At 41.5% G+C, this 141,830-nt stretch overlaps 11 protein-coding genes across 12 annotated transcripts; 8 read left to right on the forward strand and 3 right to left on the reverse strand.

Moving 5' to 3' along the window:
- Window positions 1-276: 276 nt before the first annotated feature.
- Window positions 277-46,589, reverse strand: LOC306971170 (serine/threonine-protein kinase N2-like). 2 transcript variants are annotated; one of them, XM_079567344.1, is made up of 20 exons: window positions 46,173-46,589; window positions 41,950-42,109; window positions 29,824-29,975; window positions 28,183-28,357; window positions 26,138-26,242; window positions 24,435-24,541; window positions 24,215-24,352; window positions 24,042-24,117; window positions 22,687-22,891; window positions 22,454-22,553; window positions 20,975-21,027; window positions 20,850-20,907; window positions 20,679-20,770; window positions 20,176-20,352; window positions 11,496-11,558; window positions 11,349-11,425; window positions 10,631-10,773; window positions 5,411-5,518; window positions 5,258-5,338; window positions 277-721 (listed from the first exon to the last, which is right to left on the reverse strand). In XM_079567344.1, exons 1-20 carry the CDS (start codon window positions 46,581-46,583, stop codon window positions 518-520), a joined length of 2,685 nt encoding a protein of 894 aa, XP_079423470.1. In that variant the 5' UTR covers window positions 46,584-46,589; the 3' UTR covers window positions 277-517. The 2 variants fall into 2 exon arrangements, with proteins under 2 accessions (XP_079423470.1, XP_079423469.1); XM_079567343.1 differs by having other exon boundaries at window positions 5,258-5,518.
- LOC306974309 (nuclear factor 7, ovary-like) lies at window positions 15,527-17,020 on the forward strand (the record flags this gene model as incomplete). The annotated part of the gene is made up of 2 exons (XM_079571503.1): window positions 15,527-15,940; window positions 16,076-17,020. 2 exons carry the CDS (start codon window positions 15,527-15,529, stop codon window positions 17,018-17,020), a joined length of 1,359 nt encoding a protein of 452 aa, XP_079427629.1.
- Window positions 46,590-54,609: 8,020 nt separating the features above from the next.
- Window positions 54,610-65,878, forward strand: seta (SET nuclear proto-oncogene a). The gene is made up of 8 exons (XM_079568816.1): window positions 54,610-54,864; window positions 58,059-58,116; window positions 58,265-58,407; window positions 58,856-58,959; window positions 59,136-59,249; window positions 61,741-61,911; window positions 63,550-63,681; window positions 64,533-65,878. The coding sequence occupies exons 1-8, from the start codon at window positions 54,792-54,794 to the stop codon at window positions 64,554-64,556; spliced, it is 819 nt and encodes a 272-aa protein (XP_079424942.1). The 5' UTR covers window positions 54,610-54,791; the 3' UTR covers window positions 64,557-65,878.
- A 5,851-nt stretch (window positions 65,879-71,729) lies between these two features.
- Window positions 71,730-74,907, reverse strand: LOC306972406 (uncharacterized protein). The gene is made up of 3 exons (XM_079568995.1): window positions 74,536-74,907; window positions 73,730-73,992; window positions 71,730-72,078 (listed from the first exon to the last, which is right to left on the reverse strand). Exons 1-3 carry the CDS (start codon window positions 74,706-74,708, stop codon window positions 71,924-71,926), a joined length of 591 nt encoding a protein of 196 aa, XP_079425121.1. The 5' UTR covers window positions 74,709-74,907; the 3' UTR covers window positions 71,730-71,923.
- Window positions 74,908-75,188: 281 nt separating this feature from the next.
- On the forward strand, window positions 75,189-89,504 carry LOC306972523 (outer dense fiber protein 2-like). Its single transcript, XM_079569185.1, has 17 exons — window positions 75,189-75,601; window positions 76,084-76,203; window positions 77,025-77,170; window positions 78,427-78,553; window positions 78,692-78,823; window positions 80,004-80,078; window positions 80,180-80,251; window positions 80,318-80,434; window positions 81,220-81,396; window positions 81,469-81,578; window positions 83,267-83,402; window positions 83,490-83,600; window positions 84,883-85,146; window positions 86,532-86,632; window positions 87,698-87,860; window positions 88,903-89,028; window positions 89,256-89,504. The coding sequence occupies exons 1-17, from the start codon at window positions 75,500-75,502 to the stop codon at window positions 89,403-89,405; spliced, it is 2,229 nt and encodes a 742-aa protein (XP_079425311.1). The 5' UTR covers window positions 75,189-75,499; the 3' UTR covers window positions 89,406-89,504.
- Window positions 89,505-89,893: 389 nt separating this feature from the next.
- gle1 (GLE1 RNA export mediator) lies at window positions 89,894-110,547 on the forward strand. The gene is made up of 15 exons (XM_079567669.1): window positions 89,894-90,071; window positions 91,630-91,875; window positions 92,120-92,272; window positions 99,736-99,884; window positions 101,400-101,460; window positions 102,878-103,132; window positions 105,202-105,424; window positions 106,033-106,145; window positions 106,230-106,442; window positions 106,980-107,170; window positions 107,397-107,526; window positions 107,608-107,712; window positions 108,622-108,704; window positions 109,338-109,401; window positions 110,300-110,547. Exons 1-15 carry the CDS (start codon window positions 89,973-89,975, stop codon window positions 110,366-110,368), a joined length of 2,154 nt encoding a protein of 717 aa, XP_079423795.1. The 5' UTR covers window positions 89,894-89,972; the 3' UTR covers window positions 110,369-110,547.
- Window positions 95,848-97,625, forward strand: LOC306974320 (tripartite motif-containing protein 16-like; the record flags this gene model as incomplete). The annotated part of the gene is made up of 1 exon (XM_079571513.1): window positions 95,848-97,625. The coding sequence occupies exon 1, from the start codon at window positions 95,994-95,996 to the stop codon at window positions 97,623-97,625; it is 1,632 nt and encodes a 543-aa protein (XP_079427639.1). The 5' UTR covers window positions 95,848-95,993.
- Window positions 110,548-113,528: 2,981 nt separating the features above from the next.
- On the forward strand, window positions 113,529-115,157 carry LOC306971663 (E3 ubiquitin/ISG15 ligase TRIM25-like; the record flags this gene model as incomplete). Its single annotated transcript, XM_079568008.1, has 1 exon — window positions 113,529-115,157. One exon carries the CDS (start codon window positions 113,529-113,531, stop codon window positions 115,155-115,157), a length of 1,629 nt encoding a protein of 542 aa, XP_079424134.1.
- A 2,494-nt stretch (window positions 115,158-117,651) lies between these two features.
- zdhhc12a (zDHHC palmitoyltransferase 12a) lies at window positions 117,652-122,443 on the reverse strand. The gene is made up of 5 exons (XM_079568806.1): window positions 122,159-122,443; window positions 121,267-121,406; window positions 121,039-121,119; window positions 120,752-120,918; window positions 117,652-118,109 (listed from the first exon to the last, which is right to left on the reverse strand). Exons 1-5 carry the CDS (start codon window positions 122,274-122,276, stop codon window positions 117,791-117,793), a joined length of 825 nt encoding a protein of 274 aa, XP_079424932.1. The 5' UTR covers window positions 122,277-122,443; the 3' UTR covers window positions 117,652-117,790.
- A 115-nt stretch (window positions 122,444-122,558) lies between these two features.
- LOC306971936 (SWI/SNF-related matrix-associated actin-dependent regulator of chromatin subfamily B member 1) lies at window positions 122,559-129,223 on the forward strand. Its single transcript, XM_079568375.1, has 9 exons — window positions 122,559-122,703; window positions 124,410-124,521; window positions 124,662-124,788; window positions 124,866-125,003; window positions 125,163-125,290; window positions 125,930-126,096; window positions 127,715-127,905; window positions 128,773-128,904; window positions 129,020-129,223. The coding sequence occupies exons 1-9, from the start codon at window positions 122,566-122,568 to the stop codon at window positions 129,057-129,059; spliced, it is 1,173 nt and encodes a 390-aa protein (XP_079424501.1). The 5' UTR covers window positions 122,559-122,565; the 3' UTR covers window positions 129,060-129,223.
- Window positions 129,224-135,888: 6,665 nt separating this feature from the next.
- On the forward strand, window positions 135,889-138,449 carry LOC306972312 (microfibril-associated glycoprotein 4-like). The gene is made up of 6 exons (XM_079568892.1): window positions 135,889-135,951; window positions 136,018-136,179; window positions 136,243-136,281; window positions 136,348-136,444; window positions 137,947-138,114; window positions 138,180-138,449. Exons 1-6 carry the CDS (start codon window positions 135,946-135,948, stop codon window positions 138,434-138,436), a joined length of 729 nt encoding a protein of 242 aa, XP_079425018.1. The 5' UTR covers window positions 135,889-135,945; the 3' UTR covers window positions 138,437-138,449.
- The last annotated feature ends 3,381 nt before the right edge of the window (window positions 138,450-141,830 follow it).

The following is a 141,830-nucleotide window of genomic DNA, read 5'->3' on the forward strand; positions in this document are numbered from 1 at the left end:
TCACTTTCGGTCCCAGAGATATCGGCTTTTTCCGGTGCTAGATCGGCTGACATTGTAAAATCTCCAAATATCGGGCCGATTTGTCGGTCGATCTCTCGTTTCCCGTGTCATCCCTCTTCCACGTTGTTCTCTCAATGGAGTGCTATCGACTTTACGGTTTCTGTGAATCAAGCTAGTTTCATTGGAGGACATTCAAAGCTGTCTGTCGGACATGTCTGTATTTAAGAGTACGTTTTTAGGCAGCTACTTGTGGGAAAACTATAGGTTTACTGACCACCGCTGCGTGAGTGTGAAGAAGCCCAGAGGCGAAACGTTCTCAACTCAATCGACCCAGCCCAGTCGAACAGCTCTACTACGACGGAAAGATTCCTGGATGACATGAAAGGAATCCCGCGCGGTACTGATTTCGGAAACGCAGCACTCTCTCGTCACAGAATACATTTAGAAACTCGTGGACTGGCCAGGCTTTTGTAACCCCCATCTCCCCCCCTGTATCTCCCCCTGGTCCATGCGTGTCTTATCCGTGGACCGCGCAGAAGTCGAAGTCCTTGAAGGCGTCTTGCTGCTGCGGCGTGAGGGCGGAGGGAGAGGAGGGCGGCGAGAGCTCGGGCCGCAGAGCCGTGAAGTCGCTGTCGAAGTTGCTCACGTCCAGAGACGCCTTGATCACCGGGAGGAACGGGGGCGGCAGCTTCTTCAGCAGGAGCGCGTCCCAGTCCAGAGTCTGGGGGCCCGAGGAAAGAGCGTCACATGTGAACAGAGTTGGAGACAAGCACAACCATTAGACTAGGGATCACAGATTCAACACTGGTGTCAGCTTTCGGAGCCGATGCTGAATAAAATATAATATCGGATATCAAATATTCAATGCTGAACCGATACAAAGTCTAACTAATGATTTTGAACCTGGAGAATTTGTGCGTTTGAACCTTCACGAATGTATCTTTAATCGTCGCGCAAAAGGCCGTGGCTAGCAACAGCGAGCTAATGCTAACGGCAACTAATCAAAGCTGGGACAGAAACTAAAAGTGGCTCATCTAAAGTAATAAAATAAAATCGGTGGCTGCAGGTGTGGTCAAGTGTTTGTGTTTTAGTCTTCGAAATGCTGCGAAAGAATACAAAATGCAACAAAATGTGACAAAAAAGAGACAAAAAACAACAACAAAGCGTGCCCAAAAAAGCCAAAATGTGCCAGAAAAGCAAAATAACAACAAAAAGATTATGAAAGGTCGACGAAAAAGTGACCAAAAAACCTACGAAAACACAACAAAAAACCTACAAAAGAGTGGAAAAAAAAACATGACAAAAAACAAGCCGCTAAAGAGCGACAAAAACGTGCCGGAAAAGTAAAAATGACAAAATAAAAAGTGACAAAACTGTGGCAACAAAAAAACAAAACAAAAAAAAAGTTGCAGTTTCCTTTCAAATGAGGCATTACACTATTGCTCTCCAGTCAAGAAGTTTGTAGATTTGGGTAAAGCTGAACTGGAGACAATGCCCTCGGTTAAGGGCGACGGTAAGAGGTTAATGTAACTTAAAGCCTGTTCTATACCCAAGAATATTTAGTGCAGAAAAGTCCAGTGATCCTTGTTTAATGTTTTTCCATTAGGCCTAGTTTATTATTTACAAAATAGATACAATTGAATTGTAAGAGAAAATAAGACTTAATCAATCTCACAATGGAGAAAAGGAACATTCCCTTTTTCACTCACAGCAGCCACTTTTAACCTCTTGACTCCCACCTGAACATGTTTTCTCCAAATTCTCCAAATCTAAAAGCTTCTTCAAAACAGCGATAAAAAAACGAAAAGAAAATGAGGATGAAAAAGCAACAAAAAAGCGCTAAAAAGTGACCAAAACAGCGACAAAAATGACAAAAACTAAAAAAAAAAGTGACAAAAGAGCAACAAAAAACTGACAAAATCCAGCAAAAAAAGACAAAAATCCAGCAAAAAAAAAGACAAAATTACAGCAAAAAAAGACAAAAATCCAGCAAAAAAAAAGAGCCAAAAATCCAGCAAAAAACTGACAAAATCCAGCAAAAAAAGACAAAAATCCAGCAAAAAAATGACAAAAATCCAGCAAAAAAATGACAAAAATCCAGCAAAAAAATGACAAAATTACAGCAAAAAAGTGACAAAAATCCAGCAAAAAAAAGATAAAAATCCAGCAAAAAAAAGACTAAATTACAGCAAAAAAGTGACAAAAATCCAGCAAAAAAAAAAAACAGCAACAAAAAAGTGACAAAAATGAATCAAAAAAATAACTAGAAATGCGCCATTGCGATTGACTGCGGAAATGCGGGAAGCAAATGCAGAAATTGCATAAACTCTTCAAATTGCATAATCAAATTTGCATAAACTGTATAAACTGCATAAAATGGTAAAATGCATGAATGGGTTAGTTTGCATAAATTATGTAAATTGCATAAACTCTTTAAAATTCATAAATCCTAAATGGCATAAACTCTTAAGTTGCATAAACGCTTAAAAATGCATTAACTGGTTAAATCCCATAAAGTGGTTACTTTGTATAAATTGTTAATATTGCATAAACTTTTTAAATTCCATAAACTGGTCAAACTGTTGAAAGTGCTTGATTGGCAGAAGCTGCACAAATATATGAAAGTCCTGGAGTCTCCCCATTGGCTGGATTTGCACATACACACCAATGCAAAAATTTCAAACTCTCGTATAAAAAAACTGGAAATCTGCAGAAGGCCCATTTTTTCTCAAAACCCACAAGTTGCAGAAGCTGAACATGCACAAAGTGCAGAAATTGCAGAAAATGCAGAAAAAAGTGCAGAAAAGCATGGATTTGCGGCAGCCCCATTATAAGTCAATGGGAAAAATCTCCGACATTTTGGCCGATTGCGGAAAAACCGTAAGTTGCAGAAGTCCCAAAAGTAATAGCACCCTTCTCCTCAACATGCGGAACATTTTGATGCATAACTTGCATAAATTGCACAAAGCATGAAGGTGCTGAAAGCTGGAGAAAATCGGGAAAAAGATGGAAGAGGAATAACTAGAAATGCAATGGCTGCGCCATTGCGATTGACTGCGGAATTGCGGGAAGCGAATGCAGAAATTGCATAAACTGTTCAAATTGCATAAATTGCTTAATTTGTATAATCTAATTAGCATAAACTGGTAAAATGCATAAAATGTCATGTTGCATAAACTGCATAAAGTGGTAAAATGCATGAATGGATTAATTTGCATAAATTATGTAAATTGCATAAACGCTTTAAAATTCATGAATCCTAAATGGCATAAACTCTTCAGCTGCATAAACGGTTTAAAATGCATTAACTGGTTAAATCCCATAAAGTGGTTAATTTGCATAAATTGTTAATGTTGCATAAACTTTTTAAATTCCATAAACTGGTCAAACTGTTGAAATGGCCTCAGTGCTTGATTGGCAGAAGCTGCACAAACGGCTGAAAGTCCTGGAGTCTCCCCATTGGCTGGATTCCCCCCATACACACCAATGCAAAAATTTCAAACTCTCGTATAAAACAACTGGAAAACTGCAGAAGGACAATTTTTTATCAAAACCCACAAGTTGCAGAAGCTGAACATGCACAAAGTGCAGAAATTGCATAAAATGCAGAAAAAAGTGCAGAAAAGCATGGATTTGCGGCAGCCCCATTATAAGTCAATGGGAAAAATCTCCGACATTTTGGCCGATTGCGGAAAAACCGTAAGTTGCAGAAGTCCCAAAAGTAATAGCACCCTTCTCCTCAACATGCGGAACGTTTTGATGCATAACTTGCATAAATTGCACAAAGCATGAAGGTGCTGAAAGCTCTAGAAAATCGGGAAAAAGATGGAAGAGGAATAATAACTAGAAATGCAATGGCTGCGCCATTGCGATTGACTGCGGAATTGCGGGAAGCGAATGCAGAAATTGCATAAACTCTTCAAATTGCATAAATTGCTTAATTTGCATAATCTAATTTGCATAAACTGGTAAAATGCATAAAATGTCATGTTGCATAAACTGTATAAACTGCATAAAGTGGTAAAATGCATGAATGGGTTAATGTGCATAATGGGTTTATCTTATCTTATCTTATAAATTATGTAAATTGCATAAACTCTTTAAAATTCATAAATCCTAAATGGCATAAACTCTTAAGTTGCATAAACGCTTTAAAATGCATTAACTGGTTAAATCCCATAAAGTGGTTACTATTATTAATATTGCATAAACTTTTATATTCCATAAACTGGTCAAACTGTTGAAAGTGCTTGATTGGCAGAAGCTGCACAAATATATGAAAGGCCTGGAGTCTCCCCATTGGCTGGATTCCCCCATACACACCAATGCAAAAATTTCAAACTCCTGTATAAAAAAACTGGAAAACTGCAGAAGGACAATTTTTTCTCAAAACCCACAAGTTGCAGAAGCTGAACATGCACAAAGTGCAGAAATTGCATAAAATGCAGAAAAAAGTGCAGAAAAGCATGGATTTGCGGCAGCCCCATTATAAGTCAATGGGAAAAATCTCCGACATTTTGGCCGATTGCGGAAAAAACGTAAGTTGCAGAAGTCCCAAAAGTAATAGCACCCTTCTCCTCAACATGCGGAACGTTTTGATGCATAACTTGCATAAATTGCACAAAGCATGAAGGTGCTGAAAGCTCTAGAAAATCAGGAAAAAGATGGAAGAGGAATAATAATAAAGAACATGAAAACCAATAATTGACTGCGGAAGAATTCCGCAGTCAATCAATAAAAAGGTGACAAAAACACATAAGGGAAATAAAAAGTGACGACAATGGCAAAGAGGAGAGAATGCATTTGGTTTTGGCGGGCGGTAAGAGGTTAAGAAAGTCTCTTAGTATCGATTAATATCGGATATCGGCAGACGCTCAAACCCCCTGTATCGGAATCGGAAGTGAGAAAAGTTGGATCGGTGCATCCCTACATTAGACTGCTTCATAGCATAGATTGGAGCAACATCTGCGCACACTTTACCGAGTCCCCGCCCCCTTTTGGATGAAAGAAACAGATCTTATTCTACAGCAGTTACACAAGCTGATGTTACTGATGTAATTATCACACTGGGATTAAGCTCTTCGGTAAAAGAGAGAGTGCTGTGTGAGTAAAACATGCGGGAATGACTCTCCTGCTGGTCCTTTTGGTAAGTGACCCCAAAAGTGGACATGCTTCGTACCCTGCTTTCAAACCTGTTTCTTATGGCGTTTGGTGTAAAAAGTTTAAGAACCACTCGCAGTCGACGTCCAGCACTCACCTCATAGAACTTCTCTCCTTTGATCTCGTTGGCGTCTCTTTCTCCGGAGCCGAGGCGTTTTAAAGGGTTTCTCTTCAGCAGCTGCAAAACAAGACGAGACATTTCTAATTCCCCTTCGTCCGACAGTCCGTCCCGCTGAGGAGGCCGGCCTACCTTCTGCAGAGTGACCACGGCGTTCGGGGGGATCAAGGCCGGGTACTGGATGTCGTCGTTTACAATACTGTCGAACACCTCCTCCTCGTCTTCACCGGGGAACGGAGACTGAAACACACACGTGAATACGCCGTTTGTACAGCATTTAACCCCCACCTGAACCGACCACCTGGGCTAGAGTAATGCCTAATTTGAAAGCTTAGGCCGACAAAACTGATCTAAGCTCTTTCCTCGTTTTTGTTGGCACGTTTTCACCACACTTTTATTTCGTATTCGTCACGTTTTTTTTTTTTTTGTGCTGTTAATGGATACAGAACAGATTAATCACACTTGTGAAATTCGATTAATGCCGATTCATTTTTCTCTAATAACTATATTCATTATTAATACTTGGCCGACACAAACCTTAAAGCATTTGCTTAGATTTCATTAACCAAATATTCACAGTTTCATATTTCTATTGGTGCTGAACATTTTGAACAGAATCTGCAAACTTTTCGGAACAGAAAGTTTAAGGACAAAATTAAAGTCATTTTAGCACAATTAGATAGGCCTCTTTGATGCATAAGTAGCTCTCTGTCCTCTTGTAAAAAGGTTGGAGGCCCCTGGTTAGGGCTGTGCAATTAATCGAAATGCGATTACAATTTCGATTATTACACTAAACGATTACAAAATTAGCATAATCGAAACGATACAAAAAAAACATTTTCTTTTTTTTTTTGCAAAGCAGACTTGCAGTATTTCATGACGCTGGGATTATTTTCCCTTCGCATTTTTGTTCAAACTGTTGCGCTGTGTGATGATGTCATCAGGCCGCGCTGCTCAGTTTGCTTGCGCAGGTGTGAGGGCTGGCCAGCAGGGGGCAGGTGTGAAACAGAGACCTCTCCTTAATCGAGGCAAACTTGAAATCATTTGTACTTTAATGACTGTTCAGAAAACAGAAAATATTCAGCATAGTTTTTTTTTATCAATAAATATATAAATAAAATAAGGACTTTTTTGTGTGTGCGTTTGGTCAAAACAAATGATGCGATTAAACGCGATTAATCATTTTGTCGATTAATCGTGAGTTAAAGCTTAAACTTTGACAGCCGTCCTTTTTTTTGACATGTTTTGTTTGATCGCTGTTACATTACACTAAAACATAAAATGCTGCTCCCCACTCTGGAACTACATAAACCTTCACCGGTGAGGGATCTCCGCACCAGAGGAGACGTGGAGATCCCACACAGAAGAACATTTGGACAAACTGTGACGTCCATCAGGGGAGGTCAGTTTTGGAACAGCGCCGACAGATCTAAGAAAATACCCGACTTACACCTCTTTTAAAAAACAACTTAACCATCACTTTAAGGTAAATCAGTCCTGCATTCATTTTAGCTGAAATTTAAAATGGATTGTATATTTGTTTTCCTTCAATTTCAAAATTGTTCCTATGGTAGATTCTCACCGAAGCCGCTCATTTATGAGTGAACACATACGGAATTGTGTTTTAAACAAAACATTTTTTTGACATAAATTCTTCCATATTTATGTCAACATAAACACAGAACCAGCACAGAACCTCTGGCCCTCAAGGTGATTTTGAGAAACATAATTCAGAAAGTACTTTCACATTTTTAAGGTTAAATGGGAGAAATACTGTCAATACACCCAATTAGGTCATATCATGTACAACTCTGGCATTTGTAGAAAGTGCACTGGAAAAAAATAAATAAAAAATTATTGAAGAAATGGCAGAAACCTACTAGAGATTCAATCTAAAGTTTGAGTAGTTTTTGTCTGGTCTTAGATCAGATAAAACATTTTATCGCCAATGCCAACAAGTCATTATTCTCTTAAAGGGATATTTCAGGATTTTTGACATAGGGCCTCATTTCCTAGTTATCCTGAGTGTTGCTGGTTTCTGGGGATATTTTTTTTGTAATTCATGCAGTTCTTATGTTTGAAGAGTTACGTGGAGCTAGGCTAGTGCAAGGCTAACATATTTCTACGATATCAGCCTGCATTAAACTGACCCGCTCCACAGTGCACCTGAGGCAAATCACTTATAACACCAGACTAACCATATAAATGTCTGTGTCGATAGAATAATTTTAACCATTTTGCATTTAAAATACGCTATATTTGAACAACATCAGCTTTGTGTTTGTATAAGCTACGCAGCGGCGCAGTGATCTGCTAGAAAATAGTCCCTCAAAATGCGTCAGTTTTATTCAAAAAATTATTCTATGGACACAGACATTTATATGGTTAGTCTGGTGTTATAAGTGATTTGCCTCAGGTGCACTGTGGAGCGGGTCAGGCCTTGCATTAGCCTAGCGCCACTAAGCTCTTCAAACATAAGAACTGTATGAATTACAAAAAAAATATCTCCAGAAATCAGCAACACCCTGGATAACTAGGAAATGAGGCCCTGTGTCAAAAATCCTGAAATATCCCTTTAGGTCAGATTATATTGTATAATTGATGTGAAAAATGTAAAACAAATCTTTTTAAAAGTAGAAGTTCATTTGTCTGATTTCAAAGTGGGTTTAATGCTTGTTCCATTGGCATTAGCATTTGTATCTTAGATTAGTCCAAAAAGACTCAAATTCAACATAAAGAACCTTTATTCAAGCAATTTTAAGTCATTTAAGATGGTAATTCTTCCAGTGTAGTGTTTTACTCTGACCTAAAACTGGCGGCTTCGGCCCTTGGTCTTTATTACAATGAAAAAAATTGGCCCTCGGTTAAGAAAACTTGCCCACCCCTGGTTGAATGCCTTCAATGAGAATTGTAGTGTGTTAATAATGTTAAAAATAAAGAAAAGCCAAGACATAAAAAGTGTTTTTTCGGCCTGTACTGTACATTGTATCTCGTGTTTGACCTGCCTCGGGACTGCAGACGTAAACCAACAGTTTTGCTATAATCTGGCACATTTACAATTTGTGAACAACTTGTATGATTGTTCATTCATGTGTGTTTTCCCAATCAATTAAAAAATAAATAAATATATAAAATAACCAAATCTTGACAATAAAAACTAGGAACCTTAGATGAGTTTTGTAGGTCTTAGCTTTCAAATGAGGTCTATTGTCTGTAAGCTCAAGTCAAGAAGCTTTTAGATTTGGGTAAAGCTGAACTGGATATGGTTAAAGCTAGGCCTGTCACGACAACAAATTTGAAGTTTGATATATTGAGGCCGGAAAGTATTGTGATAAACGATATTATTGACTCTAAAGATACTGGAAACTGTCAACTCTCAGGCATAAAAATGACATCATCATATCCTAAAATACCGCAGAAGCTGCAACAACCGTGAAATATATTGAAACTGAATTTCCTTCAGTGAAAAATCAAAGTTTTACAAAGAAAGAATGGGGAGAAATGCTAATAAATGTAGACGATAAATATCAAACCCAAAAAGGTATAATTTATCTTTATTGAACGATAAGTCGATATAGTATATATTGTGACTGCCCTAGTTAAAGCCACACCCTGTAACATTTCACCCGATAAATAGACTCAAATTTTGTTTTATAATATATATTTTTATTGTTTTATTGAAGAAAAAAAAAAGAACAAACAAATGTGTGTTTGTTGTGAGCGTTTCACCTCTCCTCAGACCTGACTGTAACTTTATACATAAAGACGGCATCTCTGGAATCGCCCATATATGGTCATGTTTGAAAACAGTTAAGGGGAAAACAATTTTGAAAAAATCAAAACTTTCTTTAATTATTCAAAAACTACTGTAACAAATGCAGAATTATGAATATAGTTTTCTACTACATAAAGATACAAAGACATGGAGAGGAGCAAAGTGGTTCAACAGCCCATAAATACATAAAAAAACGGAGAATGCTAACATGATGCTACATGTTAGCATCGGGCTAATGCTAACAGTTAGCTAGCACTAGCTACAACTGCCGTTTTTTAACTTCTACTGAACAATCTGCTGTGAGAAAATATCCATATGGGCCCGATTTACACCTGATTTTATTTATGTGTGGTAAATAAGTTCATATTTCACCAGAAAATGGTTAAAAAGAGTGAAAAATTGTGTTTCTCTAAAGATTCTATTTTCCCCCTCGGTGAAGCCACGCCCCCTTCTATGACGAGATGCCGTCTGTATCTATAGTGGGAGGGGAGGGGACGTCTCCAACTCGTCTCCATGGAGATGTTGACTAAAGGCAGCCAATTATGAGAATTAAATACGCTAGGTTCCAAATCTGTTCTTTGATTAACCACTGCAAAACAGCATTTTCTGTGTCGAGCTGGTCATTAGGAGCCTACTTTGCACTGATGGAAACGGCATGTTACAAAATGTTACACAGTGAGCCTTTAAAATGGGGGTCAAAGGGTTCACGTAACAACTACACTGCAAAAAGTATTTAACTAGATCAGTATAAACATCTCAATTTGAGCATAATAATCCAAATTTTAGTTGTTTTGACTAGGTGAGTTGTTCTTGGGCATTTTTCCTAGATTATTTCACTTGTTCTGAGATGTTTCTGACTCGTTTCGATACATTTCGTCCTTATTTCAGGTAATTTTCTTTGCCAATGGGGTAAGAAAAACGGTCTTATCTCATTGGCAATTTTACTTTCTTATTTCAAGCGAGATTTACCTTAGAACTGGTCTGAAATGTCCTCAAACAAGCAAAGTAAACTTGGTCCGATCAGGAAAAATGTCAAAATTAGCGAAAAACGAAAGATATATTTCCTCAATTCAAGTCATTTAAAGCAGTACTAAGTAACTCTTCCCCCTAGAGGCCATAAGCGCAACTGCAGGTGTAGTAGCAAGTTACGATTTTTTCACTTTTTAATTGTCTTGGAGAGTAAATACTACGCTGACAGGAAAGGCGAAGGGAGAGAGGGTTACTGTGCATCCAATTATACAATGGAAATATTTTTTTTCACTCAAACTTGGCTGTAAATACTGTTTAAAGTGACGTTAGCCCGCAGTTAGCTTTACCCGTTAGCATGTTAGCCTCTAATTCGTGATTACATTAGTGTGTATTGCTTTCTCCGGACCGGTGGCAGTCAAGTTGCAAACATGGTTTTCTGGCCAGAGACACCAGGGGGAGATGAAAGACCCTCCAATCATCCCATAAACACTTGTATTTCCCCCACAGGGACTACGGAAAGGATTTATTAAGGTAAACACGTTACTTAGTACTGCTTTAAGACAATGCTTGATATTTACTTTTTGTAGTGTACTGTCCGTGTTTCTCACCTCCCCCACCAGCATCTCGTAGATGAGCACCCCCAGCCCCCACCAGTCCACGGCCCTGGTGTAGTTATCGTCCGTCAGAACCTCCGGAGCCAAAAACTCAGGCGTCCCACAGAACGTCGAGGTGCGGTCCCCGTGGCCCATCCCTGGAACAAGGAGACAATGACAGATTACACTTGTACTCAGTGTGGCACATTCATAACAAGAACACACTTTAGTTCTTATTTAAGTGTTATGACTGATAACTTTGCAGCTTCAAAATGATGAAGATTGTGCCCGCGCTGTATCTGAACGACAGCAGGGCCGTGATCTGTGGTTTTTCATCACTGCTTCCCGAGCAGGAAAAGCAGGAAAAAAAGATCAAACTGAATTCTATATTTGAACATTAAGGTCGAACTCAAGGCGGTTTCATTGTTTTGAAGGATGCTACATGTGGACTGTCGCTGTGGTTTGTTGGTATAAATACACAAATAAAGCTCATATGGATTCATCACATTATTATTCATGCATTTACTGATATCAAGCTGCTGTTTGCGAGGCTTAGCTTCCATGGTGCGTCAGTTTGTGGATGGATATTTATTATTATTTTGAAGAGTAACGTGACCTAACACTGCTTGTAACATGTAACATCTCCCTCATCATTAAACTAAGCGCCTCCAGGGGTCCGTTATCCAGCCTCCACTTGGACTCTGCTGTAGTAGACATGTAACCGATGTCTCACCTTCTTTGCAGAGGCCGAAGTCTGTCATTTTGACGTATCCATCTCTGTCCAGCAGGATGTTGTCCAGCTTCAGGTCTCTGCAGGTGAAACACAGGTGACGTTTGACCTCAGTGACTCGGCCTGAGCGTGGGCTCTGTATACACTCACCTGTAGATGATTTTGTTCTGATGGAGGAACTCTAACGCCAGCACCACACAGGCCGAGTAAAACCTGTGGAATACACATTAAGACACAGCTGGGGTGAGTAGGGGAAAAACAGAGATATGAGTGTGAAACTTAAGCTGTAGATCACTGACATGAATATGAGGGAAAAGGGTTTTCTCTCCTTTATGTTTTCATATAAAAATAAGTTATTTTATGTGTTAAAAGGATCAAAATTGCCTATATTTTTGGCAACTAGTGCCAGGTTTACATTCATGGTTTTGTTGATATATTAGTTCCCCTCCTGGAACCGCCACCTTAACGTGGTGGAGGGGTTTGAGCACCCGAATGATTCTAGGAGCTCAGCGCAGACGGCTGCTTCCACGACCTGGCAACGGAAGAAGATGGATGGATATATTAGTTAAAACATTTTTTTTGCAGACGGGATTTTGGATCTTGTTTAGTTTTAAGCCAGTGAAGCAGTGTTAATTTCGTCGACTAAAATATTTAGTCTTAATTTTAGTCAGTGATCATTTTGACGACTAAAATTGAACTAAAACTAAATTAAAAGTTTTTCATGAGACTAAAACTATGACTAAAATGTCCAGATATTTTAGTCGACTAAAATAAGACTAAATAAAAATGAAAGGGAGCGACTAAAATCATCCAAACTTCTATTGAGCGTCTGAAAAAGCCTCATATCATTTAAATTCTCTGCCAAAGGATCAGCTCTGAGCTTTGTTCATGTGGAGCAGCTCCATGAAGCAGAAGAGCTTTATTAAATATGATTATAATACATATTATAAAAGCAAAGCCGACTAAATTAGTCTTAAATTTAGTCGACTAAATTGACTTGCAATTTTAGTCGACTAAAACTAGACTAAAATTGAAAAGATTTTTTTGACTAAATCTCAACTAAAATTAAATGACATTTTAGTCAAAAGACTAAGACTGAAACTAAAATAAAATATGTTGTCAAAATTAACACTGCAGTGAAATAATAATTATGTTAGTGAAATAATCAAAATTTGCATTGTTTTGCGCAGGGAGTCCTGTATCTTTCTACCATTTCGACCAAATGTCTGTATCCAACGGCGACGCTCTTTATCGCTCTTCATCGCTCTATTTTGTTCATGAGACTGATGGTGGAGGGGGCGGGGTAATGAGCAGAGACTGAAACTCCGGTGAGGATAGGGTCGCTATGACTTGGAACTACAAAGGTGTTTACCACAGGTGAGAGTAGCCGTTAATAGAGGGGAGGGACTCAGCCAAACTAAACCTCCCAATGGTCTTTAATTAGTCTGCGATCTGAGCTGGAAACTTTAGTGTCGCTGACAAAGCCTTTTGGATGAAGAGGAGAAACCTTCTGTTACACTTCAACTACAGAGTACAGACAATGACTCGAGAGCCAGACAATGACTCGAGAGCCTTCATCGAAGATACACAACTCCTGTACGACTGAGAGCCTACACAGACATAAAATAATAATAATGTACATATTTTTTCCACCAAATTTTTCTCACGACCCCCAGGTTGAGAACCACTGCACCATTTATAGTGTATTGTGTGTTTGAGTTCACGTTTCACTTTACTACAACAGTGCACTCGGAATTTCCACTTCACAACTGGAAAAGATCCTCTTTATCAGAGCACGTGAAGCCGGCGTTACAACATCAGACAGCAGCAGGACGGAGAAGAAGACACACCCGTCAGCAACATTTGGCCCAGGGTAAAGAACGGACCTTACTGAGCAAAACCAATGTAATGTTTGGATTCAGCGCTTCAGAACTTTCCTAGACCTGCTCACCAAACGTAGGCACCACATGTGTTGTAAACCAGGGCAGTCAGGATCTGTGTCTTTAAAAAGCACAGCTGTGTCACTGGACACGCCTCATCCCAGACCAGGACACAGAGAGAGAGACAGACATTTGTGTGAAGACTCTGTTGCTCTCCCTGAAGACTCTGAGGACTGAAGAGTGCAGCGCCTGGACTGAGGTGAGTCTTGAGTCAGAGAAAAGCTCTGTTTGAATCAAGCTGGGAGTTTCAGAGCCGCACAGTCACAACAGGAAGTGTGATTGTGTTGGGGAGAGGCTCCGCCTGTTCCTCTGGACTATGGAGCCTTTATAGAAATGTAGCGGAGCAGAAAGTGTTGCATTTATCTTTTCAAATGGAGCGCAGTAAAAGTAACAAGTTCTCAACACAAATAGTCCTCAAGTAAAGCACAGAACCTCGGTAACTAAAGTACAGCACTGGAGTAGATTGACTCCGTTACTGAAACATTTCACCCTTGGCAGAAAAAACTCTTCGTACAGAGGTGAAAACTGTGGCCTGTAGCTGCTTATACATTTTGGAAAACTTAATGAAATAAGCAATCAGTAAAAGGTGCAACAATAGCGTTGATAACATTTATATGGGGAGTAAAAAACTTTCCAAAGAAAATTCCATTTGGTCGTTCCAATAAAAAAAAATTAAAAATCAATGGAACCCTTGTCCTATTTTTCATGGTATAATTGCACAATTTTACAAAATGTCAAAGGCAAATGGAAACGTTGTTTTTCTCATTGCTTATACCATAAGGTTTTCTTGTTCTCGAGGAAAATCCCAGAACAGTGGAAATCTAAACATAGTGAACCGGACTATGCTGTTATTCTGCTCTTGTGTCGTTTTGTTGATTACCGTCTATTTCCTGTTTGTTGGACTTTCCACAAATGCAACAGGCCCCGCCCCCTTACCCAACCTTCGGATCTAAACGTCAGGGACACTGGGATACATCCTGGATACTTTGCATTTGCCTGAACTTTACATTGTCTTGTTTATTGTTTTGTTTCATTGCTTTAATGTTTGTGCAGTCCCATTGTGATATTGGGCAATACAAAACAATTGATTGATTGATTGACGTCTGCCCAAAGCTGCTGCAGAACCAACAGGAGCCGAGAGAAGAGCCATCTCTGTTTAGATCAGTTTAGTATTTAGCCTTATTTAACCTCTTAACTCCCGCCTGGACCGAGAGGATCTTTTTCCTCACGTCATCAGATTTTTTTTTCCATCATTTTTTTGTTGGGTATTCAACTCATTTTTGTAACTTTTTTGTCATTTTTTGTCAAATTTTGTCACTTTCTTTGTCTTTTTTTTTTTTCATTTTTTCGTCAATTTTTTTTAATCAATTTTTTGTCTTTTTTTTTTATTTTAATTTTTGTCATTTTTTTGTGACATTTTTGCCACTTTTTCATCAATTTTTCGTCATTTTTTTGTCAACTTTTTCTCACTTTTTTGTCACATTTCCATCATTGTTTTCGTCTCAGTTTTGTTGCTTTTTCACAGCTTTTTTCCAGAAGCTTTTGGACTGGGGTGAAGCCAAACTGGAGAAAACATGCTCGGTTCAGGTGGGAGTTAAGGGGTTAAAGATTTACAAACACCGTCTACTTTGTTCTAGATATTATTCACGTCCAACTCTTCCAATCTTTACAACCTTATAGATATTTATTTAATTATTTATTTACAGATTTAAGAATATTAAATACAATACCATCAGATTTAAAGTCCTTACTTGTTTACATGCCGACAAAACGTTGGTACGTTGGATTCGGACACATGTTTCTTTGACACAACAACGCACATCGTACTGTCTGACACCCAGCCTCACTGAAAACTTTGGAGGAGGTAGCTTCGTGTCTCAGCGAGAGGCCGTTCTCAGACGCTCTGCCTCATGAGAACAAGATAAAACCAGGTTGAACTCAGAACGGTCACATCTCAGCCTGATCTGACACTGATTGGCTAAACTCCTCATCTCATTATGTCGTGTAGTGAAGCTTTTCACATTTATATTTAGTCAAATAACGGCCTGAAAATAATTAGCAATGACTTGTTTTACTTTAGAAAGCTCCAGAAATGCCATAAAAAGCCATATTCATAGCCATATTCCAGGACTGCTGCACATTCCTTGACACTGCATGGATACTGCCATGTAAAGAGCGCCTGAGATTCTCTGTTCCATAAATGTGTTCCCTTCTGTCTGTGGTTTTCAGAGCGACTCCAACATGGCGTCAGTGTCCAGACTGCAGCAGGACCTGAGCTGTCCCATCTGCTGTGAGCTCTTCAGAGATCCTGTGGTTCTGAGCTGCAGCCACAGCTTCTGTAAGGTCTGTTTGGAAACCTGGTGGCAGGACAAACCCCTGAAGACTTGTCCGGTCTGTAAGAGTAATATCTCCATGACTCCTCCACTGAACCTGGCCCTGAGGAACCTGGTGGAGACGTTCTCAGCACAGCCTGAATGCAGTCTTCACTCTGAGAAGCTGCGGCTCTTCTGTGAGGACCATCAGGACCTGGTCTGCCTGGTCTGTAGAGACTCCAGGACTCACAAAGACCACAGCTTCAGACCCATTGAGGAGGCAGCTCAGGAGCTGAGAGAGCAGCTGAGGAGAGACCTCACACCTCTGCAGGACAAACTGAAGGTAAGAGACCTCCTCCTCCTGTCGTCAGTTGAACGTGTCCACGGAGCTGTGTCTCCTGCAGAAGAAGAACATCAGCCTCACCTGCTCCAGACGGAGGAGCGGCTCTTTCTAACTCTGCGTGATGTTTCTCCTCAGGTCCTGGCTCAGAGCAGAGCGCAGTTGGAGTCTTCAGCGGCTCATATCACGGCCCAGGCCCGAGACGCTCAGACACAGATCAGCGCTCAGTTTGAGAAGCTCCACCAGTTCCTGCGGGAGGAGGAAGAGTCCAGGATGAAGTCTCTGAGGGAGGAAGAGGAGCAGAAGACTAAGACGATGAAGGACATGATGGCGGCCGTGAGCAGAGACATGGAGGCCGTGTCTCTGACCATCTCAGAGACAGAGGAGCAGCTGGGAGCAGCAGACACCTCCTTCCTGCTCCAGTACAAGACTGCAGCAATGCAGAGGGTGCAGTGCCGCCCCCTGGTGGACGAGTCCCAGATGGGACCAGGAGCTCTGATAGACCAGGTCAAACATCTGGGCAACCTGGGCTTCAACATCTGGAAGAACATGAAGAGCCTGGTGCATTTCTACCCTGTGCTTCTGGATCCAAACACTGCACGCTCTGGACTTGTCCTGTCTGAAGATCTGAGCTCAGTGAGACGTGGAGAGGAACAGGAGGTCCCAGAGAATCCAGAGAGATATCATTGTGGTGTACTTGGATCTGAGAGGTTTGTCTCAGGGACTCACAGCTGGGACGTGGAGGTCGGAGAGAATAAGCACTGGTTTGTGGGTGTGAGAGGGTTTGTTCAGAGAAGAGAGCGCACTGAGGGGAGAGTTTGGATCATACGTTTCTTCAATGATAAATACTCAGTCTTTTCTCCCTCAGACCCGGGGAAACGTCTCTCAGTGACGAAGCAGCTGCAGAGAGTCCGAGTGAGGCTGGACTTTGACACAAAAACGCTGACCTTCACTGACCCCGACACAAACACAGACCATCACACATTCACAGAGTCTTTCACTGAGGAACTTGCTCCATATTTATCCACATTTAAGGACGTTCCTCTGAAGATTTTACCGAAGAACATCACTGTGACAGAGTAGAACCTACAGCTCGTGTTCATCCTGGCCTACTGTTCTTGTTTTAGTGGCAGAGGATATTGTTTGTATTTACCTATTCTCTTGTACAGAACTTTGTGATTTTATCTGTGAAAAGCGTTTTAGTCACTGGTCACTGCCGAGTACATTGTGCATCCGACTCGCTGCGATATCAATTGGCGCTCGGGCCTAGTGAACTTGCTTGGCTGACTGTACTGACTGAATGTGGCCTGTCACTTACTGGGGAGAGGTTGGTGCTTTACTGGATCGATGGCTCTGGCTCTCATTGCTGATGTGTCGTTGCTGCATCTGGGATTGGCCGGGATCATTGTGCTGTTTGTTGCTTCCATGTTGTTTTACAGTGTCCCGCTATTGGCTCCTCACATTAATAAAATGTACACTTCCTCCCATTCCTTTTTGAGTTTAATTATGTACGGTATTATTAGAAGTACATGTATATTTGAATGCATCTTAAAATGTTGTAAAAGCTGAACATAATAATGCGAAAAAAGTCACGTGTGTTGATGTAATGTGCAGTGAACACGGAATAAACAATCAATCAGTGTTAATTTTGACAACATATTTTAATTTAGTTTTAGTCTTAGTCTTTTGACGAAAATGTAATTCGATTTTAGTCTAGTTTTAGTCGACTAAAATTGCAAGTAATTTTACCCGACTAAAATTAAGACTAATTTAGTCGACTTTGCATTGATAATATTAATTATAATCATATTTAATCTTGTTCCTCTGCTTCATGGAGCTGCTCCACATGAACAAAGCTCAGAGCTGATCCTTTAAAGGGGCTGGAAGCAAGTTCGCCATTTTATACTCACTACTCCCACCTCAGGCCATATGTGTAACTGCACCTTCTATATTAAGCTCGTGCATGACGGCAATTCGGGCCGAAGTGACACATTTTTGAGTGACCGTACAGGATTTTAGAGGCAGTTGTGGTGAACAGGTCTGAGCTCATTCTACACATTAGGACATGGCTGGAACATGTAGGGGGAGGAAAATACTTAATTTTAACATTTTTAAACTCCTTATAGTCCCTTTAACAGAGAATTTACATGATATGAGGTTCTTTCAGACGGTCAATAGAAGTTTGGATGATTTTAGTCTCTCCCTTTCATTTTATTTTAGTCTTACTTTAGTTGGCTAAAATATCTGGACATTTTAGTCATAGTTTTAGTCTCATGAAAAACTTTTAATTTAGTTTTAGTTCAATTTTAGCCGTCACGACTGGACACAAGTGCAGCCTTTTACTCTTCACCACCAGTGGACGCCGGATGATGCAGACTCGATCCCCGCGCTGTGTGCACCTTCACTGGCTGCTCTTGCTCCGCGCTGACCAACCGGAATTACAGCTGAATAACACTCAAACCCGCTGTTTTCTCCTGGCGCAGGTGAATGCAATACTTGCCAAAACCTCCCTTAGTCCATGTGCTGCACTTTGGATAAACCATTGAAGCCAACACACACCGAGACGCATAGAAATACAGATTCATCATATTTCTATAGAGAGGTGATGCGCGCCACAGAGGAAAACACTTCTGCAGACGATTCTATGGCCTGTGACAGACAGACTGCTGCAAACTTGGTTGGGAGTTACGAGAGGAGCAGCGGAAAAAGCGCATGGTCAGAAATCCACTCTGTGTGTCCGTCGCCAACTCACTATTAACGAGCACAAAAGAACCACGTTTGCTCTCTCTTACAACAGTAACCTACGTATTTTATTTTATTTTTGATAAATCATGTGTTTAAAGCTCTGCATGGTTTGAGAAAAGTCCTTTGAAGTGCCGTTATGCATGGCACGCTGTGTTGTGCATTCAGCGGTGGCCTTTACAAAACTCTTGGGACCCTTGGGACTCCCACGAGAGGCCAGGGGAGAGGACACGAGAGGACAGTCTCACGGGAGACTCGGGAGCGGGCAGGAACAGGATTAAAAATCCATTCTAGGATCCATTCCATCTGTCTAGCAACTGTACAATTCCTCACCACAAGACTTAATTTGCAAGTGGAAAGGTTAGGTTAGATTAGGTTAATTTATTTGTACCCGTGGGTAAATTCGTCTTGCAATTCTGAGAACTAGTCGACACATTAAAGCACATTATACAAAGATAAAACATCACACATATTTAAATATAAAGCTTGTAAGTGCTCCAGATACTAACAGGATGTGCCTTTGGTACAGAAACAACTGAAGTTTAAGCCACTTGACAGTAACGAAAGATAAAAAAGCCGTGTCGGGGGCAATTTGATCCCGACTTGTTCATAAAGGAAAGGGCTGCGGGAACAAAGCTTTTCTTAAAACGGTTTGTGTGGCTCATTGGCATCAAAAACCGACGCCCAGACGGAGGCATCGAAACTCTGAGTGCAAAGGATGCTCAGTGTCTGTTATGACGCTTCGTGCCGTCCTCTCTAACTGTCTATCATGCAGAAAGTCCAAACTGGTCTGAGGCCGAGGACTTTACTTGACCACTTGACCAGCTGATTCAAGGCGTTTTTGTTTCTAACGGAAGAGCCCCCGTACCAGGCGACCAGGCAGAAAGCTCGGGTCGCTTCAATGAACGCCCGATAGAAAAGTGACATCACAGTTTTATCTACATGAAAGGACAGTTTCTGAAGACAATACAGTCTTTGGAAACTGAAGACTGTATTGAGCATTTAGCCTCTCCCCCTATAGCTCCATAGCTCCATAGCTCTTCCACGTTTTCCCTATTTAAATATGGTTACGTGAAGTGTTCCACTACAAAGTATAATTACACAAAATTAAACAATGTGGATTTTCTAAGCGGATAAAAGGGGGAACTATATTGTAAGGGGTAATAATACCAGGAGAAGTTCGAAATCCGCGCAGTAATCTTCACTTTACTGCGCAGTAATCTTCACTTTACTGTGCGGATGCCAAATTACTCCTATTACTAACCATATTCAAATAGGGAAAACGTGGAAGAGCTTGGTAGCTTCTATCTTGACCAGTTTTGGAGCTATAGTGGAGAGAGGGAGAGGCTAAATGCTAACGCCGTCTGCGCAGTGTTTACGTGACTGAAGGCACGGGTGAAGATCAGACAGGTCCTAAAGAACTCATCAAAGCTAAGGTAAGAACATATCTCAGTATGTATAAACGGTAGCCTATTCCTTTAACCCGCTCTTCGTACCTGGTCTGCTCCTCCGTGAAGGGGTCGCTGTGGATGTGGATCATCAGGTCTCCTCCGGGCAGATACTCCATCACGAAGCAGACGTGCTCCTCCGTTTGGAAACATCCGAAGAGATTCACCAGGAACGGGTGACGAGACGCGTTGATCATCTCGAAGATCCGCTTCTCGCTCATCAGACTGGAGCAAAAACGGAAAAAAACATGGAATAAACGTCCTATAAGTACTAGAAATGTGCACTTAACAAGAAGGCTAATAATGTAGTAATGCTTGAACCCTGAATCATATGGAGACAGGTTTGTTCTTTTCAGAGCATGTGATCGTCTAAATAACTGCAGTGGCGTCTTTCAAGTCTTTCATATCATGAGCACGCTCTCTACCCTCCATTCTCAGGCCCCGTCAGCTAAAACCCTCGTCATCGCCACCACAGCAGCAGCAGCACCGTCAGCCTCCTCAGCGGCTCCATTATCCCGAACAAAGCCATCACTGACGTCTCTCCCACTGACCTGTCGACTTCATCCCGCGTCACGATCTCTTTCTTCTTCAAGGCTTTGATGGCGTAAAGCTTCCCCTTTTTCTTTAACTCGGCCAACAAAACCTACAATGTTCACACAAAATGACATCGCACACTTTGACCAAGAAGGCGAGAATTAAGAAGCGAAGCAAAAGCTACGTGCCTTTCCGAAGTGTCCCCTGCCCAACACGGAGACGTATCTGAAATCTTCCCTCTGCATCCTACAAACAACAGGGATTTGTGAAGCAAGTGACCGTTGTTTAAATGTGTTTATAATGATGAGATTACTTTAAAGGGGTGATTGGCTGGTCCTCGTTCGCCTCTGAATCGCTCAAAGACACCTGCAAAAAGAAATTAAAAATCCCATTTCAAAAGAGCAGCTTTCAGCATCACGCATAGAGGTTACACTTTAAAGGGATATTTCAGGATTTATGACATAGGGCCTACCAGAGTGTTGTCGATTTATGGAGATTTGTATATTTTTTTCTTCATACAGTCCTTATATTTGAAGAGTTCAGTGGTGCTAGGCTAGTGCTAGGCCAGCGCATGTCTATGGTAACTCGTAGCCTGCATTAAAAACCTTTTCAAAATCATGGGGTCGTCCTCCAAGGGTTGCCATATCTGATTTGTAGAAAGCTCCTTTGTGAATTCCACGTGTAGTAATGCCGGCCGCAGGTGAACAAACTAGCAGATCACTCCGCCGCTGCGTAGCTTCAAACCAGGAAGCTGATGCTGCTCAAATATAAGTTCTTTTATTTGCAAAATGGTTATATTTCAAAAATTATTCAGTCAACAGACATTTATATGGGTTTTGTGGTGTTATAAGTGATTTGCCTCAGGTGCACTGTGGGTCAGACTGTTTTTAATGCAGGCTACTAGTTACCATAGACATGCACTAGCCTAGCACTAGCCTAGCACCACTAAACTCTTGAAATATAACGACTGAATGAATAAAATAAAAAAAAATCTCCAGAAATCAGCAACACTCTGGATAACTAGGAAATGCGGCCTTATGTCAAAAATCCTGAAATATCCCTTTAAATCACTTTCAGTCAAAACTTCGGTTGCGATAAACTTTGCAGCCCGAGTAAACAAAGCTATTAACCTTATGTAATCTGCATGTAATCTGTAGTTCACATCAGTGTTTCCCAACCAGGAAAAAATGTAGAGGTACAGCAGTGTTAATTTCGTCAACTAAAATATTTAGTCTTAATTTTAGTCAAAGTGATTTTTTTTCAGACTAAAATTGGACTAAAACTAAATTAAAAGTTTTTCATGAGACTAAAACTGTGACTAAAATGTGCAGATATTTTAGTCGACTAAAATAAGACTAAATAAAAATGAAAGGGAGAGACTAAAATCATCCAAACTTCTATTGAGCGTCTGAAAGAGCCTCAGATCATGTAAATTCTCTGCCAAAGGATCAGCTCTGAGCTTTGTTCATGTGGAGCAGCTCCATGAAGCAGAGGAACAACATTAAATATGATTATAATTAATATTATCAATGCAAAGTCGACTAAATTAGTCTTAAATTTAGTCGACTAAATTGACATGCAATTTTAGTCGACGAAAACTAAAATTGAAAAGATTTTTTCAACTAAATCTCGACTAAAATTAAATTACACTTTAGTCAAAAGACTAAGACTAAAACTAAACTAAAATATGTTGTCAAAATTAACACTGGAGGTAAGAGAGATTTTTGAAATGGTTGCGCCCCAGCCTGCCATTAAACCAGTCCAAATGATGCATTACAAATAAGATAATAACCATGTTTTCCTGCAGCTCGGAGCCGGAGGAGGACTCTCGGTCGATGCCGTTGGAAAGAGCGGGATTGTCCGAGATGCTCAGGTTAATGATCGGGGGTTCGCTGTCGACAAAGCAAAACGCTTTTACACAAACTGATATTTGTCCGGCGAACAAACGTTGATCCAATTATCCACAAATTAAGTTCTCCTCTTTGTCAGATTTCCCCTCTGGACTGCAACATCTGCGTCACTCACTTTGGCAGTGCGTTGTGGTTCTCGGGAGGTTCCTCGGATTTCAGGTGGTTCGCCGTCGTCGGGTTGTTGGTGAAAAAGTCCGGCGTCGTGTTGAAAGACGAGCTGAACGTGGTGAAGGAGCTGTACCGTGGCAGGATGCTCATCATGAGGTGGCCCCACGTGGCGAAGTTCATGTTCATCTGGGCCGCGCGGAGGAAGTTTTTACCTGGCATTTGAGACAAGTGTGTTGAAATGGCTGGGACTGGGAATAAGCACAGACCCATGGCATATACATCATACACATTTATCAGAATGTTTCAATTGAAGCGCCATTAAGGACCACTCCAGGGAAAATATCTGGACCTGCCCCTGCACTAAAAACCAGAACAAGATGTAATGAAGGAGAACTAGGACAGGAAAACTAGACTACAACAAGGAAACAGGACCATAATAGTCCAGTGCTCAGGTCTCTCTGGCTTCTCTCACTCACAAAATAGACTTCTGAACAGCTCTGCTTGTGCACAAGTCTCTTCATGATCTATGTGAGGATTTACATGGATTGATTTGATTTGCTTTTTTGTACTTTTATACAACTGTAAACTCTGAATTCCCTTGTGTGCAGCCTGTGCTCTATAAATAAGTAAGGATTAAACAACTCAGAGCCGTGCATTAGACGGTTATGATGCACGACTCGGAGTCAAGAACACCAAGACGCGCAGCGGAGTGGTGTTACTCCTGAAGTGCATTATAACCGTCTAATGCGGCTCTTCGTTGTTTAATCCGCTTTTCCGTGGAAGTAAACACCGATGTGCGGCACTCGTGGGCAGGAGTTATTTCACTTTTACGCTGTTTAACCTGAAGCTAGCTAGCTAGCTCAACCAGCTCAACGAGCTCAACTGTTTATGGAAACAGCTGCGGTGGAGTCGCTCACACCTGGGCCCCCCCAACTGAAACTTTTATGTTTAACTTTACTAATCCAGACAAATATGCTTAAATGCAGGATCATTTTATGTACGCCTGAAAATGATGAATAGCCTAAACCGTTTTCAATAGAAATGTAAAGCTCGTATGTTATTAACAGTAGCTAACCTAGCTGCTCACTCTCCTCTACTTCACATTTATCAAACCTTTTTTTTTTGACGTTGAAATTAACACAAAATCCATCTCATACGTTCCTGTCAGTCACTAATTACGTGTTTATCTGATTCAGCTGTGTCATGCGTTGCTATGGCGATGCCACAGCGGAGTGATATCCCAGTGATTTAACTACCGGACTACGTGTGCGGTTATACCAAAATAATGCACCAGCCAATCAGAATCCAGTATTCACCCAGACTATGGTATAAACTCGCCAAATTGCCTAAATCTGTTCGTACCTCGTTCTTTAGTGAAGATGCAGCGCTGTCTCCTCAGTTTCGGCTGCCGCTCAACGATTGTGTCGACAAAATGAAGCTGAAAAATGAAAGAAAAAAAAAAAAAAGGATTGTGCAGTACACTGGCTTCAGTCTAGACCAGGGAGTAACACCGCTGCCATGCCCCGCCTACTCACCTGGATGTGCAGTCGTCCCTGCGGCTCCAGAGCTAAAGTCTGCGGTTGTTTCTCCATCATTTCCTCCAAACGAACGAACTTCACGGCGCACATCGACTGCGCGTCCCGACAGAACAGCGCCACCTCCAGCTCCCGCGACTAAAGCGTTCACGGAGCAGAGGGAAACTTTAGGAAATGATGGTGGCGCTGTTTCTTAGAGGTCGTTTTAGATCTTTCTTACCCGCTGCAGCTGGAGACAGAAGCTCTGGTCCCAGGTCAGTTTCCCGACTGTGGCCCACGGCGTCCGGCCCACTGCTCTGCCGTCGAGCCGCAGCACCGCACTCACCTCTGGGACAGCATCAATCAGGAAAAGAAGGACAAGAGTAAGAATATCAGTGAATCCTGCTGATAGAGATGTGAGCGCTCCTAAACACAAGCAGTAGAAGGAACTGTATGTTTTGGCTTGCATGTCAGCATGACGCACAACAGATGTTATTCATCCTTACACATGTTGAAACAGAGCCAGACTCGAATGGTCCGACTAGCAATGTCTTGAGTTTTTCCCATGCGCTGTTCCAGAGCACAAAGCTGAATGAAAAATGTTTCCCGATTGTGCCTCCATCGTGAGAGCAGTGGAGAAGATCCCGTCTCACCCGCAAAAGCCGTCAAAATCACCAGAGACCCTACGCACCCATCACACATTCAGGGAGGAGACTGCGGAAGTCTACGGGTCAGTTCCAGTCGACTGAAGAACAGTTTCATACACAAGACCATCGGTAAACTGAACTCCCTGCTCTCCCTCCCACCCCTCTTTCCCCACCGGCCGCTCCACAATCAAGGATGAGAGAAATATAATTTCAAATCATTCACATGGTCATTCACAAATTTGAATTTGAATATGAATTCATATGCCTATAGTGTATTGTTGTTTGTTGTATTTAAGATTTCGCTTTGCTACAACGCAAAAGCACAATGCAAAGTCGTAATTTTGACTTTGCACCTGGAAAGGCAAGGAGAGCACATGAAGGCAGCACCACGAGAGCAGTCTGTGTGATTTGCTCATGGAGCTGCAGGAGACACTGACTGCGTCCGAAACGAGCAGATTGGTAAGAGCTCTTACGCCAAACCGGATGTGCGTCAGCGTCCGCCATGACAAGATGCTTCCGAATTGTCCTAATAGTCAGTTAGGAAGTAGTTAGGAAAAGGAGCCTCGATGCTAACTCTAATAGCCACTTTAGCATAGGGACCTCTGGTGCTAACTAACCGGTGATTAGGAGCTATGTGCCATCCCACAAGCCACTGCACCAAACCCCCCACCCCCCTCGCCCCCACCCTCGAGTGATTCATGCGCAACCACTGTTGATTGACAGGTGCACGTTTAATAATAAAAATAATAATAATTAAAAAAAATAAGATTCTGCACAAGCCAAACTTTATAAAAGTCACAAAATCCATGTTGTCGTCCCCACAGCTCAGTCACATGTCAGTGTTAAAGAGGAAACTCAGGAAACGGATTAAATGCTTTTGTTTTCATTTAGTAGAAACTTAAGCCACATGGATCATTTGCATTATGTAGCTTTATGAAACAGCTGTTGAAATAAAATAACACTAAAGGGAAATGTTTGGATCATTTGGATTTATTTCTCTCCTTAAATGTCTTTGTTTGGACACTTTGTTGTTGTCGGACACTGTACACTAGGGGGCGACATGCACTTTTGTTTGGCCTCACTCCACCAATGACTTTAAAGAAGAAGAAAAACAGCTGTTGGTGATGTCACTTCCCTTTCCCTGTTTAAGGACGGACGGATTGTTCAAAATGCTGCTGAAGCTCTCGTTCACTAACTGCACAGATCTAACAGTCGACCCCATGAAAGGTTAAGGAGTTAGTTGCTAGTGTTAGTGCTCAGAGGCTACAATTTGATGGTTTCAGACGCAGCCACTGACCAGACAGAGCTTCCGTTGATCCGCTATTGGGACTTGTTTCTTGATTCGCATTTAAGGCCGATGTCAGTAGATCTTCACATCCAAGCAGCGAGACTTCAAGTTTACCTGGAAACATAATCGACAACAAAGACATAGAGATGTAAGTGTGGCTTCTAAACCTTTCTTGTTTCATGGATTGTGCATTATCCCCATTATTGCCCATGATTCCGTGTTGTTACGTCACGGAGGCTGTTCCTGTCTGATCTGTTTGGGCTGAACTCTCCAAAACCTCAGATTACACCCGGATTATCCGCTGCGTATGCTCCGCTCGTGTCTGGGTTAAAAATATGACTGTAAAATTTAAGATTATCCGACTACAAGGGGGGACACAAGCGAGGTCTATGGTGGGCCAAAGCTGGATACGTGATAGACAAACTCACTAAAAGTGCCCCCAGAGGCCATAAGCGCCACTGCAGGAGTCGTAGCATGTTGCGATTTTTTACTTATTAATTGTCCTTGAGATTAAATATTACGCTGACAGAAAAGATGAAGCAAGAGAGGGAAATCGTACATCCAATTACACAATGGAGATTTTTTTTTTTACTCACACTTGGCTGTAAATACGGTTTAAGTGATGCTAGTCCGCAGTTAGCTTTGCCCGTTAGCCTGTTAGCTTCTTCTTTGTGATTCCATTATTCCTCTGAAAAACCTTTCGAAATGTCATTGAGTCCAAGCCTGTAAAGTTTGGAGTCTGTAGGAGCGGCAAAAGTGAAGATGTTGCTGCAAAAGTGGAACAAAAACCTCTTGCAACAAGAGCAAAACAAGTCCTAAAGTTTAATAACTTTGTCTGCACATGCTCCCTGTGTAAATCTCTCCCGTCTTTAGCGGCTGCAAAGAAAATGACCATATTTGTATTACAGCCTCATCTCCCAGCCTGTCATGCTACACGTGGATACCAAACATGTCAGTATTTGGGAATGAATAAGCGTGCGGAAGACCAGGGGGCGCCACACAGGGCCGACTTACGTAAATTCTCTAATACTGGCCTGTATTCCATTAGCGGCCGGGTCTCTAACAGTGGCCGGGTTCGCGGCTGGCGGAGGCAAATTAAAGCCGGTCTCTAAAACAGGCCGGGGCTTTTATTAGAAACTATAGCGGTAGAAATATTCCCCATGTTAGGAATTTGTCTCATACTCGTGTAAAAGAAAACTCACGTGCAGGAAGTAACAAACGGGAACCCGGGCCGGGGGGGGGGGGGGGGGGCGCTGCTGAGGAGCTGATCCGAGCGTAACTTTGACACAGATTTAGCCACTTTTCAAACCTGTGACTATGTTTGGAAACAGGGCAACAAATGTTGTGTGACCCTCCAGGGTTTTAATAAAGTCACCATCGCGTCTTCAAAGCACGTCCAGCTGCTCCGTGTGCAGGTCAGTCCCACGCCTCAAAATAACTCCTCCGATCAGCGCGAGCGTCTCGTCTTCTCTCGGGTCAGTCTCATGATCGATCACAAACACAAACGCTTCGTCTAAACTCGCCTTTTACGTAAAATAACAACAAATAATCCGGTCCGCGGTAAAAACGAAACAGAAACCTGCAGTGACATTGTTGTCAAAGCTCCGCTAACAGCAACGAAACACTTCCTGTTGTCCCGACAAAATAAAAGGCGTCAATGTTCCAGCCGCTGGGAGAGGGTTTGAAATGTTAATTAATAAATGAACCTAATATTTTAGGTGCAAATGGACACAAATCTCGTTTTTCTTCGTTTTCCTGGTCGTCCGTTTTGCTCAAATAGAAATAAAGGCCTGTCTCTGATTGTGGCCTGGTTCCAATAAAGGCCTGGTCCTAGATGCCCTTGAGTAAATAAAGGCCCGGGCCTATATTAGAGCATTTACGGTAACCTGCCCATAGGCCCATGAAATACAGGCCTGCCGGCTCCAGCCCAGGCAAGCCCAGTGGATAAGGCACCACCAGGTTGGAGTTATTTACTAATAATTGCAAAGTGTGAGATTGTTTTACTCGGATTTTCACCTGCAGCGTCTCGCCTTAAAGCACTTTTTAGGCGTCACCTGTGAGCGAGGCGGGTCTGATGCAGTGGGCGGAGGAGGAGGTGGAGAGCGGAGCTTCAGGCTTGTTCTGGTTTTGACTTTCCTCCGGAGTCTCCTCATTTTCTTTCACATATTTCTCCAAGGATAAACGCAGCAAATCCAGTTTCTGAGACGACTCGTGCAGCCGCGACTCGGCCTGGCGAGAAAATGCAAAACGATGTGTTAGACCAAGGTAACTTTATTTAGAGGTAGAATTGGTTTGCAGTTGAGAGTTGGCTGAGCTCTCCATCGTCTCAACAACTTTATGTTTGGATTTGGGGCTGTTTTTGCGTCTTTCTCATGTTGGAGATCTTTCATTAGAAATAAGTGTTTTTGTTATTAGTTGAGGCAATATTCATGGCTATTACACATAGTAACTTAAAAATGTCCATTTTAGTCTTGTTTTGTACATCATTTAGTATTTCAAGTCTGGTTTTGCCAGATTTTTTTTTAAGGGGAGACACTACAGGCAAAACTAATTTTTTTCAGTTTTCAGGTTTTGGGCCAAATTGGTCTCTGAACATATAAACTTTCACCCGGAAACAGAAAATATGCCTAATCTTCACAATAACATGTTTAAATATTGTGCTGATTCAATGTTCCCCCATAGACTTATATGGGAGAATGCAATTTCAAGGGCCTTTTTCTCAAAACACATTTTTCTGTCATTGTGGCGACACTATGTCCACGTCAGTCGGACCTAAAGACTTCAAATTTTACAAATTAATTACATAACATAACATTATTTGGAAGATTTTTTCAGAGGGATTTTTTATTATCTAATTCCTAGCCCCATTTATTGAGTTTTGAATGTCAAAAAATAAGGTGAAAATTAAATGTTTGCAAATTTTTCCACTAAAAAACAGCTTATTTTAAAACTAAACAAGAAATCCAAAATCCCCTCTGAAAACGTCTTGGCAACTCATTCATCAATAAAATGAAACCATACATTTGAATGTCGCTCTATCCATTATTCAGATTTCGTCGCCAAAAAGATGGGACATTTGGGGCATTTTTAGGCATAAAACACCTTGTTCTTATATGAAAAGATAAAATGACAGAAAACTTGCATTGTATTTTTTTCTCACATTTATGCCAGTGATCGACAGCAAAAGTTTCAAATTGATATCTGTAAATATACATTTTTCCCCTATTCACCTGCAGTGTCTCGCCTTAAAGCTTTGTTAAACTAGTAGCCTTAACACACTGCAAAAAGTATTTAACTAGATCAGTATAAACATCTCAATTTGAGCATAATAATCCAATAGTCCTAGATTATTTCACTTGTTCTGAGATGTTTCTGACTCGTTTCGATACATTTCGTCCTTGTTTCAGGTCATTTTCTTTGCCGATGGGGTAAGAAAATTGGTGTTATCTCATTGGCAATTTTACTTTCTTATTTCAAGCGAGATTTACCTTAGAACTTGTCTGAAATGTCCTCAAACAAGCAAAGCAAACTTGGTCCGATCAGGAAAAGTGTCTAAATGAGTGAAAACCGCTCAAAACAAGATACATTTCCTCAATTCAAGTCATTTAAGCCAATGCTTGATATTTAAAATTGCACATTATACAACAGTTATTGAACATTGCAATGTTTCCTCTGTTTCCTGACGTCTTCCGCACCTCGTCCAGAGCCTTGTGGTCCAGCGCCGCGATGCCTTGCAGCTGTTTGACCACGTCTTTGGCCAGAGCCAGGGCGTCGGTCTCTCTCTGGATGTAGTGACGGAGCTCGGTCAAACGGGCGTCTGCGCTGCCCCCGTCCCGCTCAGAGACGCCTGCCACACAGAGGGGACAACACTGTGGTTTAGACACAGTGAGAAATACAGCAAAGTTTCAGCAAAGTGACCATGGGAGCAGGAAAAAGCCACAAGGAATTTGATGTCGTTCTGAAAGTCAAACATCAGAGTTCTCTGGGCATTTTTGTGAAGTAATTGTTCTGTGGTGAAAGTGTGTTCTTTGTGAATCAAAATTCTCCCATAAAGATAAGATAAGATCAGAAAAGACAGGACTTTATTGGTGTCACAATGGAGAACACACAAACATAGATTGAGAGCAACTACAAAGCCGCCATCTTTGATCCTGTGATTTATATTTTATTAAGCCGTTTACAGAAACAACGTCCAACTCTGTCCATCTGATTGACGCGCTTGTCTCAGATCTCTCCTGTTTAGCACCGGTTTAGTCGCCCACGCTGTACCTTCTGCAAATTGTGCTGCTGACGTGGGTTTCACGTCGAGAGCCGATGTGAGAGTTACCTCTGCCCTCCGTGCACCGTGAAAAAAAAAAACAACAACCTAAAAATAACTCTGTGAATCATCTTTACTCGGCCTTCAGAGGCACTTAAACCATCAGCCCTCGCGACACAGAGACGGCTCCTCACTCAAAGCTCTCCATCAATATTTAAAAACACGCTGAGCCTCAGTCTGCTAAATGTCACGAGCAAAAGGTCTCAGGAGTGTGTTTTTAAAGACGACCGAAAATAGACAAAGAGGAAACGCTGACATCGCCCGTTTGGTTCACAGGAGAAAACACGTACTTCACTGTATCTCCAGAATCAGACCATTTGCTCCATATAAAAGCAAAGGTAAAGCCGATTGTACTCTATAGTCGCAGGAGCAGAAGTAACACGGCGAAGAGTAATCTACCATATTGCCACAAGTATTCAGCATCTTGACTCATGTATAAAGTTTCGTGACATCCCATAGGGTTTAGTATCATGTTGGTTCACCCTTTGCAACGATAACGGCTTCAGCTCTTCTGGGAGGGTGTTTTGGGGGATTTTTTCGGGTTGACGAGAGGATTCTGTTGCGGCATCATGTTCATCCACACCAAACCCTCGTCCATGTCTTTATGGACCGGGCTTGGAGCATTGAAGCGCAGTCATGTTAGAACAAGAAGGCGCCATCCCCGAACTGTTCCCACAAAGCTAGGACCATAGAATCGTCCAAAGTCTTTTATTTCTGGAGCATTCAGAGTTCCTTTACCTGGAACTAAGGGACCAAACCCAACCCCAGAGCCGTTCTCCCGGCAGCCGCCAAACCCAGACTGGTCCGTCAGATCGTCACTTCAGAAAACGCCGCTGTACCGCATCGGACTTGCACTTGGTGATGTTTAGCTGCAGCTGCTCGGCCATGGAAAGCCATCCATGAAGCTCTCCAGGCCATGTTCTTGAGCAAATCTGAAGGCCACATAAACTTTGGCGGTCTGTATTTGACTCTGCAGAGAGTCCCAGGTCTGATCCCCGGCCAGACAGGGCCTTTCTCTGCGGAGTTTGTATGTTCCCCAGATTTCCTTTGGGTATTCCGGTTTTCCTATACCACTAAAAACATGTACTAATGTTTTTAGTGGTAACAGGTTCCCTTCTGGGTTCAGGACTCGCCTGGAAGTGAGATTCTTAACTTTACTATCCTGGTTAAATATAGGTCAAATAATAGTAGTGCAGAAATGCAGAAAACCCATAATCCTAGGGGTCAGTGCAAAGACAAGAATAAAGATGCAAGTTTTTTTTTATTAGAATGGGAAACCAACAGAACGAAACCTGAAGGATGAACGAAGTTGGTCAAGGAAGACGTTTAACCTCTTAACTCCCATCTGAACGGATCCCATTTTCTCCTACCCTAATCAAAAAGCTTTTGGGGAAAAAAGCACCAAAACAGCCACAAAAAATGAGAAGAAAACAAGGATGTAAACGCAACAAAAATGTGACAAAAAGATATGACAAAAATGTGACAAAAACTCAACCAAAAAGTGACAAAAATTCGACCAAAAAGTGACAAAAATTCAACAAAAAAGTGACAAAAATCAACCAAAAAGTGACAAAAACGCAACCAAAAAGTGACAAAAATTCAACAGAAAAGTGACAAAAACGCAACCAAGTGACAAAAACTCAACAAAAATGTGACAAAAATTCAACAAAAAAGTGACAAATATTCAACCAAAAAGTGACAAACATTCTACAAAAATGTGACAAAAATTTAACAAAAAAGTGACAAAAATGTAACCAAAAAGTGACAAAAACTCAACAAAAAAGGTACAAACATTCCACAAAAATTCCACAAAAATTCCACAAAAATTCCACAGAAATGTGACAAAAACTAAACCAAAAAGTGACAAAAATTCTACAAAAAAGTGACAAAAATTTAACAAAAAAGTGACAAAAATGTAACCAAAAAGTGACAAAAACTCAACAAAAAAGTGACAAACATTCCACAAAAATGTGACAAAAATTCCACAAAAATGTGACAAAAACTCAACCAAAAAGTGACAAAAATTCGACAAAAATGTGACAAAAATTCAACAAAAATGTGACAAAAATTCAACAAAAAAGTGACAAAAACTCAACCAAAAAGTGACAAAAATTCTACAAAAAAGTGACAAAAATTTAACAAAAAAGTGACAAAAATGTAACCAAAAAGTGACAAAAACTCAACAAAAAAGTGACAAACATTCCACAAAAATGTGACAAAAATTCCACAAAAATGTGACAAAAACTCAACCAAAAAGTGACAAAAATTCGACAAAAATGTGACAAAAATTCAACAAAAATGTGACAAAAATTCAACAAAAAAGTGACAAAAACTCAACCAAAAAGTGACAAAAATTCAACAAAAATGTGACAAAAATTCAACAGAAAAGTGACAAAAACTCAACAAAAATGTGACAAAAATTCAACAAAAAAGTGACAAATATTCAACCAAAAAGTGACAAACATTCTACAAAAATGTGACAAAAATTTAACAAAAAAGTGACAAAAATGTAACCAAAAAGTGACAAAAACTCAACAAAAAAGGTACAAACATTCCACAAAAATTCCACAAAAATTCCACAAAAATTCCACAGAAATGTGACAAAAATTCAAAAACTAAACCAAAAAGTGACAAAAATTCTACAAAAAAGTGACAAAAATTTAACAAAAAAGTGACAAAAATGTAACCAAAAAGTGACAAAAACTCAACAAAAAAGTGACAAACATTCCACAAAAATGTGACAAAAATTCCACAAAAATGTGACAAAAATTCCACAGAAATGTGACAAAAATTCAACAAAAAAGTGACAAAAACTCAACCAAAAAGTGACAAAAATTCAACAAAAATGTGACAAAAATTCAACAAAAAAGTGACAAAAATTTAACCAAAAAGTGACAAAAACTCAACCAACAAGTGACAAAAATTCCACAGAAATGTGACAAAAATTCAACAAAAAAGTGACAAATATTCAACCAAAAAGTGACAAACATTCTACAAAAATGTGACAAAAATTTAACAAAAAAGTGACAAAAATGTAACCAAAAAGTGACAAAAACTCAACAAAAAAGGTACAAACATTCCACAAAAATTCCACAAAAATTCCACAAAAATTCCACAAAAATTCCACAGAAATGTGACAAAAACTAAACCAAAAAGTGACAAAAATTCTACAAAAAAGTGACAAAAATTTAACAAAAAAGTGACAAAAATGTAACCAAAAAGTGACAAAAACTCAACAAAAAAGTGACAAACATTCCACAAAAATGTGACAAAAATTCCACAAAAATGTGACAAAAACTCAACCAAAAAGTGACAAAAATTCGACAAAAATGTGACAAAAATTCAACAAAAATGTGACAAAAATTCAACAAAAAAGTGACAAAAACTCAACCAAAAAGTGACAAAAATTCAACAAAAATGTGACAAAAATTCAACAGAAAAGTGACAAAAACTCAACAAAAATGTGACAAAAATTCAACAAAAAAGTGACACATTTTCAACCAAAAAGTGACAAACATTCTACAAAAAAGTGACAAAAATGTAACCAAAAAGTGACAAAAACTCAACAAAAAAGGTACAAACATTCCACAAAAATTCCACAAAAATTCCACAAAAATTCCACAGAAATGTGACAAAAATTCAAAAACTAAACCAAAAAGTGACAAAAATTCTACAAAAAAGTGACAAAAATTTAACAAAAAAGTGACAAAAATGTAACCAAAAAGTGACAAAAACTCAACAAAAAAGTGACAAACATTCCACAAAAATGTGACAAAAATTCCACAAAAATGTGACAAAAATTCCACAGAAATGTGACAAAAATTCAACAAAAAAGTGACAAAAACTCAACCAAAAAGTGACAAAAATTCAACAAAAATGTGACAAAAATTCAACAAAAAAGTGACAAAAATTTAACCAAAAAGTGACAAAAACTCAACCAACAAGTGACAAACATTCCACAAAAATGTGACAAAAACTCAACTAAAATGTGAAAAAAAAGAAAAACATAAAAAGGTGACACAACACAGCAACAACGCAAGGAAAAAGATCAGTTTTGTGGGTCTTAGCTTTCAAATGAGGTGTAACACAGGCCTATAGCGAAAGAGGACAGCATGCATTCGGTTTAGGCGGGTGGTAAGAGGTTAAGTTCTTCAGAACCCACTCACTGCCATTCTAAGTGAAGTGGGAACACCATCCTGCTGGGGTGAATGGTGCGCTGTGACAGCAGTTGTAGCCGTAGTGCGTCGGCGGCGTCTGGACCGCGAGGAGCCGCGTTTGATCGCCGAGATGAACGACTTCGCTAATGGCGGAATAAATGTCAACGTGTGATATTTATTTGACGGCGAGACGCTGGAGATGGCTCTGAAAATGAAGAAAGGTTTCCCCAAAGGTTAAGTAACAATTAACATTTGAGCTCGCCCTTAAATCGATTTACGTTTACACAGGCAGTTATCCTTGGGCTCAGGTGAAAGACGTCAGGTTCTTTCATCGCTTCCTAATAGGGCTGGGCGATAATGACACAAATGAGTATCTCAATTTTTGTTGGAACTTTCTCAATAACGATGATGAAGCGATATTTCTGTAAACCATCAGAAATCAAAAAAAGGTGCTGACAAACTGAACAGGCTACAAAAGGGCAGGGGCGGACTGGGACTGAAAAACAGCCCTGGACTCTGAACAATCTGTCCCAAACTAGCGTAGATGTGACACTTCCACAAAGACATATTTTAACCTCTTACCCCCCGCCTGAACCGAGTGCATTAACTTCAGTTCGGCTTTACCCAAATCTAAAAGCTTCTCGACTCGAGGGCAACAGTGTAACGCCTCATTTGAATGCTAAAGCCTACAAAAGTGATTGTAACTTTTTTCTCATGTTGTTGCCGCGTTTTTGTCACATTTTTGTTGCTTTTTCAGTACTTTTTTTGTGGCTTGATGTGTTTTTTTGTCACGTTTTTAAGTCACTTTTCGTGGCTTTTTTCATTGCTTTGTTGTTGTGTGTGACGTGTTTTTTTGGGTCACTTTTTCGTTCTTTTTTGTCACGCTTTTGCCACTTTTTGTTGCTTTTCCAGCACATTTTCGTTCCGTTTGCCTCCACTATTTTCATGCTTTTCATTTAAGCTTTTAGATTTGGGTAAAGCTTGGTTAAGGCGGAGGGTAAGAGGTTAAGGAGACTGGTGTGGCCCTTCTGTGCTCTTCCAGAATGGACATATGGCCAGTCCGCCCCTGCAAAAGGGTAGACGATATATCGCCCAGCTCTATATCGTAACAGTATTTGTGAAATTGTAGAAGTAGCAGTAGTAGTAGTAGTAGTCCGTCAGTACGGCAGTAGGAGTAGTATTTGCTTTGGCCTCTCGTGTCCGTGGTACAAGCTGCAAAATCTGGTTTAAATCCTGGATTACGCCAATAACACGCGCTCTGGCACAAAATGCGGTTTCGCCAAAATGAGGATTGATCCTGCACGGTTTTCGCTTTTGCTTCGGCGGAGAGGTTTCTGAACATGCTTTGTCATTCATTGTACATAAGATACCCCCATTTACTGGTCACGTGTTTGCTCTTTACACTGTTCTTCTTTGATTGCACATTTTCCTGACTTTGTGCTGCCCCTGGGCGTTTCCTGAGAGCCGACGGAACAAGTGAATTTCTCCATTGTGAGATCAATAAAGCTCTATCTGTCTTCTGAGTTAGTCAGAAGTGTTCATTAATGAAGTCAATCTACTTAAAGGCCATATATACCTTTTTCACAACAAACAATAAATGAGAAAGCCACTAAGTTCAATTTTTTTGTTGTGTCTCAATTCCTGTCTTTTCGAACGTATTTGTAGCATCCCAATTCAATTAACCTCTTAACTCCCGCCTGAGCCGAGAGCATTTTCTCCAGTTCAGCTTTACCCAAATCCTGTAGGCCGGTGTAACACCTCATTTGAAAGCTAAGATCTACAAAGCTCATCTAAATGGATCTTTTTCCTCCCGTCATCAGATCTATTTCCATCTTTTTTCCAACTCATTTTGTAACTTTTTGGTCATTTTTTTAAAATCAATTTTTTTTGTCATTTTTTTGTCATTTTTTTTTACACTTTTTGTCACATTTTTGTCAATTTTTTTTGTCATTTTTTGGTCTTTTCTTTGTAAATTTTTTGCAAATTTTTCGTCTTTTTTTTGTCATTTTTTCGTCACTTTTTTGTCAAAGTCTTCTCATTTTTTGTCACATCTTCATCATTGTTTTAATCTCAGTTTTGTTGCTATTTTCCCACCTTTTTTCCAGACGCTTTTGGACTGGGGTAAAGCCAAACTGGAGAAAATGTGCTCGGTTCAGGTGGGAGTTAAGGGGTTAAAGGGACATTTCACAAATTGTAGGGCCTAATTCTCAGGGTCACTTTCACAGAAACCCAAGAAAACTCGCCCGTGAGTTCTTGAAATTGAAACAAATGTTTTAGAACTACAGTAAATGCACAACGTTTTTCCCCACAAATGTCAGAGTTTACGATAAGCTGAAGGAGAACGAAAAACAAACTTTGCTCCACTATTAGAAATCAAATCCGTTATTTTGAGGATCTGTGCTTTACTTGAGCAACTACAGCTTCGATCGGGCCCAAAAGAATCCAGCCCAAACCGACCCAAGCCCGACCAATTAACTTGAATGGTCGGCCCGAGTCTGCAACAAACCCGACATAAATAATTAATTTAAGTGCACACAGCGGTTTACGCACACGGCGCACGAGCAGCAGTATGTTCCTCTTCTTTGCAGTCTCTCTTCTTCTCCTCCTCGTGGCTGATAAACACCGTACTGCTTATTGAGCCACTGTGAGTTACACTGTCCTGAGAGAAAGAGCATTTGGCGATGATCTCGGTGCAGCGCCAACATCAAAGCGCTGGCCTCTCCCTGCTTCAGAAACGTGAATGTTGTTCTGAACTACTGGTATAGCACCTCCCTTCTTGCGCTCCAGGAGAGGGTCTAAACGAAATGACGGCACATTTATTCATATTACAGTAATCTCAATGTAACACCTTTGGTAAGCTCCACAATCCTTAAAGGGGGGGTGTTATGCAAAATCGACTTTTTCAAGCTTTACATCATGTTATTATGTCATTCCCTCATTAAAAACATGCCTGAAGTGTTGCCTTGTCACGTTCACGTATTTTTTCTGTAAAAACTCTGATGGCGGCCATTTTAGGGATAGGTTTGCCTGAGTCCTCCTAGGAACGCCCCCACCTCCTGGACACGCTTTCGACCTTTCGTCACCAGCCGAGTAACCAACCACTGCTCCTCAGCAGAACCCCCTCCCCACTGATGCCACAGACAGCGTGTGGAGGGGGCGTGTCTGAAAGGGTCAGAGGTTCTTAAAGAGACAGAGGCCTATTTCAAGACATTCACCACAGCCATTTTGAGAGAGACATTTTATACAAGGCAGTTATTCTAATTTACTGCATTTACAGACCAACAGAAGGTTTGGTCATCATTGTAGTGTCATATAGACTGGTGCCATGTGATTGAAAAAAAACATAACACCCCCTCTTTAAGGTTAGGATTAGGGTTAGTTTGTATTAGTTTAAACTAGCGTTGTCCTGCAGAGGTGATGTCATTTCCTGTGGAGAACTGGAGCTCCACTGGTCACATGCCCTTCCATCGGTTGCGTTCAGAACCTTCTCCAGGAAAAAGGCTGAATAATGGGACTATTTTATAATAAGTGTAATCGCATTCTGTATCCAATAGACCAATGGGCTATGGTTGAATTTAACCTGGATTTATTCCTGGAACCCAGGTTGACAAACCCAGTCATAGAGCTTTTGGATCAGTGGTACTACGTTGTCAATCGGTTTAGTTAATCCTGATTTCTCTCAGGAACAGCCAATCACGGAGGAGACGCAGTTCATCTGAAGGCGGATGGTCCGGACACTCCATTATCTGCTGTAAAGCCCAGCAGATAATGGAGTGTCCGGACCATCCGCTTTTTAAGGAGTTTAACCTACTCCCCTCCGGACGCAGGCTAAGAATGCCCTGTACTCGAACTCGTCGGGCCAGGGCCTCTTTTATTCCAGAGCCTGTTGCGAAGATAAATGATCATATGTTGCTCAGTGAAGCTGCTGCAAATTAGGCTTTATTTGATCTTCTGCTGATTGTCTCTCAGCTTCAGAGCCGGACTGAGGATGCTGTGACTGTATGATCTTTGTCCCAAACACAATTGTTGTCTCACTGTGTTTTTTTGTTTGTTTTTGCTTTATTATGTGTGGACTCCTGCTGCATAATAATTTCCTTCGGGACATTAAGTTGAACCTTGAACCTCCATCCATCCATCCATCCATCCGTCGCTACTTTATAAAATCCACGCGCGCTCAAATAAAGCACTTCTCTTGATGCTCAAGGTGCTGCCTCCTCCTCACTTCCTCCGTTCACGGCAGAATTTGCGAGAGAGCAAAACGAAGGATTCCCTCCTCTGACTGGTCAAAGAGCCGTCCTCTTATCTAAGATGGAAATAAACCTGGTCCAGAGCAGGCTATGATCTAAGGGCATGTTTCCATGGAGATCTGCCCTGATAGAAAGCTTTGTAGTACGGCAAAACCAGGGTTACCGCTAAATGTTCCCCGCGAGCCCTCTAATCCTGCTTTGTAGTTGACCCCTCGGTGATCTCCAACCAGTAGCTCTCCAGACCATAGTTGTGGACTTGCTGCGCGTGAGTCAAGCTTCACCTGAGGGTAATCCGTCTTCATCAGCCAGAACAATAGTTGGGATAGAAGATTTGTGTGGCCTTAGCTGTGAGTCCTGCCCGAATACCTCCTCGTTTGTCCCATTTTTGTTTCCTGTATTGCCACTCGTGACGCCTCCAATGGGCTCTCGGTGCCTCTTCAGTGTTTCAGAAGAAGACATCTGTGGATTTATTGGTCTTAAATGCCGCTCAGAGACCTTTAGGACATCAGCTAGCGGTTTGCTTTAAAAAGATTTCTAAAAGGTTTCCTCATGGCCAGTAAGCACTCTGCAGCCAAACATGATGTGGAACACGGACACTACAGTTACCAGAAAAAACAGGCCAAAATGCCACTGCGCCAAGGGAGAGCGAAGCTGCTGCTTAAAGATGTTGAGGGAGAAAACTGGCTAAAAATCTCATCATTGACCATTGCCTGAAAAATCAGTGTTTCCACATGTAGGCCTTTCAGTGTATTAATCATGTCTAAAAACCAAAACTAAACCAAACATGAAGGTGCTACAGACTAATGCTGGTCCAGCAGCTTCAAACAACTTTAAGATCCGATTTGTTATCAGAAAAATCCATTATCGTCTTCCATTTCCTTGACATCTCATTTGACGCCGTATCAATATCCTCCCGCTTCAGTAAATCTATTTTAAGCCTGGGTTATTTTTAACAACTGAGCTATTTCGAGTCATCGCAGGCTTTTTTTCCCCTTCAAATTTACACCTTTACCGAGAGATTTCTCCTTAAAGGAGCCATGGATCATACTTTTTATCAGGTGAAAATTATAAACGCTCAGTGCTAACAGTAATAGAGGTATTCACACTTCTGCGAGGGGTAATTAATCTCTATAATAAGCTCTCGGGCGGTGGAGGGCAGTTCTATTCAAGAGAGGAAACGCTAAAGGTGGGCTGAAAGAAAAAAGCTGAGGATTTGCAGGCTAAGCAAGGCCACAATTTACCTTTTGATGGGATTAATGCAGCATCAAATGGCCAAAATGGAAGTGTAGCTTCAGAAATCTGGAGTCCGCATGGAAAAAGTGTAAATTCTCAGTCCTCCAGGTGGTTTGCTTGATCGTTAAAGGTTGGGCTGGCACAAACAGACACATGTCCTTTTGTCCCGATGTCATAATGTTGAGAAGCTTGTAAAATGCCATACAAGCGTAAAGTGTCGTGTGGTAGGAGTAGCCGTAACTTAAGCTGGTTACAAACAGTGCACACAGCTGATGTCTGGCTGCTGTTGTAGACGACTAGCTTCTGCTCAGAGAAGAACACACATGTCAATAGTACTTCGGTATTTTGCATAGGAACAAACGAGGAGTGCATCTGTTTGCTCACAGGGAGAGCCGAGCCGTTCTTTGCATGAGCTGCTCGGGGTTCGTCTGAATACGCATGCTTGTAGAAAGTATTATGCAAAATAAACTTTATGGAGCTTTTTTTATCATGTTACAATGTCGTTCTCTCATCCAAAACAGACCTGGAGCTGTGTTTCGAGCTGCTGGCGCATCTTTAAGTCATCTTTGAATCTTCCCCAGTGGTTGTTCTTAGCAGCGCAGCAGCTCTCAAAAAACTCCTCCTCAAGTGGTTGGTAGAGCGGGTCGTCCCAGCTCCTGAAGGGGTACACTGCCATTGTGTCCTGGGGCAACACACTTCGCCCACCCTGCCTCCGGTGTCTGCGTACACCGGTGTATGAATGTGAGTCAGCGCTTTGGGCCTGATGAAGGTAGAAAAGCCGTATATAAGTCGAGACAATGTTTTCCTCACATCTTGATCTCTCGCTAAGCTGAGGCGCAGTTTACACGGCGACCAAACGGTGTTTTTTTTTGTCGAAGGCACATATATATGTTTAACACTTCAGCTCACGTCGCGTCGCACGATATCGAGAGGCCGTGTTAAGTGTTCACGATATCGAGAGGTCACGTCACGGCCCAATCTGAACACCGACTGGATAAAAACTCACACATTGAGAGAGGACGAGACTTTCTTCAATCCGTTCATCGCAAGGCAAAACACTCGCCATAGCTTCACTACAACCGTTTTTTAAGACAGTGATAAAGATGTGTTTGAGATTATTACCAAATATCTAAAGACGTAATACCCACTTTTTAATATAATATAAACATTTTTACAAACAGGAAAGAGTCAAGTTTGAGCAAAACAAAATCGTGTACAAACTGAAGTTGAATGTTTTTAGACCCTAATTATTGTCAAAGAACTTGGGCAGAAAACAGTCGAGCAACGATGTTATTTATTTTCTCAGAAATGTTACATTTAATGCCAGTTTGAGTCCATGTTTATGTTTTCGGCATAACTGAATTAAAGCAGTACTAAGTAACTTGTTTAGCTTAATAAATAATTTCCGTAGTCCCTGTGGGGGTAATACAAGTGTTTATGGGATGATTGGAGGGTCTTTCATCTCCCCCTGGTGTCTCTGGACAGAAAACCATGTTTGCAACTTGACTGCCACCGGACCGGAGAAAGCAATACACACTAATGGAATCAAGAAGAAGAAGCTAACATGCTAATGGGCAAAGCTAACTGCGGGCTAACGTCACTTTAAACAGTATTTACAGCCAAGTTTGAGTGATTTTTTTTTTTTCCATTGTATAATTGGATGTATAATATCCCTCTCTCCCTTCGCCTTTCCTGTCAGCGTAGTATTCACTCTCCAAGACAATTATTACGTTAAAAAATTGTAACTTGCTACAACACCTGCAGTTGCGCTTATGGCCTCTAGGGGGAAGAGTTACTTAGTACTGCTTTAATGACTTTTCCCGTAATGTGGAAAGTGAACAGTTGCCAAGATTGTTATTTCCTTACCTCCCTTATCGGCGGCGTCTGTCTCCGCCCGGTTCTCGTCATGGCCGCCCTCCTCGCCGGCGCTGGTCACTCCGGACTGTGCCACTTTGATGATCTGGAGCCGGATGAGTTCGATTTTCGAGCGGCTGTCCTGAAGCATCTGCTGAGCCGTGGACAACATCTGATACAGCGATAAGGACAAGCACAAAACGTCGATGAGGCAACACTTTAGGAGCGCTCGCTCGGCAGACAGCGCCGTGTTAACAAGGCGAGCACACGGACGTAAGCATGCTGCATTTATGCAAATATTTAGGCAAGCACTTTGCAGAGAATGGCTCTTTGCGACGGGAAAATGTCGACTTAAACATGTTGCATTGAAGTGACATTTAGGCCTGTCACAAATGCCTCATGGAACAAAGGCACAGGCACTTTGGTTTTTGCTCTCATTTTTCGTGGGGTGAACTCGAAGATCGAGGCTGACCAATAAATCGGGCCGATATTTGGGTATTTTACAATATCGGTCGCTAAAAGGCCGATATCTCCAGAGCAGAAAGTGATAGAGACTTCCTGTCTTTTGCAATAGAAAGAGCTCAGTCACCCACAACTTCCTCGGCAATAAAAATTGGTCACAAATTTGTAGCCCTTGGATCACGGTTTATACATTTTGTATAAACCGAGGAAGAGACTTTTTGTTTCAGAATCTGCTGATTTTATGTTTTTCAAACAAGCTCCTGCTTAAGTATGTGCTAAACATGAATGTCCTGAATAAATCTGAAAAAATAAATAAAAAAAATTGATCAGGCCCCAGTCATAGATATACAACTTTTTCCATAAACATCCCCAAAAGTTGTTCACAAATCTGACCATTTGCCTCATGCAGTGCAGCACATCTGCTTCATAGAGTGGGCCAGGTAGTTGATACGGACATCGAACATTGATGGCATTTTGAATGAATCACCCATTGAGCGTGTTTGGGATGCCCTGGATCGGCGTATACGACAGCGTGTTCCAGTTCGCGCCAACATCCAGCAACTTCGCACAGACGTTGAAGAGGAGTGGAACAACATCCCACAATCAACTAATTTATGGAGATGTGCTGCACTGCGTGAGGCAAAAGGTGTCACTCCAGACACTGACAGGTTTTCTGATAAAACAAACCAAACAGTTCAGAGTGTGCCTTTACTGTTAACAAGCCTACAGCTGCATACAGACCAAACGCTTTTCGGGCATCAAAAATGCCCCTAAAGCCCGTAGTTTGACGCTTGTCCGAGAGCTGCTGTAGCTCCGGTTCACAATGAAGCTAATCCTCCGTGACTTGTTTACATCTGGCCCGGTGGCTCAGCTACACCGTACGTCACTGTTGGAGAAAGCTCCTGATCGGTCGACGCTCACAAATTTCTCCAAAAAGTTCAACATTTCCCAACTCTAGAGGCGCGTCAAAAGCTTACCAATGCGCGAAAAGCTTCAAAACGCGGCGCACAGGAGGCATGTGACGTGGGAGTCTAGTCTTAGAGTGAGCCTCCTCTCGCTGCAGAGAGGATCTCTGTCAAGCATCTTCTCAACACATCACTGCACGCTGCCAGAGTCAAAGCAACAGAGGCATGAGCGGGTCCGACTCCGCATTTTACACTTTCCCTGCACTTTTCCCGCAAAAATAAACCCCGCTAGCATGCGGCACTTGTCTCAGCCAAACACGCACCTTCTGACCGTCGAAACTGCTACAATAACCTTTGGTCGTTGCTACTATTGTCTCTTTGAACCATCCCACAGTGGGGACAAGAGCAACCTCATAATTTTACAATCCCCACGTCATGCAATGTGACATCCAAAAATCTTCTAAGTAAAAAAAAAACTGCACAATGTAAACCAGACATAGCACAAGTTTAGACAGATTTGTGGACAATATTTGGGAGAAAATGGTCTGCTGTGTTTATAGCAACCGTTTTTTGTATGAGGACCAAACCTTTTTAAATTTCATTTTTAGTCGACCTCTCCATGATGCTACAGACTGGTTTTAGGAGAGCTGAGCCGCTCACAGCAAACACACATGTTGGTTTGTTAATTTTTAGGTATTTTTCCGAAAAGAAACAAAGAAAATAATAAAAATACATGCTAGTATTTTATTCTATCCATTATGTGATACGTTATGCGGTGTGGCTTTCAGCACAGTACGTATATTGGCAGAAATAATAACAAATCCAGAATATTGCTCTCCACAGGAAACAGAAACATCACGGCATTGTGAGCTCTCAGTCCGTTCCACAACAGGATAATCATTTACCTCATCTGCTGCCGGTGACAATATTTTTAAGCTACTTTTCCACACACACACGCCCAGAGGTCACAGACGTCCTGACCTCACGACCTCACCATTTTTCCTGATGTGATTACTGTGATTGTAAAGACTAAACCTCTAAACCAGATAAAGCCAAATCAATAAGCCACGTCTACAACAACCAGAAAGGCAACAATCAAGCCAGATACAAAACGCTTGCAGATAACGTGTGTTTCAGCTCAAATGCAGGCATTAATTTAAGATGTAAACCACTCACATAGGTGTAGCAATGGATCACAAACCAAGGAATGTGACTGTGGCTGCTTTGTTATGGAGAGAGTGTCCTCAGTTTATCAAACAACCCTATATTTGATTATAGGTCCTCTGTTTAATGGACTGTCCCTTTTGGATGTCACAGTAAATCATTCTCATTTTGAAAAGCTGTATTTTGGGCAAGTTTTGGACGACCTTGACATAATAATCTCCACATAATCAGGCTATAAATAGAACAATCTTCTGTTTTGTATTGTAAAATTGCCCGTTCTTTATGGTACAGCACAATAATATCATGTTAGTAGGGTGGAACTAGCCGGGTAAGTTACTGTAAACCCCGTTTCCATATTTTTTATCAAGAACATGACTAGAACTGAAACAACTAATCGATTATTGAAATAGTTGACAACTATTTTAGTAATCAGTTAATAATTTCCTGGTTTTACACAGATTCAAAAAGAGCAAAATGACATTCTTGTTTTTAAAGTTTGTATCTGTTGAGTGTTTTATTGTAAATGTCATAAATATGATCTGTGTCTCAATCCCTGATAACGTCCCAGTCAGTGGCAGTCGTTACGGCTCAGTGGCTACACTCCGGAGGTTCTCAGCTTTCAAATGTTCACAGAAGCTTGTGCTTGTGTTGTTCATGCGCAGCTTTGAGCAAACCAAGTTCAGCTGTGGAGACTTTTTTAAAGCACGAAGAGCCTCCTACAAACAGTACTTTGTGCTGCAATACCAAGTATCGATACTTAAAGGAACAGGCCACCGTTTTTCCATACTGAGATATGTTCTTACCTGAGCTTAGACGAGTTGATACGTACCTGTCTGCTCTTTGTGTGTGCGCTCAGTCACGCACAAAGACCAAAGATGCAAGCATGAAGCATTTGGCTTCTCCCAGTATATTCCTATGGCTCCAAATGGGGGTGAAGTTAGAAACGATCAAGCTCTTCCACGGACACAAACACCAGACAGGTACGCATCAACTAGTCCAAGCTCAGGTAAGAACATATCAGTATGGAAAAACGATGGCCTGTTCCCTTAAGTATCGTAATACTTTCAATACTTGTGTTTGGAGGCATCTTTATCATGCTCCATCTTCTTTGTTTCCAGTAACAGTTACACAGCGTTTTGCTACATTGGTGTTCATGCACTTTTCAATCTTAACACGCATCGTGATGAGTCCCTCTGGAAAAAAACGTCAAAATATTGTTCAGTCCCAGACTGGAAAGTTTGAAGTCTGTAGGTTCTCCCTGTGTGTCACACCAATGTGAGGAAAATGCATTTTATCTTTATGGAGGATCATTGAATCGGTGAATAATTCAACTTTTTTTTTTTTTTCAGGTGAAAGTTTAAATGTTAAGAGACCAATTTGGCCCCACCTGAAAATTGCAAAAAAAATCTTTTTGCCTGTAGTGTCTCCCCATAAATCAGATGCCCTTCCTGACACACTCCCCTCTCATCATAACCCACAGATGTCAGACATATTTCAGTGCTACAAACAAGAAGAGAAAGCCCACAGAGGGAAGGACAACTGCATACTGGCAACGCTAGGATTTGGACACGCAGTAACAAGCCTTTGTGATGATGATGATGATGATGGTGATGATGATGGTGATGCCCCCCCGCACGTGCGCAGGAAAACACCCCCGGTCCCCATCACTCCGAGCTCACGTGTATGACTTTGCATTTCACTCACCTCTCCGTCCGTCCGTCCGCTGCTGCAGCTGGAGGAGGACAGGACTGCGGGCTGCTCCTCGGCTACGCTGTCATCATGCCCCGCAGGCGAAGTGAAAACGATCCAGCGTCCGCGTCCTACTCGTGTTGCACTCTCCTCCTCCTCCTCCACAACAACAAGTCCCGTACCTCTTGCGCTATTACAACAAACCGCGCTCAAAGTCAAAGACAGCTCCTTACATCTCCAAAGTCGCCTCCTCCTCTTCTCGAAAGCGCCCCGGCATTGCCCTGTGCTCTCCTTCCTTTCCTCCCTTACTTCCTTCCTTCCTCTCCCTTTCCTGCTCTTCGATCGTTGTCCCGCGTTGACCGTATCGTTTTCTCCTGCAATGTGACTCCTTGCGCCCCGTCCTATACGCACCGTCCCGCCCCGCATCCACCGGCCCCCCTCGTCGGCATTGGACGCTGACTGCACCACATGACGCTGACGAAAGGAAAGGAAGACAAACACAGACGCGTGCACAAGCTCCAGAAAGAAAAGGGGGGGGAAAAAGAGAGGGGAAAATAAGGCGATAACGAGATGCAAATGAGGCCGCGCGCGCCGCTCCTTTGGGGACGATCCGGGCCAGATGCGAGCGTTTGAGGAGGATTTGCTGCACCTGTTTTCGGTGAAAAGTGTCCAATTAGGAGGATGAATAAAATATAGGCTACACAGGTTTAGCGTCGTTTCGATCCACGGTCACCTTGTTGCCTTTGAGCGGCAAATCGACGGGCTGTTTTCGCGCGTAAAAGTAACGTCAACTTCAAAATGCGTTTGACATCAGACAAAATGAACCGACATGTTTGGCATTGCCCAAATCTAAAAGCTTCTCGAAAAAAAAGTGTCGACGTAGCGACGAAAACGAGGATGGAAACACGACAAAGAGCGACCAAAAAAAAAAAAGCAATGAAAACGACGCAAGCAAAATGATCAGTTTGGATGAGTTTTGTGGGTCTTAGCTTTCAAATGAGGCGTAACACTGGCCTGTAGGATGCGAGCTTGTAGATTTGGGTAAAGCTAAACTGGATCAAATGCATTAGGTTAAGATGGGGTTGAATCTCTTATGCCACAAAGTATCCGCTTAAGATATGCCAAACAGCACAGAGACAAGCCTCAACATTTCTGAAACAATGTCATTTGGAATGATGAAACCGAAATGGAACTTTTTGTCCATAAACATTACATTTGGATGAGACAGGCCTGTGATAACGGTGCACCATTCCTACAATGAAACACGGAGGTGGATCAGTGATGTTTTGGGGATGTGTGAGCTTCAGGGAACTTGGTCGAAACTGATTTCAGGATGAATGCAGCATGTTATTAAAGAAAAGTGTCACTCATCAGCCTGGAAGCTGCACATGGGACGGACGCACTTGTCAATGATCCAAAGCACAAGGCCATGTCGACCTCTCATTGGCTCCAGCACAATAAAGTGAAGGTTCTGGAGTGGCCATCTCAGTCTCCTGACCTCAGTATCATTGAGCCACTGTCAGGGGCGGACTGGGCCCAAAAAACAGCCCTGGACTAGCCTGGCCCAAATTAGCGTAATTGTGCATCTTCCACAAATACATATTTTAACCTCTTACCCCCCGCCTAAACCGAGTGCATTTTCCCCAGTTCGGCTTTTTATTATTATGTTTTTGACCATCATCATTAGCAAAAAGAACGGGAAAGGTGGTCGCAGAAACAGAAGCAAAATCATTAATATAAATAATAAATAATATTGGTCCCAAAACTGAACCTTGTGGCGCACCATACTCCACGGAATTCCTTTTAGATTCATGTTTTTTTTATACTGGGCTTTACCCAAATCTAAAAGCTTCTCGACTGGAGATCAACAATGCTAACACCTCATTTGAAAGCTAAGACCTACAAAAGTGATGGAAACTTTTCGTCACGTCGCCCCATTTTTGTCATATTTTTAAGGATTTTTTCTATCAATTTTTGTTGTGTTTTTCTCACGTTTTTGTTGACTTTTCATCCTCTTTTTCTCGCTATTTTGATGCTTTTCTTTTGAGCTTTTAGATTTGGGTAAAGCTCGGTTGAGGCGGGACTGGTGGCCCTAGAGCCAGTGTCCCTTCTGTGCTCTTCCAGAATGGACATGGTCAGTCCGCCCCTGGCCACTGTGGGTCAGTTTAACCATCCAAGGAAATAAAGAGGCCCATCCACAACTACCACCAAAGAATCCAAGCTGTCATTGATGTTAAAGGGTTACGTACTTTTTTGATCAGGGTAATGTTGGCAATTTCAGCTACCATTATGATTTCAAACTCCAATTGTTACAAGCTTTAGGGCCCCCTGTTCCCCGACTGTGCACAAACATAAAAAGATTATTTTTATTTGTCATTCCCCCATAAAATAATCACTTCACTCAAAACATCAAACTAAATCATAACTAGAAAAAGGTAAAAGCCTGACATGCACCTTTTAAAAATGTGAATCCAGCTTGACCTTTGTTGACATTGAGAGCAATCTACAGCCGAAGTGCTTCAGAAATGCGCTCGTCTAACCCAGGAGGCACAAAAGCCGTACGGGTGAGGCGCAAAAGCGACATTTGCGCTCGACTCGACTCCGGGTTTCCCTCTCGGGCAGATGAGGCGGTTATGTAATGCAGACACCGTGAAGGACTCTCTCACGGCACACTCCTCCCTCCTCCCTTTGCTGCCGCTCTCTCCTTTCTCTCCCTCTCTGTCTCCAATTAACACAAAGGCCGCGAGATGGTAGACGGGGTAATTAGCGAGATCGAGATAGCCGCAAGAACAACCACACCGGATTGTGCAAACACGGGCGAGAATGCAAGCTTCAGACCTATAATAAGGAGCCTAAATAAATGACGGAAATACAGCATGACACATTAATGAAACCATAATGATTATAGCTGATCACTAATTAGACACAGCATTAAGGTGACAGAAAAAGGCTCGATGTGGGCCACCATCAAAGTTCAGGGTCTTACAGCAGATTCTATCCCTTCCATTTCTATATAGCTGAACCTATTATGTAACGGAGGGACAGTCCATTACCAAAGAGGCTTTTTCTTTTGAGTCCTATCAAGAAAAGGCTCTATTAAATATTGCAAGCCACATTCAGCGGTTATGGTTTATTCCTTCCCAACATGTCCCTATAGTAGGCTACCCACGGAATTGCTAAGTGTTATTTGATGCAAACAAGTAATAGTGCACAGAGACATCTTGTGTACAATGAATCATGGGGGCAAATAATATAAATAGTGTACAGAATGTAATATAGTAAAAGTGCTGGTAGAGGAAGGAGGTGGAAGAGCTGACCAGTGCAGGACACCACGCTCCGGGTAGCCTGGGGAAAAAAAGAGTCTTGATTTCTAAAGCAGAACATACGCTAGCAAACAGGAAGTGGAGAAAACCAATCAGCGAAGCTCAGTTAGCCGCGTTAGTAGTGGTTTTGCGTTAATATTCAAGGTAATTTGCCGCTGATTAGAAAAAAAACTCTCGGCTCTCCCTTGAGCCGCCCGTAGATTGTTATTGCGGGGAGATCTGCATCCCCAGAGTGCCGCTTCTCGCGAACAAGACATTACCGTAAATAAACAAATCTGATTGCTCATTTGAGTTTCGCAGCGTAAGCGAGCTCCCTACCCAGACTTACAGAGGGGTATCATTCTGGATGCCAGGCTACGTTCCGGGTACTCTGGTTCCCTATGCCTGAAACACGCTGGTGGTCTGGTTGGCCCTCTCAGTCTCTTCTTGTCCCGCTCTGTGCTGCCCGGGGCCCAGCAGATGGCAGCGTAGTGGATAGCAGAGGCTATACCACAGAGTCAGAAAAAAGTCTCAGTCTCCTCATTGGCGTTGTGGGACCAGTCCTGTTTATTGTTAAAGTGAAACTGAATACTTGAAACTGACGTCATGAAAGCATCATGGGATTTGCAGCTGGATTATTCCATAATAGACTAATGGGGATTTTAACCTCTTAACTCCCGCCTGAACCGAGAGGATCTTTTTCCTCACGTCATCAGATTTTTTTTCCAGCATTTTTGTTCAACTCATTTATGTAACTTTTTTGTCATTTTTTTGTCATTTTTTGTCTATTTTTTTGTTTATTTTTTTGTCTATTTTTGTCATTTTTTTGTCATTTTTTGGTCATTTTTTGTCTATTTTTTTGTCTATTTTTTTGTCTATTTTTGTCATATTTTTTGTCATTTTTTTGTCATTTTTTGTCTATTTTTTAGTCTATTTTTTTGTCTATTTTTGTCATTTTTTTGTCACTTTTTTTCATTTTTTGGTAAATTTTTTATCAAATTTTTGTCACTTTTTTGTTACATTTTTGTCATTTTTTTGTCACATTTTGTAACATTTTTTTGTCACATTTTGTAACATTTTTTGGTCACATTTTTGTCATTTTTTTTTTTTCGTCAATTTTTTTATCATATTTTTGTCATTTTTTGTCAAATTTTTATCACATTTTTGTCATATTTTTGTATTATTTTTTTGTCACATTTTGTAACATTTTTGTCATATTTTTGTCACATTTTTGTCATTTTTTAATCATTTTGTCATCACTTTTTTGTCACATTTCCATCATTGTTTTCGTCTCAGTTTTGTTGCTATTTCCCCACCTTTTATCCAGAAGCTTTTGGACTGGGGTGAAGCCAAACTGGAGAAAATGTGCTCGGTTCAGGTGGGAGTTAAGGGGTTAAAAGGTAAAATACGGGAGTTATTGTTTACAGCAATTGGACACTATTGTGTTTACCAGTAGCGACTCAGCAACAGAGTTGTTCCATAGCTTTTTGTCTCCACTTTTTACGCAGTTTTTATCAATGGAAAATGTTTGCTAGTACCCACAACATGGCGGATTTCCATAATAACAGTGAATTTAGAGCATTCCATCCCGAACTAGCTTTCATTTACAAATTAGCACAAATGACAAAACAATAACGTGGCACAAAATCAAGGAAAAAATGCTTGAATGCTAGAATAAATAATGAGCCTGAATAAATAAAGCTAGGCTAATTAAAAATAATAATAATTATAGAAAACAGATAATCCTCACAAAGTATTCCCTACATTAATAGGCTGGAAAATTAATATCAGGGCTAGTTTTAGGTTGTCTAAAAAAATCTCATCATCCTGGCAAAAAGCGCGGTGAAAACAGTCGTGAGGATGCAGCTAATTATTCCTGCTGACCGGGAACAGAACAAGGCTTTCACTTTAGGAGCGACTCAGCATCTTTTTTTTTAATGCGCCAGTGTGAATCGGCCCGGACTCCATCGCGGTTACTTTTACTTTTCCACCGACTTGTAAAATATCTTTATGGGGTCAAAATAATTCTGGTTCAATGATGTGATGGAACTCCACGTGTTTTTCGGAAAAGTTGTCTTTTTAGACGGTGAAGTGTCCCGTAGTAGAGACCTATTTTGAGAGGCGGAGTCTGACCGGGTCTTCCTACAGTTTATGAACCTGCAGCAGGGAGCGGCCGCACCTTCACGACCGCAGATTCAAGACCCCCTTTTTTACGACGCAACGCCTCAAATAAACAATGAGATTAGTGGAAAGAGTCATCCTGTAGTTCTGCAATGATTTTAATTCAGGAGTTCAAAACAATGAGCTGGTCTGTGCATCCCCAACGTCCTGTCGATGAATCCGATTCTTCTGCAGGATATGGTATTTGTATTTGTCTACGTTTTTGTTAAGCGCTTAAGAGGACAGTCTTTGTTTAATGTTTTTCTGATGTCTGCCTACATTTTTGTGTCTCATAAGCCCTTGCGAGCAGGGGACACCAAACAAAACAAAACAAAGTACAAGGACTGGGAAATATGGACCAAAAGTCACATCCCGATACATTTAGGTTGAATATCGATATAAGATATATATCCCAATATTTTTTCCGCAAAGTGAGCTGTGAAATGTTAAGTCAAAGTCAAAGCCAAATAAGAGTAGTTTTATTGAAAACTCAGTATAAAATGTAAACATAAACACTGTATAACAAAACTCACTCACATCTTAAATAAAAATAGCCTATACAATAAAATTGGTCAATCTTTTTCTGAGGGCAGCATTTACATATAAAGAGATGTCAAAATAAAATGCTCAGTTTAAGATGAACTTTTTTAAAACAGATTATTTTTGTTAATAACTTAATAGCTTATCTGAACAGTCTCAACCAGTTGCACAAGAAAAAGATCATCAACTCAATAAACATGTTCTTTTTTTTTACTTCGATAAACAGTAGTGATGTTTTCAGGTAGGCATTAGAAGACAGACAAGCGTGTCCTCCTCCATTTAAAGATTTTGTGCAAGAAACATCAGCCTGTCAACGGCATCCGGCTTCAGAGATGCTCTGTGGGAGGTCATGATATTGTCACTGCCCTGAAGGAAGTATTACAGCGCAAGTTTATATATATATATATATATATATATATATATATATATATATATATATATATATATATATATATATATATCGACATAGCAATACCAAGCGACTTCAACATCAGGAAAAAGGAACACGAAAAACTAGAGAAATACCAGGGGCTCAGAGAAGAGCTGGAGAAAACCTGGAGGGTGAAGGCATCAGTGGTGCCCGTGGTCGTTGGGGCACTCGGGGCAGTGACCCCCAAACTGGAGGAGTGACTACAGCAGATCCCAGGAAATACATCAGACATCTCGGTCCAGAAAAGTGCAGTTCTAGGAACAGCAAAGATACTGCGCAGAACCCTCAAGCTCCCAGGCCTCTGGTAGAGGACCCGAGCAGGAGGAAAAAGAGACCGCCCGCGGAGGGTGAGGAAGAGTTTTTATTTTATTTTTTTTATATTAGTTCAGGGCTTAATTAAAAGTAAGATTTGTCAAGTAAACCCAATGATTTTGGGAGCTCCCTGACATACCTCTGAATTACTAACATACTTGTGTGTGGGTGTGTGGGAGGGAGTCACTTGGTGGGTAGAGTAACTAAAATGTATTTACTCCAAGTAAGAGTAACATTACTCAAAAATATTTTTGCTCAAGTCAAAGGTGATCCAAATTGTTACCTAAACTACTATAAGCACTGATTAACTCTTTCATCGTAAAAGTCTGATTGATCATTTAGTATTGATGTTATACGTAGACAAAACAAATATAGGGTATAGGAATGTACTATTTCCCCATAGAACACATCAAAAACAAGACTAATGGACATATATTTTTTTTAAAGATAATAGACGTATTTCCATCAGCCAGCAAACGTTTGTGATTTATAGAATGGATCGTGGTAAGAGTAAAGAATTATTGAATTATTGTTGTCGATATAAAATCAAATAAAAATAAATATTTTGGGTTCAATATTTATCGTCAGGGCTGTGACAAAATATCGGATCGGATTTGGATCGCAATAGTTTGTTCTGCATTACCAAGTATCGATACTTTTTCATCGAAATACTTTCAATGTTTGTGTTTGGAGGCATTTTTATCCTGCACTCCTTTGTTTTCCAGTAACAGCATGTTTGATGTTAATGCACTTTTCAATCTTAACACTTCAAAAACTTGTCAAACCAATGTCATTGCCAATGACATTGGCTTTATAAACTTTGGACACATGACAAATTTTAAGATAAACATATTACAAATCATAATTACTTTACGTTGTTATTGTATCGCAATATGTATCAGGTCGGACCCTGAATATCCTGATATGTATCGGATCGTGACAAAAGTGGATCGTCCCAGCCCTAATGGTCAGTACAATATTTTATTTTTTGCCAAAGCAAGTTGTCCCATTCTTTTATTACATTCATTATGTCTTCTTGAGTAACACATTTTTAGTTTTTTGGTTTCTTTTTGAAAGACACTAAAAACAAACAAAGCTGTTCAAATACCTTACGCGTTTCAACGGACAAGGAACTACTTCTGTCTTCGTCTGACGGAAGTAGTTCCTTGTCCGTCGAAACGCGTAAGGTATTTGAACAGCTTGGTTTGTTTTTACCTAGTGTCTTTCAAAAAGAAACCAAAAAACTAAAAAGTTGTCTCATTGTATTTCATGTAGGCTATTGTGAGATATTTTAAGATTCGGTACTTTTCAAACAGAGCTTTACTGTCACTTTTAAGCTTTAGATTTAGTTTCTCTGGCATGATAAGGTCTTTGATAATATCGTTTATCGTGATAGTTCAATAGCCTGGTACCAAACTTCAGATACTGTTATCATGACACGGCTATTGTTAACATACTTCAAACTCAAGCTGAAACGAAAGTAACCTAGGAGATACAAGTACTCCCTGAAGCATGGCGATTTCAGAAAGTAACTCAAAATGCATTAAAGCAGGTAAACAGAGATTTACGCACGCTATCGGCCCTTGGCTTCCACTGTTCCACGCTCTTCCAAACAGCAGGCGGCGCTGTCTCTTAACATTAACGCGGGTCGTGAAGCTGCGGCCCTGGATGCGCGGTCGTGAATCTGCAGCGTGCTCTCCTCTCGCTGGGTCTGTGTATATCGTGTATGGACACGGAGCGGTAGCAGCAGCACGTTGTTGTCTGTGCGCGCTCCTTCTTCTCTTGCAACTTTCAACACCGCATTTCCCCTGCTCCAGAAGATCACCCCCGCAAAGGAAAACACCAAGCCGCTTTCCCCCCTCGGAGATAAACCAGCCGGATTGAGAAAAGATGTCGGCCTCGGCGGCAAAAGCGAGTAAAAAGGAGGTAAACTCGAACCACGATGGAGCGGACGAGACCTCGGGTAAGAAGACGCTGGAATGGCGGCCTCCCTTTCGCTCCATTCACCGCCATTTTTGCATATCTTTCTTACATAATTGCGCCGCGAAATCGCACGCAATTTCAGCAACACTGGTCTTGCGCTTTGTTTCGCCCTCGCGCCGTAAACCCCTCATCTTATGCGCACTTTTTCAGTCATTACTCGCACTCACGTTGCGCCGACGGGAAGCTAGCTCTGTTAGCATGTAGCCCCGCTGTTGTTCGCGTCACGTTAGCCGCCGACTTAGCAACACCAGCGTGGCCAGGTGTCTCGATTTCTGCGGGCATTTCCGACAAATTCCTTGCGATGGACACGTTTCAGTATCGCGTACGATGAAATCCCACCCGGCTGCTCGTGCTTTCGCCATCACCCGAGTTTATACGTAGTGGCGAAGTGCGGATTTTGTTAGCGTTAGCATTAGCCGGTTGCTATTGTTGTTGTAACGTTGCCTAATGCTAGCTATGTATTTTACGTGCTAATTCGCGTTTAAATACCCCCCTATACGCGTTTTGCACGGGTTTTATTTAATGTTTGGCCCGGCAAAAGTCGTGATTTGTACGTAACAGAGTAGTTTGGGGACTTTTTCTCTTGGCCCCTCGTTCCCCTCTTTGCAGTGAACACGTTTGTTGCGACTCGCGCTGTGTTGTGTGTCCCACATTCAAACCACGCGGCCTTGTCGAGAGCAGTGGCCGGAAACGGAGCCCGTCTGCGCCGCTAGATCTGCTGCGATTGGCCGCCCGGATCTGCCTCATCTCCGGAGGGGGGAAAAAAGCAGGCATTTATCCGACAGAAAAACGATAGTGATGGAATTGACTTTGCCCGAGCAGTGTCGTAAGGTGTTATGACATGTAAACAAATAACTCCCATGTCGGTGTCTAATGCGTGTTGTTTATTGTTATGCAACGATGCGTAGAGTAGGCACACTTTTACTCTGTTACCATGGAGATCGGCCAAGTTTGTTGCTGTTAGCAAACATTTGCCATAGATTATCATTAGCTAAACCGGTATAAAAAGTGAAGAGAATAAGCCGTGGAACAACTCCTTTAGCTGTTGAGTCACTACTGATAAATGCGTCTAACTCACTGTGTGGTGTCCAAATGTGTTAATGTGAACTAGGGCTGCAACTAACGATTATTTTGTCATCAAATAATCTATCGAATATTTTTACGATTAATCGATGACTCGCTTGGCTGTGAATGGTGTAGGAAAATTGGATTTTTAAATTTAATTTATCACATAAAGCTAAAGTAGCGCCGCTTGAGGACGTGTTTATGGAGGAAACTTAAAGTAAATGTTTGTTGGAGGCTCTTGGTGCTAATTCTGCTTCTGATTGGACGAGACACAGACGGATATTTATGAAATTTACAATGTACAAAACGCTACAGACCCTTACTATGAAAAACAAAGTAGGTTTTCATCAAAAATACTACATTTTCATGTCATTTTTGCTCTATTTGAGTCTGTGTGAACCAGAAACCGATTAATCGATTAATCGACTATTTCAATAATCGATTAGTTGTCGATTAATCGATTAGTCGTTTCAGCCCAATGTGAACAATAACTCCAGTATTTTACCTTTTTAAAATCTCCATTACTTTATTATTGCTGCAGATGCCATGATGCTTAGCGATATGACATCACGGTCCAGAACTCACTTGAGGAAAATGTTACTTGAGTAGTTTCAGTGTTGATGTAAATGAGACAGAATCTAAAGCAACTTAAAAAGTGTTATAATTTTTAAGAATACACAAGAATGACGTGAACGGAGGGGGTGTTCATAAAATGATGTGCATTGATTTATTAAAATTCAAAATAATTAATTTAGTTGCTTTACAGAGTCACTTATAGTGGAAAAGAGTCAACAAATGTGTAACCCTAATGTGCCCTTTCTTATAGTGATACACAAGTAGAAGTCGAAACTTAAAAGTACTGATAAAACAAATTGGGATCAAAGTCCTCAAGTACTTTTTGAAGTATTGACCTACATGTAAATGAAGTGCATGAATAAAAGTAGGCCTGTACTGTACACCCGCCTCCGCTAGTATGTAAAGTTACTGTTTGATTATCTAAAGCAAGTGGGGTCCCCCGGGGCGCCTCAGCTGCACTACAGGGGCCCCCCAAATGTAATTTTAGCTGTAAAATAACAACAAACTCCATGAGCAAAATAATGATTTTCGGATTGATAAGGGGAGCACGATGTCCCGGACTTTGGGAATGGCAGATCTAAAGTAATAAAATTATGAATTATTAGTGAGGTTGTTGTCGACATGTACTTGAAAAATAACTAGGCTTTGTTATATTAACTAAATAGGTAGGTTTTGAATGCTGATTGCTAAAGGGGTCGGCCTACATTAATCTTTGCATGTATGAGTAGTATAGAGCAGTGGTGTCCAAACTACAAACTGCAAAAGATTTTTTTGTTTTGTTTTTGTTAATATAATTGAATATGTCCCACTTATGAAACAAGTGCTTGACTGCATGTAATTCTCAGTCTTAACTCGGAGCCAAATCAGAGCAATCAAAGAAAAAAATGCAAAAGACAAACAAGAGATGGCAGAGAAAAAGAAAGGCAAGATTGAACAAAAATTGTGACAAAAATTTCAGTCACAGCGGGGAAACTATTATTTCTGCACAGAGGTACATGGAAGATGTTTGTTTCATCTGCAACTATACTGTTGTAGTAATGAACACAGTATTCATGTGTTAATCACAATTTCTAATAAATCAAAAACAGTCAGTTAATACTTTTTTCATGTTAAGTTACTCTGAGCTATACATCTCAGTCTGTGCTGGTGAGTAATTGTGTTTTCGCTGTGATTACCTTTTTTCTTTTGTTAAAAATAAATGAAAATCCATTAATAGAAAGTCGTGAAAAAAGTTTGGACACCCCTGGTATACAGGAACGTTTTCCCCTTAATGATCTACAGGGAAATTGCGTTGTCACAGAAGTGCAATAATGGTAGTAATCGTATAAAAATAATTAAAAGCAAACACCACAATAAAAAGGATTTGAAAAATGACAAAAATAATAGAAGAAATGGCAGAATTTGTATATTTGTGACTAACAGATATAACAAAACAGATTGTATAGTTGGCAAAATGGCGTCGATAAAGGGGTCTATGTTTGCATTTTTCACAGACTTTCTTCGACTTGTTTTTAACTGTCTCACTGTTTACAGAGAAAGAGCAGCAGGAGGCGATTGAACACATCGATGAAGTCCAGAATGAAATTGACAGGTAAGAGTCCTTAAGCTTTTAGCATCCGTTTCCATGACTTTCTCCTCCACGTTCAGACAATGAGACTGAATGTTTTGTGATTAAAATGTCACTTCTTTGCAAGATTCTCCAAACACTTCCCTCTAATACCGTTTGTCTTCGTGCACAGGTTGATCGAAAGCGCCAGCGAGGAGATCCTTAAAGTAGAACAGAAATACAACAAACTCCGTCAGCCGTTCTTTCAGAAGAGGTCGGAACTGATCGCCAAAATCCCCAACTTCTGGGTCACTACATTCGTCAACCATCCACAAGGTAACATTGCACGAGAGAGAAGTAGTGTAAAAATAATACTGATGTTTGATATTTCGATATATTCAGGCAGAAAAATATTACATCTCACTGAAATCATAACCCTAAAAATCATGGTAATTGTCATAGATGTGTCTATATTAATGTACATGCAGTATAATGGAAGACAAACTGAAATAAAAAGCTTTAGATGCTGAGAGTTTTTTTTATTTTTATAAATATTGGCACTGAACCACTTTTTTAAAGGCAGAGTGGTGCTCCGAAATGTGACACTTGCATTGAGCAACCAACTCAAAATGTGAGTCTGGAGCCATGTACTTAATAATAACTCTGGGTCACTTCCATATGACCCATGTTTTTGTCTCCTGAAATGACAAACTCCTGATGCAACAACTGCCTGGGTGTGTTATTTAATTTGTGCATGGACTGACTAAATCTGTCCTTGCTCCAGTATCTGCTCTACTCGGGGAGGAGGACGAGGAGGCGCTGCATTACCTGAGCCGGGTCGAGGTGACAGAGTTTGAAGACATCAAGTCAGGATACAGAATAGAATTTGTGAGTTTGGTTTTTACAAAATAAAAAAAATCATCATTTAGTTGGAGATGTCATTCAGTGTCTTGTGTTGTGATTCAATGCTTTAGTAATGCTTTTTTTTCCTTCTTTCTTTAGACTTTGTACTCGGTTTGCACTGTTTTAGTCCCCACTGACTTTTGCCTTTTCATCCGTTGCAGTATTTTGATGAAAATCCGTACTTCGAAAACAAAACGCTCTCCAAAGAGTTCCACCTGAACGAGAGCGGAGACCCCTCTTCAAAATCCACAGAAATCAAATGGAGATCAGGGAAGGTCTGTATGATCTCGGCACCACTTTTCGTAACAGCTGCGTAACGCTTAGTGTCGTACACAAGTGACTGCGGCTGTAAAGGCCGGTGTAAAAGCACACTCTAGGTCAGGGGTCGGCAAGTTTGCTCGGTGGAGGACCGGCTTTCTTCATCGGCAAAAGACCAAGGGCCGGACCCTCCAATTGAAGCATCACTTTCTACATATGCCAGTGTTGTACATCATATACACTGGAAAAATGTCCATCTTAAATTTGTTAAATTACTTAAAATCGAATAGAAATCCCACTGGAAACAGACAAATTAACTTTTACTGTAAAAAAATATTTATTTTATCACTTGAAATTATGCAAAATAATCTGAATTAAGGAAAAACTTGAACAAAACGTGCTTGTTCCATTGGCAAGAATAGGTTTTATTTGCTCTAAGGCCAAACCAAATCTACTCAAACTTTAGATTTAATCTTAATTCAAGTAGATTTAAGTCCTTTCTTCCTTTTTAGATGATTATTCTTTTAGGATTTTTGCCTAAAAGGGTGCTCTGTTAAGACATTTTAAGGAATTGACAGTATTTTTCACATTTCTAGAGTACTTTAACAGGTGTTTGATCTCTGATTTGGGTCATAATATGTCTCAAAATCATCTTGAGGGCCAGAGTTTGATGATGGAGGGCCGGTTTTGGCCCCCGGGCCTGATGTTGCCTACCCCTGCTCTAGGTTGTCTTGACTGTCATAGAAACCATTTTTATCTGTAAGTGTGCGACTAGTGAAAACTATTGGCCAGATACTGATTCAAAGTGGCATATCTAATCATATTTTAAGGAATGTCAAATCCTTCGGAGCCCTCCCTCAATGCCTCTAAAGATCACCAGGGGGCTCCAGACTCCACTTTCGGAATTACATACTCTTAAAACTCAAGTTGAAAATTATACTCTGGGATTAGTGGTGGGCGACATTGGCATAATCTTTTTTGATAACCTTGATCAAATGCAAAACTGTCCCGGCAACTGGTAACAGGTAAGTTTCCCATTTCCTACTTGGAAAAATGCCTGGGAACGCCGCTCAAACTGGTAATTACAACTTGTAAACCTCAAGACTGCTATGAGTTAGTATACAAGATGAAGACAGTAATGGCGGCCCCCAGTGGTGGAGCGCCGCTAATGCTAAAACTGACAAAACCACTGCATCAGTGACGTGAACGTTACTTTTGCTCAACATAACGTTATGTCGCATGTTTTTAATTATATCTGGTTTTGAGGAACTTTCATACAACGTTGGCATCATATGGGCTAACAGTTGTAGCATTAGCAGTTTTGTTTACACACAAGTTTAAGCACCTGGAACGCTCTGAAGTCGTAGGTCGTCATTTTCAAGTGGGAAAAATACCAGTTACCAGTTGCCTCGAAGGCACCATTAAGTTGGATTTCTATGTGGCTTAAAAAAACGGCATTATTTATTTGTATTTTTGGCAGCGGTTTTTGCAGCTGTCTTTTGGTTTCTTTATTTTTGTTTCACTAAAGTGCCTATTGAACATAAATACATCAGCTCTATGCCCCAATTAAGCGCCCCCTGCTGTCACAGTTCAACATCATTTTATAGACGATAGATCTGCCCCCCAAAAAAACGTGCATTTCGGCATCAGCCTTATAAAAACCTATATCGGTCGACCTCTACTTTGCATACGTTGCCCTCCTCTAACTGGAATGTCAATTAAATTGTATTGGTAAAGTGCCTTACAAGAGCGAAGAGGTGCACAATGCGCTTCTCAAAGTAAAACTAGAATCACAAACTCCAATAAAAACAACAATCAAGCAAAAACACAAAAATGTACATAAAAATATATAATAATTATGTACATAAATAAATATTGTCTGTGGCGATAAAAATACTGTATTTTCGCTTTTAAATCGTATTAACCTCTTAACTCCCTGTACGGATCCCATTTTTCCAGTTTGGCTTCACCCTAATCAAAAAAGCTTCTTGGGGAAAAAAGCACCAAAATAGTCACAAAAAATTAGAAGAAAACAAGGATGTAAACGCAACAAAAATGTGACAAAAATTCAACAAAAATGTGACAAAAATTCAACAAAAAATTCAACAAAAATTCAACAAAAATTCAACAAAAATTCAACAAAAAATTCAACAAAAAATGACAAAAATTCAACAAAAAATGACAAAAATTCAACAAAAAATGACAAATTTAACAAAAATGTGACCAAAATGAAAAAAAAACAAACATACAAAACGTGACACAACACAGCAACAACGCGAGGAAAAAGCCCAGTTTCGTGGGTCTTCGCTTACAAATGAGGTGTTACACAGCCAAAAGAGAACAGAATGCATTTGGTTTAGGCGGGTGGTAAGAGGTTAAAAAGTTATATTTGACGTCCTGCTACCAGTATAAATCCTGAAATAGTTTGAAGTTGATCTGGCATCTTAAATGCATTGTTGTTTTTGCAATAGTGGTGGAACTGATCTAACCACTCGTGTGTGTGTTCAGGACTTGACCAAACGCAGCAGTCAGGCACAGAACAAAGGCGCGAGGAAGCGACAGCACGAGGAGCCCGAGAGTTTCTTCACCTGGTTCAGTGACCACGCTGACGCCGGAGCCGACGAGCTCGGCGAGGTCATCAAGGACGACATCTGGCCCAACCCCCTGCAGTACTACCTGGTACGACATGAGAGAAGTCACCTATCGCAAACATAAAACATTATTACACTCTGGAGGGCGGGGATGTTCGACAAACGGACATTTCCTCAGCACAAACACACAAAGGCAGGACAACTCCCTCACTACCCTTACTACACAGGGAAACCACCATAACCAGTTTTAAAGCTCACTAAAGCCCATTTTGCATAATTATGTTCACTTTAAAGGTGCATTATGCAACTTTTTATGGGGAAAAAAAACCATTCAGTGACCCAGCAGCTGTGTGGGTGGTTAGCATGGCGCCTTTAATTTCGATCCCAGTGGCCTCTAGGACACTCCAGGACCAATTTAGCATGGCGCCTTTGCTCGATGGTTCAGGGCCAATTTTATTTCGGGTTTTGGGTTTCTGGTAGGCTTTCATTACTGATGGGATCTTTCTCATAGATGTAAGAAAGAAGAGATAAGCGGTGTTCCATTCTGCCCCATTCATAGTAACGGTGGTGCGGGGCCTTTCTGTGGAGTTTCTTTCTGTGGAATTCTCCTCGTGTCTACGGAGGTTTAGAATGAATGGTGGTGTGGGCACAGATGTGCAGCCGTGCTTCTGTCAGTCTGCCCCAGGGGAAGCTGAAGCTGCACACGTAATGTACCACTACCGTATCTTATATCCCATATTCCCTAAAACTGTCTGAAGCGGTTTGGGTGACTCTTTTTGTTTGAAATGCACTAAGCAAATAAGCTTCCATTTCAACTCTGTTACCCCCAGTGGAATTTAATACGTTGCGTTCAATGCTACGTTCAAGCGTCAGCATCGTGCTCAAAGCCCCTTGTTGGACGCTTGTGCTTATTATTGAAGTTGGACGTTTGTCACCGAGCGTCAAAAGCTCTGGCCGCACATCTGCTCAGAGTGTGTTCTGAAGCGCAGCCGCATCTTGGAAGGGGCTCTTGCCTGGAAAATAAACACTGTTTTGGGTCTAACTAGTCCCTCTTTGCTAACTGACATGTTGTATGGATCTTTGACTATACCCCCATGGTCTGTGCCATGGTCTCCCCAGTATTTTGGCCTATATCCAGCCCAGACGCATGAATAGAGCGCGATTATTTGTGCTGATGGCAAGTGGCTAGGCTAGCCCGGTTAGCTTGTTACAATCGACTACAGCTCATTGTTGATTAAAAGTCTGCAATAAACCACAAACGTGTCAAGTCCGGCTCAGTGTGTGATCATCATAACGGCTGCTTTATGTAGTTACCGGCTTTATTGACGTTAATTAGTGCATATTACGTTTTCACAGGATTTATCCAAGCTAGCAGCTGATTGGCTACGACCAATTGTTGATGAAACGTGTGCAGTAAACTTCAAAATCAACAATCTCAAAACGTGCAGTGTCCAACGCGCGCAAAGCTTCAAAACGGGTGGATTTGACTCATGTGGTGGGAACGTGCCATGAAGCCAGAGCAAATTCCTTTCTTTTGGTTACAACACATGCTGCCTGCTTAAATACTGCAAGCTAACATAACCATCATTCGATCCCTCTTGTCAACCTGTGTGTAAAGAGTTTTAAGACCGATGCCTAAATGAAAATGGACAAATTCACTCCTCCTGTTCCTTGTGTGAAACTATCTTTTTAACTTCAAACATGTTTTATTGTGTGACTCGCGCAGGTCCCCGACATGGACGACGAGGAGGGAGAGGGTGAGGAGGAAGATGAGGACGAGGAGGGTTTGGAGGATATCGACGAAGAGGGAGACGAGGACGGAGAGGAGGATGAGGAAGACGAGGGAGAGGATGGAGAGGTACATGCATCACCGCCACTACTGCAAACAATACTGCAGTGCAATCCTAAAATGATGCGGCGGCACAGTTTCAGCCACACCTGAATCAAAGCTTTTAGTTAATTAAGTTAGTTAATTTTCCCTCGAGATCTCCCTCCATTTCCTTTAGCGACGCTCGGGGCAGGTCCACATATTATGTTTCTAGACCGCACCATCTACATGTTTACAAATACGATAGGTGTGAATGGACCATGGCAATTCTGTCTGAAAAGGTGCTTAAAAGTTACGTATAACTAGCGAGAAGATGCAAAAGGAGCTGTGAGGGAAGTAATTTCATTTGAATGATTCCCAAATAAATGGTCTGGAGTGTCTCGTTCCCTTGTGCTTCGAGCGCAGGTGCAGGCCGACGCACAGAGGGACAGATCATGGACATACGGGATGTTTGTAGCATCCCAGTTCTTCAGAGATGAGTTTAAAGGCACATTTCACAACTTGCAGTCTAGTTTTCATGCATTTCTGTGAAAGCGACTCTGCAAGTTCATAAAATAGTTCCAAATGCTTTATAATTAGATACACACTGTTTTCCCACAAATGTCTTAAGGAGGACAAATATATTTCCATTACTAGGAGTGGGAAAAAAACAGGCATAGTGCTTCTACTGCTGCTCTTCTAATGAGTATTACATACTTCAAAGACTTTTGATGTTGAAAGTTGCAGACCCTTGAACTACAGGGATACGCTGCTCCAAATGCTCAGCTGTAATGGAGTATATAGTGCAATAGTGCCATCTGGTGGCTGCCTGCAGAACATCTGTTTAATACTTTGGTCTGTTTATTTCTCTATAATTAACTCTTCTTTTCTCCCTCCCGCAGGAGGACGAAGGAGACGATGACTAAACCCCGACAGAACCTCAATCCGTTTTTCCTGATTGTTTTCCGCTTATTGTCGAGAGCAAAGGTTTAAGTTTATTTCGTTCCAGCATACTTTTTTTTTCTATATTATTTTATTTTATTTTTTTACCCGTTGTGCGCTTCGTTCACCATTCTGAAGCCGCCTCCGTCACCTTCACCTGTTGTCGGTGCCAAGTTTGTTTTTCATCTTTGTATAAAAAAAAAAAAAGGTCATTGGCACTTTGCCCTGAATCGTGAGTACCATCTACCTAAAATATAAAAACTTAATAAAAAAAATCTATAAAAAATAGCACGACATCTTGGAATAGAGAAAAGACAGAAGCAGGACATTGTTTTTGTCAAAGTAATAGGGATTTTTGCGACCAGGGCCCAGTATTTTGGATCTGCACACACTTCGTAAACGTAAGCATGCTTTTGGAGTGGGAGGCAGGAGCGTCTTCTACAACTTCCAAAACTCCTACCAAGGACTGAGCCAGGTCTAAAAACTTAGGACTAAAACGGGTCAAAACCAAGGTCTTGATGTCATATATTATTTTTTCTCTCCATACAACTCCAAGTTACCTCGTCGCAGTAGTCGCCGTCGTCTTCGTTATAGCAATAGTCGTACAACGCTAGAACTCCTGAGTTTCACGGGCCCATTCGAGAAACGAGGAGGGCTTTTAGACTCCTGACAGCATTCGAGATTTCCGAAAAACCTCAGTGAAACTTCGCTGGTGGCGTGCTACCGCTCCTGCCTGCCTCCCCAACCTCAGTAGTGCGTAAATCAATAGCTAACCAGCGTCTAAATGTGTGCGAAATACTGGGTTGCCCTGTTTTTAAATGGGACTGAATGAAGATTACCCAGCCATGTTTCCATCAAGCGTTTTTCATATCGTTGCACTACTCGGATACCCCTGCGTTTATCCGGCCTTGGACGGGCGCAAAACGGTTGTCTCGGCATGAATTGGTGTGCAAACTTGTATAGCTGTAAGATTTAGGAGGGCTGGAGGTTTCTGGTTTAATTTCCCATAGTTTACTAGGTTAATTCATCTCAAAAAAGTATGCTGAATATCTCATTTTGACAACTCAATAATAGCCACATTTCTACACACTGGAAATCTGGAATACCTTTTTTTCCTGCTATATTCATTCAAAACGGTTCAAAGGAAATGAGAGCTGTGCAAAACATAATCTGTCTTTCAATATTGCGGCCTATTTAACTCTCGGCATTGATTTAATGACAACGGACTAAGAAGCGCTCGTTGGAAACTGCTTGTGTTCACTGTAAATTGTCATCCCATTCGCTCCCATGTTAAAAAAAACAACAACCTTTCCTTAGTTCCTATTACTTGCGTGTCGACTAAAGCCATGGTGTAGTGATCTCTAGCACTAGCAGCAGACCTCAACATCAAGTTCATTACCTTTTTTGTTTTTATTTTATTTTTTTAATTTTGGGGCATTGGTGCCTCGTTTATGAGATACTTTCATCTTTTTTGTGGTCACATTAATTGACAGAAGCTCATTCCTTTATGACTTGTATTGTTCAGGGTCCAGGGCGGGGAGCGGCAGTTTTCGGGCAGGAGGGAGGGAGGGGCTGGTTATTTTGACGTCATTTGATTTGAATGGACATTTTTAATAAACTACAAAACGAGAAAAAAAATGTGTGTTTGATTGCGTTCATGTTCTGGAATTTGATGAGTGCAGATGTGGTAAAAGTACCTGATTTCATTATTACTGATGTAGTCAAAAGTGTATCTTTTTTGGATTCATTTATTAAATGCTTGGCTGTGAAAAGCGCATTAGAAGGTTTTTTAACTTTTTCCCTCATAAAGCTAAAGCGCTGCTGCTTGAGGACGTGTCGATGGAGTAAACTTAAATTGGATGTTTGTAGGAGGCTCTTGGTGTTTCATCAAGGTCTCTACAGCTGAACTCGGTTTGCTCAGAGCGAATGTTCTGTAAATATTCAAAACCTCCAGAGTTCAGCCACTGAGATTTAAAGAATCTGTATCAAGAGAATGGGGGAAAGCGAAGGAAAAGGAAATCTTTGACTGCACTTTTGCTTGGTGGCATTGTTATTTATTATTTTCAGTTTATACTTTGCCAAAAGTAAATCAAAGTAGTGTAACACTGCAACATTTCTGAAACGGGAATATGTAATACAAACATTACACTTTTAGAGCTGTAATCACTAATACACAATATATTAGTGTTTTTAACTTGGCCAACCAACACTGGCAATATTTAGCAGAGAAACAGAGAAAAATCGGTGGAAAGACTGCGATAGAAAAATTCAGGATTCCATTTAGAATGAAAGTCTAGGAGGGTAGGAATGTCTGCCTACAGTCTAGCTCGGTATATACTCAAATGGATATTAGGGTGCTTCCTCGTACTATGTAAAAAAAAGTTTTTTTAAATCTGCTTTCCTCCAACCCTGCATTACATGATGCTTGTTATAGAGAAGCTGTAAAAAAAGTTTTAGCTGAAAATATTGATATTTAGGACTTGCTCAACTCTACTGAAGTTTTTACCTTTTAAGTCACATGGCGCCAATCCAAGATTCAGACATTTTTATTACTTTCAATTAAATCAAAACAAGCTCAACTATATATGGTCTAAAAACACAACAGTTTTGGTGTCAGGTGGTAAAACCAATGTAAATATTGGAAAATATTACTTTAGTTTAAAAGTCTTCAGTTGTTTTAAAAGAAAATGTTTACCCATGCTAACAAATGCTAACGCTAATGCAAGAGTCCGCATAAAAGCCAATTTAATTTGAAATTAGTTGCTAATGTCAGCTGGTGCAACTGCAAAAAACAGCAAATAACCATCTAAAAATTGTAGGGATGCACCGATCCAACAATGGTATAAGTTATCAGAGTCAAAACTAGAAAAAAAAAAATCAGATATTGGTTTAAAACATCCGATACTGAACCGATCACTGTTTTGGGCTGACACTGAGCACTCTGTCCGTGGTCCTCTGGTTTTATTGCTGATTCCAGCATCAGTCAGTTACAAATTACTGATTAAATGTTCAGAGGAGAAAGGCTGTCTAAGATATACTTGGCAAAGATTTGACTTTGTACAATTTTTTTGGAAACTATTTAAATTTTAGAGAAAACTCCACCTGACACTTTTTATACAGAGAAGCTACAAATACATCAAAATACATTTAAATACTTGTTAAATGTTATTTAACAAACATAACTTGTTTAAACACAAAATTATCGACTCAAAAATATGCATGCCATCAGTTTTGAAAAAACTTTTTGAAAATATGCTTTTAGACATACAACATATCCATCCATTTTCTTCCACTTTTCCGTTGCTGGGTTGTGGGGGCAGCTGTTGGAGCTGCACCAGCCCCCTATGGCTCCTCCTGCAGGTGGTGGGTCCACAGAAGGACGGCCTCATGGTTCTGACCGGGCCTGCTGGTCTCTCATAAGGGGCTTCTGACCCGCTCTTTGTCTGACCCGTCACCTAGGACCTGTTTGCCCTGGGAGACCCTACTGGGGCACGAAGCCTGTGACAACAGAGCTCCAGGATCATTCGATTCTATTATTTATATTTTTGATCATTAAATCGCAGCAACTAATTTCAAATTAAATGGGCTTTTATGTGGACTCTTGCATTAGCGTTAGCATTTGTTAGCATGGGTAAACATTTTCTTTTAAAACAACTGAAGACTTTTAAACTAAAGTCATATTTTCCAATATTTACATCGGTTTTACCACCTGACACCAAAACTGTAGTCTTTTTAGACCATATATAGTTGAGCTTGTTTTGATTTAATTGAAAGTAATAAAAATGTCTGAATCTTGGATTGGCGCCATGTGACTTAAAAGGTAAAAACTTCAATAGAGTTGAGCAAGTCCTAAATATTAATATTTTCAGCTAAAACTTTTTCTACAGCTTCTCTATAACAAGCATCATGTAATGCAGGGTTGGAGAACACTGCCCTGAAACTTTCATTTTTTAGAAGCACCCTAATGGATATACATAGGATACTCCGCATACTCGGCTCATAATTATACAATGACATTTATCTTAAAATGATTAAAATGATTTTAAATTCAGTACAGTCAATTACAGCTCTAGTTTGGGGAATGTATTTGCAGAACCCCTTAGGCTATCTGGCTGTAACTTGGGCTTGAGATGGCCAAGTCAGAAGAGCAGGTACCGGAGTTTGATCTAAGTAGCAAATCCATGTTGTGGTGTTTTCTGATACTTTGAAGCACTACATGATTACTAGCATGAAACAAGTCAGGCAGAAACAGAAGAGGTAAGTTCAACCTGAGCCACACAAGAGTCATAATAAACTCAAAGAATGTGGACATCTTCCTTCATCTGCCAGGCCTTGTTGTTCCTTCCCATTTCCTTTCTGCACTACTGCTGGTATTTCTTCAGTACTTCATATTCTTGGCACCTTCACTGAGTTGAAAACCCCTGTTTGGAAAATGTGCACTTTATGAAATTACGTGCTTTGACATATAAGAGACATTCAAGACATTTAAATTGTATTACTCTTTTCCTCGTGGGGGAGGAGGCGGGAACATGATTGAAAGAGAAATTGTTCATTGTAATCAATACTTTCATACATACTTATAAATATTTTACAATATTGACAGATAAATCTTTTTTACTTTCCTCATTATTCTTACCATGCAACAAGTCAGATGATTCATTACCAGTGTAAAAATTAACTCTTTCGTCAGTATCTGTGACCATCTTAACAAAATGTTTTCCAGTTGGTCCTGCCGTCTGACTCGATGCCCTGGCTTTACTCTTCCTCAGCAGGTCTTCTATATCATCTGATGTCAGGCTGGTCTGTGTGGAACTGTCGACTGTTGGAGCAGGCTGACAGATGTCATGGGTTTTCTTGAGCTCATTCAGCTCTGAAATGACATGTTTAAAAAATGAACATTACAATATTTCTCATGATGATCAAATAAATTAACCTGTCCTTAACGTGGTAATGTAAAAACAACAGGGAAATGTTCAAAATGTCAAGTATTAGTACATGCATTTTCTTTATTTCTTTGTGTGTCTGGATGGACAATGTTATGAATTCTACAGTTTGATGTATTGAGCACAAACAAATCTAGAATGGACATCTTGACATAATTACTTCTTAAGTCTATATAGGATAAGTCTGTATAGCATCTGATAACTTAAAAGCATCTCCTACACTATAACAGCATAATATCAGTATCAGATAATGACAGGGGCGGACTGGGACTGAAAAACAGCCCTGGACTCTGACCAGCCTGGCCCAAATTAGCGTAGCGTTTATTATTATGTTTTTGATCGGTATCATCAGCAAAAAGAACGGAAAGGTGGTCGTAGAAACAGAAGCAAAATCATTAATATAAATAATAAATAATAATGGTCCCAAAATTGAACCTTGTGGTACACCATACTCCACGGAATTCCTTTTAGATTCATGTTTTTTGATACTGGGCTTTACCCAAATCTAAAAGCTTCTCGACTGGAGAGCAACAATGAAACGCCTCATTTGAAAGCTAAGACCTACAAAAGTGACGGAAACTTTTCGTCACGTCGCCACATTTTTGTTGTTTTTTTAAAATTATTTTTTCTATCATTTTTTGTTGTGTTTTTCTCACGTTTTTGTAGGGGTTTTTTGTCCAAGTTTTTCTCATGTTTTTCTTGACTTTTCATCCTCTTTTTGTCGCTATTTTGATGCTTTTCTTTTTAGCTTTTAGATTTGGGTAAAGCTCGGTTGGGGCAGGACTGGTGGCCCTTCTGTGCTCTTCCAGAATGGACACATGGCCAGTCCGCCCCTGGATAATGAATATAGTCAGATTTTAGATACTTACGTCCTACATAATCTTCCCTTGGACTTGGTACAGGATTAACAATATCAGCTCCAACTTCAGGAAGGTCATCACTGTTTTCTATCCATGGAAAATAACATTCTAGCCCATCACGGTCATTTCCCCAGTTATTCCAAGCAAAGTATTTTGGATCAGAGGTTGACGTTTTATCAACGCTAATGGACTCCTGATCAAAATGTCTGGAACACAAGCGGGTTCGTTTGTCAACATTAAAAACATCTACAGAGCCAGAGGACTTCCTTCCGCCCCTCCTCACGAGGCGCTTCCACCTGCTGATGTCTGCGGGATCTTTCGGCCACTTGACCCACCGCACGCTGGACATCCACGGATATCGACTCAGTTTTTTATCACTGTCAGATCTACAGTGAGCGGCGGCGCACCGGAAGCCCATGGTAAAAGCCGATTAAACTGAAAATAACAACGAAAACACTCGACAATGTTCGAGAAAACGCTCCGGCAGACAAATCCGGAAGTTGTTATGGCGAAAGCTACCCATAATGCAACGGACAAAAAAAAAAAATCAGTCTTCTTCTTGTTTTACGGTGGTTGGTAACCAGCTTAAAGGAGCATTACCGCCTCCTACTGTTCCGGAGTGTAGGTCAGCCAATGAGCTTACAAACGTTTTTTTTTTTACGTTTTTTTTTTTATTAACTTAAGAATACAAACTCTCGCTGAGACTTGAACAAAGGCTAGAGGTGAGCTTACAACAACTACATCCTTTGTACAAAAAAAACAAAAAACAAAAACAGTCTTCTTCTTCTTTGGCTGCTTAAAAGCGGATGCGGACTAGCTTAGCGCATTACTGCCACCCTCCAGACACATTGTGCATGTACGTCAATATGGTTTACACTTTTAGGAATAACGTAGCTTGCAAGCCTCAGATAAAACATCTTTTAAGATAAGACTTTTCCCACGGTGCTCTATTTTCCTTTTAATTAAAACCGTTTCACTATAGCAAAAATCAGTCGCTCCCCCACCCAGCGGATGAGCAATATTAAAGAGATATTAACCCAAAAAAACAAGGTGATAAATCTTTATTTTGACAATTCTGAACAGCACACCACTTCAATTTCAAACTATAGGCTCTTTACAATGTTGGGAACACAACTCCCTCATTTACATTCAAAGTTCAAAGGACTCAATTAGCAGCAAAGGCACATTGGTACAAATACTTCTTAAAATTCCACTTAAATTAAGATTCATGATAACGATAACTACTTAAAAATATGAAGAGATTGCATTTAAAAATACTCTAAAACCGACAATTGTTATTATGGAGCAGGATTAAATGATGGCAAATGAAGTGGGGCAAATAAGTACCAGTATTTGATCCATCACTAATCTTCTGCAAATCAAAATGTATAGCCTATATGATCTATAATTCATGGTCACGGGTGTTTCTGGTTCTCAATTTCTGATATGTAATTTATCTGACCAAAATAATATCACAGTTAAACTCTAATTAGTACGAATTGTCCAATGGTTGAATTGTCCAAAGTCGTAATCCTGAGAGAAGTCTGATCAGCTCACAAAGGATTTAGGAGTCATTAAAAGACGTGAGGCGAAGTCCTCGGTCAACAGTCCGTGAGCGATTAGACCCAAAAACGTGGAATCAGATTCTTCAAACCGTGAAGCAGTGACCGTGTCGGGCCAGTGGACTGGCTGGAAACCCCAACCTGAAATAAGAAATGAGTTGGATTTAAAACTACTTTATAATGACACTGGACTTTAACACTGTCATTGCCATCTCAGTTTAGTGAGTTGTCAAAAATGAAATCATTAATATTTATTTTAGTGCATTTATTTAACTATATAAAATATAGTTGATAACAGTGATTCTGACACCGGCTCCCATCAGAGATCGGAACTTCATTACAAACTCGGAGAGTGTTCGGCCATCAATTCATTTCATATATATATACTTTCTAAAGGTATATACAGTACTACTGATGTGTCCTTTTTAAGAGACTTTACCCACATTGCCCTTCTATCTGTACCGTGGTGAATGAATGTGACTCTCTCTTTGATGATGAGAACTCCCAGTCAGTGTGGCCAACTTTGTGCCCAAGGCAAGATTGGGCCCTCAAAAAAATAAAACAACTCAATAATTAAAAGTCAATCCATCATAATTGGCCTCCTAATCAATTCATATCTGATTGGTGTTAGTTATCTGTCGCACTGACCACATTTGTTCTCTTTTCTCGAGGACACATGGACAAAGCCTTTTCTGAAAGTTTAGACACAAATGACATTCCATACAGACTTTTTGCTGTTTTTGCTGTTGACTACCGGTGCATTTGGACACACTTTGGACATGGAAAAGTCTGGTTTTATTTTATATATTTCTAAACCAGAACATTCGCACAACAGTTTAATTACAGGGGGTAATTCTGAGGAGACTGAGGTCCTTCGGAGTGAGCAGGCCTCTGCTCAGGACTTTTTATGACTCTGTGGTGGCCTCTGCTCTCCACTACGCTGCCGTGTGCTGGGCCTCGAGCAGCACAGAGCGGGACAAGAACAGACTGAACAAGCTGGTCAGGAGGGCCAGCTCCGTCCTGGGCTGCCCCCTGGACTCTGTGGAGGAGGTGAGGGACAGGAGGGTAAGCTCACCTCCATCATGGACACCCCCAGTCCAAGAAGGAGCAGGACCTTCATCCCCACTGCTGTCAGACTGTACAACAAGACTGTGAAGTAACATGTGCAATAACCCCTTTGTAGAATACATGCAATAATCTCAGTATTTACATCACTTATCTGCGTCACTTTATCAACCACTTGCACTATAATGTAAACCTGCACTTTTTTTTGTTATAGTCTGTTTACTTACTGTTTATATTTTTGTCCCCCCAAAGTCCTTGGTAGTCATTGTATATAAGATACCACTATTTACTATTTGTTTTTTCCTCACATTTCCTGCCTATTTGCACACCCTGAGTGTCTAAGAGCTGAATGTTAAGTAAATTTCTCCATTGTGAGATCAATAAAGGCTATCTTATCTTATATTATCTTAGGTGCAAATGTCGGCATGTTATAGATGACTGAAGGTTAGAAAATTGAGCGCCATTCAGTGGTCGGCCGCCTGCGTCACCTATGCCCTGGGCCCAATAGTGGAGGCCACCCTGTTCCAAGTGAATGAAGAAAACTATGTATGTTCCCTTTTACTTACGAGAATGGAAAACAACCAAGTGCAGTTTGTTATTCAAAAAATACAAAATTATAATCTGTGGAGAGCTGCTGAACAGATTTAGATCTAGGACAAACTATGCATTTGACCATAATCGTCAAGTGTTTCTACACATTTTGTGGCGCACGGTCTCCGATGCCTACCCAGGTGAGCTTTGCAGCGAGGGCAGGTGGCTACCGTCCAGGCGAACCCGGGGAACCAGGAGAAGCGTTTATCAGCGGGCCAGTGCAGAGCCACCGCTGCCCTCCTGAACGTCACCACCTCGAACTGTCTGTCGTGTGGGTTTTCAAAGAGTTGCACGGCGATCCTCCTCCCGCCCAGCAGCGTGTCGTTACGGCTGGACAGAGCGAGACGACTGGGCACGAAGCGGATGTCCGAGCTGTTCGCCACTTCGTGTCCACAAGATCTGCAGTTGGGACAAGAAATATAAGAATTACAAATCTTATACTGTGAAAGTATTTGGTGGAATAATTGTATTTTTTTTTTTTTTTTTACAGAATCTTTCAGTACATTGTAAAAAAAATAAGTAAATAAAAGTATAGAGTAATGGAATAATGAGGCACAGGCCTGGAATCTTTTAGGCCAGTGGTTCTCTATGCCATGGGAGTTGATGACTCACCATCACCATAAAATAACCAGCTATAATTACAAATTCATTACAACCCATTGATTTTTGTGTGTGCAGTTTTAATCTGTTATATGTTGTAACATACTGTATTTCCCAAAAGCATATTAATTAAGCCATAAATGTCTATAAAAGTAAAAAAAAAAGAAAAAAAAAAAACTTTAGACAACTTTAGACAATTTAATGACTGACAAAGTGCTTTCAGACTTTTAATAAGTTAACAATTAACAACCTCGTCCAAACATGGGACGTTAAAAATGAAAAACACCAAGACCCAGCTGTCCCATGACCTGATGCCCTAAAGTGGGAGCTCTACTACTCCACCTGCACAGCATCAGAGCGTCGGTGCTCACGCCCGTGTCCGCTCTGGGACCACATGCCTGACCGAGCTGGAGCCATGGATGAATTATGAGAAGAAATATGAAGTGATGAGCAGCGACACGGGTGAACAACGACACGAAGGCATGTCGCTGCAGGTGATTCAGCGCTGAGCCCATGCTGCTGCAGTACACGGAAGCTAACCAAAACAAATCAACAAAATGAACTTTTGGACAGATTTGGACTCATTTCACAGTGCCGCTGGACATCTTCGCAACAACACTGAGCTTCGGGGCACCGTTAAACGTGAAGCGAATAAATAGAAAAACAAAACTCTCTTAACTTGAGCACAAACTCGAAGTGAGTGCTAATGAAGGTAGGCTAACCGGAAGTTATACACCAAAATACGGGAAGTTTTCTTTTCATTCTTAATTATATTTCTCGTGCCAAATTATATTTCAGCATGTATGTAAAGACGACATGTAAGCTTGAATAAAATAAAATAAAAATATTTGCGATAATTTTAGATTGGTAATGAAAAGCATTCACGTTAGTCTTTCACTGACGTATTCACTGAGTAAAACGCATACTTTTAATAATCATATAGATATTCAGTGTGGTGAATCAATGCTATTTTTGTTTTGTAATTTTATATTTTTATTTTTATTTTCCATGCATAAAACTCGTCTGTTGAACGCTGTTATGGTAACCATTGGCAACGCGAAACAAAAGCTCTCCGCAGCCAATCACCGACCGAATTTCTCCAAATCAACCAATCAACGCTCTGCTCATTCGTTCGTTAATCCCGCCCTTCGTCCGCTCAACACCAGAGAGAGAAGTCGAGATTTGTGGGTGAACATTTTTTAACTTTAGGTTTTAAAAGTGGATGACTAGGAACTGCACTGGGATTGATTGATCCACGATGGTTCCGTAAGACGCGGTGAACGTGTTTGAGGTCCTCGGAGGAGAGATGAACGGTCGGGAAACTCCTCCGCCGCCCGTTCATGTCCATGTTTCTGAAGCCACTCCGATCCACGTCCACATGAAGAGGAGTCCGAGCAGAAAACAACAGGTAAACAAAGCTTATCATTTACTATAATATATTGATCACACCCGCAAAGTCGAAAAATAATGATGCATAACCTAAAGATTTCCATGGCAGTCATCATACTTGCTAAATTTTAAATTGCTGCAAATCAACGCCGATATTACAAAAAATAAATGACACTGTAAAATCAAACTTCCTGACTAATAGTATTACAACCTAGTAGTACATCTTTAACATAAGAAATAGTTATCTCTGTAATTTAACTTTCTTCTTAACTTTCTTAATCCTTTTAATACAATGTTTGTTTTTTAAATATAATATATCTTAACCCACACTTTAACCAAGTACATTTTCTCCAGTTAGGCTTTACCCAAATCTAAAACTTTCTTGAGAAAAAAAAAAGTCAAATGAGGATGAAAATACAAACAAAAACAACAAAAACTCAATAAACAAGGGACAAAAGCAAGATTGTCTCCGATGAATATCAAACCTCTTATATTCTTCAGGGAAAGACCGTTCGCCTCGACGCCCAGAGTGAAGATGGCAGGAGATCCAAAGCTCCTCCGTGGATACCGCCCGGGAAAACCCCAACACGACGGACCGTGGACTCAGCCTACGATAGTCAGGTTAAATAACTGTTATTATGATGACACCAGAGCCGTGGGAAGATATTTTAGTTAGGGGGTGTTGAGGGACAAAATTTACCCCCAAAATACTTTTTCTGTGCATAAATCCTATTTATTAACCTCTTAACTCCCGCCTGAACCGAGAGCATTTTCTCCAGTTCAGCTTTACCCAAATCCTGTAGGCCAGTGTAACGCCTCATTTGAAAGACCTACAAAACTAAATGGATCTTTTTCCTCACATCAGATTTTTTTTTATCACTTTTTTTGTTGGGCAGTCATCTCATTTTTGTCAAATTTTAGTGACTTTTTTGTCACTTTTTCGTCAAATTATTTGCATTTTTTTTGTCAAATTCTTATCACTTTTTCGTCCATGTTTTCTCAATTTTTCGTCAAATTTTTCTCACTTTTTTGTCAAATTTTTGTCCATTTTTGTCATTTTTTTCTAAATTTTTTGTCACTTTTTCGTCAATGTTTTCTCACTTTTTTCACATTTCCATCATTGTTTTCGTCTCAGTTTTGTTGCTATTTTCACACCTTTTTTCCAGAAGCTTTTGGACTGGCGTAAAGCTGGAGAAAATGTGCTCGGTTCAGGTGGGAGTTAAGGGGTTAATATTGCCTGCAGTTCACAAACTATCCACCAGGGGGTGCTGCAGCGCCCTCAGCACCCTGGGTTCCCACGGCCTTGGATGACACTAAACTTACAACAGTTATAAATGGATCAAGATTTGATCAGTTTCCTCTTACCCTGTAAATAAATGCATTCAGTTGTAACTTATCAAAAATGAGTACTTACTGATGGATGATAATGTTGCCTTTTCCAGAGAAGTAGATCCCTGCGCCGCTCTGGCTCCAGTGTCAAAGACAAACCTGAGTGGAAGGAAGAGGATGGAGACGTGGCTCCTGTTTCTAGAAGTTTGGCCGTTTTGCTCAAAGAAGAACAAGAGACAAACCGCCGACGCACAAAGAAGTAAGAGGCAAAAAAAAGCACAAACAAATCACCGTCATGACGCTTCTGCTGCGTGTTTAACTGTTTTCATTTTGTACAATACTGTAGTGTAGCGTAGTTTAGAAACATGGATGTGGTTATGCAGATATCACTTTTCAATTGTGATTATTGCCGCTTTTCCGGCACGTTTTTTTAATGCTTTTTTTGTCTTTTTGTTGTTGTTACATTTTCATCCTCGTTTTCGTCTCTATTTTTGTTGCTTTGTTCAGGAGGCTTTTAGATTTGGGTGAAGCCGAACAGGAGAAAATGTGCTCAGTTCAGGCAGGGGTTAAGAGGTTAAATCTAAATTAAAGTTAAAATAGAGCCTCAAATGAATGGACGAATCAAATAATAACATTGCAGACATGGCCATGGAAATCACAGAAATGCCTTTAGCTTTGAATTGAGCATTCTAATGAATAGGGAAGCCAGGTGCAATACTAACGAAAGGGGAGGTACATTTAGTCCTGTTTCATCGCATGTATTTAATTTCTGTGTTTTTTTTTTACCATTAACATCTTATAAGATGATGTTTAGTGGCCAGTGGGTGTGCATGAGACCCACAAAAAGCCGAAACCTAACTGAATTTGAGTTAGCATTTAGCTCAGAGGGCACTTTTAAGACGCTTTGTATCTAAAGTAAATTCTCAAATGGTCTGTGCATTCAGAAATTATTTTTAACGAGGCTTTGCCCTGAATGTGGTCGACAACTGAAAACATCTGGATCGTCCATAATTTGCGATGTTTTGTGGCTAATGCTGACGCAAAAATACTTTGTGCAGGCTAATGGGTGCAGAAAGATTTCCTGGACTAGCTGACATCACAAAAATATTCAAAAAGTGTTTCAAGACAAGCTCCTCCTGTCTGATTCAGAGACATAAGGATTAACGTTGGGAACGAGGCTTGGGTTTGTTTTATGCTATTCATTCACAGCGAGTGGCAATTTCTATGGGACTATGACAGATCAGTTGGTAGAGCGTTTAAAGCAAAACTAAGCAACTTGTTTACCTCAATAAATCCTTTCCGTAGTCCCTCTGAGGGTAATACAAGTGTTTATGCGATGATTGGGGGGTCTCTGGCCAGAAAACCACAATTGCCCCGACACCTGCAGTGGCGCTTATGGCCTCTAGGGGCAAACGTTACCTAGTTCTGCTTTAAGCTCTCCCAGCTCTGCCAGACACTCATTTTTGTCTTTGGTCAAGGCGCTTTAAAGAGATTCCTGTGTCATCTTGTTTCTAGGTCTGAAGGAGCTCAGTTCAGAGACACAGAGGAGCTGCTCAGAACTTTAGTGGAGGCCGACATCGATGGAGCCGCAGTGACCAATCAGCTCTCAGCCCTGCAGGACACCGTGGGCGCGCTCTCCACGGTAGAAACAATCGCTGTTCCTCCTCTGCACAAGTCCAAAACATTACAATCCTGAAGCTATAACAATCGCACAAAAGAAACGTTTTCGGCTCTGCTCCAGTCATTTAAATGAATATGACTTTTTGTGAGTTTTTTTTAGGTGAAGCGTTTGACCAAAATGCACTCCACATCTCTGGACCGGCAGCGGGATTTACTGCTGGAGAAGATCGATATGTTCGCGAGCACCAGCCACAGCCTCAGAGCGCTGCTGCGGGAGTGGACCGAGGAGGAGGTAACAACACATTGGATTATTTTACTGCGGCTGGATGGAGATCTCGTGTGAATCTCAGATCGTTGTTTAAATCTAGGAGTGTTTTAAAGCTGCCGCACCCAATTTGTCACGTTAACAGCGAGGAATTGAGTTTTCGCGTTTTCTAGCTCTCACAAACCCTTCAGCGCATCCTTATTCTTCATGTACAGGCATTAATGTGAAACATGTTAGTTTTCCTTAATCTTATTATTATTTATCATTATTATTATTTATTCATGACGATAATGTGACAAGCTAAAGATGCCTCTGTGGTGACTAAAACATGACGAGACCTTTACAAGTTTCAAGACGACGTGGGGTGAAAATGTAAGAAAGTATTTCGTCAGACGTTCATAATAAGGCATGAATGCAGAGCCCATCCATGTGATAGAGCCGCCCTCTGAAACTCTCTATTTTTTACTTAGTGCACTATGGGAGGAAATAATATTACTTTAATACAACAAGTAATAAAAAGTTAGTGACTTAAACTTTTAAAGAGGGGGTATTATGCTTTTTTCAATCACATAGCACCAGTCTACAGCACATTGCAATGATGACCAAACCTTCTGTTGGTCTAGATGCAGTAAATTAAAATAACTGCCTTGTATAAAATGTCTCTCTCAAAATGGCTGTAGTGAATGTCTTGAAATAGGCCTCTGTCTCTTTAAGAACCTCTGACCCTTTCCGACACGCCCCCTCCACACGCTGTCTGTGGCATCAGTGGGGAGGGGGTTCTGCTGAGGAGCAGTGGTTGGTTACTCGGCTGGTGACGAAAGCTCGGAGGCGTCTCCAGGAGGTGGGGGCGTTCCTAGGAGGACTCAGGCAAACCTATCCCTAAAATGGCCGCCATCAGAGTTTTTACAGATTACACAAAAATACGTGAATGTGCCAAGGCAACACTTCAGGCATGTTTTTAATGAGGGAATGACATAATAACATGATGTAAAGCTTGAAAAAGTTGATTTTGCGTAATACCGCCCCCCCCCCCCTTTTAAGTAGTGATTCTCATACCACTAGAAATGCCCCAGAGAAATGTGTGACTCGACAATGACCAAACTGGAAATAAAGGTGTACCACAGTCTGAATATTCTGCACCATTTACCCCCGAGATCTTTGGTTTATTTCCTCTATTTACAAGATCCATTTGTACGTTTGTGTTTAGAGGGAGGTGCTGCTGTGGTCAGAGCAGAGAGACGCTGTGAAGAAGAGACTCACCGACTGTGAAACGGAGAACATTGTACGTTATTGCCTCAAATGTTCATCGTCTGGTTGAGGTTTGACCGTCAGAGCCTGCTGTGCTTTGAGCTTGATTTAATGATGTGTTTTCTTTGCTTCCAGAGACTCATGGCCAAACTCTCGAGCAAAGAAAGAGAAGCGTCGAAACTTGCAGAAACTTTGGACTTGGAAAAGGTAAAAAACAAACACTGTAAAGGTCATGTATATGAAGTGTGGGAATGCTTATTTGTGTTGTTGTAGGAAAGTAACCAGACGTCAGAGGAGCTGTCGAAACTCCTGGAGTCGACTCGTTTGCATTTGGAGACTCAGTTGGACCGAGCTCAGACTGAAAACACTCAACTCAATGCACAAATACAGGTATAAGAATAATAATAGATATGCACTATTGTTAAGCTCCCACTGCCCCTCTTATACTTCATTAATTCATAACAAAGTAAGGCAAATGACCGATATCCAAAGATTGTCCTCAATCTTAAACAAAACACCTGGATTTACTTATTATTTTGGTGCTTCAGCATTGATCTTTTACATTTTTCATTTTAAACCCACTTTGAGGGCTCTGAACTGATTAAATGTTGGATTAAAAATGGGGAGGACAGTTTTAACAATGACAGATGTATCAAGGACAGAACGACGCGCTGACACCATAGAAGAAGAAACGGCTTAATAAAGCAAGCTTGTTGACGATTAGAGCTGTCACGATAATAACTATACTCGACTTCTCGTTCAATAAATAACAGATAAACGATACATTTTTGGGCTCGATATTTATCGTCTGTACATTTATAATCATTTCCAAGCCCTTTTTATTCTTTGTAAAACTTTGATTTTTAACTGACGCATATTGAGTTACATTATATTCCATGTTTATTGCAGCTTGTGTGGTATTTTAGCCTATTATGATGTACTTTTAGAACAAAGGTTACTGTCATTTTTATAACTGAGAGTTGACAGTATGTAGTATTGTTAGAGTCGATAATATCGTTTATCGCGATACTTTCCTGCCTCAATATATCGAACTTCAAATTTGTTATCGTGACAGGCCTATTGACGATTACTCAAATCTGCGTGAATGTAGTGAAATGCTATGACATGCTTCGGTTTATTATAAGTCCAAAGTCCCATGTTTGCTTGTGCCTCAGAGGATGCAGCAGAGCCAGGACCAGCTGCAGCTCGAGATGCGTTCACTGACCGACGAGCTGTGGGCCCTGAGGCGTTCGAGGGATGACGAGGAGCGGGAGCGGAGGGATCTGGAGACGGAGCGAGCCGAACGAGCCGAGGAGGAGGCCGGGAGACTGTCAGAGAAGCTGCACGAGAAGGTTTTTAACCGCTGCTTTTGTACTTTTACACTGACTTTGATGGATTATTACTCATTCTTTACTTTATTCCAGGAGATGCAGTTGGCTCAGGCCTTGTCCTCGTCCAGTGAGTGGTGCGTCCGACACAAAAATGAAGTCTCCGCCAAAGAACAGCTGGAACAGGACATATCTGCTCTCAAACTGTGAGTGGACCTTTTTATCTCTTTGCATGTCAATGTAAACCACCCACTCCCCTTCAGCCAGTTGGACGTGGCTTTGATCGAAACTCCGCAATCTTTTCCCTGAGGCAGTTTGAAGGGCTGTGAGAAGAAGAGAGTGGCACAGAGAGATTAAGGAGACGCTGGATGTCGGAAGTTTGTTTACCATCAGTACGTGACATGGAGTCGGAGACATGAACTCTCAGCACTACTACTCTACTGTGGTCATTCAAGTCTTACTATACGTCCACTGAAGAAGGGTTAAGTAGTCCAACAGGCGGCGTCAAAATAGGGTCAAGGGCCAGTAAGGCTTTTAAGAGACAACTTGGTGAAGGTTCATTGAAGAGCGTGTAACAAAAGGCTTCTTATACCACGGAAGACAGATTTGTCGGGGCAAATGATACACAGGCCCAGGCGGTCACCAGTCTGTTAAATTTGTTAGACATTTAATCTTACAATCACTTTAAGAAGGAATGCTGTTTTTTGGTTACCGGTCCAACGTTGTATATGGAAAAGTCTAGTTGTATTTTATTATTTTAAATCAAAACACGATCTTGTGTTTCTAAACGCAGACTATGGCATAACATTTTGCGCTTAGTAGGAGCGCACTTTGAGATCTTGCCACTCCAGACTTAATGCATTTAAAGGGGAAGTACATGGGGTGGAGAAAAACCCATGGCCAATGGCGATGTTCTGTACAACACCCTTTTTCCTCCAACCAGACTCCGTGGCCGGGTAGAGGCGAGGGGGAGGGAGTTGGGGAGTGGAGGTTAACACAATTACAGCCAAGCGAGTGCCGATCCGCGCCACAGTGGGAACAACCGTAGGCTACATCTCTTTCTCTCGAGACACGAACAATGTTTAGCTCACGATGGGATAAATCAAGTTTTTAGTTTGACCTGTGAGAGCCTATAATGCTTAAGAACACAAGGCAGCTCGATATAAACGAGGAAATGAATGTGAGGCTGCCATCAGAGACCGCTCTCAGCACTGCTTGTAATAAATACACCTCAGTCGACCTTCTCTCTTTTTATAACCAAGCCCTCTTGCCAGTGGTGCAGGCACATAGTGCAAGTGCAACAGCTGTTCCTCGTGGACGATAACCAGCATGTTTAAAGATGTCCTTGCAACAGGCACAAGATCTGGTCCATTGTGTTGTGCCTATGCCCAGGTCCTGCTTTGGTAGACTGTGAAGGGGCTAAAAAAATCCCTAACAACGGGTGTGTGGTATGGTGCTCTGCCACAAACAGTCCAAATCATTATTGTTGAGCAAAATATGAATTATTAAAAAAATGAAGCAGTCTTGATCTTTCACCAGTACTTTGAAAGTACTCTCTCTGTTATTCAAATGTGGCTTGTGTATCAAATATCTCCATATCATCCAAAAAACAGAAGAGAGAAGGATTGTTGTTTGTGCTGTGCCTTTCACATGACTTTTCACATGATACAAGTGACTTTAAGGCGCTTCAACAGGGACAATGATGTCATTCACAATGAATGAAAACTTTGTCTTTGGTTAACGGCATTTAGTGATTCATGAATGCTATTCTATTTAGCACTAGCTTTTCCCCTTGGTTACTCTGCCTGTCCACACATTGAAGGGATGAACAAGATTGAAGCAATAATTAAAGTAAATATCAAATGTGTTGTCATGACTGTTGTCCTGCTCGCAGTCGTGTGTCTGAGCTGACGGAGCGGCTGCACTCGTCCGAGGAGCAGGGCCTGAGCGAGAGAGACGAGCTCAAAGCGCAGATCCACCGCGTCAGTGACAACAACTCTGCTTTGAATGCAGAGAACCACAAACTCAAGGTCAGAGCGGAACCATCCACCATGAAACGATCCGGTTTGTGACTTTTATGGTCGTAGTAAATATACTTTTTATGTCCTTTCCTCCAGGTTGACTTGTCTGCATCAGAGGAGAGGCTCCGAGACCTTCAGTCCGAGGCTCGAACACTGAAAACGCTGCTCAGGAGACACGAGAGTCAAATGGAGAAATACAAGAAGAAGGTACAGTCTCAGTTACTCAGGATTCTTTTTCACATTTTTAATTCAAGACACATTGAATGAATTGTGCCAAAATTAAGGCCTTTATGTGAATAGACGTTTTGCGCGTGATGTCATCAACAGCGCAGCAGTAAACTGAGTGGCAAGTCTGCAATATTATTTTTTGAGTTGTCTTTCAATTTACAAGAAAGATCTGAATATGATTTCATCAGGCCTTAAGTTTAGATTATTTCAAATCTATGCTGACATTGCGCTGTTTTTAACACAAAACATTTACTGAAAACATTATGGTCCAAAATCCATTAAAACAATACTAAGTAACTTGCTTACATTAATAAATCCTTTCCGTAGTCCCTCTGGGGGTAATACAAGTGTTAATGGAATGATTGGAGGGTCTTTCACTCCCCCTGGTGTCTCTAGTCAGAAAACCACAATTGCAACTTGACTGCCTAACGAAGAAGAAGCTAACAGGCCAGCGGGCAAAGCTAGCACTTAAACAGTATTTGCTACTTGCTACTACACCTGCAGTTGCGCTGATGGCCTCTAGGGGGACGAGTTACTTAGTACTGCTTTAAGTAAGATTACATGACTGAAACTCTGTATACATTCCCAAAGGGAGTAATGCTTATTACGTAGCCACAAACATAAGACATGATGAACCATAAGAAGCTAACGGGGAAAGCTAACACTTAAACAGTATTTACAGCCAAGTTTGAGTGAAAAAAAAAATCTCCATTGTGTAATGGCGCGTTTGAGCGTTTACCATCGGTGGTCCTCTCACCACCGTTCTTTCTTGAGAGAGCCCGGCACTGCATGGCTTGCCAAAAATATACTTTCTCTAGCAAAAAGTAACTAGTTTATCCATTTTTGTTGTTGTTTTGACTAGTTAAGATGTCGGTGGGCATTTGACCAGATTATTTAACTTATTCTGAGATGTTTCTGACTCAATCTGACTTCAATACATTTCGCCTTAATTTTAAGTCATTTTCTTTGCCAAAGGGGTAAGAAAATTGGTCTTGTACCATTGGCAGTTTTACTTTCGTATTTCAAGCGAGATTTACCTGAGAACCATCCGAAATGTCATCAAACTAGCAAAATAATCTTGGCCCGACCGGAAAAAAGGCCAGTCGAGTGTTTGCCTCTGGAGAAGATCCAAAGATTACTCAAAGTTGCGCGTCGTGGTTTTGATGAGAGAACAACTTTGTAACAAAAAACAAGCTCTATAAAGTCAATTTTCAATCTTCTTGGCTTCAGTCCATCATTTCTCCATCTTTTGCGTGCGCAGCTGCGTGAGAGCCGCCTGGAGTCCGAGCAGTTCGCGCTGAGGCTGGAGGAGGCGGAGTCTCAGAGCCGCGAGCACAGAGCGCGGCTGAGTCTGGAGAGGGACGACCTCAAGTGGCAGCTCCAGGGTCGTCTGCGAGACCTGGAGGCGCTGCCCGAGCGGCTGAGACAAACCGAGCACCGCCTGAAGGAAGCGCAGCTCGGCGCTCAGATTCACGAGCAGAGGAGCAGCGAACACACCGCGACGCTCGCCCAGCTCCGGCTCAAGGCAAGAAACAAACAAGCATTTACCTAAAGGGACTAGACGCAAATTGGTCATTTTATACTCACAACTGCCACCTCAGGTCATACATGTAACTGCACCTTCTATATTAAGCTCCTGTTTATTTCCACTGACATAACACTTAAATTTTCTTTTGCTGTGTTATGACATCACAAAAATATTTATAAACTGTTTCAAGACAAGCTCCTCCTGTCTGATTCAGAGACATAAGGATTAAGATTGGGAACAAGGCTTGGGTTTGTTTTATGCTCTTCATTCAGCCAAGTTTGAGTGAAAAAAAATATTTCCATTGTATATGCAATATCCCTCTCTTCCTTCGCCTTTCCTGTCAGAGTAGTATTTACTCTCCAAGACAATTAATAAGTTAAAACATCGTAACTTGCTACGACACCTGCAGTTGCGCTTATGGCCTCTAGGGGGACGAGTTACTTAGTACTGCTTTAAAGGGGGGGTATTATGCAAAATTGACTTTTTCAAGCTTTACATCATGTTATTATGTCATTCCCTCATTAAAAACATGCCTGAAGTGTTGCCTTGGCACATTCACGTATTTTTGAGTAATCTGTAAAAACTCTGATGGCAGCCATTTTAGGGATAGGTTTGCCTGAGTCCTCCTAGGAACGCCCCCACCTCCTGGAGACGCCTCCGAGCTTTCGTCACCAGCCGAGTAACCAACCACTGCTCCTCAGCAGAACCCCCTCCCCACTGATGCCACAGGCAGCGTGTGGAGGGGGCGTGTCTGAAAAGGTCAGAGGTTCTTAAAGAGACAGAGGCCTATTTCAAGACATTCACTACAGCCATTTTGAGAAAGGGAAATTTTATACACGGCACTTATTCCTGCTGCCCCCGCTCCGGTGGACAGATGTGGAGGAAGACAGCGGCAGGGACACGTGACACAATATTCAGTATGACCATAACAAATCTATTAATTAGCCGCACCGTTATATAAGCCACAAAGTTCAAAGCTTGGGAAAAAAGTAGCGGCTTATTAGTATCAGAAATTACAGTATTTAAATCTCAAATCTGACGAGCTGGAGACAAACTGGAGACATATCCACTCCTGGTAAAGTTACAGGCATGTTTGCTTGCACATTTATGAGGTATTTTTCAATTATGAAAATATCTGTCATAGAATAAATCCTTGTATTTCAATTTTATTTATCGGTTAATATTCTTCACGGTGTGGCTTTAAAGCAGTGATCCTCTGTCTCTCGTTTCCCCTTGACTCTTTAACCACAAGTGGCGCATGAGCCAAATTCTGAAAAGCACTCGGCTACAGTTTACTTTGGACTTCATCAATACTTTCTTTTGTGTTTTGAGGTTTGTTTGGAACATTAAGTTTGATTTCCTGATCAGTGTGTTGGTTTCAGGTTGAACAGCAGGGGGCGCAGTTGGACCTGGTTCAACAGAGAAATAGTTTTCTACAGGACGAGAACAACGGCCTCCACAAGAAAATGCAGAGTTTGGAAAGGTGCATACAGTAACAAAAGCACTAGGGCTGAGACGATGCATACAGGGGGCCCAATGCGATACGTGTCAATGTAATGAACTGCAAAACTTTATCCTGAAAGAATCGAATAAGAAAGCATTTTGAAAGCTGCGTAAAATGTACAAATAATGTATCTGTAATAAAGCAGAGCCCAGTGTAGTATTTTTTACCGTTCATTTTCATGTTCATAATCCAGTGAAATGATGAATGAAAAATTACCACAGCATCTATTTTTATTATTTTGTACATGGAAAATTCTGCCCCTTTTTGGTTTTTACATTACTTCCAACTACAATTTGCCTAAAGTCCAATTTTAGTCCCGTTTAACTCCTTAACCCCTTAACTCCCACCTGAACCAAGCACATTTTCTCCAGTTTGGCTTTACCCCAGTCCAAAAGCTTCTGGGAAAAAGCAATAAAACTGAGACGAAAACAATGATGGAAATGTGACAAAAAAGTGATGAAAAATGGATGAAAAAGTGGCAAAAATGTCACAAGAAATTGACCAAAAAAATGACGAAAAAATGACAAAAATGTGACAAAAAATGACCCAAAAAATGGAAAAAAATATGACAAAGTATTGCAAAAAAAATGACAAAAATGTGAAAAAATATTACAAAAAAATATGACAAAATAACAAAAAATTGATTAAAAAAATTGACCAAAAAATATGACAAAAAATGACAAAAATGTGACAAAAAATGACAAAAAAATGACAAAAAATGTGACAAAATATTACAAATAAATGACAAAAATTTGATTAAAGAAATTGACAAAAAAATGTGACAAAAAATGACAAAAATGTGACTTTTTTATTTTTTTCAAAAATGTGATTAAAATTGTACAAAAATATGATAAAAAAAAATGAAAAAATAAAAAATGACAAAAAAGTGAGAAAAATGACAAAAAAATGACAAAAAAGTTACAAAAATGAGTTGAACACCCAACAAAAAAATGATGGAAATCTGAATCTGATAACGTGTGGAAAAAGATTCTCTCGGTTCAGGCGGGAGTTAAGAGGTTAACCGGCCCTCTCCTCTGTTGTCAGTAAACTGGAGGAGCTGAGGTCCGAGTCCAGGTCTCAGTCCCAGGTCCTGGTGCTGAAGGAGGGTCTGGTGTTGAAGCTGGAGAAGGAGCTGGAGGAGCGGACTCTGGAGGTGACAGCTTTGACCTCCAGACTCCAGCAGAGTTTACAGGACGCCAAGAGACAGGTGAGCGGTGTGCTTTTGCGTTACTTTAATATTTTGTGATTTAGTTATCGTGGTACATGCGGTTGAAAAGGTTTTATATTGAAATCAGGAGAGGGGAAGATTGAGCAGGAGAGATGACTGTTTATGCTTCAGTATATAAAAAGATCTTTGTGGACTGTCCTTCTAATTATAAAGCTTTTTTTAAGCTGGATGGTAAAATTGCTGCTAGTTGTTGTTTACATCACCATGACAGTATTGCCTCCTAAAAGTTGGGAAACATGCTTATAACCTCATCGCTGTGAAGAATTGAGAAATGATTCTGGAGTGGGGTTTTCAGTGGGCATTTATAAAGGAAAAGGTATTGACTTAATTATGCTGGAATTAAGGCCTCATATGTCATTAAAAGCACTAAATTGGATTCTCTTTGGCAGTAAACCTAGATTTTTGGTAGAGCTGGGCGATTTTTTCCTCCTAAAAAACTCTATTTTCGATTCGATTCGATTCAATTAAAGTGCATCAACATAAAGAAAATAGCAAAGGCAAACCCTTTCTCTAACTGAAAAGTCACTGTGCAGTGTGCAACAAACATTGTTTTAACATCCAAATTATTTATACTGAATTGGATTGAGCTAATAAAACAACAAAAAATCCTGATGTGGGCTCTTTTCTTCTTAGCACATTTGTACAGCAGGACCTTCTTCCTCTGAGCAGAGGGCAGAGAGCTAAAAAAAAAAAAAGATTATTTAAAAAACAATATATAAATAGATTTCACTTACCAACTCGATTTTTTAAATCAGATAAAACATTTTCCCTGCCCTAATTTTTGGAAATAAAAGACATTGCTCTACTACTGCATGTCATAAAAAATACACAACTTATAGTTTAAACACATTCACCTGCTTAGAAGTTACTTGTTGTATCTAATTTGCCTTTGAAGAGCAAAACTTCCCCTCTGATAGAATGTTTGCAAATCTGGAGAAATGAATATACAGTATATGAATTGCCCCATGAAGTGCTGCATTTAAGTTCACACATTAACATGAACCCCTCTCTCTCTCTTCAGGCGGACGAGGAGACGCAGAGGCTGCTTTCGAAAGAGCGCGTGTCCCAGACCAAAGCCTTAGATTTACAGAGTGAACTGAGCCGAGCCAAAACAGAGCTCAGTCTGCTGCAGCGGAGCAAACAAGAGGTACACATGCTTTATTCCAACATGGAGTGACTTGGATATGACTGAAGAAGGATATTTTGCCGATAGCCAGGCCCTTTAAAGGCTTTTTTAGAATAATATTGTTTGTTTTTATTGCTAAATCTTTAATAATCCTATTTTAGTCTCCTCTAATAAATATCCATTTCTACAAACTTCAAAGCCAACTGAATTGTAATAAATGTATGGTCATTTCGGTGCATTTTCCACAGATGGAGCGTCGGTTCCAGGGGCAGTTGCTGAACATGAAGGAGAGGCTTGAACAGAGCGACTCGACAAACAGAACGCTCCAAAACTACGTCCATTTCCTCAAAACATCGTACGGAAACGTGTTCGGAGAGTCTTTACTGACCAGTCAATGACACGGAACCACAAAACGGTGCTGCTTTTGAACCAATATGAAGTTTTTATATGGAATTTTGGAGCTTGTTTAAACTTATTTATATAAAGAATAAACTGCTTTGATGACTGTATCTGATTTGATTTGTGCTCATTAAATATTATTATTTTTTACCTCTGTCTCTTTTCCAACAAATCTGAAGTAGAACAGTGTCCGAGCAATAATAGATGGATTAAATATGATTTTTATTTAGTAAACAAAACCTGTAACTTTACTTTACATTATTTACTAAATGTGTTTGCACATGAGGCTATACATCTACAAATAAAACCAAGTCATATGTAAATCAAGACAGGTTTGAAAGATTGCCAAAAAAAAATTATATATTTTTCATATACTTGTATAATGTTATTAAAATAATTCATAATTTGCGACTGGTGATGAAAGAATAAATCCTTTTGGGAGTCAGGGCAGAACCGTTGAGTCCTACTATGTTCCTCGTCGGACCGTCTTTATAACGGACTCATGTGGCGGGTCAGTTTTTGCTGAGCATCCACATTTTTACACTTTTGTTTTTCACTTTGTCAAAATGCAAGCAGACGGTCTCCGATGGGAGACGATAGAAGCCCTGAAGAACTCTCCAAAAGGAAAACTCCACTACGACCCGCACTGGTCTGAACGAGGCGAGGTGAGCGAGGCTAAAGTTAGCCTCTGCTAGCTGTTTGGCTAAGAGCTAACAAGTTTTTTACATTCATATTTACTTTTGCTGTTAATTTGACACAATATGTAAATGAGAGAAATCACCCTATATACTATTCTATTTACTGTTCTATTATTCTATATATTTGTGTAGATGATCACATGTTGACTATATTTAATTGTTAAACTTAGCACAGTGACTCCTTCTGGTTTGTTGATGTTAGTAAAAATTCAATGTGGTTCACTAAAGTTTCTCATCTTTCAAATATGAAGGTCAAGACATGCGGACGTAGGTTGGGAGTGTGCAGTGCGTATGTATAATGTAGCCTTTAGGCGTTTTGGATTTTTAATTTGTTCGTTTTTTTAGTTATTTGTGGATCAGTTTATGTCACTGACTTCATACCCCATTTGTTACCATCACACTATCATAATAGCAATTAAAACATAGTTTTGCACACATTTACACTGCCAATCTAAAATCTACCGATCCATACTGTGTTACACATTAGGAAGGAGATTATCAGTCACAAAACAATTGTAGTCAAAGTTTGATTTTATGAACCACCTGCACTATGCCTGTACACTTTGCACTGCCAATGCTGACATTTTGATTCTACATTTTATACTCTGTTCTAATTTTATTATTTATAACTTTTGCCCCTTAAAAGTTTTTTATTCATTGTATATAAGATACCTCTATCTACTGTTTATTTGTTTGCATAACATCCTGTCTTTGATTGCACATTTTTTGCTTTCTTTTTAAACAAGTGTATTTCTCCATTGTGAGATCAATAAATGTCTTATTTTATCTTATCTTATCTTATTGCACTCAGAGGCAGGAAGTACTCGGTTACATCCACTCAAGTCGTACAAGTAGTACGTGAGTTACCTTTTTAGGAAACTGTACTCATTATGTATATTAGTCAGTACTTTTTACTTCTACTTGAGTCGCAATTTTCAGGACTTGAGACTTTCTTGACCAAAGCTCTATAAAGACTTTACTTTACTTGGGACTTGCTGTCAATAACTTGCTGTGACTTTATAGTTATTATTGATTTGAGTGAACCTGTTGAAAGGACAGCATTAATTGCGTAAAACCAGCGCATCTATATTTACATATGGTAATCAGCCACATGCTTTAGGCTTCCCGACACAGATCGACTAATCAAGCGAGCGCAGAAAGGCAGGAGGAAATGTGTTTTTCTTTGGATGCTCTAAAAGAGGTGAAGATTCACAGACGTTTATTAAGGACAGGCAAACAGGTCCTGTGTTACAGGGAACCACTGTCAGAAACTAACAAAAATATAATTACGCTGGTATACAATCCTCCCCAAAGCTCCTTCCTGACCCTGTTTTACTCTATCATTTGCCTTCTGTTTATTTTAATATAGAGAATTATAATTATCTATTATGATACTTTCTTGCACTACATTACCATGAAATTTGTAAACGCAGTATCGGGGCCAATCCAAGTTAGTAATAGAAAGCTTTATTCTTTTTTTTACTAATGTAGCACTTCCTACGTCGTCTTCTCTGTTCTCCCCCAGGACATTTTGGAGGGCTACCATGAGTCTCCCAGCCTTTCGTCCTACTCTGCTGCTGTGGTGGAGCGGCTCAGTTCTGTCCATTTACAAAAGTCCAGGCTCAGCTCCGGATCCGGTGAATCCAGTCCTGGTTTCTCTGAGGAGGCCCATAACTCCTTCTCCTCCAGCTCCATCCTCAGCCTAAACAACAGAAACAACGGACTTTCCACTGTTTCAACAGAGTCCCCCGTTAAACAAGACTCGGAACAGGTGAATGGATGATGTTTTGTTACTATTCTGAGCTAAAGTATTTTGAATAGCAGTTTTTTCTGGCAAGTATTACATTTGCGATTAGATTTATGCTCGAGTTCACAGTGCACATTTTTAATCCCATTCTATTTCATGTCAAGAGCTTCCATTTACACAGCTGGACCGTCTTTTTGATCTGAATTTTGTTCCTTCCACTTTATATCTGATGTCTACAGTTGTTGTAATGTGTTTGTTATATTTGTAGGTGGGCAGTGAAGCCTCCACAGACACAGAGCCTCCTCTAGACCCAGTGCGCAGTCCTCCTCCGACCACAGGGCTCTTCCTGCTGTCGCCCAAAGCCATGAAAACCGCCGGACGCATCATTCGCTTTGAGGAGGAGACCAAGCACAAGGCCAAGGTCAGGACACAACACAATTTAAACACACAATTTGAAAAGGTAGTGCAACTTTGGTTCATCGAAATATGGCATTTCTAAGTTGTTCTTATAAATAAAGATCTTCTTCTTCTTATCATTAAGCACTCCTCTCTCTCTCTCTCTCTGCTGGTTTATATGAATAACGTGAAACGGCCCAGACTCAGGTCTACATGCAAAAATATTTTATAAAACATGTGTCATCTGAACAAAGTCTGTGGTTTCAGGGTTTGGATACAGATGTTTTTTTTTAAACCAAGTCCCTCTGCGGAAACATCTCATGATGTGTTTAAAGCAGTACTGTGGAACTTTGGCTCATAGCCATCTAGTGGTCGCCAAGTGAACAGCACCTGTTAGTGATCAGCTGTTGCTGTTTGAGGACAATGTGCGTTTATTTTGGTTTGTTGCAAACAAGCATTTTATCTCAGTTAATACCCAAATAAGGAAAAAACAGAGGAACGTTGCAGGATGCGTTGCGAATAGGGCTGGGTACCGTTAAACCGAAAAGCTCCGGTAGGGGGTGGTATCGAAAAACTTTTTTTTTCGGTGCTAATTTTCACTACTTTTTCTCTCCAGACGTCAATAAATGATCCGCAGTGAGTCTAAAAAAAGCCTGAACTCATGAGCAGCTTCAGTTCAAATGCAGATGCTTTGCAAAGCAAAGCTATAACTTCCTAACACTTTAGTCATTATTAGAGATGGCAGAGCCGTGGTCTGAGCCAGGACTAAACCACTAAACTGGTTAAAAACCAGGACTAAACCAGGACTGAATAAAAACTAGAGGTCTTAGACAAAGAAACAAGCAGTGACAACAAGAAACACTGCACCGATGGGACTACGCAGTCGGGCCTTCCTCCTGTCAAAACAGGAAAAGCCCTTTATGAAGAAGCAACTGCAATTAACTTTTCAAATCCAGCCAAGAAACATGACACAAACACCAAATCCCATACAAGACAACCTGAAAAGAGAAGAACGAAAAGAGATGTGTCTACAGCTGCCATAGAGACGTTCTATAAAGATCTGGACAATGCAGCCCCAACAGCATCAGAGAAGAGTGGCCTCCTGAGGGCATTGCCAGAGTACTGTAAACAGTTCGTGCCAAAGGTAATTTCTCTCAAACTACCACAGCCTCTGACAGAGTTATACAAGTCTAGCCGTGGGTTGTCTGCCTCTGACCTCATGATGAAATGTGATGAGGAATTCATGAACATGGAAGTCACACAAGAGCAGGTCACTCATTTTCTTAATCAAAGCTATATACACAGAAATTTTATTTGCGATTGTTGTTTTAATGCTCTTTTGAATGTTGTAGGCAGTAAAAGTAGAGGAAGAGACACGGCAACAGGGACAGTCCAGGCTATGGTTTGACATGAGAGGTGGCAGGGTGACAGCGTCCAGGTTCAAATCAGCAGCAAGAACCGACCCTACAAATCCTTCCAAATCTTTGATTAGGCAGATATGTTATCCCAACCAGGGCCGCTTTTCGACAGTGGCAACAAGGCATGTGTATGATGACACGAACATTCAAGACATGTTTTTATAGTGAGACTATGCTTACATCTTTCAAATCAAATATGAATTATTAATTACATTTATACGTGTTACAATGTTAAGGAAATTTTCAGGGAACGGTCTCAGGAGCTTATAGATAAAAATTGTAGTTAAAGACTGAGAACAGCGATTCTGCGGGTTCAAAAGGGTGAGGGGTCATTCAAAAGCATTTAATTTATTGAAAAATGACGACATTACTCAACATTTTCTACTGTATAAGTTCATTAAAAATACCAAAATGATGGTCTAAAACAGGCTTTTGCTGAAACTTACCTACATGTTGCCATTTTTTTAATACAATTATCTTTCCTCTTTTTAATGAAACATTTGCCAATTCTAAGAAAGGAAAAAGTGACTTTTTTGTTTTTGTTTGTGGCATTAAAATATAGTGTTTTGGCATTAAACTGACATTAAAAAGCATTAAATTGAACTCGCTTCTGCCTGTATAAACCCTTCAGAGTAATGGTTGAAATCATAACAACTCGGTTTTCTTGTTTGTTAGATGGGGATGCGAACATGAAAAAATAGCGAGGCAGACATATGAAGCCATCGCTCGACCACAGCATCAGGACCTGAGAGTTTGTGTTTGTGTTCTCACTGCCACAGACGAGAAGCATTTCTGCCTTGTCAACACAAATGGGTTTTACACACTGGGCAGAGATCGCGTACTTCTACCAGGTGCAAACTCGGTTGTTTGTGACAGAGCGAATGTACTGTGACTTCATGGTGTGGTCTGAATCCAATTGTTTTTTTTGTTGTTGTTTTTTTTTATGCCTGATCGTGTCTTCTTTACAGAAGCATTGCAAAATGTAGAAATGTTCTATATTTTTCAATATTACAATTTTTCCTGAGCTGTTGGCCAAAATACATACATGTCCAGAAATGCTACTATCAGACACCACACAGAGCACAGAGTCAGTGGTGGGAGATAAGGATTTGTAAAGCCAAGTTTATAATAGCTCTCTTTATTCTTGTTTACAGTAGTTTGTGTTAAAGGAATAGGCCACCGTTTTTACATACCAAGATATGTTCTTACCTAACCTTAGACGTGTTAATATATCCCCGTCTGGTCTTTGTCCGTGCGCTCTGCCAGTCAAACGGAGCACATACGCAGCCTTTCCCACATGTCATATAGCTCCAAAAAAGCTCACGATAGAAGCTACCAAGCTCTTCCACGTGTTCCCTATTTAAATAAAGTTACGTGAAGTGTTTTCATGCAAAGTATATTTACACAGAAATGTAGCATGTCGATTTTATAAGCAAATAAAAAGGGGTACTATATTGTGAGGCGTAATGATACGAAGAGCACAACGTCTGCGTAGTAACTCCTAAAGACTTCCCCCGCTCACTTCCGTCAGTAGAAGCTGCGTGACTTGTACAGAGCCTTTTACAACAAGCAGAAAATATATTTTCGGAAAGTGCTGGCGCATTCCTACCTCATGGTCGAGGTCCTGAGTCCTGTGTCGTCGTCCGGGGTGAGTTGGAAATCCGTGAAACATTACTACACTATATACTTTCTGCTTGTTATCACAGCCCGGCACGATGCACGTAAAAGGCATTGTTCACAAGTTATCGACGCTTCTTCAACTGTTCTCTGCGAGCTCTCTACAAGTCACGCAGCTTCTATTGACGGAAGTGAGCGGGGGAAGTCTTTAGGAGTTACTGCGCGGACGTTTTGCTCCTCGTATCATTACGCCTCTTTTTATAGTACCCCTTTTTATCTGCTTATAAAATCGACATGTTACATTTCTGTGTAAATATACTTCGCATGAAAACACTTCACGTAACTTTATTTAAATAGGGAACACGTGGAAGAGCTTGGTAGCTTCTATCGTGAGCTTTTTTGGAGCTATATGACATGTGGGAGAGGCTGCGTATGTGCTCCGTTTGCCTGGCAGAGCGCACGGACAAAGACCAGACGGGGATATATTAACTCGGCTAAGGTTAGGTAAGAACATATCTCAGTATGTAAAAACGGTGGCCTTTTCCTTTAACTGCCCCTCCCGCTCTGTACTTCCTTCTGTTCTGCACTTCCTCATTCATCCTCAGACACACAGAGCAGCGGAGAGAAAGAGCTGTTCCCTTCTCTCACATTCTCCACCCTTAGCTTTCATTTGTTTCAAAGTGAAACTCAGTGGCTGTTACCAAGGCAGACATGGCGGAAAAAGTCCTCGACCAAGACGACTTTAGTTGTTCCATCTGTTTGGATTTACTGAAGGATCCAGTGACTGTTCCCTGTGGTCACAGCTACTGCATGAAGTGTGTGAAAGAACACTGGGACAAAGAGGACGAGAATCAGGTTTACAGCTGTCCTGAATGCAGAACGAGCTTCAGCTCCAGGCCTGTGCTCGGCAAAAACATCATGTTTACAAGTTTATTGGAGCAGCTGAAGAAGACTGGACTCACAGCGCCCCCTGCTGACCGCTGCTATGCTGGACCTCAGGATGTGCCCTGTGACGTATGTACTGGGAGGAAGATGAAAGCTGTCAAGTCATGTCTGCAGTGTGTGGCCTCATACTGTGAAAGCCACCTCCAGCCTCATTATGATGCTGCAGTGTTACAGAAACACCAGCTGGTGGCGCCCTCTAATAAACTGCAGGAAAACATCTGCTCTCAACACGACGAAGTGAAGAAGATGTTTTGCCGCAGCGACCAGCAGATCATCTGCTACCTCTGCTCTGTGGACCAACACAAGGGCCACGACATGGTGTCCTCAGCCGCAGAGAGAGCCCAGAGGCAGAAACAGCTGCCGGCTCGAAGGACCCTGCTGCTCCAGAGCCTCCAGCACAAAGAGACAGACCTGAAGAGCCTCCAACAGGAGGCCCGGGACATCAGCCGCTCTGCCCAGACAGCAATGCTGGGCAGTGAGCACAGCTTTGCAGAGATGGCCCTTCTCCTGAAGAAAAGACACTCTGAAGTGAAGCAGCAGATCCGCTCCGAGGAGCAGAGCCAACTGAAACAAGTCCAAGAGCTACAGGACCAACTGCAGCGGGACGTCACTGAGCTGAAGAGGAACATCTCTGACCTGGACACACTGTCCCTCACACCAGATCACAACCAGTTTCTACAGCTCTATCCTTCACTGTCCACAGACCCACAGAGGACAGAGCCAATCAAGATTCAGAGAGGGCCACGCCGCTACTTCGAGGATGTGACCAGAGGTGTGTCCACACTCTGGGACAAACTAAAGCTCAGTCTGGAGGGTCTGAGTCCAGTCCGTGTTTTGACACGGACCATCAGAGAGGACTTCTTACAATATTCATCAAAGATCACTCTGGACCCAAACACAGCACACTGCAAACTGTCTCTGTCTCATGGGAACAGCAGAGCAACAGCTATGGTTGACCTGCAGTGCTATCCTGATCATCCAGACAGATTCAGCGCGTGGGAGCAGGTCCTGAGCAGAGAGAGTCTGACGGGCCGGTGTTACTGGGAGGTGGAGTGGAGTGGGAAGTGGGTTCGTATAGCAGTTTCATACAGAAATATTCAGAGGAAAGGACGCTCTGATGAAAGTAGATTTGGATTCAACAGTAAATCCTGGGCCTTAGACTCTAATGAAGGCAGTTGGTTATTTCGTTTTAACTCTGTCCTGACCAAGAACTTGGGTCCAGTTTCTTCCAGGATCGGGGTTTATCTGGACCATAGTGCAGGGGTATTGTCATTTTATAATGTCTCTCCAAAACTGACCCTCCTCCACAGCGTAGAGACCACTTTCACTGAGCCTCTCCACGCAGCAGTCGGACTTGGCTGGGATATTGGCAACATGGTACATTTCCCCCTCAAATAGCAGATTTGTTGTTCAGTTTAACTCCTGATGAACAAACGGAGCAACAGCGGCCGCCTCATGCTCGCCCTGGCCGCCTACCGCTCATCTCGGGTCTGACTTTACGCCTCTGCTTCTTCTGCGCTGTGTCCAAGTCTCAGTTCTCTGCTATTGTACCCTGGTTTGTGTTTGTTTTCAGTGCTTTCTTGCAACGTAGATTTTTAGGAGTTACAAGGCTGTTGAACTGGTGGCCAAAGCAGCAATGAATGACACAAACCGGGCGTCATACCTTCTGTTGTCCTAGCCCTTTTTTTCAAGGCTGTATTTTTCCCATGAATCCATGTAGGAAAGGTTCAGAGCGAACTGTGTGGGGGACGGGGGGACGCACACAGCTCCATTTCCATCAGCCTTATTAAAAGTAACTATATTATTAATCATAGCCCCTTTCGCTTAAACTGCAGTAAAATGCAAATAAAAGTGGAGTAAACGGACAACGGGGCTCATAGTAGACATTATTCCGTGCTGCTGGGTTTATTTTTTTCTTCCCTTCTGCATTAAACATATTGCGGCGCTGCTACAGTTCAATGTGCTACACATGTAAACAAACAACTCCTCGTGCTTCTCTAATCGACCGTGGCTCGGTTCATTTATGTAAGTGTGAGCCAGGGCTGTTTGGAGCATCCATACTTTTCCTCAAACGAGCGAGACAATGGCACCTTTCGGATGTCAAGTGTGAGTGCGCCCTTAGGTGAATCATTACAAAAGCAACATAAACCTGTTGAATTGTTTTGGGTGTTTCCATGAGCCTCTTTTCACCAACTGAGGATTTAATGTTGCATGATCAGATGCATGTTGAAACAAATGTAGATTCTGTAGAAAGGTACTAGCGTATATAAAAGGCAAGCTTATGTCCTTATTTTGTTTTACGTGTTTGACTACTTTAAATTAGATTAGTTTCTCCAAAATACGTGGAGCTAAATGTTTAAATTCTAGAGACACTTCTCAAATCTTTCTCACACATGCCGACACGATGTCAGAAATAGACGCAGATTAATGCAGTACAATGACATGCCAGGGCTGGCCAATATATTGATATTTAAGATATTGATATATTTTTAAATGAGATATGAAAATAGACGTTATCGCATATATTGATGCAAAATTAAAATTTGCGCTGTAATATTTGTTTTATAAGCTATTTTTATTTAAGATGTTTTTTTTATTTAAATGTGCACCTTACAGAGCTTTGTAATACAGTGTTATGTTTACATTTTATAGTGAGTTTTCAATAAAACTTTTTGGCTTTGACTTCCATTCCACTTCACATCACTTTGCGGAAAAAATATCAGGATATATATCGCATATAGGTACTCACCTCTACATATTAGACACTTTTAATCAGGCTTAATTTTACACTTTCATTCATTAAATGTTTTTTTTTTTTTTTACAGTTTGCTCCTCATTTTCCAATCATACACTACATTCTCCAGGTTCTGAACTTTACATCCATATTCACCAAGCTTTAGTTGGTGAAAGTTGTGTTTTTAAAACGGTGAGAGCCAAACCGGGTATCGGCCCAGTAGCGGATACTTGGAATTGATCCGCGATATTGTTTTTTTCTGAGTATCGGATCGGTGCATCCTTTTGTTACATGGTTTTGTTAAATGGCACATGCTTTAAGTTGTGCAATAATAATCATATCTGTTTACATTGTAAAAGCTTTAAGTGTTCAATAAATAAATACAAATATATTTTTCTCATGTTGTATTTTCTTTCCTGAAACCTATAATAAATTGTAAACAAGTACTCGCAATCTCGCATAAGTCAGTTTTTTGTCTTGTCAATTGATAACTAACTTTTTCTGCTGGTAATAGGTCATAACACAGACTGAAATATCAATATATTTCTCCCCACTCTCTCCTTCTCCCCTCTCTCTCTCTCTCTCTCTCTTTCTCTCCTTCTCCCCTCTCTCTCTCTCTTTCTCTCCTCCTCCCCACTCTCCCTCTCTCCCCTCTCTCCTTCTCCCCTCTCTCTCTCTCTCTCTCTCCTTCTCCCCACTCTCTCCTTCTCCCCTCTCTCCTTCTCCACTCTCTCCCTCTCTCCCCTCTCTCCTTCCCCCCTCTCTCCCCCACAGCTGGCCGTGCGTTGGCGGCAGGAGGAGCAGGAGAAGCTGGTGGCGGCGGTGGTGAGCTCCGAGTCCGAGCAGCTGAAGCGTTTCGAGGAGCTGATGGAGCTGAAGCAGAGGCAGGACCTGCAGAGCGTCCGGGACATGATGGACCGAGAGTGAGTCCCCAAACCCCCCAACCCCCCAAACATGAGAGGCGCTGACATTTTAAAAAGCACATATTTAATGGTTCAGGGGGGAATGGTCCAAAATACTGTGGTAGAATCTGCCCTTCTTGTGTCTGGTTTATGGTTAAGATCTCTCGGCTGATCTGCATATAAAAATAATAATGATGGTAATAATTTTCTTTGAACACTGTTATTGCGGTCAAACTAATCCTATTCCCTCCCTCGTGGGTCCTCGCGGATACAGAAAAACATAGACCTGCTCCCGGGGCAATGAACCTAATCTATAGAGATGCCTCTGTTTTAAGGCCTGGACTTTAAATTAAAAAATCACCTCCACATTTTGACAGTTTAGTGTTTTAACATCACCTTATGTCCAAAAGCAGCGTCGACTGTTGGCTTTTAGTGATTAAAGTTATAATAAAGGGCCACATGCCTTTTAAAGTCTGAATCTGTGCAAAAATTTGGTTTCAGTGTCATTTTGTGTCAGATATTCAGGTTGCTGAATATCTGACACAAAAGGTGCTGAGGTGGGAGGCAGGAAAACACTCATTTTGAATTCCTGAAAAGATCCTGAGGATTATAGAACAAAAAAGTGAAGTCCCCAGGAACACTGGACGATCCTCGACGCAAATGAAGCTGTTACTGGAGCGACTGTAGCCCGATAACGGTCGGAGGCATCTGCGACTGAAGTCATTCAAAAACAAAGAACGTCGTCACAGGCCTCGTCTGAGCCACAGAACTGTCCTTTTGAACATTCAAAGGTGGAAGATTTTTTTTAATTCTCTGACAAAAAATGTGACCTTGATGGTCCTGATGGTTTCCAACATTACTGACTTCACAAGCAAATCCACCTGAGATGTTATATGGGGCGCCACAGAGTCTGGCGCCCCATAATGCATAATACACACCCATCACACAGTCTCTTCAAGGTAATGCCTTCAGGGAGGAAACTGCGCAATCTACGGGCCAGTTCCAGTCGACTGAAGAACAGTTTAATACACAAGGCCATCGGAAAGCTGAACTCCCTGACCTCCCTCCCTTTTTTTGTTCCACAACCCTCAGGATCTTTAAGATGCCTTTGTCATCTGGACGTCATGACCGTTTGAAAATCTGTGGTCCATGTGGTCCTTTTGATCAGCTACAAAAACAGGCCATTTCAGTTTCCGTCTCACTCCCATTCCTTCTTGTTGAACATTAAAGTTCTGTTTGGAACTTTGTTAAGATCCAACATTGAGAAATGTCGGGACTGTAATTCCAAAAATGGCATTAGAAACATTTGGTAAATATGGAAAGATGGAGTGGGGTCTGGAGTAGATCGCTTTGGGCCAATTTGAGTAGAATCGGCCTGTTTTAGGAAGGAATTAAGAACGAAATAGAAGAACCATATACTGAATATTTCATGTTCAAATGTACTTATGTGTGTTCTACAGCTGTGTTGCAGAATTATCCACTTACTTATCCACAAAATATGACCTGAAATCACAGGGAGGTTTTCATATGTTTCAGGACTAAAGAGAGCATTGGTCGACAAGAGAAACTGAAAGAGGAGCAGCGCCATCGAATGAAGGTACGAGACTAAACTAATGTATTCAGCTTCATTCTGCCAGGGCTTTGCAGATGTTTTTGTGTCGATATATCGGGTTTTAGCGTTAGCAGCTAAAGCAGAGTTTAGCATTATGACAGAAGTTTACCAAAGATCGTGAACTGACAAGCATCTGCTCTAATGCAGCTGAAATCCTCCAGCTGTCATGGCTTTTTTTCTTTCCTTCTTATGATTACAAAGGCTGCAGCGTTCGAGGGTTGCGGAGAAAAAAACTGCACCGTTAGTTCTAAATGGTAGTATTATGTTCGAACGGCAAAAAAGAAAAGAAAAGAGTTACATGAAGGTTGCAGTTTGGTAAATAAATAATTCTCAAAATGCTTCCTTTGCTGCATATCTTATTTATGCTGATAATGTGTGTTGCACACAAGATTAATGAGATGTTTGTATCTCATTTGAATCTGTTGATCTGATCTGTATTGAATCCACCATCAGTGCAGCGTTTGCAGGAGGAGTGGGGAGCGTGGGCGAGGGGGAAAGCCAGGTGAGCGGAGGGAGGGGCAGGACAAGGATTCACTACTCCACTACTGATCCCCCAAAAATCATAAAGACATGGCTTGTGACAATAAGTCGCACTTTTTTGGATCTAAAAGGAAATTTTAGTGATTTAGAAAAAAATATTTGTGTCTGTGTCGCAGTGGGATGAATACTGCTCTCCGTCCTGTGAAAGCATGAAAGGTTGTGACGAAAACCTGTGAGGCTGCAACATGATGAATTTTTGGAAAAATTGGCGGGCGAGCTGAAGGGAAAGGGAGAGAGCAGACAGGAAGACGTTGGAGCTGCGCGTAACACATTCAGCTGCAAGAGGCTGATTCTGTCTAATAAAACCAGATGAACTAGAGACCAAAGGATTTCTAGGGAGACTTTCTATCAGCAGTTTCGTATATACGAGCTAAATGCTTCCTTTTTTTTTTTTTTGTCCCTCTGCGCCCGGTACCAAATACGTCACAGCCCGGTACCAGTCCCCGACCCGGTGGTTGGGGACCACTGCTCTAGAGGCATGAGTTAGTCTAGTTAGTTAGTAGGCATAGTCGAAATAGAAATAATTGATTGACAAAAATAACCTGACCACTGGAGGATAATCCATTGATTTCAGAATATTGTGTAGATAGAATCTTGTTATTGCAACTCGAATTCGTTTTTTATAGAATTGGAAGGTTCTATCTGCAAATGAACACTTCTCAAAACTATAACTTTGATTGAAAATTCAGAAGTGTTTTACGTAGATTCCCTTGCCTTCACTTCCCATGTACTAATGAAAGTTATTACCCATTTTTTATATGAAACTTTAACCCTAAATGTCTTAGAAAGTACTCAGGACGCAGGTAGAACCCTCTGATTCTGAGGTCTCTCAGTCCCTCATGTGAGTGTTATGTTCCGTCAGATCTTGAACCTGCGTCTGCGCGAGGCCGAGCAGCAGCGCTTGAGGGAGGCGGAGCTGGAGAAGCAGCGTCAGGCCGACGGCAGGGAGCGGCTCCGGGGTCTGAACTCCATCCAGGAGGAGGTTCTGCAGCTGAACCAGGTCCTGAACGCACAGCAGGGGCCCAGCGAGGTCCCGGCCCAGAACCTGGCCTCGCTGTGTCAGAGGGGAAACCAGCTCTGCTCACAGGTGTCGGAGGTCGTCAGGAAAACCACAGAGGTACTGCTTTGGTCTGGTGAACTTTGAGGTTTATTTAACACGCACTGAAACAATCATGAGAGAAAAAAGAAAATCAAGGAGACTGGCCTCCGCCATGAGAGGATTCAAGTGATAGTTTGCAAAATGAGGAGAGAAAGTGGAATTTGAAAGTCTCCACCTGATTGGACCTGACAGGCCATCAGTAAAGGGACTTTAGAGAAAAATATTCTTGTTTGATGATTGAGATTACTACAACGTCCTGTCGGTGTAATCTCTGCACCCCTACCTTAGCCGAGCACATTTTCTCCAGCTCAGCTTTACCCAAATCTAAAAGCGAAGGCCTACAAAACTGATCTAAACTTTTTTTGTGGTGTTTCTGCTACGTTTTTATCACTGTTATCACGCTCCATTTTGAGCGTGATAACAGTGATACTTTACTACGAATGCTCTCGCGCGGAATTACAAAACTTAACGAACAGAGGGTGAATTGTGACATTCGTGGAAGATTTTTTGAAAGCCAAAAACTTTCTCCATGATTGTCACGAGCTGATGTGCTCTGTTAAGAATCTCATTAAGAAGTCATGTATGACAGAAAAATGCCATTCGTAGCGCATCGTGCCTGTGTGTAAACATTAGTTTTAGGTCTTTTGTAAATGTTTCACTCAAGATGCATGATGGAACTTTTTATATGAAAAATATCCACTTTCTACGCACTTTCTAGTGCGTCTTTTTATCCCAGCGGCTCCTGGGTCAATTGGTTTTAGAGTTTCCTGCAATAATAGAAAGCTGCAGTGCAGATCCAGATCCACCACAGTATCACTGTGATGCTGCGCCCTCTGCTGGTACAGCGGATCCATGACAGTATTATTTAACATATTTTGTATTTTACAATTAGGGCTGAACGATTTTGCCAAAAATCAACATTGCGATTTTCTTCAATCAATATTGCGATTTCCATTTTATTGCGATTTTCCGCTAATAACTTTTTGTTACAACTGATTTAATAAAGTATTACTCACTCTTAAGTTCTTTATAATCACATGAAGATAATTCCAAATAGTCCACATAGTCATTTAGCCTACATCATTTCCAATAAGCTTATATTGAATTTTTTTTGTTTGTAAATAGCCTAAATAATTTCTTGCTATTTGCTCTTGTGTTTTAGTCAGTGGTTGTGAGATAAGTTCTTTTCTTTATCCAAAACATTCCCAAACATAAGCCTTGAAAAGTGAGCCGCAAAGGACTCAGCTCAGGCTCAGCTTCATCTCTGTGGAGGCAGAGACGTGTAAACCCGGAGGAAAGTTTCTGTGATCAGTGCATGAGACCGTGTAGCTGCAGCTAACGCAATGCTAACAGAGGAAAAAGCAATAGTCCTGAGCGGTGGCTGCTTTATATGCGCTGATATTTTCACAGTACATCCACAATCTACGCGCACCTAAAGTAGACGGAGAAGTAAACAAAAGCACACGGTGGAGCCCGGAGCCGGACGTCTGTGGCGTCTCTCGCCGTTACACTCACTTCTATGGGCATTTCAAAATCGCGTTGTGTAATATCGCGATAAAATCGCAAATGCGATTAATCGTTCAGCCCCATTTACAATTGTATTGTTGGGGTTACAGTCGTTAGAATTTGGGTTAGGGTCATTAGGGAACAAAAATAACAAGCAATTCCTATGCTGCTTGAAGTTATGTTATCTTTATGAATAAACAAATTAATTAATTTTTTCATGAAAACATTGAAATAAGGAGAGCAGAGTGCTCGCTGGATCACCACAGTCGCAGAGAAATGCTACGTACTTACCCTGATGAAGACTCCTCGCGTTGGTGACGCTGTAAATAAAATGAAAATTCTGCTCAGCCTCATCTCATTCGTTTCAATCATAGTTTTAGTGTCATTACCTACTTTGAATTCAGTTTTAGTCAAAATGCTTCTTCAAATTTTGAAAACATTGAAATGTTGCATGTGTGCAGCATTTTGGGCAGCGATGGTTGTTTTAAATGTGCTTTATGCATTTGACCTTGACCTGTAGCTAAAATGAAACTCATCTTCATCCTCAGTCCCCTTGTAAAGCTGTTAAACCCTCTTCTCAGGGCGACTTCCCGAGCGTGGAGGACATGACTGTAGCGGAGCGAGCCCTCCACGACATGAGGGCTCTGATCCGGCTGCAGCAGGAGGAAGTGACCAAAGCTCAGGAGAAGAAGAAGAAGGAGGCGGAGCTGGAGGAGCAGAGGAGGAAAGAAGAGGAGCAAAAGGCCAAACAGGAGGCGGAGAAGAAAGCAGCCGACGCCGCCAAAGAGAAGGCCAAGAAGACAGGTGGGTTTAGTCCTGGGTTAGTCCTGCTGTAGTCCCGGTTTAGTCCCGGTTTAGTCCAGTTGCTTTCAAACAAAAAAATCTATTCTGTTGCTTTTTCTTTCTTTTGTGTTTTCCTCCTCATACATGGTGGCACATCTAGCGGTGGGGTCACTTAGAGTAGCTTTAATTTGATTAAAAAGCATTCGATTGGATGGAATTTTCTTTTTTAATGATTTTGATCGACTATTTCACTGCATAATTTTGTCAAAAATATGAGAAATATGTCCCCTAACACATTAAAGTGCAGTTTTGGCTGAAATTGTGCACAGACTTGCACTAAAGTTGCACGTTGCCTTTGCATGATCGACATTTCCCCTCATTCCTCTGTTTGATGGAAGGTTTTCAAATCTTAAGAAATGAAATATGCTCATACTTGTGTAGTCTTTGGGTTAGAAAGCATTACATTTCACTTGCTGATGCCCGTGTAAACCCTGATATTGTATTAGCTTGTTTAAGGCCTCCTGCTGTCAGCAGAGGGCGCTCCAACCAAAGCGTTGCCGTTGTCCGGGCTGCGGTCAGAGCAGTGTTGGAGCTGAACGTCTTCCCTTCTCTCTCTCTGCTCCTCTCAGGACTGCAGGCTGAACCCGAGGACTCCACTCTGAAATGGTTCAAAGAGCTCCAAGACTCTGCAGCTTCTGTGGCCAAGTCGTTCGAAGACTTCTCCACCACCAAAGACGCCAAGGTTTGGACTTTATCCTTTTCAGAAAATGCTGACTCTCTCTCCGACGTCAACATGAATTCTTGAATCTTGATTTCTCCTGCAAAGACGAAGAAGCTGAAGCTGGAGTTGATGAAGGCGGCCGTGATCCCCGTGAGCCAGATCTCCACGAAGTCCGGCTCCCACCTCCGCGAAAACTTTGAGAAGATCGAGAAACTCCTGAGCGGCAAAACCGTGCAGTCCGGAGGGATGACTGTGTCCGCGACGCATCACCCGCAGGGGCTGCAGTTCGCCAGCTACAAACTCGCCGAGAAGTTTGTGGTCAGTCCATTCAGGCTTGAAAGTCTTTGGTTTAGGCCTGGTTCTCGTTTAGTCCTAGTTAAATTTGAGTTCTGTATCAAGGATTTAGAAATGGCTTGCTTACTCATTTTTCATCCAACAAACTGTTTGAGAGTTTGTGGATGTGTCTATTTTGGTAAATCTTTGAGTTCTTGTTTAGTCCTCCTGGTTTTATTTCTGCTGGTTAAATTCTGTCTGAGTCCTGCTTTAGGTTTCTTTAGACCGGTTGTTGTGTGAATAATACAAAGACTGCCACTATTTTGGCTGTACATTATGCAACAACACAACACCACCCTGTCTCCAAAAAATATGCAATAGGGTTTGAATATTTTAATCAATGAAAATCTTACCGTCATCAGATATGATGTCCCTAAAATTTGGGGAAAGAGATGTTTTTTTTTATTTTTTAGTTCAGCTCCTTGTGTTAGTCCAGCCTTTTTTTTTTGATCAAACACTACTGTATTTTAAACTGATCAATGAATATGTCTAAAAGCAAATTGGATCGTCTTTAATCTCCAGAAACAAGGCGAGGAGGAGGTGGCGTCTCACTTTGAAGCCGCCTTCCCGATCGCGGCTGTGGCCTCGGGCGTCTGGGAGCTGCACCCCGTTGTCGGAGATCTGTTCCTGGCTCATCTCCACAAGAAGTGCCCCTACTCCGTGCCCTACTTCCCCCAGAGGAAGCACAGCGCCACTGCAGAGGAGCACCACAGGTCAGAGCACTACTCTCAGGCCGCCGTAGTTTCACCGTTTTACCCTTTTCATTCTTTAAAATGAGCTCCTAAAGCAGCAGCTCGGGCCTTTTCTAAGTGTCTCCTCATAGGTTTTCTACTGATGCTTTAAAAGTCACCTTTTAGATGTATTTTATTTTTGTTTGAAACATATTTTGCAAACATTTGCGGGCTAAATGACTGTAGACCTTCTCTGCTGCTGATGTAGGAGGCTGGGTTACCGCGTGGACGACTCTGGAGTGGAGGGAGAGGACAGTTTCCTGAAGCGCATGTCGGGGATGATCCGCCTTTACGCCGCTATCATACAGATACGGTGGCCTTACGGGTCCAAACAAGGGGTAAAAACACTCTCCTCCAGCGGATGAAGTTCATTTTTATCCGATTTTCTTCGTCGACTGAACTAACGCGTGTGGTTGCAGCCGGCTCCTCACGGACTGAACCATGGCTGGAGGTGGCTGGCTCAGATGCTGAACATGGAGCCGCTCGCTGACACCACGGCCACGCTGCTCTTCGACTTCCTAGAGGTTTGTTTATTATTTTACTGAATAATCCGCACCAAATTGACAATGTCCTCGTATTGTTGAATCTGACTCACTGTCTGTAAAAGTCTGTTCTGATGATGTTCGGATCTGCTTGGACAAATCTATTGACGCAAAGCCAAACACGCTTAAACACGCACAGCAACAAAATAGCAGAAGTTTTGAATTACCTTTGTTTAGCTCTTGGGGGCTTGGTCGTGTTTGTGGGCCGTGCTGGATTTGGCCTTCAGTCCTTAGTTTGCCCACCTCTGTAAAGTCTTTAGTAAACTTGCACGATCAGACGGCTCCTAGACCAGTGGTTCTCAACCTTTTGGAGCCGCGACACCCATTATAACAGGTGCTATTTTACCAGAGTGCCATTATTTGTTCGTAGTTTGATGAATTTTATTTCAAACACATGCTAAAATACAAAATATGTATATTTTATCTAAATGATCTGGCGAACCCCCAAATTTGTCTCGCGACCCCCACCCCAGGTTGAGAACCATTGTCCTAGACGACTCACTCGAGAAGAGCTGTTTATTTGCATGCATCCCTCTGGCTCATTCCCACCCTGAGGAGATACAACTCCAGCCTTAAGTGCAGTTTGAGGCTGTTTGAGATTATCTGTGGCGCAGCTGGTGACTCTCATTCTAGAAGAATGAGCTCCTCGATTTGTTCATCCTCTGCTTTTCTCTGGTGGTTTTGGTGCACACTAGTTCAGGATATTTGGTGAAATATCCGGAGGATGGGAGGGTGTGCCAGGTGTGTTTTAAATGTTGTAATCTGTAAAGCACTTTGTGATACCTTTCGGTATGAAAAGCGCTTTATAAATAAAGTTTGATTTGAAATGACATGTTAAGAAGCTTAATTCAACTTACATTCAACTTATTTCTGTGATTTTAACCTCGTCAGGTTTGTGGAAACGCTCTGATGAAGCAGTACCAAGGCCAGTTCTGGAAACTCATCCTGCTTTTAAAAGAGGAATACGTGCCCAGGTAAAAACTCTAACTCTAAAGCTGGATCCCTCTGGCGGCGGGTGATTACTTTGTATTGTCAATGTGAAAGGCATACATGTGCGGGTGATGACTGCGCGTGGCGACAGTGCACTGCGCACATCAGCTGTTTACAGCGTGTAACGAGGCGTTAGGATTAAGTGGAGTCCAACACACACACTCAGGAAAAAAGGACACAGATCATCTGTTTGAATTTGGAGCAACATAACCACCTCTACTACATCATAAAGACAAGTGAACAGAAACACCGTCTGAAAAAAGGAGGAAAAGCTTTATGACGCCGCAGCAGCTGTGGTTTGAAATGCCTTTCTTGAGCCAAGGCATTCAGATCAGGATACGACCCAATAAAGAACTGGATTACAAACATGTTATATCATTATCGCGGGACAGACGGATACTGCACACTCCAAACCCACACATACTGAAATAAAACCCGGGAGAGGCAGGAGGGAGGAAAGTGGTGAGGAATTTCCAGCAACCTATTAAGTAGCGGTAACGCGATTCGTCCGGTTAGGTGTGTGCGTATCTTAACTCTGGCCGTCTCTGGAGAAGCTTGAAACCTCTGACTGTTCCTAAGTTTAACCTCCGCTTTGCTCTGCTTGTGTTTTTGAGCAGGATCAAAGCAGTGACGAGCAGCGGACAGATGGGATCGTTCATCAGACTCGAGCAGTTTCTACAGGTCAGAACACAAAAACATAGAGCCACAGACGGCAAACAAAATGGAAAGAACTAGCCGACTCTTTCACCTACAGCTCCACCTAGGGCTGGAACAACTAATCGATTAATCGACAACTAATCGATTACTAAAATAGTTGTCAACTATTTCAGTAATCGATTAATCGTTTTCTGGTAAACACAGACTAAAATAGAGCAAAAAAGACATGAAAATTATGTATTTTGGATGAAAACCTACTTTGTTATTAAAGTTAGGGTCTGCAGTGTTTTGTACATTGTAAATTTCATAAATATCTGTCTTTGTCTCATCCAATCAGAAAGCAGAATTAGCACAAAGAGCCTCCTACAAACGTTTACTTTAAGTTTACTCCATCAACATGTCCTCAAGCGGTGCCACTTTAGCGTTATGTGATAAAAAGAATGAAAAAATACAATTTCCATGCACCTTTCACAGCCAAGCGATTAATCGATTAATCGTGAAAATAATCGGTAGATAAATCGATTATCAAAATAATCGTTAGCTGCAGCCCTAGCTCCACCACTACTTTAACAAATGCTGAATTCCTCATTTCCGAAATGTGTGTTGGGTCACAAGTGTGAACCACTGGTTTGGGACACGTTTGGGACTGGTATAAATGAGCCTGAACTGTAGAAATATTTGTGTGAGGGGAATCACAGTCTACACAGTCTAAAAGCATCATAATTTATCATAGCAAATGTGTTGCAATTAGCCTATTTATTTATTATTTTTCATGACTGTACTACAGAGATGGCATCGCCTCACAGCATGACCCAATATGACATGCGCTAAGTGACCCAACATGCATTTGGGAAATGAGGAATTACTGAGGCCTTTATTTTGGAATAGTTCATTTATGTGTCATGTTTTCTTCTCTTCACAGACGTCCCTTCAGAAGCGACAGATCAGCCCCCCCAAAGGCCAGCTCTCCTCCGTTTTCTGGAGAACGTGATCCAAAACGAGCATCATGAACTTTTAGGACAAAACCGAGCCGTGTACCTCATTGATTTTATTTATTAGACATTACACGCACGGCACATCTAAACGGACATTTGTGAAGAAACATGTGAAAACATCGAGGCAATGCCAATGTTTTTGAGATTGTGTGAATTTTTTTTACTAAATTGTGCCCAGACGTGAGCGCTGTCTGAATAAATAGTTTTCTATACATTTTTATGTAACAACCAGGACGCAAAGATGAAGTGAGGTCTGACTGGACATTATACGCTCTGAGAGAAAAATGATGTCTTTGGATTTGTGTCAAGTCCAAAATAAAAAAGTGAATGAGATTTTTAGTAGAAATGTGTACTGTCTTTGTTGTCGAAAAGGTTTTAATGCCTTAACAGAAGCACAGCGCTCAGCGCTTGTTTTCTCTCCGTGTCTGTTTATGTTTCCTCCGGGTACTCCGGTTTCCCCTACTACTAAAAACGTGTACAATAGGTGAATCCTCCAGCCAGGTGATTCTGACCATCAGCCTGGCTCCACATCTGGAGATGGGTCCCCAGGTGCAGCCCTGTACGGACAAATTTCCCTATGGGGACAATAAAGTATACTTTAACTAAAACCAGTAACTAACCCATTTGTTATTTCAGAAGAATGTAGATATTTCTTTTAGCAAATTGGACGCATCAACTTTTGTCAGTTGAGAGAATTTTTCAGCAAAAACTTGCGAATGAATCTGTTTTGGGCCATATTTTTTATATTTTTGACAAAGTTTTGTGTTGAAAAGTTGTACAGTGTCAACACTCCCAATGAAACTTAAATTGGACGTCTGTTGGAATCTAACTGAATGCTTTTTACTGAAATGTGACTCTATGGCAGAGAGCGTTTTTAGAAGAAATTATTATCATTATTTATTAGGAATTCAGTTCCCAAACCTGCCATTAATCGTTTAGCTGAAAGTCCTTTCAGCTGACCATGTAGCATGTGACTTTGAATGCAAACCCATTGAAAGCGACATGGATTAAGCAAAAACGCCAATAAACAGGAAAAGTGGTAAACAGCGATCATAAATATATCTGCAAGTTTGTATGTGAAACTAATAGACAACTGACAACTGATACAGTAAATAGCGTGTCATCCAGCATATTTGGGAGAGGAGACCGGGCGCATCCCTGCAATAAAAAGTCTCCATTCCTGCTGAATGTGCTCTGCTATCTGAGTTAATCTTTTTTCGAGTTTTTCGTGGTCATGTAGTTTTACCCACATAACCCAGTCCACAGGGTCATTTTAATAAGTATAAATTAGTCTTTGTAAGTAATTGTCCCCTTATTTTTCAACGTCTTCCCTGGGGTGTGCATAAGTGTGTGTGCATAAGTGTGTAATTTATACCACTTACCTGACCACTTGAGGAACATAATGAAGAGTGTTTTTCAAAAGTGCATCTGTTTTGTAAATATGCCAGTAGTGATAAGCAAAATGAAGCAGACTCACCCAATTCACTCAACCCAAATCACCCAATGTGTTTCCTGAACCAGGAGAATTATGAATTAATCGCTTTATGTGAGCCTAACACTTTTAAAGGGTGTTCTCGTCACCTAAAAATGCAAGCACATATTATATTTGAACTTAGGCACAGAAAAAAGGAAAATAAACTTCAAACTTTAAAATCATCCATCCATCCATCCATCCATCTCCATCCTCTTCCGCGAGGCGACATAGTCTCACCAGCGTGTCCTGGGTCTTCCACGAGGCCTCTCAATAGGACATGCCTGGAACACCTCCTGAGGGAGGCGACCAGGAGGCATCCGAAACAGATGCCCGAGCCACCTCAGCTGGCTCCTTTCGACGTGAAGGAGCAGCGACTCGACTCAGCTCCCTCTTCACCACGACAGACCGATACAGCGACCGCATCACTGCTGACGCCGCACCGATCCGTCTGTCGATCTCACGCTCCATCCGTCCCTCACTCGTGAACAAGATCCCGAGATACTTGAACTCCTCCACTTGAGGTAAGGACTCCTCACCGACCTGTAGAGGGGAAACCACCTTTTTCCGGTGGAGAACCATGGCCTCGGATTTGGAGGTGCTGATCCTCATCCCGGCCGCTACACACTCGGCTGCAAACCGCCCCAGAGCAGCTGGAGGTCCTGATTTGTTGAAGCCATCAGAACAACATCATCTGCAAACAGCAGAGACGAGATCCTGAGGCTCCCAAACCGGACACCCTCCGGCCCCTGGCTGCGCCTAGAAAATCTGTCCATAAAAGTAATGAACAGAACCGGTGACAAAGGGCAGCCCTGGCGGAGACCAACACTCACCGGGAACAGGTCTGACTTACTGCCGGCAATGCGAACCAAGCTCCTGCTGCGGTCATACAGGGAACGGACAGCCCTTAGCAGAGGGCCCCGGACCCCATACTCCCGGAGCACCCCCCACAGGGCACCACGAGGGACGCGGTCGAACGCTTTCTCCAGATCCACAAAACACATGTGGACTGGTTGAGCGAACTCCCACGAACCCTCGAGCACCTGATGAAGGGTGTAGAGCTGGTTCTTGTTTACTCATTATAATTATGCTATTTCTTGTTATTCATTGTAGTACATCATCCACTATAAACAAGTGTTCTTCTCTTTGTGCAACTTTCAACCACAAACTATGATCGAGGTTTCCAATTGAATTCCTAGTTGAAGTGTATAATGTATAATCTATTTAAAAAAATGTATAAAGAGGAAACTAAGTTGCTTTTATTTCTTTGTATTGAAGTATTATTGTCTATTTCTCCAGGAGCTTATTCCAAGCCCCATACTTAAGTAAAGTAAGTAGTAAGTAGTAGTTTTTTTTAACTTCTTTTTAATTGAAGGTGTGTTTATGGCACTTGGTTGAATGCAGCTGAATGAACCCGTCAGTCTAGTTTAAACACTTCTCTGACACTAGGCTCTTCTCTCTTTGGAGATTTGTTTCCAGGACAACACCCCACACAAATCACTGTGTGATAATATGAACATGTTTGAGCGGTGACTCAGCAGTTTTCTGTCGCTCCCTCGACATCACTCAGCCTTGCTCTGAGCTTCCTGTTTCCTCCTCAGACATAAAGCTGTGAGCAGCTCCTGCTTCTCTCTAAAGCTGAATTTGTTTCAAAGTTAAACTCAGTGGCTGTTGTTGAGAGAAAAATGGCACAGCAAACCCTTGACCAAGACGACTTTACTTGTTCCATCTGTTTGGATTTACTGAAGGATCCAGTGACTGTTCCCTGTGGTCACAGCTACTGCATGAAGTGTGTGAAAGAACACTGGGACAAAGAGGACGAGAAGCAGGTTTACAGCTGTCCTGAATGCAGAGCGAGCTTCAGCTCCAGGCCTGTGCTCGGCAAAAACATCATGTTTACAAGTTTATTGGAGCAGCTGAAGAAGACTGGACTCACAGCGCCCCCTGCTGACCGCTGCTATGCTGGACCTCAGGATGTGCCCTGTGACGTATGTACTGGGAGGAAGCTGAAAGCTGTCAAGTCATGTCTGCAGTGTGTGGCCTCATACTGTGAAAGCCACCTCCAGCCTCATTATGATGCTGCAGTGTTACAGAAACACCAGCTGGTGGCGCCCTCTAATAAACTGCAGGAAAACATCTGCTCTCAACACGACGAAGTGAAGAAGATGTTTTGCCGCAGCGACCAGCAGATCATCTGCTACCTCTGCTCTGTGGACCAACACAAGGGCCACGACATGGTGTCCTCAGCCGCAAAGAGAGCCCAGAGGCAGAAACAGTTGCCGGCTCAAAGGACCCTGCTGCTCCAGAGCCTCCAGCAGAAAGAGACAGACCTGAAGAGCCTCCAACAGGAGGCCCGGGACATCAGCCGCTCTGCCCAGACAGCAATGCAGCACAGTGGGGACAGCTTCACAAAGATGGCCCTTCTCCTGGAGAAAAGACACTCTGAAGTGGAGCAGCAGATCCGCTCTGAGGAGCAGATCCAACTGAAACAAGTCCAAGAGCTACAGGACCAACTGCAGCGGGACGTCACTGAGCTGAAGAGGAACATCTCTGACCTGGACACACTGTCCCTCACACCAGATCACAACCAGTTTCTACAGCTCTATCCTTCACTGTCCACAGACCCACAGAGGACAGAGCCAATCAAGATTCAGAGAGGGCCACGCCGCTGCTTCGAGGATGTGACCAGAGCTGTGTCCGAGCTCAAAGACAAACTAGAGCTCAGTCTGCAGTCACCAACTGAACCCACCTCCAGAGAGGACTTCTTACAGTATTCAACAAAGATCACTCTGGACCCAAACACAGCATTTGGAAATATAAAACTGACTGATGGAAACAGAAGAGCAATATTTATGAAGGAACCACAGAGTTATCCAGATCATCCGGAAAGATTCAATTCCTGGACTCAGGTCCTGAGCAGAGAGAGTCTGACGGGCCGCTGTTACTGGGAGGTGGAGTGCAGCGGGAGGTGGGTTGGTTTAGCAGTGTCATACAAAGACATTCAGAGGAAAGGAATCTCCAATGAAACTGCATTTGGAAACACTGATAAATCCTGGGCCTTACACTGTAACAAAAGCAATGTCAGTTATTCATTTTGTTTTAACTCAGTCCAGTCTGAGATCTCTGGTCCGTTCTCGTCCAGGATCGGGGTTTACCTGGACCACAGTGCAGGGGCTCTGTCGTTTTACAGCATTCAGGACCGAACCATGACCCTCCTCCACAGAGTCCAGACCACGTTCACTGAGCCGCTCTGCGCTGGAGTCGGACTTAAGTGGTTTCCTGGAGACACAGCTTATTTCCCCAAACTAAAGTAGAGGCTTTGTCCTTGAGATTGTCTTTGTGCCGTATGTTTGACTAATGCTGAAGGTTTTTTGTGTAATAATAATTTGTTATGACAGTGGCACAGATGGTAGAGCGGGTCGTCTCATGATCGGAAGGTCGGGGGTTCGAATCCCACCTCCTGAAAGTGCACATTGTCGTTGTGTCCTTGGGCAAGACACTTCACCCACATTGCTCCCAGTGTCTGCGTACATTGGTGTATGAATGAGTGAGTGGATACTTGCTGTAAAGCGCTTTGAGTGTCTAATGTAGGTGGAAAAGCGCTATGTAAGTTGAGACCAGAATCAAAATAGATTTTTAACATACTGATATATGCTTCAGTTTGCACAAAGACCGATGCAAATTCTTAATTTAAAGAGGGTGCAATAGCGCTCCCTGCTAAAAGAATCACCATATTATAATACTGCATTCCAAAAACGAAAACACCATAATCGAAGACTGGGAGAGAAAAAGGGCACCATCTCGTCCCTTGCTCTGTTCAGGGCGGTCGGTGAGGGCCGATAACTCCCGCTTGCGGCTACATTTACAGTATATTAGCAATGGATACCAATGTTTTTCATTCTCATGACATCACCATTTACTACTCACTGTTTTGTAACAAAAAAAGTAATAATTATAATTGAAACAACCACTGTTTTTGTTGCAGATTGTAAAGTGTCTCAGGGCATGCTTTAAGCTGTGCAAACATAATTATCTTTACATGCTCTTACATTGTAACTGTAACCAAAAAATAAATAAATAAAGTCACAAATCTTTATTTATGTTCAGTCAGTTATGATCGCACGAGAGAAAATAATGTTTTTGACAATTTTATGTTTTTCTTTAATGTCTGATTGTAGTGTGTCGTGCTTTGGTGGTGATTGCTGGAAGTCGTCACACAGACTGGGAAAACTTTAAAGGTTTCTCTTGCTGGTATTTCCGCTTCCAATTTTTGTCTTTACAGTCATTTGGAGATACGACATCCTGCTGAATCTGAGCGTGTGGCCAATAAACTGTAGCTAGAACACTGGCAGCTTTTACAACTGTTGGCTCAATTGTGCTGGATTCCCTAAATTAATATCAATTCATTTGTACATCACTTTTAGGCCTCTATGTCTCATGTCTCCTACATCGCTGTATCTCTATCATCTATTATATTTGAAGACAAAGCCTTAAATACAGTAAAGCAGAGTCTGGTTTCACAAAAAAAGATTGAACCTGGGCAGGCTAGATTATGTCACAAATGTTACAATCATGTCAAACTGTCCACTTGAAGGTTTTGTCACAGTCATGGGTTTTGAACAGTTAACTCAACTCCAAACAATGTGAGCTGGAATCACATTTGTTCATAGCTACACAACTGCTGCAACAGTGACATCTATTGCTTTAGTTAGTCCTTTGCTCTGAGACGAAAATATTAACCAGTGGAAGTGGGTTTATTATGTCCTGGTTGGTGGATCCTCGTATGGACGAACAAATATTCAAGATTCAAGATATTTTATTTGATATTATATTTCTCTCATCCTTGATTGTGGAGCGGGGGGAGGGGTAGGAGGGAGGGCATGGAGTTCAGCTTCCCGATGGCCTTGTTCAGTCGACTGGAACTGGCCCGTAGATTCCGCAGTCACCTCCCTGAAGGCAGTACTTTGAAGAGACTGTGTGATGGGTGCGTAGGCTTTGCGGGTGAGACGTTTTGTCCATTTCTCTTTCCTCTGTTCAATGAAATGAAATGAAGAAATACATTTGGTGCCATTTTTGTCTGCATTTGTGGCATTTAAATGTACTATTTGGGCAATGAAAATAGCATTAAAAAGCCTGTATAAGTCTGCATTAGGTACGGTGTATTTGCACATTAGTTATGCCGTAATTTCCTCCAATTTATGAAACTATATGACGGCCAAAACACCTGCAACTACACGGACAGCTTTGCTCCTTCTTATAAACCTTTATTACACGTATACAGTTGTCAGACTTTGCTCTTTAATGTGTAGTTACCTTTACTTACACGTGTCCCTTCTTTTCCCCTGTATCTACACATGGAACTCACGGGCTGTAATCGTAAGTGTTACCCCACCTTTTTATTAATTAGCAATTTAGATTTAATCAAGGTCCACTGTTTTATGGAGCTTCTCCCACATGAACAAGACAAAAGTGATGATGAATTATTTTAGTCAATGAAATTAGCATTGAAAACAAGAAAGGTATCAAAATGTAATGCACAAAAACTAGAGGTCGACCGAATGGGGGATTTTTATTGGCCGATGCCGATATGCACAGCCGATATTTTCAGCCGATTTTCCAAATGTCTGGTTTATAATCCTGTAAAAACAAATATGTGGCCACTCCAGCAGTGACCGATTTATTTTATTACTTTAGGTGATTCAATCATAGTTTCTGTCCCAGCTTTGATTAGTTGCCCTTAGCATTAGCATACCTTCTTGGGAGATGTTGTTTTGATTTGACGTTATGTTCGAATCATTATGCTCTGTTATTCACAGAGTCAATTATGGAAAGGTAAATACAGTATTATATCCACAATTTTAGAGCTTTTAGAGTTTGATATTTAGTTCGACAACCAGGCAAAGGGAAGTCAGTTCAAACCACACAACAAGTCCACAGTTCTGAGCCTTCAAACCGAGTTGGTGTTTGAGTTTTTGTAATAAACGTGTTCCCAGATTTCGGCGCGGCAGAGGCAGCAGAAGGTCCAGAGGTTACAGAGGACGCCACGATCGAAGGGGTTTTCCTCGTCGGACATGTTTTTCAGATACGAGATGCGGTGACGGGACATGAACTCCCACGTGGTGCTGTTCACGGAGGCGAGGTAAAGGTGGCATCCCAGAAGAATCAGGACGACCAGCGAAAAGACACCGACCACCGACAGCGCCCCCAGCAGGAAGACGTGAAGCCTGAACCAGTGCTCCCACGATGCAGCGGGAGAGAACCCAGACCTAACGAGATGTGGAGAAACGACATTGTGAATATAAACTGCGACTAAATTGGAATTTGTAGGATGCACTTATGGTTTGAAGAAAGACAAAAAGTGAACTTGGGTTGCAGATGAAGACCAAGCTCAAGTTTTAGGATTTGTGAACACATGCTTAAAGAGTTCAGTCACAGAACTAAATAGGGTTGTGTTTATGAAATATTTACAAAATATCTCACCCTATCTGTATAAACTATGCCCTCTACCTTGTTTGGCAATGGAGCAGGGAGCGCCAACATTTGTGGTCCAAACTCATCCCTAAAATCTTGTAAATTCCTCGGCTGTCTGCATGAACACCATACCTACTGTGAAATATGGAGGTTGTTCGCTGATGCCACTGGCTCCAGCAGAATAAAGTGAAGGTCCTGTTAGTGGCCATCTCAGTCTCCTGACCTCAGTATCATTGAACCACTGTGGGGAGAGCTCAAACCTGCAGTTCATGCAAGACGGCCCAGGAATTTACAGGAACTGGAGGCTTTTTGCCGAGAACAATGGGCTGCTTTACCATTAGATTATATACATACTGCACAAATCTGGCCTTTATGAAAGAGTGGCGAGAAGAAGCCATTTAAAAACATAAGAAGTCCCGTTTGCTGTTTGCCAGAAGCCACATGGGGGATACATCAAACATGTGGAAGAAGGTGCTTTGGTCAGATGAGACCAAAATTGAACTTTTTGGCCTAAAGGCAAAATGCGTAAAAGTAACACTGCACATCACACTGAAAACACCATCCCCACTGTCAAACATGGTGGTGGTAGAATCATACTCTGGGGGTGCTTTTGTTCTGCAGGGACAGGGAAGATGGTTCGAGTTGATGGGAAGATGGATGGGGCCAGATACAGGGCAATCTTGGACGAAAACATGTTGGAGTTTGCAAAAGACTTGAAACTGGGGCGGAGGTTCACCTTCCATCAAGTCAACGACCCTAAACACAAAGCCGGGGCATCGATGGAATGGTTCAAAACAAACTGTATCCATGTGATAGAAAGGCCAAGTCAAAGTCCAGACCTAAATCCAATCGAGAATCTGTGGAAAGATCTGAAAATTGAGCTTCACAAGCGCTCTCCATCTAATCTAACTGAGGTAGAGACAAACCCCAACATAGTGGCAGCTGTAATTGCAGCAAAAGGCGGTTCCACAAAGTATTAACTAAGGGGGGTTAGATACTTTTGCACACCCCGCATGTATCACTTAGCGTGTGTCATTTACATAAAACTTCAATTAAATATATTTTAGGGCCGGGAAAATGATCGCGTTAACGAATTGCGTTACAGCGTGCTCCGCCCGCGCAGCTGCCACGCACATGCACGGAGGGAGTAGGGTAGAGACAGGTATCACGCATTCATCGCTCTGTTTGTTTGTATCCTTCACAAAGTACATAGACTAAAAGAGAGAGCGAGTCAGCCCCTCCCCTATAGAGACCTGCTACCACCAAATGCCCCCAATGTGACTACATAATGTTAAAGGAACAGGCCACCGTGTTTACATACTGAGATATGTTCTTACCTTAGCTTTGACGAGTTCTTTAGGACCTGTCTGATCTTCACCCGTGCCTTCAGTCACGTAAACACAGCGCAGACGGCGTTAGCATTTAGCCTCTCCCTCTCTCCTCTTTAAAAAAAAAAGTGGATTTTCTAAGCGGATAAAAGGGGGAACTATATTGTAAGGCGTAATAATACCAGGAGTAATTTGACATCCGCGCAGTAAAGTGAAGATTACTGCGTGGATTTCGAACTACTCCTGGTATTATTACGCCTTACAATATAGTCCCCCCTTTTATCCGCTTAGAAAATCCACATTGTTTAATTTTGTGTAATTATACTTTGTAGTGGAACACTTCACGTAACCATATTTAAATAGGGAAAACGTGGAAGAGCTTGGTAGCTTCTATCTTGACCAGTTTTGGAGCTATAGAGGAGAGAGGGAGAGGCTAAATGCTAACGCCGTCTGTGCTGTGTTTACGTGACTGAAGGCACGCGTGAAGATCAGACAGGTCCTAAAGAACTCGTCAAAGCTAAGGTAAGAACATATCTCAGTATGTAAAAACGGTGGCCTATTCCTTTAAAGCTTAAAATTAGAGTAGCCCTCACAATCATAAGTTGATAAAATGTCAATTCTTTTTATGCTAATAACATTTTCTATTCCTAATGTAACAATATTGATGCTTTGTACATTCTAATTGGATGTAATATTATTGAAAATATATAGCAACTGTAGGTTTCATATGTGTCCTCACGTTTGAGCTCATGTGTCCTGCACTTCAGTGTCATAGAACTGATGACCCTCAGTGAGGACCAGCACAGCAAAGGAAGGCTCATAGACGGGAAGCATTGAGCTTAAGAGAGATATTATTGTCTTTTTTCATTGCCAAAGTCAATTCTGGTCAGGCATTTCATGATGGCAATAATTAATCGCGATTTAATTTTTAATCGGATACTTATAAAACTCACTGTACGTTAAACGCGGATGGGAGGAGTTCACACGAGACCATAAACCAGGCCATATGTGTCTCTGCTCACTTCACTTCGCAAACATACACTCTATCAATACTGTTTCCCACATTATCACAACCATTACTGCTACTATTACGACTTTTGAATACGTACAGAGCGATATGCGTGGCCCAGAGCAGAGTGAACAGCTGAACACCGAGGTACAGCACAAACACACGGTGGTTCCTTTCCCCGACGCAGTTACTGATCCAGGGACAGTGGTGATCGAAGCGACGCACGCAGTGACCGCAGGAGGCACAGTGACGCGCTCTCATCGGCTGCTGCAAAACAAACACGGGAAGACGGCAAGTGCTTGTTTACTTTGCATTTTTGTCAACTCCCTTAAGATTTAGGGAGAAAATAAACATATAAAAGAAAGAGTCTCCAGAGCAGCAATTTACCAGGAGGATACAGTATCCACAGCGGCGGAGACGAGGCATAGACGAATCAGGAATCATCTGCTCAGCTTCTTCAGGAGAGGCCTTAAAAAAAACAGTAGTTTATCTGAATTTCCTATTTCAACATGCCTCTCAGGTCTATTTCCTGAGACTAATGATCCATGAGAATAGAAGGTCGGATTTCAACTTTTTGATTTAGTTTCGTAACGTGAGTTGTAAATAGTTTCTAACCTGACTCTGAGCTGCGTCTTTGAGGACAAACCCAGGGTCCATTAAGGAAACAGCGAAGTACAAAAGCACCGACAGAACGACAAGGAGGAAAAATAAAACGGGAAGCAGCAGCTCTCCTCGCTCCTCACAGCGCCGCAGATCTGGGAAACAAGAGACACACGTCAATCAGGGTGTATACATACAGCCAAGTCAAATTTAATGCTTTTTAATGCCATTTTAAATGCCCAAATACTATATTTTAATGCCACAAGTGCAAAAAAAAGAAAAAAAAAGAACATACATTTCCTTTCTACGGAACAAGGGAAAGATAATTAGACAAAACAGGCAAGTTGTCAGCAAAAAACGGTGGTCTATTTCAGCACAAACAACAGCTGAACATCATTTTGGTATTTTCAATGAACATATACAGTAAAATGTGTTGAGCGATGTCATAATCTGCCAATAAATCTAGATTTAATGCCAGTTTACTTAATGCTTTTCAATGTCATTCAAGGCCTTGATTTTGGCACAATTAACTTAATGATTTTTCTTGAGAAGCATTATATAAGACTTATGTATAACTAAAGCCCAGTGCAAACCCTGTCAATGCAGATTGGTCTATTTAATTGACATTGGACTTTTATAAACGTGAAGTTTGACCATTCAATGAGTCTGAAGAAAGTCTAAATTTGGCCCACTCGCCCCACAAAGTCCCATTGTGTCTCCGTTTTTAAAGTGGTAATTTAATAGGTTCTAAACATATGCATCTTGTTTATCAAAAGTTGTGTAAAGCCTAGAGTGTAAGGAAATACCGGCAGCACTTTGTTTGATATGTAAAGTGTGAAGTGTGAAGCCTGTTAGTGAATGTAGATCACTCTTGAGCCTACCACAGTACTTCATCTCAGAGTCTTACCGGTGTCGTGTAGGAACAGGACCAGTGTGATGGACCAGGTCAGAACTGTGTGTGCGGCCCGAACCCACAGCCCACTCCTGAACACACTCCGAACCATCTCCTCCGACCCTCCGCCCATGAAGAAGGCCAACTGCAAAACCTTTCACTCAACGTGCCATTTTAATCATTTTAAAACTTGAATCATCGCTTCTTCTTTTTTTTTCTTCCTTTTTCTTTTTTTTTTACGTTATCAATAATGAAGACTACGCGCAAATGTTTTAAAATCTTTCAAACTATCTTCATAGAGGTAAATGATACAATTAAATTCCACTAACTGATATTTACTTTACATTACTTTTTCTCGACACTTCCTTGTTTTGATTTCGCTACGGGAACCGGCGAAGGACACGCGAGGTGGCGGTGCACGCATGCGCAGTGGGAGCCGCGGAGCTTTGTTTTCGGTGCTAGCCCATGGTGCTAACATGGCGCTCAGCAAAACGTTTGGGCAAAAGCCGGTGAAATTTCAGCTGGAGGAGGATGGGGATTATTACATGATCGGCTCAGAGGTTTGTTGTTAACGCGTTTATTAAGTCGAAAGTGCGTTATGTTGATTTAAAGGCAGAAATGTGTGGTTTAGTTGTGACCGGTTTGTATGCTAACCGCAGCAGCTAACATGCTAACAGAAAAAGACATGCCCCGAAAGCTGTATTTTGAGGTGATTTTGACAAGCTGTGACTTTTTAAAAATCGGGCTTTGATTGAAAACATATATTCACTGCTACCAATGTAATGGTAACTGTGGTTGAGCTGGGGAACACGGAGTTGACTGATAAATGATGCGGAGTGAACATTTGTTTTGACATTTGCTACGATTCATTAGGAACCCTGTTTCATTGTTTGCAATAATTTGTGTATATCTGGCGAATTTTAACACAAATAAGGAGTCCCATTTACTTTGTTTTCAATTTGAAGGTTTTTTTTAATAAGATTTATTAAATGGTCGTCTTGAGACAAGTATTGATAAAAAAAATAAAAGTACAAAGTTGAAAGCAGTAAATAATTACCAACAAGGCACTTGGAGGCGGGCAGTTAATCATCACAGCAATATATTGTAATGAAATAAGTAAAACATCCGAAATGCATTAACTAGCAGAACCAGTGTTTAATTCGTGTAATAAATAAAGACTGAATAAAAATGAAAAGTGGGGACAAAAAATGATTAAACTTCCAGCCAAAGAGTTTGAAAGAGCTTTGTATCATTTAAATTTGATGCTCAACGAAGAAGTCTCGGCCTAGACAAGCTTCAAGAAGCTGTGCAGCTTGATTAAATATGTTTGAATGAAATAATATGAATATAACATGAAATAAATGAATTGCTATATTTTGTCAGTTAAATGTATATATAATGTTGGACGACTAAATCTTAAAGCTTGAAATATACTGAATAGAACAGTTTTTGTTTATTTTATGGAGAATCCATTCACAATACACACATTCATATGTGTTATTCATATGTTGTTTCAGTTCCGTTCACCGCACTGAAACGGCACTTCTCAAATTTACTACGACTTTCTCATAGCTTCTGACTCCGTTTTACTTTCCATTCTTATTCTCCTCGACCTCACCATAGATTTCGACACGCTTTTTCACTCCACTCGCCTTCACAGAGTGTCTTCTATGACCCACACACCCCTCGCTTGGCTCACTTCCTGTCTTTCTGGTTGCACACAATTCATTCACCTGAAATCCCACAAGTCCCTATCCCTGCTGGTGTGCCCCAGGGCTCTGTCCTCTACATTCATCCACTCTGTCACATCCTTCGTAAACACAATATCCATTTCCAGTGCTACGCGGATGACGCCTTGCTTTACAGTAAGTGACCACCTCCACATCACCACACCTGCTCCTCCTCCACTCTCCAGCTCTCTGTTCCACCGGCCAAACTCGTCACCATGGGGCACAGAGCATTCAGCCGCACTGCTCCCCAACTCTGGAACTTTCTCCCTCTTGATCTCCGTGCCACTCTTTAAATCCAGACTCAAAACTCACCTGTTCAGACAGTCCTACACCACCTAGTCACGCACTCACCATCTCAATGTGGTTCCGTTTTATTCTGTTTATCCTGTTTTATTGTTTTTATGACTCCGGTGTACAGTGTTCTTTCGGCGTTTTGACAGACGCTTTTATATAAAATGTATTATTATATTATTGTTATTGTAACGTTAATAAAACTTGACCTTGAAATGTACTGAGTGAGTATTCTTCGTCCGTAGGTGGGTAACTACATGCGCATGTTCAGAGGCTCCTTGTATAAAAGATATCCATCGTTATGGAGGAAACAAGCTTCAGTTGAAGAGCGAAAGAAGATTGTCGAGTCGTCACACGGTCAGTGCAATGAGTGTACTTTCTGCACCTGTTACACGTTGTCCTATTGTTGTATTTGCACTACCTTGTCATATCCGCTCTCTACTTCTTCTGTTTTTTATCCCCCAACTCTTTATCTCAATACTAATGGTCTGCTTCAGATCACGGATACACGCAGTTGGCCACCAGTGTGACTCTGTTGAAGGCGTCTGAAGTGGAGGAGATTCTTGAAGGAAATGATGAAAAATACAAAGCTGTGTCCATCGCAGAGCCTCCTGCGTACATCAAGTATGACGCGTGTTAAATACTAGAGAGTGATTTGAAAGTTCCTATAAGCTGACATTGGTTGTTATTGTGTGTTATAGGGAACAGAAGGCAAAGAGGAACAGCCAGTGGGTTCCGACTTTACCAAACAGCTCTCACCACCTGGACGCTGTTCCCTGCTCCACAACCATCAACCGCAGCCGACTCGGGCGAGACAAGAAGAGGACGTTCCCACTTTGGTAACTTTGGAATTGAATAAGAAGCATAATTAATAATTTTAAGGCTCTTGAGGGGAACGATTTCTGTCTGTGTTTTCCCCCGTCTTTTGCTATAGTAAAAAAAAAATGCTGTTTATTGCTTTTCTTTTACATTTTTCTCCATGTCTGTCTTTTCCTCAGTTTTGACGACCATGATCCGGCCGTCATTCACGAAAATGCCACTCAGGCTGAAGTGCTGGTTCCCATTCGCCTTGACATGGAAATTGAAGGACAGAAACTCCGAGACGCCTTTACTTGGAACATGAACGGTACCTGCAATATGGCATTTGACTTCACTGACTTCTGTGAGCCTTAAGTATTGAGTAAACGTCATATATAGAGTTTGGAATGAAATGTCATAAATTCACTGTGGCCATGAAAATATACATTGCCATACATTAAAAACAGTACAACTATGCACATTCTCAGTCATCCAGGTAGTTAATTCTATCTAGAAAGAGTTAAAACAAGACAACTTTGGATGGAGAGTGAAACTTTTGCCTCTGTCCAAAAGTTTAGTGGCCCCTTTTTAACCCTTACAATATTGCATTGGCTAAAAACCAAAATAAAAAGTGCAGAAAAGAGCTGTGGAACAAGTTCATGGCTGCTGGGTCATTTCTGGTAAAGACACCTTACACATCGTCGTGTCCGAAGGCTTTTATGTGAACGATAACTCCAGTATTTTATATTTCCCATAATAAACTGCTTTAAAATGTCTAATCTAGGTTTCTCCTGTACTATGCAAATTATTTAGCATTATTTCTATAATTCACGGTCAAAACGTATAGTATACTGCAAAGTGGGGCATGCTTCCACCCAAAAATGAGGAGTTTGGCTGCTTATTGACAGAATGTTGTAAGTTTTTTCCTCAACTCCCCTGACTGACCGTGGACGTGTCGTTTGTCCAGAGAAGCTGATGACTCCGGAGATGTTCGCAGAGATCCTTTGTGACGACCTGGACCTGAATCCTCTGGCGTTCGTGCCGGCCATAGCCTCCGCAATTCGACAGCAGATCGAGTCCTACCCCACAGACAGCATCCTGGAGGAGCAGACGGACCAGAGGGTCATTATAAAGGTTAGTGCCAAAATGTTATTGAAGGGTATTATGTTCAGTTTTAGTTATGTTTGCATATGGTTTTAAATAGGGCTTACGGACTACCGTAAATTCTCTAATACTGGCCTGTATTCCATTAGAGGCCGGGTCTCTGACAGAGGCCGGGTTCGCGGCTGGCGGAGGCAAATTTAAGCCGGTCTCTAAAACAGGCCGGGGCTTTTATTAGAAACTATAGCGGTAGAAATATTCCCCATGTTAGGAATTTGTCTCATACTCGTGTAAAAGAAAACTCACGTGCAGGAAGTAAACAAACGGGAACTCGGGCTGATGGGGGACGCTGCGGAGGAGCTGATCCGAGCGTAACTTTGACACAGATTTAGCCACTTTTCAAACCTTCTGTGACGATATTTGGAAACAAGGCAACAAATGTTGTGTGACCCTCCAGGGTTTTAATAAAGTCTCCATTGCGTCTTCAAAGCACGTCCAGCTGCTCCGTGTGCAGGTCAGTCCCACGCCTCAAAATAACTCCTCCCATCAGCGCGAGCGTCTCGTCTTCTCTCGGGTCAGTCTCATGATCGATCACAAACACAAACGCTCCGTCTAAACCAGGGGTGGGCAATTCATTTTCAAAAGGGGCCACATGAGGAGCCTGAATTGAGTCGGAGGGCCGCACCAACAATAACTCAAACTTATATCGGGATATAAGTATAATATATCGGGAGTGTATCGCCGGGGTCCATGAACAAAAGCTCCAAAATAAAAAAAATGTTTTGATTGGGAAAATACATTGAGGACTTTTTTTCAATAAATCTATAATGATGAGTCTGGCAGGACTGTAGCCTCATAACAACGGCTTACACTTTACAAGCCTGTGTCACAAGTCTCTGCTACTTTGTAGTCAATATTCATTCACTCCGCACTCCGTGGTAGTAAGCTACTATTGTAGCCACAGCTGCCCAGGGGCAGACTGTCCATTTCCCACTTGCAAGTCACACAATGTGTTGTTTATATCCTTATATCTTATTATGCCAGTGCCCTTTGCTGGACACCTGTGGAATTCTTTACTTTTATTCTTATTTAATCTGCCCCCTAGTGGCTGGAGTGAGCATTCTGGTAATAAAAAATAAAAAAAATCATAACTCCGCACAGGAATGAGCTAGAGACTTACTTTTTTTTTTGACATGCTTATGAATTTATGCCCTACAAGTTATGGGCCGGACTGAATCATCTCGCGGGCCGGATGTGGCCCGCGGGCCGTACTTTGCCCAGGTCTGGTCTAAACTCACCTTTTACACAAGATAACAACAAATAATCCGGTCCGCGGTAAAAACAAAACAGAAACCTGCAGTGACATTGATGTCAATGCTTCGCTAACAGCAACGAAACACTTCCTGTTGTCCCGACAATAAATGAACCTAATATTTTAGGTCCAAATGGACACAAATCTCGTTTTTCTTCGGTTTTCCTAGAAATAAAGGCCTGTCTCTAATTGTGGCCTGGTTCCAATAAAGGCCTGGTCCTAGATGCCCTTGAGTAAATAAAGGCCCAGGCCTATATTAGAGCATTTATGGTATTTGTTGTTCACACAATATTTGTCTTGTGTTCAACAATAACTGAATGGGTGCTGTTTTTCCTGCAGCTGAACATCCACGTGGGAAACATCTCGCTGGTGGATCAGTTCGAGTGGGACATGTCGGAGCGCGAGAACTCTCCAGAGAAGTTTGCCCTGAAGCTGTGCTCAGAGCTGGGCCTCGGAGGAGAGTTTGTGACCACCATCGCCTACAGCATCAGGGGCCAACTCAGCTGGCACCAGAGAACCTACGCTTTTAGGTACAAACACTCTGCAGGTCATGTGTGGGAAGAGTAAGGCACTGACGCTTCCTATTGAGAGTGGTAATAGGAGATTACGAATGTGTACAGCAGGGGTATCAAGCTCATTTGCACCGGGTCCATAAATGGAAACATAAGCTCTATTCGCACGGGATTAGAATGATTTAGGGACCTCAGGTAAAAAGGAAATATGACTGACGTCCTCAGAGTTTCTGCCCATGGGAATCTGTCATGTCGGTAATTTGGAAGGTACCTTTCGGGTAATACTACAAACTCCACCTTCCCCAGATAATTCTAGTCCCGTGCGAATCGACATGTTGGAATTTGGAAAGTTTTTAGTAAAAATAAGGGCAAAATCAATTTAAAACGTAATTTTACCAATATATGTATGTCCACATTTAAGCTTTAAGTAATAATATCATGCTATCAAAGCGTTTCTCCAACATAAATGCTGTTTTTTATCAATTTAAAAAGCATGAAGAGACAAAGGAAGAAAAAAAAAGTACAGTCCTGTTGTCATGGCAACGTTGGACAGACCAATATGGCAGCTCTGAGGATGCGTTTGGTGCAAAGTTTAGACGGAGGAGACCGTTTCAGAGCGAACGTATTAAAGGAGAAAGAAAGCTGCTGTTTTTTTGGTCAGAGCAAAATCCCACAGACGTAAAGGAAAGCTCACATAAACCAACCTGAGAGTTATAATTCAGTGTCTATCCATCATCTCTGGGAAGAACTTAGCAAAAATGTGTGAAATACTGACATTGCTGATCCTGTGTGAATGCCCCTAAAAATGACCGACGTCCGCAGGTCATTCTAAGCATTAAGATTCTGTGTTTTTGCGCTAAAATCAAGTCTGCCCCGTCATTTCAGTGAAAACCCGCTGCCCACTGTAGAGATCGCCATCAGAAACACAGGAGACGCAGACCAGTGGTGCCCCCTGCTGGAGACACTGACAGACGCCGAGATGGAGAAGAAGATCAGGGACCAAGACAGAAACACCAGGTGAATATTTAAATGTTCAAATACTTATAAACTTTTCATAGCTTTTAAACCAAGGTCGCACAATTGATTAGTTTTAATGCAAATAAATGTGATGTGTTGTTTTGTTTTTTCCCAGGCGAATGCGGCGGTTGGCCAACACTGCTCCTGCCTGGTAAAATCCCAAGAATCACCAAGTTGTCATATTTTTTTTTTTTTTTCTACCATTATTGTTATTATTGTTATTACAAAATGCTGCCCGGTGACATGTTGTTTGCTCACTCTGACTGACTGGAACACAGGGACCCATCGCAGATAATATATTGTTTTGTTTTACATGTCGTATTTTGTACATTTGAATAATTCTTACAAAATAATAAAAAACAAGAACAAAATATTTGCCCAGGAGTCTATTCATTCAAGATAAGATGAGCCTTTATTGATCTCAACTTGTTACATCAGCTCTCAAGAAACATTCAGGAGGTGCAAAATAGACGGGTAATGTGCATGGAATGAATAAAACAGCACAGAATATTGTGACTGACACAGAGGTTATTTGCACATCTGTTTCAAGCCTAATAAATGTCGTTTCTTTACACTTTGGGTTTAAAACATGTGCTGTGGTGCACTCGGTCCACAACATTACAATTTATGTGAGAAGAAAAAGTACAGAGATACTATTCCATCTGATCCAAAAGTATGTTTTTGTGAGTCGATTTAGGATTTATAATCTCTGTTAATGCTCAAAGTTATTTTGTAAAAAAGATTATTTGTGCCACTAAAGTTGTTTACAAGGGGTATTATTTTTTCACAGTAAAAATGGGTGGATTTCCCATAACTGTCTGAGCTAACACGGCTTCATTGGCCTTCTGGTTTGTGCCAAATATTTTCATGTGCAGGGGGAAAAAGACTTGCAGTAATACTGTAAATACAACTTTCACCATTTGTAATATTTTGCTTTGTTGTGAGCATAGCAATGTTGCATCAAGTCAAAGCAGCGTCTCCATTTTTAATTTTTTAATTTTTATTTATAGTATTGTTATTTTTTTGAAGGAAGAGGCCACAGTGTTTCCATACTGAGATATGTTTCCTGTGCATATCTCAAGTTGATGTCGTACCTTTCTGGTCTTTGTGAGTGCCCGTGGAAGAGCCTGGTAGCTTCCAACTTCACCCCTATTTGAAGCTATAGGAATAAACCGCCTTGCTCTGCCCAATCCCGTCAGACCTCAGAAGCTAAGCAGGGAAGGGCCTGGTCGGTACTTGAATGGGAGACCACTTAGTAACACCAGGAAGCCTAGCGAATGTAGTGAGTGAGTGAGTGGTTGGTGGTGGTCGGAGGGGCCAATGGCGCAGACTGGTTGCCTCGCTTCCGTCAGTCTACCCCAGGGCAGCAGTGGCTACAATAGTAGCTTACCACCACCGAGTATGGAGTGAACGAATAGTGCAGTGTAAAGCGTCTTTGAGTGTCCAGAAAAGCGCTATATAAAACCAATGCATTATTATAATTATTATGATACTGGGAGAGGCCAAATGCGAACAACATCTTTGGTCGTTTCACAGCGGTGTGGGTATGGACATAGAGAGCCAGAATATATTGAAAGCATGGATACATACTGGATTGACAAAAAGAAAAGACCGAACAAGGCAATAGCGGTCAACAAAAATTACAGCTACTACCGAACGCCCAACGCAATTTCCCATGTTCTCCACACGAGGGCAGCAGATTTGTTTTTTTCCAGACTTGAAAGACACATCACTTTGAGTCGGGAAAGGTTTCCAACACTCGCCCCATGATCCAAGACAGTGGTGTACTAAGTCCTCAATTTTCTACTGTATTTTTAGCAGGTGCGGGGATAGCCACTTGCTGCCCGTCCCATACTGTTAATTACATTAAATGTATCACAGACAATTAAATAGAATATAAACCAAACTGTGAATGTAAATGTTATTGAAATAACAAGCAATAGACCTATAGGAATGTTCTAGAAATTCAAAGGCTGTAGCTTGACTATAAGGCTGTGGGACTGAAGCCAAAATGAAAACTTCAATGGATAAAGCTCAGTCTGCTTTCACCAACCCCTCCACCAGTCAACCACCGGGCTCTCGCGCCTGCAAACTCCCACACACACAAAACCATGCGCGCTGCTTCTGGAGAACGACTCGTTTTGGACAACCTTTATGAACAGGAGCGCGCGTGGCTCGGTCAGCGCTGTGGGCGCGCGTGGCTCGGTCAGCGCTGTGGGCGGGGCACAGCCACTTTTCAGTCTCTGTCAAGGGACAGCTTCAGTGTCTGAGAGTAAAACGCACACTTCGAACAGTCTGCGCGGTCTTTCCCGTGGACCTCAGCGCTTGTAATACAGATTGTTACCCGCCTGCACCTGTCACTGCCTTTGCCCAAAACCGCTCTCACGCGCAACTGCAGAGGGAGGGAGAGATGCGCTTTAAGGGTCCGGCATTGTGGACTCCCAGAGCGGGGATGAACAGGGAAAGGGTCAATGACGGAGAGACGTTGTCCTGAGACGTACGCAACTCATTCAGTGCCTCGATCATTATCAGTTATTCGGAGCTGTGCGCAACTGCGCACGAGCGCAGCTGAGAGGGAACTGTCTGTCTGTCGGTAGAAACAGAGAAAAAGAGAGAGTTGTTGTGAAGTTTGTGCTGGTCCCTTTACAGAAAGCGCAAAAATGACACTGCACAAATTAGTGATATGTATCTTTGCCCAATTTGTAGTTGTTATGCGGTAATTCTGCAGGCTTTATAGTGGTTACTGCGTATAGACTACACCACTGGTTCTATTTTGAGGAATGCGTCTTGTGCGTTGCCCCTGGCGCGCGTTACGCATAGCTCAGTGTGGCCGCTCCAATTCACCATTAATGACAAAACGTGTCAAAAAGAAAAGAATGTGTTTACGCATAACAGGGTCATAAATGCACCAAAAACGTGGCCAGTATGTTTCCAAAAACTGGCCACGTTTATGTAGACACACCGGCCGAAAAAGAGACAAAAATGTGACGAAAAAGACAAAAAACGGACGAAAATAGGCCTAGTGCTTTTCTAGACACTTAAAGACGCTTTACATTGCATTATTCATTCACTCCATACTCGGTGGTGGTAAGCTACTATTGTAGCCACAGCTGCCCTGGGGTAGACTGACGGAAGCAAGGCAGCCAGTCTGCACCATCGGCCCCTCCGACCACCAACCACTCACACTATACATTCGCTGGACTTCCTCGTCTTCCCAAACGGTCTCCCATCCAAGGCCCGACCTGGCCCTTCCCTGCTTAGCTTCCAAGGTCTGACGGGATCGGGCAGAGCAAAGGCGGTGTGGCCATAAAAAGACAAAAATGTGACGAAAAAGACCAAAGTCTGACAAAAAAGACAAAAAAAATGACAAAAAAGAGACAAATTTGACACAAAAGAGACATCCAGACTGCTGCCTATTCTTCATCTATCCTCTCAAACACCTTGTTAAATCTCTAGCACCCAGGACCCGCACATGCAATAATTTCAAGCAGCAGAACATTTAAAGTTAGTTTAGTATCATTGTTTAAATGCTTTATTTAGTTTTTTGATCATTTGCAGAGTTCTGCAAGTCCGTGTCAGCACCTGCCCAGTGCACTGAGATCAAACACTGGCCAGTGGTATCGGCGAACCACCTCCATCTTTCACAGCAGGTATGGTGCAAGGCCAATGATGAAATTCTGCCAGGGTATGTAAACATTTGAGCACAACTGTACAAATGCAAACAACCGTCTAGTTTCAGACTGTTGGAGCCTCTGCTAAAGATGCTGACATTAGTCTACAGTTTTAGTTCAGTGGAGACAGGTCCACAGTGTAGCCAACTGAACGAGAAGCTGAACTGTCTCAGTGATTTTCTGGGAGCACACAGTCCCCGCTAGCAAAGGCTCTGGTGGAGGATCTGAGAGAGCTCAGATGCCTCGCTGCCAGACCAGAGAACAGCACTGACCCACAGATGTTCAAACATTGGTTTGGCTCATTTCTTGAAACAGAAATGGCATTCTCAAAACAACATGGACAAATCTCTAAACCACTTGGCAAATGTTCACAACAGAATTGAATTTCTCATTCATTTCATCAAATTGCAAATGTCCAAGTCCATGTCTCAATGTCTCAGTACATCTTTGCAAATGATTAAGTAGCCTACATCAATCAATTAATCAAACTTTATTTATAAAGCGCTTTTCATACCGAAAGGTATCACAAAGTGCTTTACAGATTACAACATTTAAAACAATTTAATGTGTGGAATAAAAGTCAGCTCAGAGTCAAAGGTCACACCCAGGTTCTTCACCTGTGAGGGAGGATTCATAGACAGTGACTGTAGTTTGGGTAAAAGTCTCTCTCTCTGGGCCTCAGGACCGATGATTAACATTTCAGTTTTGTCCTGGTTAAGCTGGAGAAAGTTTTCCGCCATCCAGGATTTGATTCTGAAATGCAGTTAAAAAGTGCATCTATTGGCCTGGTGTCATCAGGAGACATGGAGATGTATAACTGTGTATCATCAGCAGAACTGTGAAAGTTGCCCCCGTGTCTCCTGATGACATCACCAAGAGGGAGCATATACAGGTTAAAAAGCACTGGGCCTAAAATTGAACCCTGGGGCACATGTGGCCAACAATTAGCACAATTTCCAAGTGAACTCCAGCTTTATTTACAGCACTGTAGGCTGCATATAATTTTCATTGTTTTTTGTTTGTGTGTCATGTTACAGTGTGTTATGCTGAATACATTTTCTTCTGAGTTAGAGCAGACTTGCCTTGGGCTGTAGGTGAGTGCGCGTGGCAAAAGGAATCCGAGGCTCTCTAATGCAGTTGGCTGCGTCTGACGCTCTGAAGAAGACCAGTCTAATGGTCGAAATTTCCCGCACACGCGCACAAAAAAAAATCATGAAAATGACATGCAGCCTACCGTGCTGTAAATAAAGCTGGAGTTTGATAACATGTATAGTATTCATGGTATTGTGTTCTTGACTAATTTTGACAATTAAACAGACTCTTGTGCATGTGATGACTTATACAATGAAATGAGTTTTGACACATGAGTGAACTGTTTTGGGAGAGGTATGAGCTTTTGCAGGTGAACCATGGTGTTGTGCCGAACCATCCACGTTATTTTGGCAAAAGCACCAAGAGTGTTGAGAATGTCCGGTCTGTTTGAAGAAGTGAGCCAAAGAAATTGAGGATCTTTGCCATTTTGGGGGCATTGACTGTTTAAATGAGAAGGAGATTTAGTTTTGCAGCAGGAGTGAACTGTTTTGGGAGAGATATGAGCTTTTGCAAGTGAGCAATAGTGTTGTGCTGAACTGTAAGACTGTTTGGCCAAATGATCTTAAAGTTTTAAGAATGTCATTTCTGTTTCAAGAAATGAGCCAAACCAATGGAGAAAAACTGTAAGAAAAATACAAAATAATAAACAAATCTGAAAACTCTAAGCATTAGGAGAGTTTGGCATAAACAATGAAGGAACTGACTAGAACTCACTTGATGGAAATTGTAAACGATGTGAAGTGAATAAGCAACAGGCAGATAACATTAATCTTCCTTTCTGCTTCTTTGCATTCAAATTGACTTGGCAGTTTTGTTGTAATCATTTTTATGTCACTTTTTGAATGAAATGAATAAATGAAGTAAAAAAAAAAATAGAAAAAAATAATTGAGAACATTGTCAAAGGTAAATCGTGTGCTTTTGTATGATATCACAGTGATGCCATCTCATTGATTTCTTGACTAATACCGTAATTCCTCACTCAAAACTCAGCAAACAATAAAAGCAAGTGAACAAATATGTGCCGACAAACCCAGCCCTGTTTACGGTAAAAACACGCCCTCTTCAAAATACCAACAGCACGTGGTCAGGTGCTACACGGAGCGGCCTCACCGCGCCCCACCTCACTGTTGCATCAGAGTCTGGATGTGTAACCCATTAAGTGTCACTCGGTAAAATGGTTTATCTTGTTGTTCGATAATTTGTTCTGTGAGTGCATGTCAACACCCTGAAAGTGCATTCAGATCAAATCCTGGTGCAAATGTTAGAGCCGGATCTTTTGACATGAAGTTTATTATGCAGTTTCCAATCAAACACTGACACCTGGATGAGCAGGTTTTGCCGGGAACAGAGACACTGCTTCACTGCATTTTTCAGCACAAGGAAACACGGCTGTGGAAGACGGTCAGTCACTCCTTCACTTCTCGTCAAATCTTCCTGTTGTTTGAACTCACCGATCAGCTGTCACCGTAAAACGAGCACACCCATCTGTTTGGCAGATTCAGGCTAAAACAGAACCACCAGCGCCTTACAATGTAGCTATTGTTGTATCAAAGGGTATAGAGCAGGGGTCCCCAACTGGAGGACCCGGGTCCAGATCCGGACCTCCAGAGGCTTCAGTCCAGACCCCAGAGCCTTTTTCATTCTCTCAATATACTTAATTGAGATGGCAACATTTTTGATTCACTAATCATCAAATAATCAACCTGTGTTCATGTTTTAACACTTTCAAGAGCAATGACTGCACATGTCCAGACACTGGACATATGTCGAAAGTTACAAAAGAAGGTTTGTGGGCCTCGAGCTGATGTATAGATATATATAGCTGATATATATATATATATATATATATATATATATATATATATATATATATATATATATATATATATATATATATACATACTAGCAACACTGTCCTCTCCTCACTCACACCACCCAGACAGTGACCTCACCTAAGTAACACTTCTTTAAGAGAACGTAAAGAGGGAGTTTTGATGCAGGAAGGAAACTTTTCACGGACATCACGATGTTGTCAGGGTACATTCTTTTCATTTGGCAACAATTCAAGGATGAGGATAAGGATAAGCTGAACTTATAAAAACAGTGAAGCCCCATCACAAACCGGAGTGCGCTCTGAGTCCACGTTTCAGTCAAAGGTAAGACCCAACTCGGACTGTGCTGAAGATCTCACAAAACTACTAAACCCTTATGTTCTCACAGAAAATCTTCACAACTGAAAAAGGAATTGACATCAGTGTTTTCAGCCGGAATCTGAAAATGAGGGTAATCACTGAAGGGTGATTGTTGAATTCATTGAGGCATTTTTCTTGACAGTTTCTCCTGTTTCAGCCCGTGGTCGTCCTCCTGTTTGTGGCTCCTGTGTTGTTCAAAGCCACAGCGACCCCCGTGACTTTGAACCCTGTGGACTGTAACGACGTCTTCTACCAGAATCGAACAAGTCCGAGTGGAGTCTACACCATTTACCCATCGGACCAGCGCTTTGGAATTCCAGTAAAATTACACCAAATCAACGATATCCATCGCTAAGAGTTCTTATTGTTTGTTTTTGTGCAGGTCTACTGTGATGCAGACACAGAAGGAGGACCCTGGACTGTGAGTGTTTGAATGAAAGACTATTTTCGTGTTTTTCAAATCTATTAACCAGACCTTTGTCTTCAGGTGATTCTGAGGAGGATCGATGGCTCTGAGAACTTCTACAGACCCTGGAATCAGTATGTGTCTGGATTTGGTGACATTAATGCAGAGTACTGGCTGGGTAAGAAGGCACTAGTTTGCTGTAATCAAACATGTTTGAGGAGTGAATGGCGGAGGTCCTCACAGATGAGCAGCTTCTGTCTGTCTGTCTGTCTGTCTGTCTGTCTGTCTGTCTGTCTGTCTGTCTGTCTGTCCTGTCTGTCTGTGTGTCTGTCTGTCTATCTGTCCCAGAGCAGCTGAATGACAAATTATTATTGAACCATTTAGTAAATGTGATGTGAGTCGTTTTAATGCAAAACCCGAGTCTATTGGGATTTTCATTATTGACAATGTGATCATTGTAAAATTGTAACCATCCAAATAGGGTTTAGAATTTTAGAATTACAAAGAGTTTTTTTTAAAGTCTGTGCCTCACTGTGAGTCTCAAGGAGACGCATCATTGAAGCTTTTTAAACTATATTAATTTGAATGTCTTAGGCTTGGTGTTTCTTATAATAACGTATACCCGAACCCTCTTGGTTTTCCTGTATTTTAGACAAATGCCCGGCAGGAAAAGCAAGGCCACAATCGGTTACACAGTGAGAAAAGAAGAAAATGATATTGCATTAGTCTTAACGCACTTGTCCAGACACTCAGAGTTGCTTTTCATGCATCATTCATTCCCTCCATATTTGGTGGTGTAAAACTGCATGTTGTCTGTCTTGCAGATGGAAATTAGCTCCAAGAGCTAAAGTGCGGAACAAAGCATCTTTTTATTTGCTGTTTCATGCTCCTGTGCATGCTCCCTGTCCAATAAATAAATAAATAAATAAACAAAACTAAATATGTAGCCAGCAGACTGACAGAGGCAAGTCTGCCAATCTGCACCATTGGCACCTCTGACACTAAACACTCCAAACAATATCGTTAAGTGCAAAACTGTTTTTAAGTCATTTTATGTACATAATGCTTTTTGACCAGTGCAAAGGCCTGCACACTTACACCTGGGGATGTGTGTATATTTATACTGCTTGTACATACTGCTTTTTACCATCAAAATAGATATAGATATCGATCTAATATCTAATATGCACTTTAAAGAAACCCCAGAGCAGCAGAGCTGCTTGTCATTAATGCTCCTAATTTTATGCCCATTTTTTAAAAACCGCTGAGCTGCAGTAAATGTTTTATTATTAAAGTGAGCTAGTTTATTTGTTCAATTATTTTATTTTACACAAATAGACCTGCGTAGTTCACTGTTTAATGTAGGCTATTTAGGCCTACACTTGCAGACTGGTAAAATGTAACCAAAAATATGTTTATTATGTTATCATGTTATATTTTTGCGGCTCCAAAGTATTTTTCTTTGGTGGAAGAGAGAGCAAAATGGCTCTTTTGATAATGAAGTCTTACAGTTTTAAGGTTTTATTGATTATTATTTATCTAAGTTATGTGTTGTGTTTCATGTTGAACCGCAAATAATTCCTCATTGTGAACCTGTTACTAACAATGGGCAATAAAAACAATTCAGATTTTCACTAATTCTGATGAAATTGCAGACTCCTGTGCTAAATGTTTTTACAGGTCTGGAGTTTATCCATAAGATCACACTGAACAGAAAACAAAAGCTGCGAGTGGAGATGGAGGACTTTGAGGGGAGTAAAAGCTCTGCTATTTACTCTTCCTTCTCTGTTGGAGGCGACTGTGACGGATACAAACTGGCTGTGTCTGGGTTCATTAACGGAGGAGCAGGTCAGACCAGCAGCAACAGCATTAGGAGTAAACGGGACATTAACACGGCGTCTGTGTTTCTGCAGGAGACAGTCTCAGCTTTCACAACGGCATGAAATTCAGCACTTTTGACAAGGATCAGGATGTTTGGAGCAGAAACTGCGCAAGAACCTACATGGGAGGTTTCTGGTACAAGAACTGCCACCATTCCAACCCCACTGGTGTTTATCTCTGGGGTAATGGGGCTAATGGGGCTCCTTCTCATACTGGTGTCTGGTGGAACACTTGGAGAGCTCATACCTACTCTCTGAAGTCCATCACCTTCAAGATCCACCCCGTGTAAAGCAGGGGTTCGAAAAGCAGTGAGCGAGATACCCTATGTGTGATACATTTTTAATGAACATGGGGCTTTTGAATAAACAGGTTTGCACTCTCAGGTGCCAGTCACAGGTCATTGTGTTGTAATGATTTAGGTCTTATTTGCCTTTCTAAATGTAATATTCTGTGCCCTACTCTTGATACTCATTGCCCTGGTGACCCAAGCAAAGATATATTATATTGGGCGGACTCTCAGACCCCTCCCTTTCTATATGACTTTAAAGAGGGTGTCACAATAATTAGCTATTTCCGAAAAAAGATGTAATATTTCTGTGTGATCTAGAGCAGGTTCAAATCAGCAAACTCCCATTATAGTGAAGAAGGCTATAGCTCCGTTAAACCCGGAGGTGGAGCGATGACATCATCACTTAACAATCAACTTATTTTGGTAGAAATTGGTCCCTGAGTTTGGGAAACTACAGGAAGTAGTTTTTGAGTAATTAGAGAAAGTCTAGTCTAGTTTTCAAACATGACCATATGTGGGCGATTCCAGAGATGCCGTATGTATCTATATTAATGTTGTATGTACACTGTATTTGAGATATTTGAAGTAAAAATCCAAATAAAAGAGAGCAACCAGAAAGACGTGTCTGTGTTCTTTTCACTCATACACCATTTCAGGGATTCTACATAATCATGATGCTGATCTCAAAGCTTATTTTATTTCACTATTTGCAGAGGTCTGTGAGTGCACGTCAACACCCTCTAAGTCAGGGGCCAAATCAAGCCCGCGAGATGATTTAATCCGGCCCCTGCCCTGTAGAGCATAAATTCCAGAATATGTAAAAAAAACATTCCTGTGCAGAGTTATGAATTTTTAAAGAATAACCAGAATGCTCATTCTAGCCACTAGGGGGCATTACACATGTGTCCAGCAGAGGACACTGACACAAAAAGAGCTCAGTCATGTGGTAAATGGACAGTCTGACCTAGGGGGCGGCTGTGGCTTCAATAACAGCTGACCACCACCGAGTGTGGAGTGAATGAATAATGACTACGTAGCACTTTGAGGAACTTGTGACACAGGCTTGTAAAGTGCAATCCAAGTGTAAGCCGTTGTCATTAATGAAGCTACAGTCAAGTTGGGGCTTTGACCAAATCACAGCTTGTTATTATTCATTTATTGGAAAAATGTTCTGTATTATATGCGCGACCCACTGTAGGAGCTGAATTTTGGCCCGCGACCCAAAATGAGTTTGACACCCCTGCTCTAAGTGCATTCAGATCAAACACTGGTGCAAATGTTAGAGCCGGATCTTTTGACGTTTATTATGCCGTTTCCAATCAAACACTGACACCTGGATGAGCAGGTTTTGCCGGGAACAGAGACACTGCTTCACTGCATTCTTCAGCACAAGGAAACACGGCTGTGGAACACGGTCAGTCACTCCTTCACTTCTCGTCAAATCTTCAAATCTTCCTGTTGTTTGAACTCATCCATCAGCTGTCACCCACAAACTCCAGTTTAAATTAAACAGAGGAGTTTTGCTTGGCAGATTCAGGCTAAAACAGAGCCGGCGCCTTACAATGCAGTTAGTGTCGTATCAAAGGGTATCGAGCTTAGACAAGGTGGTGGAGAAAGTGGATGCAATAACGATCTTTATTCAGAGTCACATGCTTTTAAATTATATATATTAAAAAAAGCATCAATAGCAGGATTTTAAATTTGATTCTAGACTCAACAGGAAGTCAGTGGAGAGACTTCAGCACAGGAGTGATGTGTTCTCTTTAATCCGTGTTCACGATCTTGCAGCTGCTCAATGATCACACATAGGACACATGCATGCAAACACGCCCCGCTGCTTTGTTTCCATGGGCTAATTTGCATTGATTGCCCCATATTCACAGTGGGAAACACACTCTCATTCATCCTGGCCTATTGTACATGTTTGCGTTTTAAGAGACCCCTGCTGTAGAATTGTATGATGATGTAAACACAAGCTATTAAATTCTTCCTAGATTGAACATTTGGACTTGAAGGGAACAGCCAGGAGGACTCCCCATAACTGAAGAGTTATGCATTAGATTTTGTGCCAACGTGACCAATGAAACAACGCACAGTGATGACTTTCTCCTTCAATCATCCAAATGGCCTGCAGCCCTGTCTGTAGAGGAGATTCTGAATCTCTGCAGAACTCTTCAGGTTCAGATTGAGTGAACTGATCCCTTAAAGGATCTTTTGATGCATTTTCAAAGACAAACAGCAAGAGTCCTATAAGGATTTGCCAGGTCAGGGTCCAGTGTTATTTATCTGGTTAAATCAATCTGGTCAAAACAAAAACTGTATGTCATGTGCAGAGTGACACACGTTACTCATAACATCAAGTATGAGGAACAAACCCAGCCCTGTTTACGGTAACAACACACCCTCTTCATAATACCAACAACCACGTGATCAGCTGTGCACAAATATTATTGTATTATTATTGTTTTCATTGTTATTATCCATCCATCCATCCATCCATTTTCTTCCGCTTTATCCGGGGCCGGGTCGCGGGGGCAGCAGTCTCAGCAGAGATGCCCAAACTTCCCGATCCACACACACCTCCTCCAGCTGTTCTGGGGGGACCCCTAGGTGACACCAGGCCAGCTCGGAGACATAGTCCCACCACCGTGTCCTGGGCCTTCCACGAGGCCTTGTCCCACTAGGACATGCCTGGAACACCTCCCGCGGGAGGCGACCAGGAGGCATCCGAAACAGATGCCCGAGCCACCTCAGCTGGCTCCTTTCGACGTGAAGGAGCAGCGACTCTACTCCGAGCTCCTCCCGGGTAACTGAGCTCCTCACCCGATCTCGGAGGGTGCGCCCAGCCACCCTGCGAAGGAAACTCATTTCGGCCGCTTGTATTCGCGATCTTGTCCTTTCGGTCATGACCCAAATCTCATGACCATAGGTGAGGGTGGGAACGTAGATCGATCGGTAAATCGAGAGCTTTGCCCTCCGACTCAGCTCCCTCTTCACCACGACAGACCGATACAGCGACCGCATCACTGCTGACGCCGCACCGATCCGTCTATCGATCTCACGCTCCATCCGTCCCTCACTCGTGAACAAGACCCCGAGATACTTGAACTCCTCCACTTGAGGCAAGGACTCCCCACCGACCCGAAGAGGGGAAACCACCTTTTTCCGGTGGAGAACCATGGCCTCGGATTTGGAGGTGCTGATCCTCATCCCGGCCGCTACACACTCGGCTGCAAACCGCCCCAGTGCGTGCTGAAGGTCCTGGTTCGTTGAAGCCATCAGAACAACATCGTCCGCAAACAGCAGAGATGAGACTCTGAGGCTCCCAAACCGGACACCCTCCGGCCCCTGGCTGCGCCTAGAAATTCTGTCCATAAAAGTAATGAACAGAACC

The sequence above is a fragment of the Gobius niger genome (genome assembly GCF_951799975.1).
Source record: "Gobius niger genome assembly, chromosome: 1".
NCBI lineage: Eukaryota > Metazoa > Chordata > Actinopteri > Gobiiformes > Gobiidae > Gobius > Gobius niger.

Bases quoted from the DNA above. Each gene is read 5' to 3' on its own strand.
- LOC306972312 (XM_079568892.1), top strand. The intron at 136,282-136,347 runs GTGAGTGTTTGA...CTTTGTCTTCAG, and splicing joins CAGAAGGAGGACCCTGGACT to GTGATTCTGAGGAGGATCGA. The intron at 136,445-137,946 runs GTAAGAAGGCAC...ATGTTTTTACAG, and splicing joins TAATGCAGAGTACTGGCTGG to GTCTGGAGTTTATCCATAAG.
- LOC306972406 (XM_079568995.1), bottom strand. From the start codon at position 74,708: ATGGGCTCAGCGCTGAATCACCTGCAGCGACATGCCTTCGTGTCGTTG. The intron at 73,993-74,535 runs GTGGAGTAGTAG...TCCCAACTGCAG, and splicing joins GACGCTCTGATGCTGTGCAG to ATCTTGTGGACACGAAGTGG. The intron at 72,079-73,729 runs GTAGGCATCGGA...TTCTTATTTCAG, and splicing joins TCGCTGCAAAGCTCACCTGG to GTTGGGGTTTCCAGCCAGTC.
- LOC306972523 (XM_079569185.1), top strand. From the start codon at position 75,500: ATGAACGGTCGGGAAACTCCTCCGCCGCCCGTTCATGTCCATGTTTCT. The intron at 76,204-77,024 runs GTTAAATAACTG...TGCCTTTTCCAG, and splicing joins ACTCAGCCTACGATAGTCAG to AGAAGTAGATCCCTGCGCCG. The intron at 81,397-81,468 runs GTTTTTAACCGC...ACTTTATTCCAG, and splicing joins CAGAGAAGCTGCACGAGAAG to GAGATGCAGTTGGCTCAGGC.
- gle1 (XM_079567669.1), top strand. From the start codon at position 89,973: ATGCAAGCAGACGGTCTCCGATGGGAGACGATAGAAGCCCTGAAGAAC. The intron at 90,072-91,629 runs GTGAGCGAGGCT...GTTCTCCCCCAG, and splicing joins ACTGGTCTGAACGAGGCGAG to GACATTTTGGAGGGCTACCA. The intron at 107,713-108,621 runs GTTTGTTTATTA...TAACCTCGTCAG, and splicing joins TGCTCTTCGACTTCCTAGAG to GTTTGTGGAAACGCTCTGAT.
- seta (XM_079568816.1), top strand. From the start codon at position 54,792: ATGTCGGCCTCGGCGGCAAAAGCGAGTAAAAAGGAGGTAAACTCGAAC. The intron at 58,117-58,264 runs GTAAGAGTCCTT...CTTCGTGCACAG, and splicing joins GTCCAGAATGAAATTGACAG to GTTGATCGAAAGCGCCAGCG. The intron at 58,408-58,855 runs GTAACATTGCAC...TCCTTGCTCCAG, and splicing joins ATTCGTCAACCATCCACAAG to TATCTGCTCTACTCGGGGAG.
- LOC306971936 (XM_079568375.1), top strand. From the start codon at position 122,566: ATGCGCAGTGGGAGCCGCGGAGCTTTGTTTTCGGTGCTAGCCCATGGT. The intron at 124,522-124,661 runs GTCAGTGCAATG...GGTCTGCTTCAG, and splicing joins GATTGTCGAGTCGTCACACG to ATCACGGATACACGCAGTTG. The intron at 125,291-125,929 runs GTACCTGCAATA...TCGTTTGTCCAG, and splicing joins CTTTACTTGGAACATGAACG to AGAAGCTGATGACTCCGGAG.
- zdhhc12a (XM_079568806.1), bottom strand. From the start codon at position 122,276: ATGGGCGGAGGGTCGGAGGAGATGGTTCGGAGTGTGTTCAGGAGTGGG. The intron at 120,919-121,038 runs GTAAATTGCTGC...TTTGTTTTGCAG, and splicing joins GTGGATACTGTATCCTCCTG to CAGCCGATGAGAGCGCGTCA. The intron at 118,110-120,751 runs GTACGTATTCAA...ACATCTCGTTAG, and splicing joins TGGGCCACGCATATCGCTCT to GTCTGGGTTCTCTCCCGCTG.
- LOC306971170 (XM_079567343.1), bottom strand. From the start codon at position 46,583: ATGCGGGGCGGGACGGTGCGTATAGGACGGGGCGCAAGGAGTCACATT. The intron at 26,243-28,182 runs GTGACGCCTAAA...TTATGTTTCCAG, and splicing joins CAGACCCGCCTCGCTCACAG to GTAAACTTGAAGTCTCGCTG. The intron at 5,519-10,630 runs GTGAGAAACACG...TGTGTGTTTCAG, and splicing joins ACGAGATGCTGGTGGGGGAG to TCTCCGTTCCCCGGTGAAGA.